Source organism: Prunus avium, chromosome 2 (genome assembly GCF_965620075.1).
Source record: "Prunus avium chromosome 2, drPruAviu1.hap1.1, whole genome shotgun sequence".
Lineage (NCBI taxonomy): Eukaryota > Viridiplantae > Streptophyta > Magnoliopsida > Rosales > Rosaceae > Prunus > Prunus avium.
The window spans coordinates 27,012,816-27,156,420 of NC_142285.1; the positions used below are offsets into that span (position 1 = coordinate 27,012,816).

At 36.8% G+C, this 143,605-nt stretch overlaps 9 protein-coding genes, 2 long non-coding RNA genes and 5 pseudogenes across 23 annotated transcripts in view; 10 read left to right on the forward strand and 6 right to left on the reverse strand.

The window, feature by feature from the left end:
* Positions 1-9,968, reverse strand: part of LOC110752714 (uncharacterized) — a 14,102-nt gene extending 4,134 nt beyond the window's left edge. For 2 of the 5 annotated variants that reach the window (XM_088248904.1, XM_021953428.2), the window contains exons 1-13: positions 8,888-8,979; positions 7,872-7,950; positions 7,704-7,781; positions 7,534-7,593; positions 7,312-7,416; positions 5,258-5,368; positions 4,656-4,697; positions 2,506-2,619; positions 2,237-2,379; positions 1,469-1,587; positions 1,283-1,389; positions 1,157-1,199; positions 944-1,035 (exon numbers count right to left, since the gene is read on the reverse strand). In XM_088248904.1, the coding sequence (XP_088105030.1) occupies positions 944-1,035; positions 1,157-1,199; positions 1,283-1,389; positions 1,469-1,587; positions 2,237-2,379; positions 2,506-2,619; positions 4,656-4,697; positions 5,258-5,368; positions 7,312-7,416; positions 7,534-7,593; positions 7,704-7,781; positions 7,872-7,950; positions 8,888-8,964 (1,170 nt within the window). In that variant the 5' untranslated portion in view covers positions 8,965-8,979. Of the gene's footprint in view, positions 1-943; positions 1,036-1,156; positions 1,200-1,282; positions 1,390-1,468; positions 1,588-2,236; positions 2,380-2,505; positions 2,620-4,655; positions 4,698-5,257; positions 5,369-7,311; positions 7,417-7,533; positions 7,594-7,703; positions 7,785-7,871; positions 7,951-8,887; positions 9,075-9,614 lie in introns of those variants that run through there. The other 3 variants (XM_021953427.2, XM_088248902.1, XM_088248903.1) reach the window with 3 other exon arrangements.
* A 3,004-nt stretch (positions 9,969-12,972) lies between these two features.
* LOC110752707 (signal transducer, putative (DUF3550/UPF0682)) lies at positions 12,973-19,935 on the forward strand. Of its 2 annotated transcripts, XM_021953420.2 has the most exons (10): positions 12,974-13,265; positions 13,369-13,762; positions 14,369-14,575; positions 15,086-15,307; positions 16,347-16,413; positions 16,534-16,677; positions 17,420-17,511; positions 18,460-18,642; positions 18,732-18,868; positions 19,286-19,935. In XM_021953420.2, exons 1-10 carry the CDS (start codon positions 13,150-13,152, stop codon positions 19,521-19,523), a joined length of 1,800 nt encoding a protein of 599 aa, XP_021809112.1. In that variant the 5' UTR covers positions 12,974-13,149; the 3' UTR covers positions 19,524-19,935. The 2 variants fall into 2 exon arrangements, with proteins under 2 accessions (XP_021809113.1, XP_021809112.1); XM_021953421.2 differs by lacking the exon at positions 15,086-15,307 and having other exon boundaries at positions 12,973-13,265.
* A 2,773-nt stretch (positions 19,936-22,708) lies between these two features.
* Positions 22,709-24,812, forward strand: LOC110752709 (mRNA splicing factor, thioredoxin-like U5 snRNP). 2 transcript variants are annotated; one of them, XR_015833771.1, is made up of 3 exons: positions 22,709-23,314; positions 23,466-23,539; positions 23,889-24,812. XR_015833771.1 is itself a non-coding variant. In XM_021953423.2 (2 exons), the coding sequence occupies exon 1, from the start codon at positions 22,830-22,832 to the stop codon at positions 23,283-23,285; it is 456 nt and encodes a 151-aa protein (XP_021809115.1). In that variant the 5' UTR covers positions 22,711-22,829; the 3' UTR covers positions 23,286-23,314; positions 23,889-24,812. The 2 variants fall into 2 exon arrangements, 1 of the variants encoding a protein (XP_021809115.1); XM_021953423.2 differs by lacking the exon at positions 23,466-23,539 and having other exon boundaries at positions 22,711-23,314.
* Positions 23,546-24,348, reverse strand: LOC110752708 (SKP1-like protein 1A pseudogene; annotated as a pseudogene).
* A 4,292-nt stretch (positions 24,813-29,104) lies between the features above and the next one.
* Positions 29,105-32,417, forward strand: LOC110752711 (putative pectinesterase/pectinesterase inhibitor 51). Of its 2 annotated transcripts, XM_088248810.1 has the most exons (3): positions 29,105-30,550; positions 31,265-31,955; positions 32,210-32,417. In XM_088248810.1, the coding sequence occupies exons 1-2, from the start codon at positions 29,515-29,517 to the stop codon at positions 31,942-31,944; spliced, it is 1,716 nt and encodes a 571-aa protein (XP_088104936.1). In that variant the 5' UTR covers positions 29,105-29,514; the 3' UTR covers positions 31,945-31,955; positions 32,210-32,417. The 2 variants fall into 2 exon arrangements, with proteins under 2 accessions (XP_088104936.1, XP_088104935.1); XM_088248809.1 differs by lacking the exon at positions 32,210-32,417 and having other exon boundaries at positions 31,265-32,149.
* A 3,551-nt stretch (positions 32,418-35,968) lies between these two features.
* LOC110752710 (uncharacterized) lies at positions 35,969-39,281 on the forward strand. The gene is made up of 5 exons (XM_021953425.2): positions 35,969-36,136; positions 36,258-36,307; positions 36,453-36,558; positions 36,643-36,701; positions 38,776-39,281. The coding sequence occupies exons 1-5, from the start codon at positions 36,023-36,025 to the stop codon at positions 38,825-38,827; spliced, it is 381 nt and encodes a 126-aa protein (XP_021809117.1). The 5' UTR covers positions 35,969-36,022; the 3' UTR covers positions 38,828-39,281.
* A 473-nt stretch (positions 39,282-39,754) lies between these two features.
* Positions 39,755-40,506, forward strand: LOC110752715 (SKP1-like protein 11 pseudogene; annotated as a pseudogene).
* Positions 40,507-53,706: 13,200 nt separating this feature from the next.
* On the reverse strand, positions 53,707-55,754 carry LOC110752695 (putative pectinesterase/pectinesterase inhibitor 51). Its single transcript, XM_021953408.2, has 2 exons — positions 54,600-55,754; positions 53,707-54,506 (listed from the first exon to the last, which is right to left on the reverse strand). Exons 1-2 carry the CDS (start codon positions 55,537-55,539, stop codon positions 53,827-53,829), a joined length of 1,620 nt encoding a protein of 539 aa, XP_021809100.2. The 5' UTR covers positions 55,540-55,754; the 3' UTR covers positions 53,707-53,826.
* A 10,222-nt stretch (positions 55,755-65,976) lies between these two features.
* On the reverse strand, positions 65,977-67,692 carry LOC148296755 (B3 domain-containing protein Os04g0386900-like). 3 transcript variants are annotated; one of them, XM_088249373.1, is made up of 3 exons: positions 67,423-67,669; positions 66,849-66,997; positions 65,977-66,500 (listed from the first exon to the last, which is right to left on the reverse strand). In XM_088249373.1, the coding sequence occupies exons 2-3, from the start codon at positions 66,987-66,989 to the stop codon at positions 66,198-66,200; spliced, it is 444 nt and encodes a 147-aa protein (XP_088105499.1). In that variant the 5' UTR covers positions 66,990-66,997; positions 67,423-67,669; the 3' UTR covers positions 65,977-66,197. The 3 variants fall into 3 exon arrangements, 2 of the variants coding, with proteins under 2 accessions (XP_088105499.1, XP_088105498.1); XM_088249372.1 differs by having other exon boundaries at positions 65,979-66,500; positions 66,849-67,020; positions 67,423-67,665; XR_015833985.1 differs by lacking the exon at positions 66,849-66,997 and having other exon boundaries at positions 66,400-66,500; positions 67,423-67,692.
* Positions 67,693-67,783: 91 nt separating this feature from the next.
* LOC110752716 (uncharacterized) lies at positions 67,784-78,939 on the forward strand. 4 transcript variants are annotated; one of them, XR_002526020.2, is made up of 8 exons: positions 67,784-68,049; positions 68,284-68,365; positions 69,110-69,354; positions 70,165-70,291; positions 70,814-70,871; positions 71,695-71,794; positions 72,114-72,195; positions 78,690-78,939. It is a non-coding gene; the product is annotated as an uncharacterized LOC110752716 (long non-coding RNA). The 4 variants fall into 4 exon arrangements; XR_002526021.2 differs by having other exon boundaries at positions 70,170-70,291; XR_002526019.2 differs by lacking the exon at positions 70,165-70,291.
* LOC148296756 (U6 spliceosomal RNA) lies at positions 73,954-74,050 on the reverse strand (annotated as a pseudogene).
* Positions 76,363-77,571, forward strand: LOC148296757 (protein FAR-RED IMPAIRED RESPONSE 1-like; annotated as a pseudogene).
* Positions 78,940-92,706: 13,767 nt separating the features above from the next.
* On the reverse strand, positions 92,707-93,174 carry LOC110752698 (SKP1-like protein 11 pseudogene; annotated as a pseudogene).
* Positions 93,175-96,352: 3,178 nt separating this feature from the next.
* LOC110752697 (putative pectinesterase/pectinesterase inhibitor 51) lies at positions 96,353-98,195 on the forward strand. The gene is made up of 2 exons (XM_021953410.2): positions 96,353-97,359; positions 97,453-98,195. The coding sequence occupies exons 1-2, from the start codon at positions 96,420-96,422 to the stop codon at positions 98,130-98,132; spliced, it is 1,620 nt and encodes a 539-aa protein (XP_021809102.1). The 5' UTR covers positions 96,353-96,419; the 3' UTR covers positions 98,133-98,195.
* Positions 98,196-118,872: 20,677 nt separating this feature from the next.
* LOC148296758 (uncharacterized) lies at positions 118,873-119,416 on the forward strand. Its single transcript, XR_015834079.1, has 2 exons — positions 118,873-119,111; positions 119,315-119,416. It is a non-coding gene; the product is annotated as an uncharacterized LOC148296758 (long non-coding RNA).
* Positions 119,417-141,877: 22,461 nt separating this feature from the next.
* Positions 141,878-143,605, forward strand: part of LOC110769375 (uncharacterized) — a 6,516-nt gene continuing 4,788 nt past the window's right edge. The window contains exon 1 of the mRNA XM_088248620.1: positions 141,878-143,605. This exon is cut by the window's right edge and continues 359 nt beyond it. Within this exon, the coding sequence (XP_088104746.1) occupies positions 141,878-143,605 (1,728 nt within the window).

Below are 143,605 nucleotides of genomic sequence, written 5' to 3' on the forward strand. Positions count from 1 at the left end.
TGCTACATCAAAAGCATAAGCATGAATCCCAAAGCATAAGCTTACAGAGAGAGAGAGAGAGAGAGAGAGAGAGAGAGAGAACTGAGGTTTTAATGAAAGGTTAGTCTTAGTACTATAACATTGGTTCTTTGCCTGCTAAAAGTTCAGAGGGGTAGGAATGGATGTATAGCATGATCTGACATAAAGCTAGCTGCCACAAGTCATGGTTCAATTATTCCTCAAATCCTCAAATGGACTCAGGATTTCAAAAGTCTAGCTAGTTATGTGCAGTGGTTCGAATGCGTAGCAGCATCATATGAAAGCACGCATTCTAGGCAAAGATATTCATACCCACCCACCTCTGACTAAAGTGCCTTGACAACTTTGGTGAGAGAGGATTATCCAATATCAATCAATTTTGACTTTATGCTTTGCTAGTTAAATTGCATTTCTTGGATGATACAGCACACACATACATCAATTTATGGGCAGCAGCTCTTTTGAGCCTCATACAGGAACATTATTATTTTATTTTCTCCTTCACTAATTCTCCCCAAACTTCAACTGATATATTAAAACTAACTTAAAAGATATGCAGATCAAATCATCATCATTTTGAACTAATGAGAAAACATATTTTCAAAGTCTCAAACAAAAGATTATCAAAGTGCACAACCATCCAAAAAAGGGTGTGATAATCTAGTCAAAATTACTTGCACTTTGTAATACTATCCCCAAGAAGATTCAGAAAGACTGGTATTTTTATAAATAAAATTTTCGAAAAGAAAATAACACAACATATTTTTCCTATACATTGACTAAAAGCATAATGGTAGGAATAAAAGAAATTTCACCTACTCAAATAAGAAACATACAGACAGTTGCAAATTTTTGCAATCGTGCATACACAAAAATATAGAGACAGTATCAATACAAGTGCATGCATATACAAGGTAATAGAAACCTGACGGCCTTGGTCATCCATTGGTATGCAGTCAACAGCAATTATTTTATCAACATCATCAGCTGTGACAATATATTCTGGGTTTGTGGCTCCTGATTGAAGGAAAAGAAAACATAAAGACATTAATAAAACAATATATTCGTAGATAAAGATTAACAGGATCTAATATACAAGAGAAAAATCAAGAAAGTCAAAATTCATTTAACTGTCTACCTTCAATAAACTCTCTAGTGCCATCCTGAAGATGACGAACCCACTGATATGCAAACAACGATAAGATATAAGTATATCATAACATATATGGAAGTTCACACATGAAGAATGTTCAAGAAATTTCACCTGAAACATACAAAGTGAGGTTCCACGTACTGGATATCCACATCCAAGAAGTTTGCCTCCCGGAACAGCATCACCAATAATCTGAAAATTCTCTATTGTAGGACCTTCTAAATGCAAAAGAAACATATTAGATATCAAAAGGTCAAGCAAGAAAATCCCTGTTTCAAAGATAAAAACATCAATCACCTTGAGAAGCAGAGGAACCAATCTCATCATGTGTGGTGTGAGGAGAAAATAAGGTGCCATTGGTCATTCTCCTAGCTCGCACATTCGCATCATCTTTATTAGTAAAGCCAGCCATCTCCCTATGAGTCATTTGATTCACAGTCAAACATAAGCAAGGGGAAAAGATGTCATGTAAAAAGCTCCTCACCAAAATATAGGTATACAGAAAATAATTCTATAATGTTATGGTTGAATTGTGAATAAACCCTTCCATTTTGGTTACACCTATCAACTTCCCTCAGTTTAAGAGTCAATCCAAATGTATTAACAAATCAGTGATAGGAAGCTATAAAAACACCACCAATAGTCTATATTAAGGAACAATTTGTGATACTTGTAGCTTTCAAGAACTTGATATGAATCACATCAAAGAAATCGATATAGACATCTAAATATAATTGAGATTGATTTCAAATGGCACCATATAGACTACTTCGTTCACATGGCAGAGCCACTCATGAAATATCAATCTTCAACAAATAATATAACCAAAGCACAGGTACAGGCCAATATATGAAATTTCAAAAGACCTCTATACTATAAAGAAACTGTTTCAATGATCAAACATGGCTCTGCAAAATACAGGTGTCCTTAACTATTTTTGTTCACAGATAAATAAAATTTTACCGCGATAATAATATAGAAAGCTTTGTTCTTTCAACATATACATGCTTACTAATAGATGGAAAAAAGAAAGCTTTTTCCTGAACAAAAATGAATTTTGCCAACCTCTCTGTATTGGATGTGAACTCATGTGGAACTTCATTATTAATTAGCATTTTCATGTCAGCAATGTCAGCCACATATTTCGGCAATTTGTCAGTTGGCTCCAGATGTTGTCGATCACTATAATGATCAAAGCCTTGTTGTTCCTGCATGATGAAAGACCAGGAGAGAGAGAGAGAGAGAGATTTTTCAGTGATGTGAACAATGAAAGAAAACAATACTCGTCTAAGTCCATAGTCCAACAAAGCATGATATATGAGTAGATTAAATACCAAGATATGAGGAAATTGGCCATTCAAAATGCCAGGACCACGGCTATCTTTACCATGAGATTCACTTTCAGCATCATTTTCCACGCCAGACGTTAATTGTCTAATTTTATCCTGCTATAAAGAAGATGCCTTACTGCAATTGTCTTTAACTTACAACTGTGATAAAAAAAAGTCGTATAATATTCCTAACAAATGTTAATTCAAGAAAAGAAGCTTCTGCTCGTTACAACTAGGGAATAGCAAAAAAATAAAAATTAAATTAAATGTCTTCACTCAAAGGCAAGAAGTAAAACTTTTCTAGTTTTTTTCTTTGAAAGGTTTGGGCACCTGCACAAGTATGCATATTTGTGTCTCCCATATTCATTAACAAACATGCATATAAATCTATATGTAGCATATATGAGCATTTAAAAACAAACTTATAGTAATATCATGATTCGAAAAAGGAGGAGAATGAGAAAAGAGATAATGTTATCAAGTAAACCAGGCAACAGGCTTCAGTTTCACTCAAGTCTCAACCTTAAATGAAGCCTCAAAGGCAAAACCCCACCTGAATTCTTACAATGTGGCTTTGGTGAACAACACTAACAACACTAATTTCATTGACCTATTCTATTAGTGAGTTGGCTGATATCGTGCAACTTGATCCTCCCTCTAAGCCTTGTCATATTCTCTTGTGTCATCCAAATGACAAGAAGCTTAAATATGAGTGGATTCTTTATGGGTCAGGACAATTCAAAATGCCTCTCAGTGTCAGCACAAAGTTTAAGAATAGGTGGGTCCTTATGCAACACATGAATTCTTTAGCAGCTACCAGATTTATCATCTCAAGATTTTCAAAGAGGAAAGGAATCGAGAAGCGATAGCATGATTAGAGAAGATTTAACATCCACTCATAAGATTTTTTTTTTTCAGCAGTAAGGCTTCATGATAGTTAATGAGGCCATCGAAATCTTATAATTAGGTTTTCTTTCAACTATTTATAGCCACGTTTTGGTCCCTAGTATCTAAATCCAATGTAGTTAATCGGCCTTTATATGCACCCTTTGATTTACTAGTCCTATTAGGAGTTGGTATTAGGTTACTAATCTTATTCGTAATATAAGGAAAGAGGACCATAAGTAATCCTGTAATCCAAGAGAGAGCATTGATTAATTAATGGTGTGTTTTAGTTATGAAGCAATTCCACATGCATGTTTTTTGTCTCTCTGTGTCCCTCCCTTAATCCAAAAACCTAGCCGCTTTCTGCCTAACTAAACCCTTACGACCCCAGAGTCTCAAAAAGACCTTCAAAATCCCAAAATATTAGAGTAAGCTTACTTCTCAGTTTATGTCAACTTTATGCCATAAAATATCAATTTTTGTACCTCAAATTCATCTACAAACCCTAAGCTTCTCCATCACCAACCCAAACCTTTAAAAATACAAGTTTCTAAAACCTAAGCCCACCAAATATGCATTTGTAGCTAACGAAAGCTAAGCATGGATGTTTACTTCTAATGAAGAAATATCAAAATTCCAGAAGCTGTGCACAAAATGTGATGCATCTTTTTCTTGGGTGTGATACCCAAAACAGTAGGTGTTCTCTCAAGTCTTCACCAATTCTTATATTTAATATTCGTCAGCCTATTACCCACCATATGCTGTGTTTTCAGCTAGTAGTAAGGTAAAAATACACCCAAAAGCCTAATAATTAGCCCTATTTCCAATTATTTAACTTTTCTAAAACAGGCCCCAATGTTTATCCTCTTTTAGAGCTATGGGTGTTCATCGAACTAAAATCATGCATTTCAAAACAAATCAAAACAGGGATATGCAGTGTCTCGGCTACAATTCGTAAGTTATCTGCTTAAATATGTCTGCAGGGAGAAGAATATTTGGAAACTTTTAAAATATAAAAAGAAAGACAAAAAGGTCACTCTGGAAAGAATATGCCTGCATTATATTATTTATCATACAAGGATAAGATATTTTTCAGCACATACGTGTATGAGCAAAAAGTATAATACTGATTAAAAGACTAAGCAGCAAAGAATGGGTGGTGGAGAGAAACAATTTTTATACATAATGGGTAAAGCAATGCACTCTACAGTATAGAAACAAAGAATTATCACTGACAACAGCATGAAGTAACAAGAGTGCTTGCTTACATGTGAAGTTCTAATCTTCCACTGCAATTGATCATGTAGTTTCTGCAGGTTCAAGAAAACAAAGATCAAGGCTGACTTAAGAAAACTCTTTGCTAGACTGATAGACAGAAAACAGATTGCCAATTTTGATAGACCCAAATAAAATATGGGCAGTTTTTTCTTCCCACATATACCCAAAGAACATTGCTCTCCATAAAATGCAGGAAAAGAAAAGAGAATAAATTTCTTGTGCTAAGAGTCAGAGGTTGGCACTCAATTAGTTTCATTTTGCTTGGCCTTTTCATTATAAATCTAACATAACACCTGCTCATCCTTGACTATTCTGAACAATTATCATTGCACAAAACATGTCACCTTAACTCAGCATCAATCGGATGTCACTGGCTTTTTCTTTTCGTTTTAATCATCTGAGATAGCTCATTTCCGAGGAATTGGAAAATGAATGCGATTTGAAAAAAATAAAACCCCCAAAAATAGAAAAGTAGTGCCTGAATGAAAGCCAGAGCAGAAAGAAACTTTGTACAAAAGAATATGACATCACCCATAAGCCAGGATACTTTTTACATGTAATTTATGTTATCTGTGTGCTATATGATTGATACCTTTAGACTGTTGGATATTGCAGAAGCATTAATAGCATGGGGCAAAATACCATATTCAGCCAACAGCCCCAGCATAGATGACATGAAGATATATCTTTCATCATCTGCAGCCTACCAATTACATAAACTATTAATAACCGCAATATAACAGAAAAAGCCTAAGAGTAAAAACAATAATGTGCAAGAAAAAAAAAAGACGATAGATCTAAAGTTATCAAGTCCGATTCATACATCAATTTAAGAGAGGTTTAACCATTCTATTGAAACATCAACGCATTTATATTGAGCTCAATATGTGGACATATTGAATATCAAGATCATAGTATTCCCAAATGTCCTCAAGCTAAAACATAATCCAAATCTGATTAAGTGTGTACGAATACCCTATAAACTAACTAATGTGGACTTTTGGCATTTGATCATATGGTTATCTGGATATTAAAGTTCGGTCTAGGCTGTGGGGAAACAGAATACGGGAAACGATGTGATAAAGTTAGAAGAACTCCAAAAACTAGGACAATAAAACAAAAGGGCATGCAACAAAATAAAAATAAAATTATATTCAATAATCATCAACAACACTAAAAAAGTAAGAACATAATTCAATTATAGAAGGTAGTAGATAGAAATAGAACATAAAAGAAAAACAAGTAAAATGCATAACCATTAATTTCATTTCATCATTCTTCTTTTTTCCTTTTGCATTAACTCTTAGCATTTGGAAATACTACTCAGGCCTACTTATTTTAAAAATACTTCAAAACTTTTCTAAGTTACCATCACATCCCTTTTTAAAAATCTTTTTTAAAAAATTGTGAAACAAACTCTCTTTTATCCTAATTTGTATTCAACATGTATCCCACCCTATACATAACATATCCAAAAGTCAAACGTAAAAAGTCAACCAGTTTCTCTGAATTCATATTCAATATGAATCAGGGCATATCAGGGCCATATCAAAATCAGATACTCTATACCTGCAATATTTGTATTGTGTAGTTTCTGTGCGTCACAGGGTAGAGTACCAAAAAATTATTCTTAATCAGGTAGAGTAATTTTTTATGAGAACCCTTATCATCTAATTGAAAATAGTAACATGGATTAATTTTAGAATAGGGATGTATGCTCATTAGGTACATCTGTTTTTTTTTTTTCTGTTAGAAGGATGACTTGCAAACCTTTGCAAAGGATAGAAATAGTGTAAATATAATAAATTTTTTCCCAACTAGCAGAAAATTAGTGTCAGCTGATATTGAAACATTTTTTTTCTTTTTGAAAACATTGGAAACTCTACCCTGAACTAATTATGTGCTACATCAATTCTTCTGAGCCGATAAACACGTGGTGAAATCTTACATGGCATCAAACACAAAACCAACTAAGAAATTTCAGTAAAGAACAAAATTTCCCTGCCCATATGGTTAAAGCTCAAGAGTTTATGCTTTTCTATGTAGATTCTGTAAACCAATAAAACATTATACCTCAAACAGATAGATCATGTACAATAAATTAAAATGGCACTTAATCTTGGCCACCAGATAGATTATGCACAATATTCTCCAATTTTTTCACTATCTTACTAGGTAAATCACACCAAGTAACCACCAGATTGGATCCTGGAGCTCAAACTCAAACTCAACCTTCAACCATATTTTAAAGGGGAGGAATTGCCTGACAAACACAACAGATCTATTAATGAGCTCAATTTCTCATCAACCATTTTAGATTTTTTGGAAAACCATTAATATCACTAGCTTTCCTTTTCTTCAGGCTATAGCTAAAAGAATTACTTTCATTACATAATGTCACAGAGTTCTTAAGAGAAAACCAGTCAAAAGGTGTTTATTGTCATGAAATAGAGAAAACTGTGATAAATTCTTTTACATAAAACCATTTTTCCATTGTCTTCATGCAATGCAACAAATCAATAAAATATACGATACTTGGGCAACAGGTTATTGCTATTATTTTCAACAGACAACAAAGAATAGGCCTCCCAGCTACAAACTACCATAATATTCTAAAGCTAGCACCATCTTTAAATATTAGTGTACCTTCAAATCATGAGTTAATTTTAGATTTTCCTCAAGATCGCCTTTTCTGCGTGCCAATTCATTTAACGCAGAAGTAGTGGCTTCATTCTTCTTCTCATCAATCACCTATCAATCAACATAATATTATTTCATACTTTAGCATCTTCCAATTTCTTTTCTTTTTTCAAAGGAATCAGTGCATTCCAAGAAAAAACCATATTGATTCTCAAGCGATGGACAAACCATCCGTAAGTCAGCAAATTTCCTCTCCAATGCATATTTCTCATTTAGCAGGCGCAATTCCTGATACAATGAAGACCACTTAATTCTCAAGCATTTACATATCCAAAACTGAACCAACTATAAGGATAATGCAAATGCAAGTGACAAATCGGAAGTTAAGAATTGCTAACCTTCACACAAGAAACAGTAATTTGCCCACGGAGAAATTGGATCTCCTCTTCCTGCGCTCTGGCTCGAGAATAAAGTTCCTGCTTGTTAACATACATAGTGTAAAATATCAAATAAAGTTCCTGCTTGTTAACATACATTTTATGTATAAACTAATGAAGTACCAGTACCATAGATTCTCGATCTTTAAAATGAACAACACTATCATCTTTCAAATTCTTTGGAGCAAGCTGTGCTTCAGAGCTACGCCTACAAAATGGAAGGGGGAAACAAAGATACTTAAGAACATGAGCATAAAACAGACCATTTAACTTGTATATTGACATATAGATGGGGATCAGTAGTACATGTAAAGAGGCTCAATGAAGGAAACGATTAATACCAAAATGAAAACTTCAAAATAAATGGATCTAAATTTCATTTTTTGGTTGAATATCTAATTTCATAAGAAGGAAAATTATGAGCTTTTGCACACGGTGCACCAATTAAGTTATAAATGAGTTCTATTTTGAAGTTTCCTTGAAATAGTACTCTGCTAGTTTTCTTCTCATTCTCTTTAGCTTTTCAACAGAAAAAAGTTTTATAATGAGATTCATTAAACATCTTCCAGATAAGACTTCAAGTTTTGAAAGGCTTTATTGTGACTCCAAGGTTTCTTACTCTCAACCTTTTCAACTGACAAAAAGAAAGCATCATTCTTTTTAATCTTTTCTTCTTCTTCTTTATTAATATCTTCATTGTCTACAAAACTTATTAATCACATCAACCAATAACCAAATCTAGATACTTCCTCCCAAAACATGACCCATACGAACCACGACTCAAGCTCAAATTTTGAAATTTTAAGGTAACTTGGTAGTTGGTAAATCTCAAAAGGTTCCCACTATGTATAGTTACAAAAACCTTTTTGCACAAGCAATCTCACACAGAAACAAACTTCCATGTCCATCATTTTAAGAGGCACTAAACTCTAACTGTAAGGGTTAGCATCATTGAGAAATAAACCCCATAGGTTACCCAACCTCATTTGCACTCTAGGTCTAGGCTTGCTTGAAATTTATTAACAAGTGCACAAAATTTTTACATCAATCAACTGTCAGTAGGAGGGAAATGTTGAATCAATCAACCTGGAAACAAAACACTGGTGAATAAACACTCTTTATAATAAGTTGGTTGTGGGTATGACCTGTTCAAGACATCAGTGCTTTGATTCTGCATCCTACCATCCTTCAACTGTTGAGATGCCCTCTTACTCGAAGACATCTCATTGGCAGTTCAAGCTTCGCTTCAAGACAACCTCCGATGGCGTGATAACTGATTGTTCCCATTATTACTAACTAAATCTTGCATTTTACTCTGATTCAAGAAGCTCCCTACAATTAATTAGTTATAAAGAATTCATCAGACGTAAAGAAATATCAAAACAATGAAAATTAGGCCACTGTTGCATTTAATAGGCAAACCCCACTACCCAAATATAGAATTACAAATACCATCAACTGGAGCCTCAACTAGTAAACATAACATTCAAACCCAAATCAATAATCCATTAAAAACCAAACTTTGTCTTAATTTCAATTGCTTTTTCCATTAAAAGATGGTTTTCTATCCACATTTTACAATTCTGAAAAACCAGAGTCCCCTCTGAAAAAGGAAAAATGGCTGAAACCCAGTGAGCCACAATCACTGTCGAACCTAAATCTCAACTCTTTAACCAAAATTCTCAAACCCCAAAAAATTTAATCCACCAACAAAACAACTAAAGTAATAACTTCAGCAGCAACACTACCTGCCTAGCAATGTGAAAAAGACTTTCCACAAACAGAAAGCTACCATAAAAAGTAAAACTGGGCGTGTACCAGAACAATAATGAACCAAAGATTACGATTAAAACACGTAAATAAATTGTGTACCTGTTCGTTTTGCAGAGGCAGAAATACCCGAGGAAGCTATAAAAAGAAGCAAGCTACAAGACCCAGTTGAATTCTATGTACTGATTGCAGGGCACAGATCTAATACTCTGCCTGCCTAACAGTATTAGTAAGAGTAGAAAGGGAGAGATGTGTTTGAAAGCTGAAAGGTGTGTGCTTTGTTTGTTCTTCTTCCCAAGTCAATGGCCATTAGAGTCGTCGAAGTTTTTTCCACGTACCATTATTAATTATCGCGGCAACAATAATGGAAAGCTTGGATTAAGCTTAAGCTAATCACTGTGGACGAAGGTTCTGAGTTTTGTGAGTCTCATAGTCAAGTGTGAAACGGGACTTATGGGTCATTGGCAGATTGAAAATTGAAATTTTTTTTATTCTTTTTTATATTTATAGATAAAGAAGATGATTTGAGACTTAAACGGTGCCGTTTGGAAGTGGGATTCCTTGGCGACTAGACTGGCTTCCAGGTTGTTGTTCTATGACGATGTTTATGAGATGGACAGCAAATGCTAACATCACCAAACCGCGGACGAAGACGAGTGTGCATCTATCAACCAGTCGCTGCGTTTAATCTTGGCCACCATTCATATAATAAATGAAGAATTACGGAGAAAAGCACCTAAGTCAATCCACTGAAAACCACGAGCATGATCCGTTGAAAAAGAGCAAACCTGAACACGGCGGTAATTAATCCGAAGTCCTGGGGCAGCTAGAGCATCAGCCATAAAGTTAGCTTCTCTCAAAAAGACATGCAAACGAAACATAGTCAAATAATGATGAGCACACAAGTTTTCAGATATTTTAAATAATAACTCCTCTAAGAGCAAGTCCACCCATGAAGGCTAAGGCAAGGCAAGGGCTGCCACTATTCACATGAATAGTATCAGCCTTGCCTTTTTTGGTTCCACCCCAAAAGGCTAGGGCAAGGGCAAGAAAAAAAAAAGATTATGCAACAAAATATAAACAATTTAGAAAGTGAATAAAATTGTTATGTATTTATAGGGAAAACATCCATAATATTTTGGTTTTTTTATTTAAAAAAAAAATTGAATTTTTTTGGATTTTTTTGAATTTTTTTTGAATTTTTTTGCTCGCTGACATGCCTTCGGGCTTGAGCCCAGGCAAAATTTGCCCGTGGGCTTGCCCAGGCTGGTGGGTCCCATGCCTTGCCCAGGCTTGTTCTCTACCGCTGGAGTTGAATTGGGCTTGCCCGAGCAGCCTTTTGCCCGGTTTTGGTGTATGGCTGGAGGGGCTCTAAGAGCAGTTCCAGCAGTTGCCCCTTGCCATGGCAAAGGGGACTAGGGCAGTCACTATTCACGTGAATAGTGGCTGTCCTTGCCAAAACAATGTTAGTTTCCTTGCCAAAAAAATACTATTCATTTTTTTGTTTTTTTCACAAATTTGTTTACTTAAATAATTAATTTGAACAATATTTTCGGATAAGATTTTTGGGTTCCTACGTGTTAATACTATTCATATCTCATAATCGGATACATCTTCCATGGTGCTCCATGCCCCCAACACCATCAATAGAAGAAGCCATAAAGATAATATGGAAAAATAAAATTTGAAAGTGAATAAAATGTTGAGTAAAAAGTGAATAATAGTAGAAGTAGAAGAAAATGTATGAGGATTTGGTGTTGAAAGTGAAGAGTATTGGTAGGTATTTATAGAAAAAAAATTCCAATATTTTTTGGTGTTTTTTTAAAAAAAAATTCGGAATTTTTTTTTCATATTTTTATTGCAAAAATATTGATTGTCTTTGGATTGAAGAGAAAATCACGATCGGAGCGCCCAGACGACGACACGTGGCCCAGAGCCATTGGCGCAGTGCAGGGCTGATGTCAGTGCGCGGAGTTCAAATTTTTTTACCGTTGGTGCGTGCATTCACGAGCCAACGCTAAAAAAATTTAAGCTCCGCTCGCTGACGTCAGTCCGCCCTCATTTTGGAACTGGGGCTCGACTTGCCCTCGGGCCAGCCCAGGTCGCTGGGTCCCACCTCCTGCCCGGGCTTCATTTTGTTGTTGGAAATAGCTTTTTGGCCCAGCCCCCCAACCCCTTCTGTTGGAACTGCTGGAACTGCTCTCATAACAATTTTATGGTCATACTTAAAACGTTGTTATTTTACTCTTTTGATATTGTAAGATTTTATTTTGCATAAGTATTTTTCTTTATTTCCTTTTGCATAATTCTATAACCAGCAATCGACTCAAATTTTTCGGTTGCTGCTACACTCAGGGAGGTTTTCATGAAATATTGTTGCTTTAGTTTTGGCTCTTTTGTGACTTTGGCTATTTGTCTCGGCTCTCTGTATGGAGCTTGGTTTAGTCTCTGTCTTGTTTGCTGCGTTTTGTTGGAGCTGCTTTAGCGTTTTGTTAATAAAGTTCTTATTCAGACCCCCCCAAAAAAAAATTGAAGTTTAAGACTTGTAAATTTCAACTTCAATTTATTGGGCGAAACCTCAATGCTTTGAACTTGTAATTTAAACAGATGAATGAGAAAACAATTTTCCAATATAATCTTATGGTTCCTTTAGGCCCTCAAATGAGAGAGAGTATTGGATCTCTCGGAATTGGAAGAGTAATATATTGTTTCCTATATATTAGTAAACATTAAAGAGTGATTGGGGAAAGAGGAGAGGCAGCCCACGAAGGTTGTCCTAAGTTCAAATATCGGAAGATTAGAAGATGTCACAAGTCACAAGTTCAACCGTATCTACCAAAACTAGATATATTTGTTATTTTTTTACATTTTAATGCCACACTTTTCTATGCGTTAAAGAGGAGAGACCGTGATTATATAATATTAGAAAAAATATCAAGTTCGAATGTCCTTTTTTAATGCAAATGATACTTTAAATTACAAGGAGATAGAGACCATTAATATCGTTTAAATTACAATGAGATAGAGATCATTAATCTACGAGTCAAGACCCTTTTTTATTTGGCTAGTCATTGGCCGAATCCCTAAAAACCGTTGCCGAATCAAAACTAGATATATTTGTTATTTTTTTTCACACTTTAATGCCACACTTTTTTATGCATTAAAGAGGAGAGATTGTGGTTATAGGACATTGGAAAAAAAAAAAAAAAAAAAAACCAAGTTCGAATGTCATTTTTTAATGCAAACGATAGTTTAAATTACAAGAAAATAGAGATCCTTGATCCACAAGTCAAGGTCGTTTTTTATTTGACTAGACTCCATTGGCCGAATACCTAAAAACCGTTGCCGAGTCCCTTTTTCCTGGGAAAGAAAATCTAACATGTTTTGGGGATTAATTGAAATATATATAGATTTATTTTGTTGATGGAGAAATGAAAAAAAAAAATGTCAAAACAAAACCTAGCGACCCTTACATGGCCCAAACAGAAAGCCCATTTCCAAAGTTTACTGAACTGAGAAAGAAAATGGAGACAAATTCCTCGCTCCTCCTTTTCTTCCTCCTCCTTCCTTAGCTCACTCACACTTCCAGTCCACCACCACCCCCACCAAAACGACACCACACCAACCCAAAACGACAATGCAAGCACAGCCAACCCCCAACATCCCAGTTAGCGAGTTCTACTGGTCTCTTCTCCACAAAGCCGACAAAAAATTCTCCAAAATTCGAGAGCTCCCTTATTACCATCGCAACAGGTTCTTCCAATTCCCATCCATTTCTTGCATCAAAATCTAAATTTTCAAAATTTATTTCTTAATTTTAATTTTAATTTATTTATTTTCTCAAAATTGTGGTCAGGCACGAGTACGATGCTTACTTCTACAAGGTCTTCAAGGTGTACACGCAGCTATGGAAGTTCCAGCAAGAAAATCGCCAAAAGCTCGTGGAGGCCGGTCTTCGTCGATCGGAGATCGGCGAGATCGCGTCGCGAATCGCTCAGCTGTACTTGGGCCAGTACATGCGGACCAGCGAGGCCAGCTACCTCTCCGAGGCTTACATATTCTATGAGGCGATTCTGAGCAGAGAATACTTTAAGGAGGGCATGTTTCAGGACCTGGGCTTGGCCAGCAAGCAGCTCAGGTTCATTTCTAGGTTTCTCATGGTCTGCTTGCTTTTGAATCGGCGGGAGATGGTGCAGCAGCTGCTTAATCAGCTCAGAGTTTTGGTTGATGAGTGCAAGAGGACCTTCCAGGTTTGTGCTTTTTCAGTATTTTGTTATTAAGGTTTTTTTCTTGAACTACTCGTGAACATTGAATTGCTCTGTCTATTTTTGTTTCGTTTTTAAAATGAAAAATTAAATTTAGTGTGGATTTTTGTGTGTTTATCCCCAGTACATAATTTCAAACTTCAAAAGACAAGAAATTATCGAAAATCTGTACAAGTATATACAAAAAAGGAAATAGAAATAAGAATGCAATAAATATATCTCAGTATTTATATAAGATTATATATAACTAACTAGGCAATCATTCATAATAAAATCATGGATAAAGGAATAGTTTTAAAAGGCTCTGCAGTCATTGAGAATAATGGAAAAACATCAGTTTGGTTTGATTTTATGGATTCCCAAATGGATGTTGTAGCTTTGATTGTAAAATCATAATTTCTTTTTTTGATATTTATGGGGTTAACTGCGGTCTATGACTTAGTCATACGGTTTTGTTTCCTTGTAATATGTAATGCACAACTCTATACTTACTTTTCCCCGCTCAAATTCATGAATGGAAGTTGAAAAGTTTAAGCATTTGTGTTCTTGCAGATAGGTTTTATAGTGACATTTTAATGATCTTGTTTCCAGGAAACTGATTTTAAAGAATGGAAGCTGGTGATTCAGGAAATAGTTAGATTTTTGAAAGCTGACACAGCTTTTATGAATATCAGGCCTTTGAGGTATAGTCTTGTCCTAGACTGTCATCCAGATTCCTTACCACATGTTTCCACATCAGTTGCAAAGAGGTCTTTGAGACTACGAGATGCGATACTGAGCAGCTACCATCATAATGAGGTTAGGTATTGAGGTTTTTCCTTCACTCTTTTTCTCTTGGACAATAAAACAATAATTGTTAAAGTAAATTGCAATCCTTTGTGGACAAGTTGTGTCACTTAATATAAAACAGCTAGTGCACAAAAGCTCTAGCTAACAACAACAAAACAGCCAATCCTTGTGGACTATGTAGTTCTCTTTTCTTCTTTTTCTATTTTGATCTTTCTGTTTCTAGATGTGGTTCAGATGGATGATCTTTAAGGGGACCTCTTGTTTTATGTGTTGTAACTATCATCTTTAATTTAGTGAAAATTGTTTTTCTTGAATTTTAAAAAAAAAACAACAAAAAAGATATGAACAGCTTTCCAATCTGCAAAAATAACTGGAATAGGTTCTCAGTTACTTGTTGATGTTTCCAATCCACAAAGTAGTCAAGGTTCTCATTTACATATTTTTTGATTCCTTATGAATATAATAACTGGACTACTTTTGTGACATTTTCTGTTTTCTCTATGGTTACAACCAAATCAGGTAAAGTTTTCAGAGCTCACTCTTGACACTTTTAGGATGCTTCAGTGTCTGGAGTGGGAACCTAGTGGCTCATTTTACCAGTCAAGTGGTGCTAAAAATGGTCAGAATGGGGCACCAGCGTCCAGCCGCATTAACTACTCCCAGGATATTTCTGATCCTACCCTGCCATCAAACCCACGAAAAGCTGTCTTATATCGTCCTTCTGTTACCCATTTTCTAGCAGTGAGTATAATGGGTAATGTTAATTTACTGATCAATTGCTCGTCGCTCTTGACTTGTTAGCTTGTAGAACATTTTGGATGTATTGAGATTACAGTAGTATAAATCTATGATGAGGTTGTAACCTTTCTTCCATATACTAGTTATGTTCAATGGCATTGACTACCGAAAGTCTTAAAAGCAGTGCCTTTGTAAAACAATGAGAATCAACTTAAATGGAAAAACCATGGAAAACCCTGTTTATTTGAACTACTAGAATGAATTCAAAGACTAGAGGTGGGAGTTTCTTTTTCTGAAATATATCCCTCTTAAGTTTAATGCAAGTTACATAGAAGCATGTCCTTTTGTTCTTGATTTGAGCAGCTATCATCCTGCTATGCATCTGTGTCACAACAAACTTGTATATGACAACAGAGTTTCTCCTTGATTCTGTTACATCTGCCCCCTCATCCCCTCTATGCAATTAGTTTCGGCCATCTTTGTAGGATTTATGCTAGAAACTGAAGTTTCATGCTTCATTCTAGTAAAAGAATTTTTTTAAGGTATGATTCTTGTTGTACATGGGCCAAATCTTGTATAGGACCCAGATGTGTTTGGATTGTGTCACAGTTGTGTCATGGCCCATAATCCTTTTTCTTTTTGCAGACACTTAAGCAATTCCATCTGACGTACGTTAGAGGCTTATTGAGTGCCTGTCCACGTCTGATGGGCATCAGGTGTGGTAGGAGGCATGTCTGTGCATCATAGTATCTATAGTTGGAGGATCAAGCTAATAATTACTACATATCAATTTGTAAAATAATGAACAATTTTTATTTATACTGTGACTTTGAGTAAGCACACCATTGTTTTCAGTAAACACATATGGAATGGGTTTGGATCAAATATAACTCTTACCATCATTTTTTCCCTTTTGCAATAGTTAATTCTCCTTGTATCTGAATAATGATCCTCTCTCTGCAAGATTGCAATAACGATGTATTATTTTTAATTAAGAGCTGCATAGGTGATAACTTTTCAATACTGTTTGCATGACTGGCAGGTTTTGGCCACAATTTGTGAGGAGCTTCCCCCTGATGGAGTTATCTTGATATATCTGTCAGCTTCAGGTGTGAAAAATTAGTTTTGTATCTTAGCTCAGGGGTTTTGTTTTGTTTATGTGTTGTGTAAATCAACATTTCTTTTCATAATTAAAATGGTTCATTTAATAGATATTATGTCCCCAGCAGGTGCTGGAATGTACTCAGATGTGAACTCCCCTTCTACGTTGGCTTATCCATCTGATAGACTAAACCCTTCTCGCGGACAAAGTAAAGGAGATGGCTCAAGCTTTCAAGCGGGTTGTTTACAGTTTGGTACCCATGGAAATGGAGGTAATTTTCAAATAAATGAGGACCAAATAATTGCAAACCATCTACTGAAACTGATGAGGAACAAATAATTACATACCATCCATTGAAATGATTAAATTTGGTTATATGCATAAGTATATTAAAAGTGTTGTCTAAGGGCTCGTCTTGGGTCTAGATTTGCACGATGTCCCTAAAAAGTTGGCCTAGCAAAAGAAAGAAAAACTCAAAACATCTGAAATGCCTGCCAAGTGTTTTGTCAGAATTTGTAGTTTGTCGTTCTTTCTTCCCTTTGTGTGAGTTCTTGCAAGATGAGGTTGTAGGCGTGCATCAAGGAGAAGCTAATGATGCACTCTTGATTAGGAGGTGCCTTGGTTCAAATCAAGTGATCTCTAGTACTGGCAGCAATAATAAAATATATAAGGTTATATGTTTTCTGAATATATGGGGGTTGAAGGGGTAGGATAGGTTGAGTGGGTTTAAGAAGAGATTGATTTGGTTGAATAAGAAGCAAAATATTTTACTACTTTGTAGTGAATTTGTAATTATGTACCCATAGAAATTCAAGAGCTACATTTGTTGTTTCTCACATGTCATGTTTCACTAATGTGTAATTCATCAATGGATTTTCCTGGTTATTGTTTATGAAGATATTGAATTGAACAATAGGAATGGCTTGCTCAAACTTGGATCTTGTTTGATTTCCTTGTTTTGAATAACTTCTAAGGATCAACTATTCTGATATTATACGCAATACCTTTTTCAGGAATGAATAGCATTTATCCTAGTGACTTGGTTCCATTTACAAGAAGACCACTTTTTCTAGTCATTGACTGTGACAACAGTGAAGCTTTTGAGGTAAGTATATTAACTCTATTTTGTTATTACACATCCTTTAGTTAGAAATTTCTAGATGTGTGTATGAGGGTTGGACTGGAATCTCAATAATTTTTTTTACCTGTAAAGAAGTTTAGGGATTTAAAATTGAAGATATGCTGTGAGGTTTAAAATATCAAGGGTAGCTGGATAATCTCTTGTTACAACTCAATAGATTTATGGTCCGTAGATTAGCTCTAAGTGTTTTAAGCAAATAAGTTTATGTTTAAAGTTTGCAGTGCTCTCGTTCTGCAGCATTTAGTATTACACCACCAAAACATCTTTCTGCAAAAATATATAAACGCTTCAGGTGAAGTGTATTGAAAGATGTTATAAAAATCAGTATATTTAATTGTACTTCAGAAATATATAAATATTTCTAGCTCTTCATATCACACTACAATATCTGCTGCAAGTTCCTAACTCTCCCCTTATGTTACATCTCTTAAAATTTTCATATGGCCTCATTGGATGCACTGATCATTCCTAAATTGGCTAATTTCTTAAAGTTCACAAAATGACTGAAGGTTGAGTACTGTCTTTGGTAGTGATTTCAAATTTCTACAAATGTGTGATATTGTTCTCTGAAGAAGCTGTTAATGTATATAGTAATTGGGTACTGTTAGACTTGCATAGTCAGTTATATCTACTCCCCAAAGAATCAGATGACACCTAGATGTATGTACCTGTCACTATTTAATAATCTTAACCCTCCTCTCTCTCTCTCTCTCTCTCTCTCTCTCTCTCTCTCTCTCTCTCTCTCTCTCTCTGTGTCCACTGAGCAGAATTATTGGTCTGGTAGCTTGATGAGTGAGACCTATGCTCATTTTCCCCCCTTTTTCCCTCTTCTCAAAATTCATTTAAGGATCAGTAGAAATCTCTATTACTCTAAACTATAGAGAAGATAATTAATGTTTAAACTGTGCTCAGGCCGTAAATGGAGTACAAAAAGGTGAAACACCTGCAATGCTCCTATCTTCTAGTTCTTCATATCACATTGCTGCTATTGGTTCCTCTCGTCATTCAAGTGGAAGCCTGTTCACTATTTTCCTCACAGCTCCTTTGCAGGCTTTCTGTTTATTGCTCGGTATTTCAGGATCTGACATTGACATGGTGCGTAAAAGTTGACACTTTTTTCTCTTTATACTTGAAAAATACATTTATTTAGTGTTTCCTAAAAATTTATGGAATGAAAATGTCAGGATACATATAACAAGGCTGAGAAGCTTCTTTCCAGTTCATTTAGTGACTGGGGGTCTACTTTGGTGACATCAGACACTATTGATCCTGTTTGGGCACAGATTTTGAGTGACCCATTCCTAAGGCGACTCCTTTTGCGGTATTATTCTGTTTCTTCTTTGCTCTTATGTAAAAGTATATAATGTGCAGCCCTGCAGAGTCTCTAGTGTTTTCTTCTTCTTTTTTACTTTCTTCTTTTTTTTTTCTTTTTTTTTTTTTGGTTGTAATTTTGCCTACCACTATAAAGCTTTATGGACTGCTCTTACAAACACATCTTTTGGTTCTTTGTCACTGTGAGCATGGAAAATCAAACCTTTATCAGCTCTTTGTATTAATGCTCTCAAATTGGTTAACCTTTTCATCTCTTTGCTGATTTTTTCCTAGAGGTCTTATCTTTTGGGCGAACGGTTCCTTGTCATCTTAGTGTTTCTCTCCAGTACTTAAGTTGTACAAATTCTACTCTCCCTTGTGTGTGTGATACATGTATCTCTGTATAAATTATGTCTTCTTCCTTCAGGTTCCTATTTTGTCGGGCAGCGCTATCACTCTATGCTCCAACTTTCAATAAGAAGGAATTTATTCCCAAATGTATACCGTGTCTTCCAGCGTCTGTCCTGCCAACGACAGCAGCATGTCAAACTGTAATTTTGCAGATAGCGAACGTCTTTGGAGCCACAGGCAAGTTCATCTTTTCAGAAGGACTTGAACTCCCAGAAAATAGACAGGGTGACTCGGAATCAATGTCATGTTCATGAATCATATGGGGCAAATGACATTAGAGATAAACAAATGAATGGTTTGTGAGTTCCCTGTTGGTGTTTCAGATTCTTGGTGTTTGTATAGAAAATTCATAAGCCTTAAAGAACGTCCAAGATGATGCAAAACCTTTGTAAGAGACAAGTTGGACTTTGGACTTATTATTTTCTTTTTTATTAAATGGAAAGAAAAACAAAAATTGATGTCTGTATAATAGGAGAGAGCTCTTCTCCTGGCAATCCGCCGAGTGACCCGTCCTAGTTGAATCAGGTTGGCCTGGATTTCAGTTTTCCCTCGAGTCAAGTCGAGTCATAAGCCTTGCTGCCCAACATCTCATTTAGGTGCAACGTTATTTTGTAAACTATTGTGGATGATTTATACTCATTGCACTCGAATTTTCTTTATTGCAAATCTGAAACACAAACTGTCAAAATATTTATTTTATTTCATTTGATACTCAATTAATCATACCATATCTGGAAAAAAATTAATCATAACATACAAAAAAATCAGGGTCCATAATGGCAGTGAATTTCACTCAATGAGGCATATTATTTTCATGAACATTGATATTATTTTATCAACACTCTGTCTACACAACCCGATAAAATGGGGTGGACTGACCACACATACAGGGTTCCATTGATGAGTTTTATTGAGAATACTATCCAAACCAAATCAGCGATTTTCAGTTTGGTTCTGCTGCATATGGCGAGGCAATGCCTTACCCGAGCCGGCCTATAATGTAAGCATTTTTTATTTTTTTAATATTATACCCTAAATTGGAAAAATATCAGGCCAGTCATATTAACATTTTCGTGGTTACTATGCTTTCATCTTTGTATTAACCTTTTTTATGGGTATTTGTACTGGCCTCTTGTGGCTTACGGTCTTTGTACTTAATTTATGAATAATTATTGTTTTTCTCTATTGAAAAGTGGAAATGGATCTTGACTTGCAGACTAATGGTCTCAAGTTTGTTATTGATGTATTTTAAGGCCTTTCTCTTTGATTAAATGCATTTGCATTTTTCCTTAAACGTGCATATTGTGTTCTTTTATTTTCTTTTTCTGTTCCAATTTTCGTTTTATAAAAGTTTTTCGATAATTGTTCTTGATAGACCAGGTTAGCACAAAATTGTTCCAGTAGCTAACCTGTGTGGTTTGGATTAAAGCTTACTTAAACTTTTTTTTTTCAGTTAAGATACAATAGGAAACGTTTTGGACCATACAATTAACCTAGTTTTATGAAATATTCTATTTCCTTTCATGGATTAAATTCAATCCAGTGGGATCTTTCATTCACATTTTTTTCCCCTCAACAACGATCCATGTGGCATTTCTAACTTTATAATAAAATAGGTTCCAGACTTGAGATTCTTTTCCTGTTTAAGTAATGTTGAAGTGCATAAGTAATTCCATACCTCAAATCTTGGGTTTTTTTTTCGGATGTTAACTATTTGAACATCCTTTTTGCTGAATATATCTTTGGAATTTTTTTATAGAAATCTATTCTCTCCCCCCCAAATTTCTTACCCCCACACAAATCTATTCTCTCCCCCCCTCTCCGATTTCTTCTTCCACCATCCGCTGAGATCGAAGGCTATATGGCTGATGCCAGCTACAAGGTCCGCTCCTCTAACCTACATGTCACTCAACCCCTCGAGCGCATCGAGACCGTCATAGTCAACTCCCCCAATGACCTCTCCCAGCTCGCCTCCAACGCCTTTCTCTACAACCCCTCCGACCTCACCTCCTGGATCGACTCGCTCCTCTCCGAGTTCAACAACCAGCCCTCATCTCCATCACCTCCGATCTAGACTTCCCTGACGCCATCATAGAGGAGAAGAAATCGGGAGGAATTGGGGGGAAGAAATTGGAAGGAAGGATTTCTGGGAGGGGGAAGAAATTTAATATTTTATTCATATAATTGCATGATTTGATTTCAGGGGTGTTATCAGACTATGGTTTTTGAGGCAAGATTATTGATGCTTATACTGCCAGTGTGTTGTTTCTTGTGGTACTATGGGGGAGAAATTGGGAGGAAGGAGGGGGGAGAAGAAATCAAGGGAGGAAAGAAATCTTGGATGGGGAAGAAATTGGGGGAGGAAAGAAATCTGGGAGGGGGAAGAAATCGGGAGGAAGGAGGAAGAAATTGGGGAATTGGAGGAGAGAGCGGGATTTTTTTTTAATTTTTAATTTTTTGGTTTTTTAATATTTTAATCAATTTAAAATTAAAAAATAAAATAAAATGTGGGAAATTTAGTGCCACGTAGGCAACTAACAGAGAGAACTGACGGAAATCCTAACGACGGAACCACATTGTAACAAATTTAAAAGATCAGGGTATGTGATTGTTAAAATTGAAAAGATATGGACTAACATGTCTTAAGGGTGTAACTATAGGGTACTAAATTGTAATTAACCATAAATTTAAATTCATACATTGATTATGGATGATTTACAAATACATAAACCCTATACCTTACATTATGGGCTAGTTTGGCATTGCTGTGCTGTGAAGATAATCGCTGTCAGATTTGTTGTGAGAGAAATCAGCTATGAGAGAAAGCAGTTTGGCGTATAGTAAACTTTTTGTTAAAAGTGTTGTTGGTATTGATTTCCTCATGATCAGAAAATGATTGCGGCATAATCATTAAACCCCGCGTCTCTTCAAAACAGATTCCTGCATAATCAGAAAATGAAAGCACCTCATTAAATATTTTCCCTTATAGCTTTCTCTCACATCAATTTTTAAGAATAAGTGATTTTCTCACAGTTTATCAAACGAGCAAAACCAAACGAGCACTATATGTATCATTAATTTTCTTTAGTTAAATCCCACGTTCACATAAAAAGGGAATTTTGTTATTTACTCTTTCCGAACATTTTTGTTTGTATTTTCTTGTTTGTTAATGTGCATAAGAAATTTTGTTATTTATATGTTATTGTTTGTTTGTGCGCATGTGATGCGAAAGTGGCGTAAGTGTCGGGAGGGAAACAACAATATCTTTTTTTAATAGCTTAGGTTGTTTGTAGTTGGCTTTCTTTTTTACTGATGTTTTCAAATTTTTTTCCAAATCTTTATGTTTTCAAAGCCCAAAATCCCAATTTGACAATTTTTATGACATTTTTTTTAAAAAAAAAAATCATCAATAAAAATATACCAAAGGAGGCCCAAAGGCCCAACATCTTAATTTTCTCTCTCTCATCTCCTTCATATCCCAAACCGCACCCATTCTCCTGATGTCTCTTGCTTATCGAATTGCTTCACTGCGTTTAAATCTGTGCCTCTAGGGCAGGAAGATGAGCTACCTATTGAAGACGCTGACGAAGAAGCAAGAGGTGGATTCTCTCATCAGATCCACCATCGACAAAGTCCTCGTCCTCCGCTTCGGCCGAGCTTCCGATACCGTCTGCCTCCTCCTCGACGACGTCCTCGCCAAAACGGCGCGAGAGGTCTCAAATTTCGCAGCAATTGCGCTCGTCGATATCGATTCTGAGGACATTCAAGTCTACGCCAAATACTTCGACATCACTCTGATTCCATCGACGGTTTTCTTCTTCAATGCCCACCACATGAAGATGGACTCGGGAACAGCGGATCACACCAAATGGGTCGGTGCGTTTCAGCAAAAACAGGACTTCATTGATGTCGTCGAGGCTATTTTTAGAGGAGCTATGAAAGGGAAGCTGATCGTGAGCTGCCCGTTGCCGCCGGAACGAATACCCAAATATCAGTTGCTGTACAAAGATGTGTAGGAGTTGCACAACTCAGGAATTTTGATCAGGTTCTTGATTTCTGCATTTTTTTTTTAATATTGATATGTATTTGACAAATATTGCCAATAGAAAAAAAAAATATATATATATATAAATCTTATTGCCTGTGATCTTTTGGTTGCATGTCAATCTTGGTGATTATGCTTTTCTTGCCAATAGAAATTAGAGGAGCAATCATGATAACTTTTGCCGTTTGGTAATGAGTTATCATTACCATTGATCATAGCAGTTAGGTAATCAATCTGCACTTGGTCTGTGAATCCAGTTTAGTTAATTTCCAAGAGCTGTAATTTGTTAAGAATTTATCTGAGAACAAAAAGCTTCGTCCATACACACAAAACTGGGAGACATAACTCTAGATAGAAATATTTGACAAAAGAGGTTTTGCAGAAATCTTGGTTACATCTAAGCAATCACCTAACAAAAAAATTTATTTAAAAAAGAACAGTTGAATTATAACTAGAAGAAAAATAGTAGACAAAATGTCAAATTATGTAATAATAACATGTATGTAAGGGGATCTCTAACTCTCTCACTCGAATGCCCACTGGTTCTCCATTCGAATCTTCTGTTCTTCCTCAGGTGTGAAGTCATTCTTGATTTTGAAGGTCTCACGGATCTCTTCAGGCATCTTTCCCTTGATCATGTCCGCCACAGTTTGGACGATCAAATCCAGCAGGCTCTTGATGTCGAGATAATTTGCAGCCATGATTAGGTGATACAGAGTTTCCTGGTCCACCGTCATGAACTTAGCGTCCCAGTCCTTCAGACTGTCCTCTTTGTTGTCGCCATCGGTGGCCTTCTTCAGAATGTCCTCTTTGTTCTCGCCATCAGCGGCCTCTTCATTGTGCTTCCTGCAGTACTCGATCACCTTCGCTAGGATGTTGCTGGTCACATTCGGCAGAGGTATCGTGCCGTCGGCACAGTTGTCCTCCACCATGTGCTTGATGGTCTGCGACTGCATGGCCACAGCCTCCTCCACCTCGAAGATCTCACCATCCTTGGTCTTCAGGGTTATCTTCTTCATCTCAACGGAGGCCATTGTTTTGGTCTTTGTAATATTAACTAAGACTTTGAGTTGAGAACTTGGGAGAGTTTTTCGTTTCTGGCTATGGAAGTTGAAGGATTGAGTGATTTGAGTTGCAAAGATTGAGAGACTTTGGGGTGATTTTATAGTCTACTCGTAACACCTTGTCCTTTTAGGAAAAGGAGACGAATTATATTTTCTTTTTCTTTTTTCTCGTATTGGGAAACATACTCATACTAGGAAAAAGGAAAGTTGGCTGATGGCCCCTGTATCAAGTAGGAATAGGTTTTTTTTTGGTCTGACCTATAACAGATAGAAAAGGGAAAGTTCTAGAAACCTTTTCCTGTAACAAATAGGATAGGGAAAGTTTTTTTCTTTCATCTGTATCAGGATAATATTGAATTCATTCGCCATCCCAAAAATTTCAATCTGGAATGGTATAGCTCCTAATACCAAGTTCTACCAATTCATGGTCCAAACTTATCACACGTCTATCATAGGCGTTCTACTAATTAATGGTCCAAACAAAAACCTTCTTAAGGATTTAATTACAAACAAAAAAACTTTTCACACGTCTATCCTAAAGAAGTTTTTGGTTTTTGTCAACGGGGTTTAGGGCAGTGAAAATGGACATTGACTTGCAAACTAGTGGTTTCATGTTTAAACTCTCATGGCACTATGGTAGGAATCCCGAGCCTCTCCATTTAGAAATTGTTGTATATTTACCCGCATTTCATAAAATATGGACCATCCAAATAATTCAATGCATGAGAACATGTCAAATCACCCACTTAGTAAGTTTGCAATTTTCTTTAAAACTGACGTTAACAGTCCCTTTAACGGAAAAAATAAAAATGAAGACGGCTAACAATCCCTCCATCTTCGTCTGCAGTCGCACCTACTCCTTTCTCTTCCCTCTTTATAATTGGTCTTTCTTTTTTCTCTTCTTTATTTTTCTCTTTTGGCTTCTTGGTAGTCTAACTCCAATTAAACGACCACGCCCTCGCTATGTATCAGAATAGCAATCAATTGGAATATGTTCCTAATCAATTGCAGCTGATGTTTACAGCTTTCAATAAAAGTCAATTGTAGTAGTGGATTTGGAATTGAAAGCTATCCAAAAGAGTAGATTTGCAACTTGCAATACATTTGTGCTTTTTTTGCATGACTTTTAAACCCAACTTTCTTATAAGATTTTTAGTTTCTCATATTAAGGTTTTCTTTCAAGAAATTGATGTAGTATATTCTGTCTATTAGAGGTTTTTTCACACATCACAATGAAAAAGAATTACTAACCAAAATCCATTCATATTAAATTGATGAGAAAAATATCAATAAAGTGTGAAGACATTAGAGCAAGTCCAGCGTTGGTGCAAAACCGGGCAAAAGGCTGCTCGGGCAAGCCCAATTCGACTCCAGCGGTAGAGAACAAGCCCGGGCAAGGCATGGGACCCACCAGCCTGGGCAAGCCCACGGGCAAATCTTGCCTGGGCTCAAGCCCGAAGGCGCTGACGTCAGCGTTGATATCACGCTGACGTCAGCGAGCAAAAAAAAATTCAAAAAAATTCAATTTTTTTTTAATAAAAAAAAACCAAAATATTATGGATGTTTTCCCTATAAATACATAACAATTTTATTCACTTTCTAAATTGTTTATATTTTGTTGCATAATCTTTTTTTTTTTCTTGCCCTTGCCCTAGCCTTCCAAAGGTGGAACCAACTAAGGCAAGGCTGCCACTATTCACATGAATAGTGGCAGCCATTGCCTTGCCTTTGCCTTGCCTTAGCCTTCATGGATGGACTTGCTCTTACAGAGGGAACATGCGTCAGAGAGTTGAGAGAGGAGGAGTTGAAGAAGATGATCATAAAGGCAACATCGTTTTTGTTGTAAGGTATTATTGTGGCCGATGTGGCATAGTTAAATGGTCCAAATTTTATGAATTGCAGGTAAATGTACAGTCACTAAATACAGAGCTTCGAGATCCCCATGATAGTGCGTGTGAAAAACCCTCATCCCCGCGCGCAAGAGGGGGGGGTTGGTGTTGGGGTGTGGTGGTTGAGGAATTTCAACATAGCAGGCTCCCAAGTTTAATGGCATATTCCCATATCCTTTCCATCTATTCATTGGAGCAATTTCCGCCCGGGGGTTTGGGGTGGTTGTGGAATTTCAACATAGCAGGTGGCATATTCCCATTCCCTTTACATCTATTCATTGGTGCAATTTCCGATGAATTTGAATTTAAATATAATATGCATTTTCGTATCTACTATTAGAAGCTTTGTTTCAATCTATAGAGTGACTGTGCCAATTTGCAAACATAGGAAAAATGATATGAAGATCTGTAAAATTGACCGTGGTTGTAACACTTTTTTTTTTATAGAAAAGATAGTATTTCATTAAACCGAAAGGAACATTACATGGTAAGAACTAGTATTTAACGGCGGCCTCGTTAAAACCTTCCCAGAGAAACAAAATTCTGGGATAGGAAAGAGTACCACACATTCTATTGACTAAAGAGAAGAGTCAAACAACTTATACGAAACAAACCTACCTAAACCCCAACCACATAACCCTGAAAACAACATCTCATCACTACGTAGGTACTGTCAACGAAGTCCTCCTAAGATATAGAAAAAGCATCATAGTTCTTCGTACATAGTAAAAAACGTACTATGAGTATCATAATAGATCCAGCCAATCACTCAACCGCAAAACCATTGAGACACATCTCATCACTACGCAGATACTGTCAAAGAAAGCCTCCTATGATTTAAAGAAAACATCATAGTTCTTCGTACATAGTCAAAAACGTATTGTGAGAATCATAACAGATCCAGCCAAACACCAACCGCCACCTCCAATTTTCTTGATCCAAAACTCCAGCTGACAAGCAAAGGAGACCAACATTGGCCTCTTAGCCAGAAGAAAATTCCAAAGAAAGATATTCATAGTAGGAACGTTCATCAGTTGCCAAGCCCACGAACGTTCCATAGGAGAATTATTAGGGAGATCTTGGAGAACCCTCGAGGCTGGTCTTCTTCGCCTTGTCAACAAAATCCTCGATACAAAAACTATGCTTACCAGAAAAATCCATGCCACTAACAATCAGATGCTTAGCACTAGTTTTCGCACGCTTCTAATTCCCGCTTAGTGTCACATACTTGTCATCCCCTTGAGCAGAAGAGGCGGTGGCCATCTCCATAGCGTTAAGATGGAGACCCCTCACCAGCGACTGGCTCCTTGGGAACCCACAAAGAAAGCCAACACAGCCACCCCATGGAGAACAAAAGAGCAAAAAAATACGTCATACCCAATTCACCAAGAAGAACCAAAAAAGACAATCAGAGAAGATTGAGAGAAACGGCGCAGAAAATGAGTAAAGAAAACTGAAGAAACCCTAACCCTAACCGTCAAGGCCCTCCTCGCATAAACTAGAGAGCGACTGACCGGGATTGTAACTTGTACCTTATAAATTTACCACTCTCCTTGATGAAGATCATGTACTTATATAATATTTCATTAATTGTTTTTATAAAAATAAAAAAAAACTCTTTTATCATAAGTATTGGGTACATGTGCTGCATCACATGCAGAGGAGGGGCTTGTTAATTAATCTGTGAAATTTCGATTATATTAATTGCTTTGTCTCGCCGATCTCCTCCTCTCCTTCAAGTGCTGCCATGAGAATTATATATCATCTTTCTTCTTTATACAAAAGAAATACTCTGCAGTTCAAAACGTTTCATGAAGAATTTGGCCTAAGTAAAACATGGCATGATCTGCAAATTGTTTCCATTCTTTGTGCAAATTTAGTCACAACACAAAGAGTGGAAACAATTTGCAGGCGCTGATTTGTTTTATAATTATAGTGAAATATAGTTTAATTTTAAGATAATGGCGTAATGATTTTTTTTTTTTTTTCAAAGGCATGAAACTAAAAAAGTCAAACAATACAATCGATGGAGAATATGAAGAAATCAAAGAAATTAATTGAAGGAAGAAGCAAAGTCAAATATATATATATATATATATATATATATATATATATAGTTATTCTCTTATCCGGATGTCCGCACGTTATTATCGTGCGGATCCTATTGTAAACAGGCAGGAAAACAAAGAGGGGTAGTACAAAATACACTGCGTCCGCACGATAATAACGTCCGGATGTCCGCATAAGAGAATTTCTGTATATATATATATATATATATATATATATATATATATATAAATGAAGATAATCGAGGCTAATCAGAATTGGATGCTTCTTTAAGAGTATAATAAAATATGGTACTTTTGAAATGTATATCGTTGCATAATTTATTAATGCAATCTCCCTACCGTTTGACAACAAAACCTCAGATTGTCTACATTGACCATATTATACTTCTTAAAATCTTAATAGGAAAATGATCATGTTTACAATATTCATTAATATGTATATTTTCTTTCTATTTGGGCAAAATTCTGTTCATATTATTAAATAGTAGAAAACTTTATTTGTAACGGAGATAATACTACTTTTCTATTCTAACCAATAATATTACATTATTGGCAGAAGTAACAAAAAAGTATTATTGCCGTTGTATGAAACAGATACCGTCAAATTAGTAGTACATGTGTTTGTCATAAACGAGTCACGGGAATTAGTATTTTGTTTGTTATCTTCTTGTTTCGTCAAGATACCATTGACCCGTTAAAAAAAGTAAAACAGTAAACCAATTAGAAAAGTCCATTGAGTTGTTATTCTACATATTTTATCTTCTTCTCCTTCAGTTACATACCAAACTGAAAACAAAACCAAAAACTCTCTCCACCATCCACCGATTCGAAGAATCCAAATTCCAAAACCAAAAGAGAAATAATTGAGCTGCGGATCAGTGGTTTACTGCTCGCCTTTTTCCCGAGCCCAATTCAAATCCGCCAGATGGCCTTCCTTCTTCCACTGAAATCTCCAAATCCCCAAACCTGTCCTAGCTCTCTGTAAATCCGTGACACACAGAGCAACCAAAATCCCCAAAAGCCATGCCCGTGACCTGTCTCGTGAATTCAATTCCTATTGCCTAAAATTAAACCAGAATCAAACAAACCAAATCCAAGTACCAAAACCCACTAACTTCCAATTCCTAAAATTGACCCATTGACTCCGCACCCAAATTCATAACGCAGCCAATCACGCCATGACCACCCATCATCTTCGAAAACCCATAAAGCCCATCAAGCTACCATGTTTTTCTTCATCCCCCAAACCCAAATTCCTCTTTCTCATTTCCATGGCCTCCTTCCTCTTCCTCGCCCTCCTCTCCCTCACTATCTTTCTCTCTCTCACCTCCGCCGCCCGCAACCACCACCCGCCGCGCGGCCGCGTCATCTCCCCCATCCCTCAGATCCAGCAAGCCTGCAAAGCCACGCGCTTTCCCGACGCGTGTCAGGCCTCCTTAGCCGGGGTTGTCACTGACCCGAACACCACCCCAATCCAGACCATCCAGTCCGCCGTCCAGGTGTCCATCGATGGCCTGCACACAGCGCAGAAGATGGTCAAGTCTATCCTAGACTCGTCCGCAGGCAACGAAAACCGCACCACCGCCTCTAAAAACTGCGTCGACGTCCTCGGCAACTCCGAGTACCGCATTTCGCTCTCCACCGACAGCCTGTCACATGGAAGCATTAGAAACGCACGTGCCTCGATGAGCGCCGCGCTACTCTACCAATACGACTGCTGGTCGGCCCTCAAGTACGCCAACGACACACAGATGGTCAACCAAACGATGTCGTTTCTCGACTCGCTGATCGGAAAATCCAGCAACGCCCTCAGCATGATGTTCTCGTACGACAACTTCGGGAACGACACCAAGTCGTGGGCCCCTCCCAAGACCGAGCGCGACGGGTTCTGGGAGCGGGTCGAGGGTGGAGGGTCCGGCCAGGAGGTTCGGGTCGGAGTGCCGCCGGGTTTAAAGGCGGACGTGACGGTGTGCAAGGAGGAGAGCGAGAAATGCTACAGGACGGTGCAGGAGGCGGTAAACGCCGCACCGGATAACGCGGGAGCGAAGAAGTTCGTGATTCGTATTAAGGCTGGGGTGTACGACGAGATCGTGAGGGTGCCCTTAGAGAAGCGGAACGTGGTGTTTTTGGGCGACGGGATGGGCAAAACAGTAATTACTGGGTCGTTGAATGTGGGCCAGCCCGGAATTTCCACGTACAACACTGCCACAGTAGGTAGGTCATTAGTCGTTGCATCACTTTTTTAATTTTAATTTTAATTTTATTTTAATCACACAAGTGCTGTTCCAACTTGGTAGTGAAAAAAATGCAGTAGATGCTGGATCACACTATTTGTGGTGCGGTGGTGTGGGTCCGCACCCACATAATTGTGGAGGATGGGTGCAGTACATGCTGGAACACACTCTTATGGTGCGGTCCATCTAAGCAATTGTAATTTTGTAAATGTAGAGAATGGTGGGAAACTAGGCATATGCGGCATGGGTGATTGTTTGTTGCCCAACTGCGGCTATACTTTTATGTGTTTCTGACGTAAAATGAACTCGTTCTTTGAGACATAAAGTATTTAGTGGGAATGGTAAGAGATTGAGAGTTTGTTCAATTAATCTTGTTAGGTATGGGTGCTTAGGATAATGGCTGGCTGCTAAGATTATTGGGTTGATTTCGAAGGCTTAGCTTAAGATTCCACTACTTGTCGTATTTGGTTTGGTATTGCTGTTGCGCATTTGGGAGTTGTGATGATATTGCCGAGGAACGTCTTTATTTTGAGCAATAAGCAATAATTTTGTCGTAGGACAAAACAGAAATGTGTTTCCTTTAGTTTGGCACATGTTATTGTTTTGATTCTCATTTTGAGCTTTTTCCTGTTATGCTTTGATACTTTCCTGAGCAACTAAGGATGCTAATTGTTTCTTAACACTTGTTATACAGGAGTTCTTGGTGATGGGTTCATGGCCAGTGGTCTCACAATCCAGAACACAGCAGGTCCTGATGCCCACCAAGCAGTAGCCTTCAGATTAGACAGTGATCTCTCTGTGATTGAGAGCTGTGAATTCTTAGGCAACCAGGACACTCTCTACGCACACAGCAACCGCCAGTTCTACAAGTCATGCAACATCCAAGGCAATGTCGATTTCATCTTCGGAAACTCAGCTGCGGTTTTCCAAGACTGCAACATCCTCGTCCGCCCTCGACAGCAGAAACCCGAGAAAGGCGAAAACAACGCAGTCACCGCCCACGGCAGAACAGACCCCGCACAGTTGACGGGTTTCGTATTTCAGAACTGCTTGATCAACGGCACGGAAGAGTACATGAAGTTGTATCGCAGCAAGCCCCAAGTGCACAAGAACTACTTGGGGAGGCCATGGAAGGAGTATTCGAGGACAGTTTTTATAAACTGTAACATGGAAGCTCTTGTCACCCCAGAGGGATGGATGCCTTGGAGTGGGGACTTTGCTTTGAAAACCCTTTTCTATGGGGAATTTGGTAATTCTGGAGCTGGTTCTGATTTGTCCAAGAGAGTGTCATTTAGCAGCAAGATCCCATCTGAACATGTTAATACATATTCTGTGCAGAATTTTATTCAGGGAAATGAGTGGATTTCAACATGAAAATTTTATAGGTATTTTCAAATCCTTTATAGCAATAAATATTAATTAGTAGTGAGTGTACAAGGAGCTCGTATCAAATTATTAAATACTTTTTTAGTGGAGCTGTGGAGGGAAAGATAGTTGATTTTTTCTTTGTCAGTTCTTGTAACATTTACCCTATAATGTGCCCTCTTTATAATCATTTACATTTCTGGTTGGCGTGAGATTTGAATGAGTCATGAGCAAAGGCCATCAACCATCACTGATTTATTTCTTTCGTATTCAGAGTTTTCTCCAACATTGGACGAACAAGTTTCAACCTCAAGGTAAGTCGCATTCGTTGAACAAGATGAGAGGTCCAAATTGGTCTGAGAAGACGAGAAATGGAAGAAGTCAGCAATCTTGTCTGGGTTGATTGAGAATGTAAGTTGAATGAGATCGTGTATTTTCCACCACAATCCTCATTGAATAACACAGGGAGAATTGAGATTCAATATTCCAACCACACGGTTTATTAAATTGGACATGTTTGTCTTCATATAAAAAAAAATGGACATGTTTGAAAACAAACATTGAGGGCTCGTACATTGGATAGAAGTAAATAGTTCATATCGTCAACTTGTATTATTTAATTACTTGACTATTTTAAACGGTTTGGGCTTTTAATACTCTCCTTACTTGGCTAATGAATACAACCTACACACCTCGGTTTAAATAATACGTGAGGAAAGAAAAACAATGGTGAAATATCATACACTTTCATCTTCTTCTCCCTATGGTTTTCCTATGCAAGAGGCACCCAGTCAACGGTTGGGGTTGGGCTGGTGGGCTTTGCATACCCAAATGAAGAAGCCCCCAGGATAAAGAGAACATCACGAAGTCAATTCTGCAATCAACGGATATTTCTCCACCTATCGAGGGAGATTTTAACGAGTCCAAGTTCGGCTCTGACGTTCTCTCCTTGCAACAATTTTCTTCATTTTGATTTGCAAATTAATATATGACTTGTTTGTTGGGTTAATGTATGACCTGTTTGTTGGGTTGGGTTGCTGAAGATGTCAGAGCAATTCAACCAGGATGTGACTCTGTCTAGTAAAATCTCGTTTAGAGGAGGATGGTAAAAGGACGATGTCAACACAAAAACCATCAGAAAATAAGTTTTTTTTTTTTATAGGGAAATTTGCATAAATATCACATGAACTTTCAGGTATGTGCATCATTATCACCTGAACTTTTAAGTTTTATTTTTAACCACTTGAACTTTGTAAAGTGTTGCAATCCACCACCTACGTCTAACTCCGTTAAAATTTCCGTTAAGTTTAATAGTATTTTTGTCAATTAACTATAACAAAGAATAATTATATAAAAAAACAGATTTTAAAAAAGAGGTTAACCTAATTACAACGCCTTCACCCTACCCCTACTCCTACTTTTCCAACTTTTCCAACTTTTCCAACGTCAATTTGCCCCACAGCAAAAAAAAACCCACCCTCTGCACACACCATTAGTGAACAAACAATTCAACCAAATTTAGCAAATAGATCAACATACCAACCAAGCTCTAGCTTGCCAATGGAATCACAACCCGTTTCTTTTGTGACAACCAACACAACAAGGAAATTTAGGCTCAAGTCTCTTGCTAAGAAGACAGAGATTTAGAGATCATAGAGGACTTAATTGCTTGGTTATATTTCTGTTTTCTAATTAATTTGGAGTTTATTATAGGCATGTCCTGTATAAGGACTGCATTGGTGTTTTGGTACTTGAATTTAGGCAATCCTAGAAATTGTTTGTCAATTGCAGATGTTTAGGACCTTTTTGGGATATTTATATATACTAGGAATGCAATTGATTCCTTCCCAAAACCCATGATGAAGTTACCAAATTTAAATTCTAGCTTTGATGTTAAATTTTTTGAATTTGCTGGATTGAGGGTGAGAGAGAGTAATTGTAGTCTGAATTTGTATTGAAATGAAGGACAAGCCTTTGAACAAAGAGTGCAAGCCATGAAATGAATGCGGGAAGGTTTTGGCAAAAAAAAAAAAAGAAGGAAATACAGGAAGGCAACAAAATCAATGGACCATTGCAATATGATATGATATTTGGTGGAATAAAGACGATGGAGTAGAGAAAAGAGAGAGAGATATGGAGGTTAGCTTTATTTTTTTGTATTTTTAATTATTTTTTATATATAATTATTCTTAATTATAGTTAATTGACGAAAATACCCTTAAATTTAACTAAAACTTTAATGGAGTTAGACGTAGGTAATGGATTGCAACACTTTACAAAGTTTAGGTGGTTAAAAATAAAAATTAAAAGTTCAGGTTGTAACAACGCACATGCCTGAAAGTTCAGGTGGTATTTATGCAAGTTCTCCTTTTTTTTAATATATCAAAATGTGATTTTTTTTTTCCCATCAATAAACGTCCCAAGTTCTACAATTATGATATTGAGTTAGTTGATGCAATCTTGTCTTATAGATTTTGCAAAAAAAAATAAATAAAAGAATAAAAATCTTATCATATGTATAACTTAGTTAGACTATTTATCTGGAAAAACACCAAACACCTTATAATATTATGGATAAAATAGTAAATACTATTCGAAATAAATTATTCAGTACAATCCGACGTACCAACCAAGCCCTGAGGGTGTAAATTTATAAAATTGAAACCCCATGGCCTATATTGAAAATGACCTAATGGGTCTTTTGTAGTTAGCTTTTAAATATATAAGTTTGTTATTGAAGTAGGGTTGGGAATCGAGACCAGAAAATCGGAACACTGGGCCGCACCGGATGGAAAAAACCAGAAAAAAATAGTGTTGACTAAAAAGTCAACAAATCGGCACCAAACTAGATCGGTTCAAATCGATTTCGATGTCGGTTTCACAACTTACAAAATCGAATCGGACTGGACCAGTTGCATATTATTTTTATTTTTTAAAAATTATTTAAGTTCAATGCTAAATTTCTAATTCCATAACTAATATTTCCCCAAGCTCAACTTCAAAGCACCTTTCTTTTCCAGGCCCAATCATCTCTTTTTACATAAAATTAGATTATTTGTGAAACTTTAAGCCCAAAAAATAAAATTTTAGTTGAAATTTGTAAAAATAAATAAAATAATATCCTATCCAAAATCGAAAAAACTGGAAACCGCACAGGAACAGGTTTAAACGGTACCGACCGGTTTCATAATTTTTTTTTCACCAAAATGGGACCGAACTACACCAATTAAATCATAGCAGTTTCTGGTGTAAGGTGGAAATCAGATCGGACTGATTTTTCTATATTTAAGTTTTAATACTGCAGATGTTAGGTTAGTTGGCCATGGAGTGAGTTTGCGCCTTGCACCCAAATTTTGGTCTAGATATTTATTCAAAACCTATTTTATCATGACATATTATACAAAAATTCATATAAAGTCTATTTGAAGAGAAAAACCCAAAACTAGTCACTTGTTATTTTCTAATTGGTTATTATAAAATTTTAACACATTAAGAACCAATTAGAAAATGACAAGTGGCTAGTTTTGGGTTTTTCACTCCAAATAGGGTTCATAAGAATTTTTTTGTATTATGTCATGGTAAAATGGGTTTATTAGTGAAATCCTCATTCGATTCCCCCTCCACATCGATTAGAGTTATTTTAGACTATCGTTTGAATAAATTTATTTTATTTTATATAATTCTAGTTGAAATCAATTATCAGAATGGTTTGGTTATAGTTAGACAAATTGATATTTTACCCTTTTAAATAAAAAAAGATAAATTTTTTAAATAATAGCATAGAATAGATTATAAAAGAGTCCACTGCAAGACCATTAAGCACAAAATTTTGGTCCCAACCAAACAAAAAACAAAAAAATTTGTTGGGCAAAGTGGGTCAAATTGGTTGTATTAAAGTAATTTACGGGCCGAACGATGGGGATGATAATTGGGCTATTAGCTTGATCCAGCAGCGTCTGCAGAGAACTGAGCTGAGCCCAAGTCGAGTCAGGTGTCCGTGCAGCTCATCTCACAAACTTGAAGGACGGAAACAAGAAGAGAAAGTTATAGTTATTCAAAATTCAACTCCCAGAAGAAGGAAAAGAGAATGGTGAATCAACATTCTTCATCTTCTTCCTCGCTCGGAATTCCAGTGCTTTTAGTTTTGTTATTGTTGTTGTTATCTCCCACAGTTCTCGCCAAGTCTCGTCGCCCAATCTCTGTAATGCCTCTGTTTCTTACTTTTTGTTAATTTCTTTATTCGATACTATGCTTGTTGGGATTTTTGTTTCTTTTTATTAATTCTGAATTTTGATGGGTTTTTGTATGTGGGTATTTGGCAGGATATTGAGACGAGGCAAAAGAAGAACCAATGTTATGCAGATATTGAGAGGTACCAACCTCCTCTCTTTTTAATTTCCCATTTACTAATTTTTTGTGCTTTGCCTAGTTGTAAGCATATTGTCAGCCTGCAAATCGTAGATATGATAGTGCTCTGATTGCTCCTTGTTTTTTTTTTCCTTTCACTATGGGAATAGCGGATTGTGGGGTTGGCAATGCAAGTCTTCTTTGATAGCAAAAGAGAATTGTGCTTTGCGATGCCTTTCTTCAACTTGTTATGAGCTTGTCTACGAGAGTGATCCGGTAAGATGGACTATTTTATACTCTCCTTTGTTGGCTTGGTTCTGTTATACTTATTATTTTATCGGGCATGTGTTCTGGTTGTAGCTTGAAGAAGGAGAGAAAGATCTAGTTAGGGGCCAAGAGTTCAAGTACTGTATGCACAAGTAAGTTCCATGTCTTTAGGGATATTAATTTTTTTTTGCTGTACGATTGAGTTGATGCAACATGATAATTAGAATTTTGAAGATAACATAAGGGCCATAGTTCCAAAAATGTAGTTTTTACATTTGATTGCTGGATTTTTGAAGGGGTCAATGGTAAAGATTGCTGAGAACATCAAATCACCAACTTTTTATTTTTATTTCCTTGGAAAAAAAGACTTTTCTTTTTCTTTTCATTAGGAAAAAAGGTTGAGAACTGCCAACTGTTTCACTAAGAAGGTGAAAAGTCAAGCCTCTTTTTCCTGAATGTATGAATGTAGCCTTGGCTGCTCTTGTATTCTGTATGTGAATTAGAAAACTTGAGATGATTGCGATACCTTAGCCAACAGTACAAAATTGATTTGGCTGATTAAAGGAAAAAGTTTGTTTTTGTTTTACATTTTGCAGCTGAGTGTTGGGGCACCTTAGGGACTTTTTTCTTTGTTGGGTTTTCATATTAGCTTGTGTTAACCCGCCTGTTGGCTAATTTGTCTAGTAGACACTTAGGTTGTGTTGTGATGGGTTAAAGGTAGTAATAGTCAAGGGCAGTTGTTGGACCAGTCTAGGACCTCTTAAAGGACACAATTTCTGGTATTATACTGAAACATATCCTCAGAACTGTACTGACTAGCAAATAGTTGGCATTCATAAAGATCCCCTACCTAATGGAGGTTGGCAAGCTGAGTATCGCACTATCATTTGACATCTGGGATAAATTCTTGAACCTTTCTCTTCCTTCTAAAATGTTATCACTATTTTCTCAGTTTTTAATTCAGTGTTGGTGGTGCTCATCAAGGCCAGTCTCCAGTGGTTTGTGGTCTTTCGGGTTATACCAGCAGCCACCTTTCGTATTTACTAGCACCAAATTTTATTACGAATCGGATCAAATCTGGCAATTGAGGAAGATAATTTCTTTAGGGAGAAGACTGTTCTTTAATGGGAGTTGAGGGATATAATGGTGGAATGGATTTTTGAGTGGATTTGATAGATCCTTTCTTTCGACACCAAAAAAAAGAAAAGATAGATCTATTCTAGTTTTTCAATGCAGATTGATTTTGTGCTATCCTTATTTCTTATTTCTTATTTTTTTCCCTCTCATTCCTCAATTCTTGGTTATGCCCAATGTGATAAATTTCTTACTTAAAAATAAAAATAAAATAACTGATCTGGACGTTGGACATGTTACAAAGATTATTGTTATTTAGTGTGAGGATATGAACCTTATTGTCACTTGGTAATAGCAGATAGTGATGTGGATCATGCCTATTTGGTCTACACTCAATTCATATTATAAATTAGGTCTTTCTGGAAGTGGCTTTGAAAACTTGATGAGGAATTCGTTGCTTTATGGCAGTGATGTTAAAGTATAATTCCTTGCTTCTGTACTTACTAAGATGCTGAAGTTATATTGGCAGAATAGGTTCTCCTACTGCTGAGATAATGCTACCCTGCTGTCTTTTGTGGTATATAGAGCCTTGAAGGAAGTTGTGATTTTTATTTAAGTGAAAGTGTATATATAAAAAGTCAAATCAGATGACTAATCCTGCACCTATAAAACTAGGTTATTTTGGTGATGGAGAATAGCATGTCTTTTGGAGCTTTTTTTTTACAAAAAAAAAATTTTAAAACATGTCTTTTGGAGCTAGAAGGTCCTTTGAATTATGCAACAAGTCAATTGTTCAGGCTACTTAAATGTATGCATTTTAGTTTATTATAGTTTCAAAAATGACATGCATATGGGCGTGCTTGTTGATAATGGGATGAGCTGCATGTCCTAAGCATCCAAACTTAGCATATTTTGTGCTTAGTTTGCCAGGCTGGTCGAGTAATTTTGTGTTGGTTTTTTGAGATTACTTGTATTGGTGTTGTAAAAGTTGCTAGTGTCTACTGCAACCTTTTCTTTCGCATTTTTTAGTCATTGTTATCTTACAGTTTCCGATTCAACCTAGAGACAGTTTACCTACATAAATAATTGCATCAAGGCATTGGCAAATTACTTGGGCTTGTTTTGTAACTCTTGATACATGTTTCCTTGCAGGTTATCTTTGGGAGAGAGCCTTGAGGGTGTCAAGGGTTCATTTAATTATTAAATATCTGAGCTAAAAATATTGCTTGTAAATTAAGTTCATCTGAAGCCATCCAGGTTTGATAAAAGTCAGAGTTCATTTTCCAATTCTCCTCTTGCATGTAGTGGAATGATTTGCAGGTTGAGCCGCAAACCAGGTTTAGGCCGTCCAGAATATCTGGCATTAGGGTTCATATTTTATCCTTCATCAATGATTGGGAGTTTACCGAAGGCAACAACTAGCAACTATTTTCTTTGACGTCTGTAATTGTTACATTAATATGCTTGGACTTCAGTCAATCTGAATGAAACCGAGGTCAACCTAGCATCCGAATTTCTCATGTGCTAGCATATTCAGGAGGCTGTATTATGAATTTTCAGTGAGAAATCAAACCTTTGTATATTATCCTGATAGAGATGAAGGAAAATGTGTTGCTACTATTTCAATTTTAACATGGAGGTTTAGAGTTTTACTTCAACTGTTGGTTTCTTCAACTCTATTTTAAAAGGTGTGCTGTGTTTCTTCCTATATTTTGCTCTTTTTTTTGGGTCCAATCGTTGCTTGATTTCAGTAATTGAAATTGTATCAATCTTACATTTCATTTTAGTCTCTTTGTTAACGCATAACGAGCCAACAGCTAAGTCATCAGGGTAAATCATTAGGATTAAGATAGATCAAGAGGTCAATGTCATCCCATCCTTAATTAGTGCAGCCAAGCCCCCCAGCATCTTCTACCAAAATCTTGCCCAATAATAGGGTTGTATAAAATCAAGCTGCATGAAAAAGGATATATGACAATAAACAGCAACGAAGAAAAAATATAAAATAAAAATAAAACTTTCCCTTTCCTATTTGTTACAGGGGCCTTCCGCCACTTTCCTTTTCCTAGTATGAGAATGTTTCCTAATATCATAATATATATATATATATATCTCCTTTTCCTACACGGACAAGGTATTATCAGGAGGCTATAAAATCACCCCAAAGTCTCTCAACTTTTGCAATCCAAATCTCTCAACCAAAGCCAGAAAAGAAAAACTCTCCCAAGTTCTCAACTCAAAGTCTTAGTTAATATTACCAAGACCAAAACAATGGCCTCCGTTGAGATGAAGAAGATAACCCTGAAGAGCGACGACGGTGAGATCTTTGAGGTGGAGGAGGCTGTGGCCATGCAGTCGCAGACCATCAGGCACATGGTGGAGGACGACTGCGCCGACGGCGCAATACCTCTGCAGAACGTGACCAGCAACATCCTAGCGAAGGTGATCGAGTACTGCAAGAAGCACCATGAAGAGGATGCTGATGGCGAGAAGAACAAAGAGGACATTGAGAACTGGGATGCTGGGTTCGTGAAGGTGGACCAGTGTACCCTGTTTGACTTAATCTTGGTTGCAAACTATCTCAACATCAAGAGCTTGCTGGATTTGACCTGCCAGACTGTGGCAGACATGATTAAGGTAAAGACACCTGAAGAGATCCGTGAGACCTTCAACATCAAGAATGACTTCACACCTGAGGAAGAAGAGGCGATTCGTAAGGAGAACCAGTGGGCATTCGAGTGAGAGAGTTAGAGATCCCCTTACATACATGTTATTAATACATAATTTGACTTTATGTTATTTTTTTTTCTAGTTATAATTCAACTGTTTTTTTTTTAAAAATAAATTTTTTTGTTTGGTGATTGCTCAGATGTAACCAAGATTTCTGCAAAACCTTGTTTGTCAAATATTTCTAATGATAGAGTTATGTCTCATCTTTTTTGTGTTACGAAACTTCTTTGTTGTCGATAAATTCTTAACAAATTACATCTCTTGGAAATTAATCGTAAAATAACTAAACTGGACTCACAGGAAATCATTTGCATTCATACAAGGGCCATTCTATTAATTTCACGTTCAACATGTTAGCTTTTATATATATAAGGCAATGGGAATTGACTTCACGAGACAAGTCACTAGACCAGAGTACTCTCTTCGAATCGGTGGCTGGTTTTGGTTCTGTCTCAGTTTAGTATGCAACTGAAGAAGACGTACGACGAAAAAATATGCAGGAACAAAGTTAATGACGATCTTCATTAACCAATTATGTTACGTAAAAGATTAATGAACAGAATTAACCAATTATGTTAAGAACTTAATGACTTTTCTAATTGGCTCTTCCCAAGTTTGCAAATTAGCCAAGTTACTCTATGGATTGCAATAGAGTTAAACTCAAAATAATAAATTGAGTTTTGTTTTGTTTTGTTTTGAAGCTGGAAATTTACCATTCCAGATTGAAATTTTTGGATGGCGAATGAATTCAATACACAAATAATAATTCAGGAGCTCAAGACAAACCAATCATTGTTTTAGTCATCAAATACTGTTTTCCACATGCAGACATAAAATCTAATGTCATCAACATGCTTACATGTTTTCACCACACAATTGTTTACATCGTGAAATAACGACACAGACATGATGACTACATGACAAATCTATCCATCTTCTCCATTTGATGGTATCTATATGCGTCAGTAAAATGGACAGATGGTTTTGAAGAACATTTTGACTGGATGGTGAAAAGAGGAGATTCGTAAGGAGAATCAGTGGCTATTTGAGTGATCTATTAAAATTAATATATTGGATATCATATGGTTAGAGACTCCCTATAATTCAACTGGTTTTTGGGTTTTTGTTTTCGCTTAGAAGATTTGCTTAGTTAGGTCTAACCAAAATTTCTGCAAGCCTCACTTTTGTCAAATATGAAAATGGTATGTTTGTTAAAAATAATACAAATAAAAGTTTGCATATACAAGAGTTATGTCTCCCTTTTTGTGTGTTAATTCGAAGCTTCTTTGTTTTCGATAAAATCTCAACAAATTACATCCCTAGGAAATTAATCATATAATCCTTAAACTTCCCAAAAATGAACTCACACGAAACAATTCCCATTCATATAAAATTTAATAATTTTTTGCAATAGTACATTGCCCAATTCGCATTTTGGCCGTTGAATTCAAAAAATAGCTCAGCTCCAGTTTCGTTAGCACCGTTGATCCTACCATTGGATGTCCCAGCTAAGGCTAAGGACCGAAGTACATTCTATTCTTGTTTTCCAAATACAAATTTTTTGTCTCACAATGTATCAATGTGAATTTAGATTAATTATGTGACATATTTTATTAATTCTTTAGTAAATTGAGCTTAGACCCATAAAATTCATTTTTAATCACCTATAACCCTTTCCTTTATTTTTCTATTTAAAATACCCAATTTTTCAAATAAAACCTAATCCAAGTAAGCAAGTTACCTAATCTAGCTTAAAATCTGATTTATTCTATTTTTTGGATTCCAAAACTACCCCTATTTACAAGTTAACGTGTTATGTGGGGGTGTAACTAATGACATGTTGAATTTGAAAAGATATTCAAATGGTTGTAATGGATATAGGAATTAATTTAGAAACTTATTTGAAATTAAATATTAAATTCAACATTAATGTATTAGTAATCTACATGTGATTAACGTTTTGGTTTATTTAATAATTTTTTTTTGTTGTTTTCCTTTTATGAATTATACTACTAGTAATCTATTTTATTATAGTTTTATGAATAACAGTGTATATTCTAATTATGTTGAAAAATATTTTGATAATCTATTTATTGTTTGTTTTATGAAAACATTTTTTTTAAATGAACCTATTTTTTCTCTAAATAATATACCTATTTTTGTCTCTAAATAATGTACCCTTTTCTCTCTGAATAAAGTACCTATTATTTGTTTTATGGAAAATAATTTTTTTTAAATGAACCTATTTTCTCTCTCCAAAAAATGTACCTATTTTTTTCTCTAATAATGTACCTAGTAGAACAATGTATGTATTTTTTTTTAAATGAACCTATTTTTCCTCTCCAAATAATGTACATATACACATTTATAGGTATATTGTAAAATAATTTACCTATGCGTAAATAATGTACCTATATTTTCCATAAATTATTGTGTACTTATTTTTAATTAATGAAAAATGTACGGAAATTTCAATTACAAAGTAACTAACTTAGTTTTTTTTAAATTTTTTTTGGTAAATAATATACCTATATTTTATTTAAATAATATATTTATATTTATATTTTTCATAGGTACATTATTGGATATGTAATTTACAAATTTTTTTTGTGGTTTGCAATTTTATGGGGCAATGGCAACCAAACGAAATGGGGTGATTGATATGCTATTAATAGGGAGTATTAATTACAATTATGGCAGTTAATGAAAAGCTTGAAATAAATTATAAATAAATATGAAGTCTGGTGGCAACGATGTAAAAACATAGAAATACTACGACCTCTTATATCCTACTGGTAATTTAAATTTGATTTAGGGTTTTACACTTAGATTTATAGAGTGATGAGAATATGATCTCTAGGGCTATCTCCACCCACAAGAGATCAAATTCTTCAGTATAACTAAGTGTAAATCCACCCCAGGCTCTGATACCAATTGATGGGGATCGGAGTCCGGACATAGGTCACCAACCACACACACGAGCACCGAAATCTAGGGCTAGTGCAAACTCACATATTACGTAGCAAATCCATGCCACAAATAAACTATTTCATTAATCATCAACATAAACTCCCCTACAACTATTACATTAGCCTTATTTATAGGCTTTACAAGACTTGGGCACCAAGGCTACTTGGTCCAAAAGTAAACTAATTAATTATAAAATCACACCTAAATAATAAAAGTTATCCTAAAACTACCTAAATAAGAAAATACCAATATATCATGAAATAACTAATTAAATGGTAAATATCTATCTTGATCCACCCATATGCTCCTGCATCAGTCTATGAAATAGAAAATGTAGGGATCGATATTGGACAAGCCCTTAATTCTTTGACCCACAAACAAACACATCATACCTTTTAAATTAGAGTTGAACTAACCAACATTAAAAGCGAAACACAAAACCTCCATCTTAAATATATCAGGATAATATACAAAGGTTTGCTTTCTCTTAGTGAGAATTCATAATATTTAGCCTCCTCATTATGCTAGTACGTGACTGAATTGCTTATGCTAGGCGAATAATGTCGACTAAAGTCCAAGCATATTAATTTAAGTATTAATTACTTAAAAGAATTCCTCAAACAAGTTTTCCAAGCCAAATACCTAATTTTATAATCTGAATTGAGTACAGACCAAATCAATCTGTGTGGAAAAATTAGAGGGGATATATCCAAAAACCACTCAAAAATCCATTGCACTAATGTGTCCTTCAATTCCCATTAAAGAAGGCTCATCTCCCTCAAAAGCTGTCTTACTCAATTGTCATATTTGATCCGATATTCGTAGATACGAAAGGTGGCTGATGGCATAATCTGAAAGACCTCATGATACTACGTATAAGCTGTTGTGCCTCAAAAGAGGTGTTTTAAAATTTATAAACTCGCAAGCGCACGAATCGAATATAGCATAAGCGTGTAAGAGCGAGATCGTACCCAAGGGATTGCATGTAAAGATAGAAAACCAATTTCACCCAAGTTAATTTCATTGCCAACCTAGTTGATTCATATGGTGATTTGTTTGTTCAAAAAGAAAATAAAATAAGATAAAGCATAAAACAAATATAGAAATGACAATAAACTGAAATTAAGATTTACATTTATGAGAAAAATAACTAAGGTATTAGGTTTCCACTTTTAACATAAACATGCAACTCTTAATAATTTGATCCACAAAATATTTTCCATTGTAGTTGTTCAAAGTAATTAAAGCTCTTTTTAATTTCCTTTAGAAGTATTCTAAGCATAACTTGTACCATTGGCAACAAACTATCAAAAAATAATCTTCATCAAAATTCTATTAATCTTTAGTAATTCTCTTCTCTTTTAAAAGCATGAAAGTTTTTACTACACTATGGGAAAAACATGATTGAACCCATGAAATAGATTATCAAACTTTCATCAATTAATTAAAAAGAAAACTACAAATTCCATTTGAACAAATACTACAAATTCACATTAAAGCTTAAGTTTGGATCAAACTAATAAAAATTACACACTTATATTAAAAGCTAGCCTACGGAACCATGAGGTATTAGAATCCACACCATCATTCCATAAGATTCTAATTATTTATCTTTCAATTCCCATGGAGTAGCAATCTAGAAATCAATCTAATGCTTTCTCAAGATTTATCATTTAAGCTTGTAATTTAGATCATAAGTAAATTTTCCTTCCCTTCATAAGTACAAATTCTAAGCATAATATGTAAACAAAATTATTTAACTACAAAGGATCAAAGTTTCCTAAGCGTCCTATGTGAAAAAGTTCATTTGAATAACAAAATATCAAAGAAATTTGTAAATTAGAAATATAAACCAAGGATGAATTAATAGATTAATCCAAACTCTTAACTACCACAAATACATGTTATATCTCACAATACATGATAGAAGTGGTGAAAAGAATTTTAATCTATTAATCATGTGAAGTGAAAATTATAATCATTGAACACCACAATAATTGAGAATTGAAAATAAAAACTAGAACTTTATTTAATAATGGTGTTTCATCCAACCTTAGTTAGGTAATTTAAATAGACATAATTAATATTTAAAACAAAACAAAGAAACTAAAATACATAAATTAAATGAGAACTAGGAAAGGAAGAACAAGTTTAAAAGAGTTATTAGCTCTTGGTTCTTTCCTTTCCATCATTGTTCTCTTTCTTCCTCACTCTTTCTCTCTATCTCTTGCCGTGTGTTTCTTCCTCTCTATCTCTATATCTTTTGATCTTTGCTCAAAACTTGTATTTATAGCCAAAGAAAGGGAGTCTTGAATTATATAATAATCAAGTAGCTTACTTTTCCAAATATCTTTCTCATCTTTAGCCTACTTCCTTTACTTTGGTTTCACAAAGATCTTTGAGTCTTCTTATCAATTGCTCCACTTGCTCCACTTGCTCCATCTCATCTCTCGTATCTTATAAAAAAACTGCAGCAACTTAGTTCAAATTGTAGCTAGATAACAACTCAAGCATCATCATTCTTCTTTGCATTCATTGGTTGCAAGTAGTCAATTTGAACTTCTCCTTCATTGTTTATTCATTCTTTCTTTATTTTTTCAATGATGGAAGCTTGCATGCATGTCCTAGAGCATAGATGAAATTGATTGCTTCTTCTTTTCATTTGGCATTGGTGGAAAACACTTAATATCTACAAATAACCACTCATTAAATATAAAACAAGATTGGAAAGAAAACAATATAAATACTCTAATAGATTTACATAATACAAAAGAAAATACTAACAAATATAAATTTAAGGATAAAACTTGTATTAATTTTGTGCTCATCAAATACCCCCAAACCTATATTTTGCTAGTCCTCGAGCAAAAGAAAATAAAAACTAAGTAGAAAAGAGAACTAAGCCACTTTCGCAGGGATCTCGATTGCATTTAGCATATGCAACAAGCCTTTAAACCCCTAGGTTACCCTAGTGGACGAGTATAGTCTCGTGAGGGCTTTCAGTGATGATACCCACAAACATCGAAATGAGAGTTTAAAAATTTATGCTACAACAAAATTTGAAAACAAATGCTTAACCATCATCAAAAGCTATCTGGATTGAAAATTCATGAACAATTTTTAAAAGAGCAAACATGCTTCAAATTAATCCCCACATAAAGTCTCGATCACTTATAATTATTTAGTAAATTTTTCATTTGTTTCCTTTGGTGTTTAAGTGAACCAACACATTTTAGAGACAAAAGTCAATTTCAATCACAGTAACCTCATTATTTCAATCATTATCAAAATTCAGTGCAAATAACTAACCAAGGCATATATATACAATTTTTTTTTTTAAAATTTTTAATTTTAATAAATTGACTGTGCAATGTTTAGTTCCATTAAGCTTTCTAATTAACCCATGTAGCGAGATTTAGGCCAACGACTCTCAAACCAAAGGTTTTAAGGCATTAGGTGTAGAAACACCCCTAAGGGCTTATTAACTCGAGTTAAAAAGGCTACAGAACTAAACTAGTCACAAAATGTATTTACCTCAAAACTTTACCGTTTGACGCGAACACTCGCTGTTGTTTAGGCAAGAGGCCCGGTTACTAAGTAAAACTCTGGATAAATTAACATCATTATTATTATTTTATTTATTTACTTATTTGTGTTTTTTTTTTGCGCCAAGGTCAATCAAGAGCAATGTCTTCTAACTCTACTTAAAACAACAAAGTTAACTATAATTGATCTTTTCTTTCATTCTCACTAAAGTGTTGATGTGCATGTGAGAGTTCAAAGTATAACTCATGAATTATCCACTAAATAGAAATAAGTGAAAAAAAACTAAAATTATGGGTTTAAAATTTAATCATATGTTTCCAATCGTAAAAATCATTCATGAGTGTTAAATCTGATTTGATGATAGTAAGCATAAAAATCTAGAGATAACACCATTTTTTTTTTTAAATTTTTGGGAATAAAATAATAATAAAAACAAAACTACCCTAAAAATTTAAAAACAAAACTTCTAAACCTTACCCCCAAACCTAAATCAAACATTGTCCCCAATGTTGAAGAATGTAGGTATCAACAAAGTTATAACAAGAAATGAAATGGAGTAAAGTAATTTAAATAATAATAAAAAAAAAGAATTAAAACTATAATTTAATTGCAAAAACAAAAAATAAAAATAAAAATAACCAAATAAAACAGTAAACCCTAAAAACAGTCCTACGCAAACCGAAACCCAAAAGACGAAGAAGTCCAGCCCATTGGAACCTCCAAATCAATTGAGAACCCGATCCAAACGAAAGCCCAAATTTTTGTTTTTGTTTTTTTGTTTTTCGGAAAGAAAATAAATTAAGTTATAAAAGAAAAAGAAAAATAAACACATTTCCAAAATTTTAAAAATATATATATATAGAAAAAAAAAAACAAAAACTGGAAAGGGAAGGTCACGGATAAAAGAAGGAAGGGACGTGTCGGCGTGCAGAGACATCGTTCAATATTTAAGCAGAAAACACGGAGAGTGAAAGTGAAAGTAAAAGTGAAAGCGAAAGTAAAAGTGAAAGTGAAGGTAAAAGAAAAAAAAATTTTCTCCCCTCTAAAAACACGCGGCTGCAAAACGTTAGGGAATCCGAGAGAAACAAACGCAGAAGCCGAAGTCTATTTAACCCGTCTCTGTGGAGTTGAGCTTGCGTCTGTGTTTCATCCTGAAAACTCAGAGTAAAACATCAATAAGCAAGAAACATAAATCACAATGGCAACCTCACCCACTTCCCTCGATGATTTGAATCTAGAGTTGGCCCTTGCGCCATCAGTGGCTCAAGTAAGTGCTCCTCCTCAATCCGTCTTCCCAAACTCCACATATCATCATGGCTCGGCCTCAAACTTTGCTGAGGCAATGCCGAGAAGAGTAGTGCTGCCAGGAGGGATGACTGTTAGGAGACTCACACCGGCAGATCATCTGTACATGACACAGAGGTCAGACAAGGCCGCGGTGGAGGAGTCTCATGATTTAACTGTTCTCCACGCAACCTCCTCCACAAATCTGGGCATAAGATTACTGGCGAGGACGCGAGAGTGCGCAGTTCTGACCGAGGAAGTAGCCTCTTTGAAGGCTCAGGTGGCGGATTTGCAAAAGCGGCTCTACTGTGCCAACCAGCAAGTAGAAGCACTGTGGAAGAGAAACAATGATCATGCAGAGCTTTTGCAGATTCTACAAATAAGAGAAAATAGAGGCAATTAGTATGATGCCTCAGGTGGCTCAATATCTGGGAAGAAACATGTGATTTTTAAATATATGTATGCATTTTCACCTCTGTGTATGTAATCACATGTTTATGAAATGAATAAGTATTTGAGCCAAATTTCCGTGTGTGCAATCATGAATCGAAAACACTTCCCAAACCGAGCAACAAAATATATGTATAAACAAGTAAAATGAAGAAAGAATTACAATAATAAAAACAAAGAGAAACAAGAAATTCGGAATTTCCTTAGTTGGAGATCGGGTTCCGATCTGTTTATTTATTTATTTTATTTTTATTTTTTTTACAGTACTTAAATAGAAAGATAATACCTGGAAAATATGCGTGTCAATCCCTTTGGTATTTATCCCGTACAGAATGAAAGACAAAAATAATAAATAAATAAAATCCAAGCAAAAAGAAATAAAGACAAAAATAAAATAAACAAAAAGAAAACTAAAATCTATACGAACACAAAATAAACAGTCATAAAAAAATACAAAAATAACCACACAAAGAAATAAGCAAAAATTATATTGTTTTTTTTTTTTTTTTTAAAATTATAATTTTTTATTTTTTATTTTTAACACTTTGTAAAAAAATAACTTATTTTAAAAACACAAATATACAAGCAACTCACGGATGACCAGTTAAGGGCCTCAGAAAAAACAGCCAGGGGATCCGGGAAGGTTGGAGGGGTCACAATGGTCCCGCTTAAAACCCAAATTTCTTAAACACCGAAGGTGTCGCCTAAAGAACTCCTAGACACTGTATTAACGAAGACGCTCACTGGAGTTACCAACAGTTATGAGTTTTTTTTTTTTTTTAATATTTATTTATTTTTTATAACAATAATAAAAAACAAGAAAAGAGAAAGGATTGGAATTATCCCCCTTGAAGCAATTAGGTCGAGCATGGATGCATTTGGAGGTCGCGACTTCTCCTACTACTCCACACTTCTCCTCCTTATGATTAGAGTTGTCTTCTTTTCCTCTTTTTTTTTTTTTTTTATTGATACATGTACAAACAAGCACACAAATCAGTTCAAGCAATAAGCACACAAATTGACATAAAGAAAAAGAAATGAACTTTCTTAAAATAAAATAAAATATAAAACTTCTTCCAAGTCCAAAGCTGCACCAAAAGAAGCTTTGATGATATAACTGAAACAAAGAAATGAAAAATTAATACACAATGATATTACAATATAAACAAAAGAATCAACAAAATCTGATTTTTTTTTTAATTTCGATTTTTTTAATTTTTTTTATATTACAAAACTAAATTATAACTAGTGGAAGAATTTAATTAACCAAAATTTGATTAGTTTTCCGTTGCAATCCCCGGCAACGGCGCCAAAAACTTGTTGTGCCTCAAAAGAGGTGTTTTAAAATTTATAAACTCGCAAGCGCACGAATCGAATATAGCATAAGCGTGTAAGAGCGAGATCGTACCCAAGGGATTGCATGTAAAGATAGAAAACCAATTTCACCCAAGTTAATTTCATTGCCAACCTAGTTGATTCATATGGTGATTTGTTTGTTCAAAAAGAAAATAAAATAAGATAAAGCATAAAACAAATATAGAAATGACAATAAACTGAAATTAAGATTTACATTTATGAGAAAAATAACTAAGGTATTAGGTTTCCACTTTTAACATAAACATGCAACTCTTAATAATTTGATCCACAAAATATTTTCCATTGTAGTTGTTCAAAGTAATTAAAGCTCTTTTTAATTTCCTTTAGAAGTATTCTAAGCATAACTTGTACCATTGGCAACAAACTATCAAAAAATAATCTTCATCAAAATTCTATTAATCTTTAGTAATTCTCTTCTCTTTTAAAAGCATGAAAGTTTTTACTACACTATGGGAAAAACATGATTGAACCCATGAAATAGATTATCAAACTTTCATCAATTAATTAAAAAGAAAACTACAAATTCCATTTGAACAAATACTACAAATTCACATTAAAGCTTAAGTTTGGATCAAACTAATAAAAATTACACACTTATATTAAAAGCTAGCCTACGGAACCATGAGGTATTAGAATCCACACCATCATTCCATAAGATTCTAATTATTTATCTTTCAATTCCCATGGAGTAGCAATCTAGAAATCAATCTAATGCTTTCTCAAGATTTATCATTTAAGCTTGTAATTTAGATCATAAGTAAATTTTCCTTCCCTTCATAAGTACAAATTCTAAGCATAATATGTAAACAAAATTATTTAACTACAAAGGATCAAAGTTTCCTAAGCGTCCTATGTGAAAAAGTTCATTTGAATAACAAAATATCAAAGAAATTTGTAAATTAGAAATATAAACCAAGGATGAATTAATAGATTAATCCAAACTCTTAACTACCACAAATACATGTTATATCTCACAATACATGATAGAAGTGGTGAAAAGAATTTTAATCTATTAATCATGTGAAGTGAAAATTATAATCATTGAACACCACAATAATTGAGAATTGAAAATAAAAACTAGAACTTTATTTAATAATGGTGTTTCATCCAACCTTAGTTAGGTAATTTAAATAGACATAATTAATATTTAAAACAAAACAAAGAAACTAAAATACATAAATTAAATGAGAACTAGGAAAGGAAGAACAAGTTTAAAAGAGTTATTAGCTCTTGGTTCTTTCCTTTCCATCATTGTTCTCTTTCTTCCTCACTCTTTCTCTCTATCTCTTGCCGTGTGTTTCTTCCTCTCTATCTCTATATCTTTTGATCTTTGCTCAAAACTTGTATTTATAGCCAAAGAAAGGGAGTCTTGAATTATATAATAATCAAGTAGCTTACTTTTCCAAATATCTTTCTCATCTTTAGCCTACTTCCTTTACTTTGGTTTCACAAAGATCTTTGAGTCTTCTTATCAATTGCTCCACTTGCTCCACTTGCTCCATCTCATCTCTCGTATCTTATAAAAAAACTGCAGCAACTTAGTTCAAATTGTAGCTAGATAACAACTCAAGCATCATCATTCTTCTTTGCATTCATTGGTTGCAAGTAGTCAATTTGAACTTCTCCTTCATTGTTTATTCATTCTTTCTTTATTTTTTCAATGATGGAAGCTTGCATGCATGTCCTAGAGCATAGATGAAATTGATTGCTTCTTCTTTTCATTTGGCATTGGTGGAAAACACTTAATATCTACAAATAACCACTCATTAAATATAAAACAAGATTGGAAAGAAAACAATATAAATACTCTAATAGATTTACATAATACAAAAGAAAATACTAACAAATATAAATTTAAGGATAAAACTTGTATTAATTTTGTGCTCATCATAAGCCTTTTGGGTTATATGCAGATAACAAAACATAAGTTTTGTAGAACATAAACAAAACTTTTGGCTCAAATGCATGTTGTGCGCAACGGAAGCGGATTGCACTGGGATGGTGGATATGAAACCATTGAAACAATAAGAGCAAAATATGAAATACAAAAATCCAAATGACACAAGGATTTATACTGGTTCAGCCCGTGTGTAGCCTACATCCAGTTCGAAGACAGAGAGAAATTCCAATAGTATCCCAAAAGAGAATACAACCAAAGGAGATTAACCCTTTCACATGTCCTAGGAATTACAGAGTAAAACTCTCACAGCCCAAATCCCAAATACACCCAAGTCACTCTCAAGCTAACCACACACAAGAGCCAAAACACCAAGATTGTTCTTGCTCACAAGGAAAGAACCCACTAAGAACAATACACAGAAATAAACCTCCCACAAACACAAGGAACAAATGAAGATGACTCAACCTTTGAAATGACTTGATCTTCCCTCAACATCTTGTGTAGCCGAAGAGGAGTATCTCCACCACCAAGGTGATGCTCTCTATTGTTTCTCTCTATGTGGAAGTGTCTCTCACTTATGTTTTAGCCTATCTGAGCAATGGTGCTCACGGCACCTCCAAATGGTGAGGCACAGAATGCCCACACCCACGCCTTTGGTGCGGCACACCTGCACTGCCCCCTACTCTCAATGAATCAGCTGCTGTATATTAATAGGCCATTGGCTCAATGTGAAAAGCAAGACTTTTCCCATACTTTATATCAACATCAATGTCGGCAGCCCACGTGAAGACCTAAATGTCTTCAATTTCAACCACTCATCTAAAGCAACATGACTTCCTCCAAAAGCCAAACCAAAACCAGAACTTGCTGACCCATTTATTACATGGGTCCACATGGGAATTTTACCAATCTCAACAATGCAGTGGCTGGCTGGGAGGAAAACTTAAACAAAAACATAGTAACAAAGAAAGAGAACATGTAGAAGAGAGCCTGGTTACAGCCTTTGTTAGTATTACTCAGAATTTCAAAGAGAGCCTCGTCGCGTACGCTAAATGAGTATTTTGCTAAACAAGATGCGGCTTGAGGCGATTTTAAGGCGAGGCGATTTTAAGGCGAGGCGTTAACGCTTTTTTAAACATTGATCACAACAGAACCTAAGTATCTACTAGATAAATTAGGCATGCAAAATGATTAGGCATGGATATTGTCAATCTGACGCATATGCCGTATGCAACTAGCCATTTGCGACAGTTGGAAGAGGAAAAGGACGTAAAAATCTTTCCAACTTTTTCAACACGGTTCCTTCTGCTGGCAGCAGGGGCAAAGTGCTTCGATTGATTGCAAGCTTTGAAATAAGGAGGTCCTCTCACCGTGGAGGCCCCCTTTTTAGATCTAATAATTTGACAATTTATGAATCTTAAAATTGAAGTTTTGCCGCTTTGTTTTCAAGCGGCAAACATGCATTGTCAAAATTTTTTTATCCCTAAAGACAGTACTTGAAAAAACTAGCATTAAAGTCAAGAGCATGTACCACAGTGGTGGCCTCCCCTTTACCCCCCGCTTGACAACCCAAGTTTTAAACCCCAAGGGGTTTCTTTCCTCCCAATGTAACAGAAAAAAAAACTAGCATTAAATATTGAAAAATTATGTTGAAAAATTATGGTGTGGTTGGCAAATTGCCACCTCCATCTGGTAGACTGCTTGGTACCTAAGTGGCAGGAGTTCAAAACCAGTCGGGAGCACTTTGTCACCAAGTGCAAGCCGAACTCCGAGCAGGGATTAGTCCCACCCTTGGGTGTGGGAACACCTCGTGGTATATACCCCAAAAAAAAAAATTTAGTACTTCAAATAAAAAAGTATTTTTACAATAAGATGAGTTTCCTTGTACATTCACTAATTACTATTTGCTATTATTAACAACGGATTTCAAAATCCCTACAAATTTTTCATGTTGAAATCCACTCATTTCCCTGAATAAAATTCTGCACAGAATATGTATTAATATGCTCAGATGGGATCTTGCTACTAAAGGGCACTCTCTTGGAAAAATCAGAACCAGCTCCAGAATTACCAAACTCCCCATAGAAAAGGGTGCTCAAAGCAAAATCCTCACTCCAAGTCATCCACCCATCCGGGGAAAGAAGAGCTTCCATGGTACAGTTTATAAAAACTGTCCTTGAATACTCCTTCCATGGCCTCCCCAAGTAGCTCTTGTGCATTTCGGGGTTGTTTTGATACAGCTTCATGAACTCTTCTGTGCCGTTGATCAAGCAGTTCTGAAATACGAAACCAGTTGATTGTGCAGGGTCAGTTCTGCCGTGAGCTGTGACGGTGTTACTTTCCCCGTTCTCAGGGTTTAGTTGTCGAGGGCGGATGAGGATGTTGCAGTCTTGGAAAACCGCAGCTGAGTTTCCGAAGATGAAATCGACGTTGCCTTGGATGTTGCATGACTTGTAGAACTGGCGGTTGCCGTGTGCGTAGAGAGTGTCCTGGTTGCCTAAGAATTCACAGTTCTCAATCACAGAGAGATCACTGTCTGATCTGAAAGCTACCGCTTGGTGGACATCAGGACCTGCTGTGTTCTGGATTGTGAGACCACTGGCCATGAACCCGTCTCCAAGAACACCTGAAAAATAATAAGAAACAATTAGAACCTTACTTTCAAAGCAAAATAAAAATATGTAATAAATAAAAATAAAAAGTTATTCAAATAACCTACCGACTGTGGCAGAATTGTACGTGGAGATTCCAGGCATGCCCACATTCAACGACCCGGTAATTACCGTTTTGCCAATCCCGTCACCCAAAAACACCACGTTCCGCTTCTCTAAGGGCACCCTCACGATCTCGTCGTACACCCCAGCCTTTATGCGGATCACGAACTTCTTCTCTCCCGCGTTATCCGGTGCGGCGTTCACCGCCCTCTGCACCGTCCTGTAGCATTTCTCCGTCTTCTCCTTGCACACCGTCACATCCGCTGTTAAATTCGACGGCACTCCTCCCCGAACCCCCAGGCCGGACCCTCTGCCCTCGACCCTCTCCCAGAACCCGTCGCGCTCGGTCTTGGGTGGGGCCCACAACTTGGTTTCGTTTCCGAAGTTGTCGTACGAGAACATCATGCTGAGGGCGTTGCTGGACTTTCCCATCAGCGAGTCGAGAAACGACATCGTCTCGTTGACCATCTGGGTGTCGTTGACGTACTTGAGGCCTGACCAGCACCCGTATTGGTAGAGCAGCGCGGCGCTCATCAAGGCACGTGCGTTTTTAATGCTTCCACGTGACAGATTGTCGGTGGTTAGCGACATGCGGTACTGGGAGTTCCCGAAGTTGTCTAGGCAATTGTTAGCGGCGGTGGTGCGGTTTTGGTTGCCTGCGGACGAGTCTAGGATAGCCTTCACCATCTTCTGCGCCGTGTGGAGGCCATCGGTGGAGACCTGGACAGCGGATTGGATGGCTTGGATTGGGGTGGTGTTTGGGTCAGTGACGAGCCCGGCTAAGGAGGCCTGACAAGTGTCGGGAAATCGCGTGGCTTTGCAGACTTGCTGGATCAGAGGGATAGGGGCGGTGACGTGCATGCGGGGTTGAAGATTGCGGGCGGCGGAGGTGAGAGAGAGGAAGAGAGTGAGGGAGAGGAGAGGGAGGAAGAGGAAGGAGGCCATGGATATGAGCAAGAGGAACTTGGGTTTGGGGGAGTTTTTGTTTTCGCTTTGGAAGTTGGAGGGTTTGAGTGATTTGAGTTGCAAAGGTTGAGAGACTTTGAGTGATTTTATAGCCTATAATGCTACCACCTTGTCGATGCAGGAAAAGGAGGACAGAAATATTTTCTATATATTTTTTTCTCGTTTTAGGAAATCTCTTGTTATACTAGGAAAAGAAAGTTGGCTGATGGCCTCCCTAACAAAGAGGAAAGGGAAAGTTTCTTTTTCCTTTTTTATGCGGGTAGCTTGGTTGGAATGGGAAAACGTCATGACATTGACAACCATTGGTCAAACATAAAGAATATAGAAGGCTGTGTGAATAATTCCGTTGACTCAATAACGGAAAGACATAAACTAGTGCTAAATTACATCAGTATATATTACAAGGAAAACCTATTAGGGAAGAATAAAGTCAGACCAGAAACACAATCAATTATGGATTCAATGCGTCATAGAAGGGGGAATATTTGATGTAAGAAGAGTTGACTTCCCTTATAAGGTTGAGGTTTCCAGTCTCACTTAGGTTTCTAGCTTGTTTTTTTTTTTTTCGATTGTTTTTTCAGGATGTTTCCTATTGTGAGGGGCTATAATATACACATACTACACGGATGCTAGGACTTGAAAACACTAGTGGGTCATTTGCAAAAACTTGTTCTTTTGATCACATGTTCCTTATGTTAATCGATTGTCAATAATAATAGTGTGGCAACATTTAGATATTAATGACTTGGGGTTGTTTAATAAGTTTTGATAAATGTTTATTTGCAGGTAATCTTTTGGAGAGAGCCTTGAGGGTATTAGTTTAGGACTCTAATTGTAAAGTAAAGGGGGTGTATTCAATTCTAACTTTTAAAAGTTTGGAGGTATTCAACTATGACTTTTAAAGGGCTTCTTAGTTCTAGGTCCAAAACGATTAGCTGTCATTGGGTCTAGTCCTCGTGTTTTTGGTTTTAAATGTAAGTCCTTTGACATTTATTACTTTTTTTGTTGTGTCAATTTTACCCTTTTAAGGTAAATAAGGAAAACACATTGAAAATCTAAATTTAATGCATTATTTCCTTGTAACTGAATTCCATAATTTGAATTTTGAATTTTTTTCCTTGATAATATTCCTAATATATAGATAAAATACAATTTAATCAATAAAAAAGTAAAGACTCACATATTATACCAATCAATCAGACAAGCACCCACATTAAATTATGTACTTGACATACAGGTAAATAATGTTAATACATACATGTATATATGTACCTGCCTTACAGGTAAGTGTTTTTTTCTTGAGTTTTCTTAAGCAGTTTTTTCTGGAGCTTCATATTTATATACATACGTACATGTCTTCCATGTAATAGTGTTTTTTTTTCCCAAAAAAATTTTGTATGGATTTTTATCTCAATTGAATTTAAAGATCCATACCAAGATATTATATGAGTTCAATTAGCTAGGCTAGAGGGTATAATTACCTAGACTAGAGGTAATTTATGAATTTAATTACTTGGACTAGAGGTAATTTATGGGTTTAATTACCTGCATACTGCATACGAGGTGTAGGTGTATGCATAGGTACGTACCTTACCTATTGTTAAGGTATGAAGTTTTTATGAACTCTTATTACAAATTTTGATGTCGGTATACCTTGGGAAAATTTCAGAATTCAATAAATAGATTTGCAGTTAAATTCAAATCAAATATGATAATTAATATCCTAAAAATCAATAACTTACCAGTTTTACGAATTCATAATTTACCTTATTTATGTTTTAGGTGCATAACTGGAACAAAAAATAAAAAATAAATAAAAGTAAATATCAATACATTGAAAAAGGCATGTAATCTTATGTGGCGCAAAAGTCAAAGGACTTGGATCAACAACAATTTCTGCGTGGATTGCACCCAAAACCTTCACGGAAAATCCCAAAACATGGCAATCACACACCCAAAATGTCTTCTTGCAACTATGTAATTGTTAGGCTAAAAGGTTTTATGGTAGTCCCGTTCTTTGGGGGCCTAGTAAGGTCACACAGTCCGCACACCTGATCGGTGCATATTTACATATCATTTTGTACCCTTCTAGCTTATGATTTGGTTATGTTTTTGAGTTAAACTTGTGCTTTTAATCCTTTTTGTGTTTATCTTTCAGTTCATTGAGCTTTAGGTAATAATGAGGGCTTTGGATAGTAAATGATGCAATCCATGCATGTTAGGGCCTAATTTGGATGAATGGATGAAGAGCTTAAAGACAAACTCAATTTTGGCTACAGTCCCCTGCCAGCCCAGTTTCGTAGGTCATATTGCAAGCTTTGTTTCAGCAACCTACATAGCTCGGATGAGGCCACATTCGTCATGAAAGTTGTTCCAATGGGTGTTTAATATAACATATCCAAAATTCAGCCCCATTGGATAAATATGGAGTCTGTTACCTAGCAAACACAGAGCCATGCTCAGGATGGATTTTATCAGCGCGCAAAATGAGTTAGCAATTTGTTTTGGCCTTAACTTCCTCCTCCGACCTTTGATTGGCCCAAATGATATATGGCTGGAAAGAAGACATTCTGAACTTCAAGTTTGAGTACTTAAAGTCTTAATTTGCTTAAGGGAAGCCCAATTCGTAAGCCCTTGAAGTTGCTGGTCATGCTGACCTCAGGATGAGCTATTATTTCTGGTTGGAAGCTTGGTCATGGTGACATGAAGATGAGCTAGGGCTGCTGGTGGGATTTATTAGTGAAGTGCATCAACCATTTCAGATTTTATAATGGAAGTGTTGTATGCATTAGTGAAGTGCATCAACCATTTCAGATTTTATAAAACAAGTGTTGTATGCATTAGCCATACAAAATCAATAGCCACAAACAATGTCATAACAACAAATGAAAGGTATTAAAGCAAATAAAAAAAAATCACAAAATCACAAAAGAAAACAAAAACAAAATAATTATAAAATAAAAATTACAACACAAACAAACAAACAAACAAAAAATGAAGTTTAGGTTTGGGGGTATTGGAGTTTAGCAAGTAAACTTGGTTTTTCTTAAAATTTTAAAATAAAATTAAAAAAAATTTAAATTTCTTTCTTGTTTTGAATCTTGTTTTGTTTAGTCACTTTCCGAACACATTTGATGAGATTGTGATAAATGTTGCATGACTTAAATAAAAAATTGAATTTTATTTATTATTTATTTTTTTCCTTGTAAATTTTTATTGTAAAAAATAATAATTAATTAATTAATTAATTTGGCATCGTTCTAGCATGACATGTTCGAAACCTTCTTTGCACTTGCCATTTGTTTCATAATTTTCCAATTAAAGGATTTGCATGATCTAAAGAATTGTATGAATCATAAATTAGACTTATTTAACCAACTATATAAAGTGAGCTTTTGAGCCTTGTACTTCAATTCATGAGTGTTATATACATACTCTTATTTTCTTGTCATCAAAGTTGTTGTTTGATCTCATTATTCATTGATTTGGTTGAATACTTAAAATTCATTCATTCTTATGCAATTTGATTTCATGACATTTAAGAAGTGATATTAAGGCCCTCTTTGGATCGTTTGTGCCTTTCAAGCTAACCTTATGCATGCTTAAGCATGATTTTCCATTGTTAACCATTTTGAGCCTACATGTAAACCTTTTCTTTCATTTTACCAATTATATTTCCTCGCCTTAGCCCGAAAAACAAGAATTTACCTTTCTAAGGAACTCATGAGCTCTAATTCGGATGTGTTTTTCATGCTAAGTTTGGGAAGGGATATTACATAAAAAAAAAAAAAAAATTTCACTCAATTGGTGAAAGAAAAGAAAAGAAAAGAGAAAAATTGTGATTAAGTGGTGGTTGAATGAAATTTCATTTTTGGGCCTTCTAAATAAATTGGTGTTTGTTCAATTCAAGGAAAGGAGTTTGAATCAATGTAAATGAAGGTATAAGGAGTTTTGATCATGTAAAAGAAAAATAAATTCTCATTGTGATGATTCGAAGTCTTGTAAACAATTGTTTTATGCTCTTATATTTTGAGTTCCTTGGACTTTGTTTTATCCATACCTTTCATTTCTTACTCACCTTACACCCTTGGCCCCATTACAACCTATGTTAAAGACCTAAATTGATCTTAAATGTCATGTGGTTGAATTGCATTCATTTTTCTACTTTTAAGTGTTTGGCATCCTTCTTGAGATCATATTAATGCAAGTTCTTCATCTTTCTATTTCGAGTTAAGTCTTTATGGTTTAACTCTAATCTCATGTTTATAACTGAGTGTTGCATTATAGCCCTCTTCCGAGTGATTCATTTGTGAGAGGACAACTTTGGTGAGATTTGAAGTTGAACTTGTGCTTTGTATGATTTTTGAAATTGTGTGAAAACTAAGATTGGGGAATTTGTTGCATTTGGCTATCACACTACCACACTTTGAGCATATTATGTTTTGAACTTTGCCGCTTTGTGAATAATGTTTAAAATTGAGCTTTTATTGTTAAAACTTTTGAGTCATGTGCATGAGTCATTTTTCTTCAGAAAATGTTCGGAAAGATTGTTTTGAGTTCTTTTTATTTTTGTAATTTTTTTTGTTTTGTTTTGTTTTGTTTTTGTTAATGTAATTATTTTTTTTGTTTTTGTTTTTTATTTTGCTTAAGGACTAACAATCTTTTAAGTTTTCTAATTACCTTGTTTTACAGAGTCAGTAAAACGTTTGTGGGTATCGTATCTGTTAAACCCTCAGGAGACACAACTCCTCCTACTAGGGATGCCTAGAGGTTTAAAGGCTTGTTGCATATGCTCAATGCAATCGAGTTACCTACGAAAGTGGTCTAGTTAACTTCTTGTTTGTTTTTGTCTTTGTTTTCCTTTTGTTTTGCTCGAGGACTAGCAAAATCTAGGTTTGGGGGTATTTGATCGGTGCATATTTACATATCATTTTGTACCCTTCTAGCTTATGATTTGGTTATGTTTTTAAGTTAAACTTGTGCTTTTAATCCTTTTTGTGTTTATCTTTCAGTTCATTGAGCTTTAGGTAATAATGAGGGCTTTGGATAGTAAATGATGCAATCCATGCATGTTAGGGCCTAATTTGGATGAATGGATGAAGAGCTTAAAGACAAACTCAATTTTGGCTACAGTCCCCTGCCAGCCCAGTTTCGTAGGTCATATTGCAAGCTTTGTTTCAGCAACCTACATAGCTCGGATGAGGCCACATTCTTCATGAAAGTTGTTCCAATGGGTGTGTAATATAACATATCCAAAATTCAGCCCCATTGGATAAATATGGAGTCTGTTACCTAGCAAACACAGAGCCATGCTCAGGATGGATTTTATCAGCGCGCAAAATGAGTTAGCAATTTGTTTTGGCCTTAACTTCCTCCTCCGACCTTGGATTGGCCCAAATGATATATGGCTGGAAAGAAGACATTCTGAACTTCAAGTTTGAGTGCTTAAAGTCTTAATTTGCTTAAGGGAAGCCCAATTCGTAAGCCCTTGAAGTTGCTGGTCATGCTGACCTCAGGATGAGCTATTATTTCTGGTTGGAAGCTTGGTCATGGTGACATGAAGATGAGCTAGGGCTGCTGGTGGGATTTATTAGTGAATTGCATCAACCATTTCAGATTTTATAATGGAAGTGTTGTATGCATTAGTGAAGTGCATCAACCATTTCAGATTTTATAAAACAAGTGTTGTATGCATTAGCCATACTTAATTCAGATTTTCAGCTTCCTTAGGCCTATATATAGTGAGGTTTCCCAAGCTTGTAAACACACCCCAAGGGGGGGAGCTCTCAAACACTTCTCTAGAGCTCCCTTCCCTTCTCTCCCTCAAATTCTCTTAGTTTCTCTTTCTAGTTTTCAATTGTTATAATGAGATCTTTGTGCTGAAATTCTCCTTAAGTTTTTCCAAGTTCTACTTAATTTTCATTGTTATGTAAATTCTTTTCTTTAGTTTCAAGTTTGATTAGTTTCCAAGTTTCAATTATGATTTTTGTTCTTATTCATTATGCTTATAAGTTAATATACTAGTTTGAATGATTGATCACCATTTAGGCTTGCATGTTAGCTATCTTGGTTTGAATTAAGAGTATACACCATGCTTTAATTCGAATTGAACTATGAATAGGAAGAGTATGTATGGACATTCGACAACAGGGATTAGATACATGCTTGGTTGTTTAAATTGTTCTTCTATGCTTAATGGGTTCCTAATGCTTAATTTTAGGTTAGACAACAAATGATCAAATTAGGGAATTAGGAACACAAGGTTATGACCACACACCATGGCTTAATCATACTTTAGCTAGAATCAATCCATTAATCTAATTGAACTTGGGAACTTATTTGCTTGAGTTACTTATTTCTTTCTTCCTTGTTTTATGTTCTTTGTTTTCATTTCTGTTTTGTGTAGGGAAAATGAATTGAATCATTCAATCACCAATCCTCGTGGGATCGACCTCGCACTTACATACGCTATACTACCGAACGGCTCGTGCACTTGCGAGTATCACAAGTTGAGGATGCAGTTGAACCCATTTTGTTGCAGCTGTATCTACACAACAACACCCTATGGTCCGACTTTCCATATAAATTTATAACTTTTTTTTGTCAAATATAAATTTATAACTTCACAAAACTTAACTATGAATTTTGAAATTTTGAAATCTTATAACTTCAGTCTTGTGTTTTCCAAGTTGGAAAATACATCTCTATTACCTCTATATTAACATGTTGAGCTGCTATGGAGGGAGAGTCTTGTGTCGAATGATATATGACAGGGTTTTGTGGAGGTTAGATGTACTAACTGCCCACTCAACTTCTCTAAATCATCTCCATAAATTTTGTCAACTCTCGTTGCCATCTTGTATGCCTGAAACCTTTTCAAATTCTTTGTAAACTCAGCCTGCTCGATTGCGTAAGAGTGCAAATTATTCTTCCCCTCATCACAAAATAACCATTCCAACCACAAGTGTCCCATCGCATCGCAAATACCATCACACGCTGTTCTATCCAATTTCTTACAACCTATTATAATTTACAAGTACATAAAGCATCATTTTCATAGTTCCTCATTCCCAACTTAATATATTTTTTAATTTTTATTACTTAATATTTTTTATTTTTTTTTCTTAACCCCTAGTCAAGAACATAATAGGAGGTCTTCCCATTGTTTCATAGAGACAATAGGGAGATGATAGGAATTAGATCAAAATATATAAAATGGTAAAAAGGGGAAAGAAATAGGGTATGTGATAGATAGTGATCTAGCTTTCTTCTATATTTTTATACTTTTTACTTAACTTAATGAAGAGCAACAAAAGAAAGAATAGGTTTTTTATTTTTTCTACATGTTAGTAGCATTTCTTTGATACCTCCAAGGGGGTCTCTACATATTTTGCTTGTGCTTAATCTTTTCTGATTATACTAGAAATCGTATAAGAACTCGTTATAATTGGATTTATTGTATTATTTCATCAATGATGTTGGGTCATAATCACTTTTTGACTCTGCGCCAGTGATTCCACTATTATTTATTAGTGAACAATAATTGAATAATTCCTTCATAGAGATAGATGACATAATTCACATGGATATAGTAAATCTCGTTTGGGCTGCATTAATGGTAGTCTTTACGTTTTCCCTTTCACTAGTAGTATGGGGAAGAAGTGGACTCTTGAAGTACTACTAATTGAGTTCAGGAACTAAACTGTATCAATTTTTTTATAGATCGTTCGTCAAAGCTTTTTTATTTTAAATTGACCATGAGGTAGCCACAATCTTGATTAGCCTAGCTACAGTCTTGATGAGTTTCTGGGGTACTTCTTTATCCCAATAAACCAGTGGTGGCCATAGCTCACGACAGCAGTCCTTGAAGGCGTTGCGCCCATTCTTGTCATCTTAGGCGAATGATGAGTTTCGGGGGTAATTCTTTATCCCAGTAAACCAGTGGTGGCCATAGCTCACAACGGTAGTCCTTGAAGGCGTTGTGTCCAGCTTTCTTCTCTTCTTGAGCGAAGGATGAGTTTCAGGGGTACTTCTTTATCCCAGTAGACTAGTGGTGGCCATAGCTCACGACGGCAGTCCTCGAAGGCGTTGCATCCAACATTCTTCTCTTCTCAAATGGGGAGGCCGAGGCTGAGTCACAAAGGTAAGTTCTCGATATTGATACTTGAGTAATGGGCGGGCCCCTGCTACCTAAACTCCCCGCCACCACATTCACTGCCCATGCCACATTTTGTGGCAGTGGAGTCGACATCTCTGGCCTCTACTTAGGACCAGGGGTGCTCTTCTTGCCACTCTGCTGAGGATGCGACCAGGACTCTATGTCATATGCTCAGTATTGAGTCCAGTACTAAGTGTGGGACAAAGGAACTACGTCGTATGCTCAGTATTGAGGGGAAAATGGATAGTTCTTGAGCATTGTTTTTCTGTGTTTAGCACTGGCATATAAGTTTTTATGTGTTTCTTGCTTCTTTTTTGTGTTGTTATGAGTTTTTATGTTTTGATATTTCTACTCCTGGTTGGTTGGACATAATTTGCTACTTTTTTTTTTATATATAAATTTATTTCTTAAGGTCTCTGACAACATTACAAAAATTCCATTAAACACTTGGAATCAACAAGTTAAGCTACATTCACTAGCTAGAACTACTTTGGTCATAGGCTTGTGAATCCAAAGAACAAAGTGTGAGGAGTACGTATTTTCAATTTAGTCAGGGTACGTACTTAGTTCTTTTTAGTCTTGTAAAAGACTGCATAGATTGACCAATGGAGTAAACCCTTCCAAAACTTGTAAAATGATGACTCTAGATTGACCACTAATGTTACGTTTTAAGGACGGTTTATGTATAGCATATGGCTGCATGTAGGGGACGTGTGAAGCAGCCATAGAGGTGTGGGTGCACACTTAATCTCTAATGGAGAGGGCTACCACCCTAATGGTGTGAAAGCTACCTATACAAAATAGGTGTACACAATAAATTAGGAGAAGGCTACCTATTAGGGTTGAGTGAAAGCTATGTTGAGGTAGGTATGTGTATATGCTTTTTTTAACAAAGATGGCTACCACCCTAATAGAGTGAAAGCTACCACATTAACGGCTTCCTATATTGTGAAGCTAGTACACCGTTTTAGTAAACATGGAGAGGGCTACCTATTAGGGATTGTGTGAAAGCTACTATTAGAGTAGGTGCGTACTTAATTTCCAGTGGAGAGGGTTACCGCCCTTATAGTGTGAAAGCCGTTATACAAATGTCATTTTAGAAAAGAAAAAAAGGAAAAAGAAAAAAGACAAAACTTTGTATTGGGACTTCAAGTGCAGAGGCTTGAATAGGACTAAATAGGACTTGAGTGTAATTGACTTACTGGGAATGCATCCCCTCTCACAATTTTCATTAACCGAAACAAGCCCTATACTATAGTAGTTACAGTTATAACTTATAGCTTGTTGATTTCATGACTTATATTATACTTATATTATTTATATGTTGTCACTGATGGAATCACATTTAAGTTTGGTTAATCATTTAAATACGAAACTTGCAGTGAAAATGTGTTGTTAAGATATTTGGATTGGAGAATTACTTTTATGGGAAGGAAGAGATTCAATCGGGAATTTAAATTGATTTTATTGCACTACCCCTCTGATGATTTCCAAGTCTTAGAGTGGACAATGGGCATAGGGGTAAATGTAAACCTATTAATTTGGTTTATTTCCTTGTAGATATATGCAGGTGAAATAGGTGCAGATCATCAAGCTCGCCAGGAAACTTATTAATTTGGACATGGTAATGTATATTTTGTTTATTTGAATTTGTATTAATCAAGGTATGGTGAAATGACTGTCAGTTAAATCTCTGTCTTTTATATAGAGTGGAGTTTGGACATGATTTTGCATTTCTGATGCTATTGGGATGCTTAAATAGAATTTATTTAGATATGAAGATATTGGAATTATTATCTCATGGATTCAGCTTGACATAACATTTTCAAATCTCAGGAGACAACTTTACTCTGCTTATTTGCTCTTGTCAAGAATTGTTAAACTAACACATTTGTGAAAAAATTTGGAATTTGAGTTCTGCATATTGCATATTATTGTACTAAGCCATATCATCCTTCCTTATTGTATTTTGCAAATGTACTGGGCTTATCCTTACCGCCCTAATCCTCTCTCTCTAGCTCTCCCTTGCTTGTTTCTCCATCTTTGGCTCCCACATCAGACAAATGAATAAGTAAAGTCTCAATCTTTTTCTGGTTTTTTGCTTTAAATCCCACTCATAAAAAAAAGACAGTGCAATTACTATAACCTTCAAAAATCATTCCTTAAGTTATTTGATGCATTTTGAGCAACATAACAGTTGAATAGTACGAAATTATTAAAGAGGATGTTTGTTGGAAAGTACGCTACTAAATTACGTTCTTTAAAAGTATCCGAACAATAATAGATATTCATGTTACTAAAGTATCGTGTCAAATGACACCATAACTCCTAAATTGGAACACATGAACTCAAAATCATACAATTATCGCATCCTTAATAGTCTATGCTAGAGTTCCATCAAATTCAAATCATATTAGCTCCCGAAAGTAATCTCATTCGGGAAATTGATAACATCTAGTAAAAAACAATACGACATATACTATTCGAGAACAACTGGTGCATCTACATTATCACCATCGAGCTTGTCTAGAAATTTAGATGGGATGTCACCTCTGAGAATTTGGACTCTAAATACTAGCCTCATACTACTGCACTCGAGTTGTTCAAAAACACATGCATCTCCAACCTTCAAATTGTTGTCAATGGCAAACGCTTTCCAGTTATCAAGCCTTTTATAAATGGATGATCCATGATATATCATCTCCCAGTTCTTGCCCCGAAATGTGAGAACTGTAGGGATTGAACAGGAAGGTAGTGTTGCACTAAATTTGCCTGGGACCACCTGCTCAAAAAAATTATTGTTTCAATGAATTAGACTAATTAAAACAAAGAAAATTATAATCCCAAATTAGAGAATAGCAATGCACAACATTATTGCCTACAATTGCAAAGAAAAAGAAAGTTTCAGCAGTAGCCAAATTATTTTTCGCTTGAACAAGGCAACCCTTTATTTAAAACTAAGACGTATGTGCAAATTGCCAATACATTATGCTCTATCAAACAAATTGTTACTTCATTGCAATGGTCAATTGACAACTATGCTCATGTAGACTGACACCAATAGTTAAGAAATTGACATAGGAGGAAGTCTCACCACCATTTAAACATGAGAAATTAGGGGATAATTTACCAGTTGGTACTTGGGTTTGATAGTTGTTTTTGTCAGAACCACATCAAAAAAGGGTTTCCCAGAAAGTGGCCAAAATTCATCCCCTTCTAGTTCTATAACAGGATTTGATGTGGGTAGATCTCCCATTTGTGGTTCTCCCATTTCATAAACTGGAAATTAACAAAGAAATTATCTGCAAAAACAATCATAATATTGATGAAAACATACTCAACAGTACAAACAAAACACAAAAAACATCTTATGATGAAAAAGAGATTATGAATTTTAAAGGTTATGGAAAGTTGCAAAGAATTTCACAAAACTTCAGAATTATATGCACTTGTAGGCAAAACCTTATTAGAAATAATCCAAAAGGGTGAAACACAATGAAACAAGTCCATGAAACATATAGAAACTAAACAGACTAAACATAACGTCTGTCGATAGACAAAAACAGTAAACCCATCTGTTGGGTAGGCCTTATGACATGAAAAATTTAGGCATTTTCTTATGAAATCGACAGCTCTTAGGCTTACTACATTCACACAATGCCTAAAGCCAAGAAATTTGAAACCCATTTTGAAAAAGAAAATACCTTTTAAGATCTGGTTGAAGTGGCTTGGTGAGGTGAAGAAGAGAGCATGAAGATCTGGTGGAAGTAGACGATTGACAGAGCCAACGGCGAGAGAAAGAAGAAGAGAGCCAATCAGCCAAAAAAAGCTCAGCTCGGTTTAAGAACTGTGCTAATTTGTTTTCGGTAAGACTGTACGTTCATGTATTCCTATTTTATATATGTATTTCCTAAATTTTGAAATTTGAAAATAATTTTCCCTCCACTTCTTTCCGGCACTTTTGCGTCCTTTTCGCTGAGAAGTCTTCGTTTCTTTCTTCATTGACCTATGTTGTTAATTGGTATATTTTGTAACGGCTGGTCTGACAAACTAATCCCATGTGGATATGATATTATATAGTTCTATAACACATTTGTTAGATTAGAAGCTGCCATTTGACTTTTGACTTTCGGATTTTTATTTTTATTTTTTACCTTCAATTAAGATTTGAGTTCTGCATATTGGACGGATGACAGGAAAACCTGGATGACATATATTTTACATGTTATTGTATTCTGCCATATCATACTTGACTTATCCTTACCTCCCTAACCCTCTCTATCTGGCTCTCTCTTGCTCGTTGGCTCCCACAACTTAGCATAGACAAGCGGGTAAGTAAAGTCTCTATCTTTTTCAGGTTTTTTGCTTTAAATTTCCGATTTTTGCAGTCCTTTCAGCCCTAGTGCTCATCACCCATCTCAACCACAGACAGCATGTTCGGTTCTGATATCTGGGCTTTTGTATAAATTGCGTTTGGGTTTGGTGCTTTGGTGGGTTTTGCCAGTAAATACTAAATAGTGTACCCTTGAGATCTAGAAATTACTGGTTCTTACTGGTTCTTATAGGTACGCAGACGCTGCTGCTTTTCTGTTGAGATGGTGCTTAGCAGCTGATAAGTGCAATGCTACTAATACCAATGCTGATAAGGTGTGGAAGTATTTCTTTTGGCACTAATCTTTATCAATATTTTGGATGTATTTACAAATTAGATATATCGTACATCCTGGACTAGTGTAGAGGTATTGGTATTTGATATGAAGACAATATTGAAATGGTTTCCTACGCTATACATACATGATATGTATCTTCTATCCTTTCCCCTTTCATTTCCTTGTGGCTTCATTAGATAAAGGGACCAAGTTTTGGTTGCATCTGTAGTAATTAGCATTTCTCTTCTCATGAAAGCTTATTATGAGTCGTCTTGTATTCTTGTAACCTTGTAGCCTTTTTACATATTCCTTGAGTCCTGACTATTCCACTGTGAAAAGTAATTCTGTCACACTGTTTACTGTTTATCCATATGTTTTTGTCTCCTTGAATTCCTTCCTACTAGTTACAAAAACCCATGAATGTAATGACTGTTAGATCTTGAAGCAAACCTTCACAGTTAGGTGGCAGAGTGTCGATTTGCATCCTTGGATTATAAAAGAGTCTGATGTAAACTTCTTGGTTGTGTCCTTTAATTGGCCTAACATTGTCTTTGTGAAAATACAAGTAACTCTGGTGTACAATCATTGTATTTGCTTTCTTATTTTGAAACTATCTTTATGACATCAATGGGAAGAAGTATCTTGATTTTTTGTTTCCGGAGGAAGTATCTTTATGACCCAATGGGAAGAAGTATCTTTATGACCCAAGTTCTCTTATGTACTTTTATTTTACATTTTGTAGTATGAAAGTTTTTGGCTATACCCAGCAGAAGAATCAAATGCTGGTACTCCCATGTTGAACTTTGGGGGTAAAGTTACTTCAATGAAGGATTCTGATGCAGCTTCTCCTGCGGTTAACTATGTCTCTTAGAGTGTTGACAAAGTTGCACAGCCACAGTTTCCATTTGCTTTGTCAGCTGCAGTTGGTGAATCTGTTGAACTAAAATCTGGTGCCTTTTCACACCTCAAGCCTAAAAGCTCAAGCAGGTCCGTATAATAATTTGCTAATTTTCTTTTTAATATTCTCCTATTGTTGATAAGCATTGTTGAAGCCTTGAACGTTGCATTTATCTTTTTCCTTATGTTTTCTTTATAAAAAGAGATAGAAGGAGATTTAAGTGTATTAAAACAAACCTAGGCTTCTGAAGGATTTTCCTTCAAAGGAATGGGCAAATGGATTGGAACTGTGTGAAAATCTTTCAGTTGGTAGACAATATGCATGTCCAAAGACCATGAAGGTAGTTATGACCTAATATCACGAAGGCAGGTTGCCTGTAAATGTCAGTTTAAAGTGCTCACTTGAGTGTGGCAATGAAAAATTAAGCTATCATCTGTTGGAACCTTTGTATAGTTCAATGTGGGTTCTCTTATGCACAACCTTTGTATAGAATCCAGATCTTGTTTTCTTATGCACAACCTTTGTATGATTTCATTTTATTTGACTGCCTACATTTTTTTGTTTCTAAAATTTCAGTTGAGGCTTCCTCAACGCTTACCTATGGGGTAGAACAATGAATTGTACATGAGGCTTAGATTCTTTGGATCCTTGTTAATAAGTTTGACGCCTTCTTTTGATTTGTTATATCTGAAAATATCATGTCAAATTGAAAAGTGTCAAGATAGTTCCATACGGAGTTTTACTAAAAATCATACTTGAAGAGTCACATGTTAATTTTAGCTGTAGATTTGTAACACTGAAGTAGGAACTTCTGTAGCACTTCTTTATTAGATTTGAAAGTCACCTTTCCGAGTTGTGTTGAACACTGCTGAGTGTACTGTTATATGTTGTTGCTCTAGATCAGATGGTTTCAAAGCAAGTTCAAATGTCTTTTCCTTGCCTCTTCTAAGTTTTGGGGAGACATTTGAAGATGCGTATGAAGTGATCTTGAATTTGGATGATTGAGAGCAATTTGCCACTCTGGGGGTCAGTAACTTCTTCTGCCATATTTCTTTTCATGTTGAAGCTAGTGAAAGATACTCCTTGTTCTTTCTTGACATCAAAAGAGTTTTGTGGTTAAGTAATAATTATTTCAGAACGAAAGACAGAGCAATACTAAATTTAAAGATTTACGAATAAAAAGAGAAGAATCAAAGACTGGGAGACGATGAAAGCTGAACAGAATTAAAACAAAATTCTTCCTCAATCTTCTTCTCTGATCAACCCCCAGCCCTCTTGCCACCTCTCCCCTACTACCTTCCCCAAACCTAGCCCGACCACCTCAATTGCTCGAAGGGAGGGAGATCAATGAGAGAGAAGAGAGAGGGGCGGTTTTGAGTGAGAGTACCTTCCTCTGTGTCGTGTTGTAACTGGTCTCCCTTTTATGTACTCTTCATGTTGGATTCTTGCTATTGTACTATGCTCAATACTAATGTTTAGCCTTTTCTTTGTCCATTGTTTTGCTAGTGTTTATAGAACTGTGATTAATTTCGTATCTATTGTGTTTAGATCACGACCTGGGAGAATAATTGAGAATGTTCGTAATCAATTCAAAATTAAAATAGAGGTCAGTTCTCGAAGTCTGTTATATGCTAGTTCTTCTAATACTTTCATTGAACATTAACTAGATTTTCAACTGTCTGAGTATCATTTTTATATGTTTTACTTTGTATCGGTTTCACAAAACATGGCAACTTTTGGTTCTGCCTTTGGTTACTTTTTGTGTGTTTGTGTTGTGTTGACATATTTTGCTACTTCATGATTGAGTCAGCTGAAAATTTTAAATACAATGAGGAAACTTTTCATGTTTCCCTCTTCAGTTATGAGTAGTTTTTTATGAAATGGCACAGTGAATTCTGTGAAGCTAAGCTAAAGGCCTTTTTTCTGAAAAGTATATACCTGTGGAATTGCCGGTAATATTATTGTAAGTGTGTTATTTTTATGCATTTATTTTTGTTTTTTTTTTTTACCTTTTTGGTTTGTTCCCACATCAACGTCATGTTACAAAATAAAGTTACCGTGAATTTAGAGTATGCAGTTTTGAGAACCCAGGACATTGCAACTGGGACTTATTTTGGCCTTCTGTAGAGCCAAAAACCCCAAAAGTTTACAGCCCTTTAACTTCCTTAGCTGTTTTGGGAATTGAAGGGACAGTAAGTTCTCTCTACCATTCTGCATTAGGGGTTTTCTTTCAAACTCTATCTGCAACCTGAAATACTATGATGTAACTAAAACAAAAAAAGTGTTTGTTACAGCATTTACAGAGAGCTAGTTTGGAAATTGAGCCACTACTGCTCTTGTTTAGTGTGTATTGCAAATATACCTTTGTGATTTATTTTGTTTTCTTCTTGTGTTTTACAAATATATTTGAAATGATGACCTTATTACAGAGCTCTGGAAGATTCTGTACCTGATGAAGCTATTCAACTTTACACTGATGCTTGTGCTCTTCTTGAAGATGATGACTAGTGTTTATATAAAACTTGAGAAGTAAGTTCTCAAAATAGATCCCATTTGTTATTTAAATTATGGCAATTTATCATTTTAGTTATTGGGAGGATGATGCAGATTATGATTATTGTCATTTTAGTTGATTGAGCGGATGAAATACATTATGGCAATCATCATTAAGGAAAACAAATGGCTTAATTGAGGCTAAGGTATTGGAAAACTGTGGTTTGAGGTTTAAAATCTATTAGAAAAGAGTAGCGATTAGCGGTTTGAAAATGATCAGTTTTGTTTTCCCAGTAAATACTAAATAGTGTACCCTTGAGATCTAGAAATTACTGGTTCTTATTGGTTCTTATAGGTACACAGATGCTGCTGCTTTTCTGTTGAGATGGGGCTTAGCAGCTGATAAATGCAATGCTACTAATACCAATGCTGATAAGGTATTGAAGTATTTCTTTTGGCACTAATCTTTATCAGTATTTTGGATGTATTTACAAATTAGATATATCGTACGTCTTGGACTAGTGTAGAGGTATTGGTATTTGATATGAAGACAATATTGAAATGGTTTCCTACGGTATACATACATGAGGTTACCTAATCCGTAATTGGATTAGGAGGAATTGAATTGAGGAGATGTTGGATTGAGGAGAATTAAATTCTGAATTCTTATTAAAGTTGTTTACTAAACCATATAGATTTAGGAAAGTTAGATTCCGGATTCCTATTAAAGTTGTTTACTAAACCATATGGAATTGGGGGTAGGAGTGGTTTTAATTGCTAAAATGTCATCATTATTGGGTTAAAGTAGATGACATATTTGGAATTTTTAAAATTTTGTGAGGATATAATGGGTAAAAAAGATGAATTCCTTATGGGGTTAATTCACCAGGAATTAGAATATCACCTCCCACTCAGTAATTGAATTCCTCCAAAATCAGGAATTAAATTCTTGATTTTTTGTGGACCTCACGTACTTTTTAATTCCTTGATGTGAAATAAACGCAGGAATCCTCCATAATTAGAATTCAATTCCTGATTATAATTCTAATTTCTAATTAGTACACACACTATAAATCTCCTCACTCTGCGTGTAAGAAAAGGAAACCGAGAGAATTCTTCTGTCACGATATAAGGATGTGAATGCAAATTCACATTCCGAGATTGTTCTCAAGATAGAAGGAGGGTCACTAATAACTAAGTCAGATGATCCAACGGTAGAGCTGCGTCCGAGTCTCTAGGATTCCTCAAGTTTCCTAGGAAGTGCAAAAGATGCACAAAGAAACATATGGAGATGCGTTATTACAAATTCTGTTCCTGCCAATTCTACTTGTAAAAATTCAGCTTCCTTCAGTTTATAACACAAAGTTGTTCCAGTAACAGGACAAGATCCAACTATATCATAAAACCAAATAACAAGAAACAGTGAAAGATAGCAAGTGCATCATTTTCATATATAATTTCACATACCAGGAAATTTGGAAACTGGTAAGGAAAAATTTATACCAGCTAAAGTCTTCACAACAGCTTGTCCATTTCACCTAGATTTCAAAAAGTCTGCAAGACTAGTTGAGCAAAAAGTAAGAAAAAAAAAAAAATTGTTAGGGCCAAATCGATTTATGCCTTTCATCCTTGCACAAGGGCCATTAGGAGTGGACATTGGGACCGGAAAATCGGAACACTGAATTAGACTAGATGAATAAAACGATTGACTAAAAAAGTCAACAAATCGGCACCGAATTGGACCAAATCGATTCCAACCAATTCCAGTTCCAGTTTCACAACGCACCAAATCGGATTGGACCGAACAGAACTAGACCAATTCCAACCAATTCCAATTCTAGTTTCACATCGCACCAAATCGGAACAAACCGAACCGAATTGATTGTGTATATATTTTTTTTGGTGTACAAAATTATTAAAATCTAATGCCACATTTGTAATCTTATAACTAATATTTTTCCAAGTACAACTTCAAAACATCTCTCTTTGTATGAAATTGGATCATTTGTTAATTTTCAAGCCCAAAAAATAAATTTTTAGTTGAAATTTGTATTTAAAATAATTTTTAAAAAAAATTAAAAATAATAATATTAAGAATCCGATTCAAACTGGACCGAAATTGGTGAGAACCGAATCGCTCGGTTTCAAAAAAAATTCACTAAAATCGGACCGATTAAATGGTACAAATTCCAATTTGAAGTGAGAATCAAATCGAACCAAACCGTGTCCATCCCCAAGGGCCATGCTAATCTTCTTTGTATCGTTTCAATTTTATCGGATGCCCCTAAGAGCACTTCCAGCAGTGCGGGTTGGGAGGGTGGGGGGTTTGGGCCAAAAAGGAGTTTCCAACAGCAAACTGGGCTAGCCCGAGGGGGAGGCGAGCCTGAGTTCAAGCTCGGGTTTGCTGACATCAGCGATGATTTCAGCAACAAAAAAAATTTAAAAAAAATCTTAAAAAATACAAAAAAATTCAGATTTGTTTAAAAAATAAATACTTAGTCAAAATTTTCACTTCCCACACCAAAACTCTACACAAATTTCTCTCCTCATATCTCATGTGAATAGTTGTTGACATGGCAATTGGTGGAAACACCACAACCTTTTGCAAGGGCAGCCACTATTCATGTGCTTGTCTGGGCTTTTACATATTAACACAAAAGCGTTGTATATGGTGGATTTAAACATTTATGCTTATGTTTCTTGTATGATAGCACATCAATTAATTTGTCCTACACATATTTATACAAACATAAATTCACATTGTGATCATCTTAGGAGATCAAGAAACTCTCATATGAAACTGCTAGGAGGAAAAAGACCAAGATTTTGATAAAAAATTACTTGGGCCTTTATTACCACCGTCCTTTATTACTTGGGCCTTTCTTTGCTGATTTAATCCAAAAACTAAAAGCCCAGACACAACCCCATTTGCCATTTGCCATTAACAGAGCAGTTAAGCCACCAAACTAATTTTCATTCCAAATATTCAATAAACAAGTTCCACATAAAAAATAAAATAAAAAATTCTTGAAACACAGGTTGAGAGGATAAAAAATCTATAAAATCATGAATTTAAGATCAAGATAATTACACTGTTACCCTTGAATATGATAGTTTATTAAACTTCCATGTTTAGATTAAATTTCAATTTTGGTCCCTTGTGTACCTACATGCATAATCATAATAATGTACCTTTTTTTTTCAAATCCAAAAATGAGTACCTAATTTGGCATCAAAAGCATAGTCAACATATTCGTTTGGGTGTGGATTTGGGTGGATGTGGTTGGGGTGTGGCTCAGAGATGAGGATCGAGGATAGTTGGGGCGATCGGGGAGGGTTACGGAACGCTTAGGGAGACAACCAAGGAGGGCAGGAGGGAGAGACGTATATTAATAACCTCATAACCCCTATACTTCAAATGGTATTTGTACAAAATTCTGAAACATAATGCTTCTGTCTAAAAGTCTCCACATGTATATTGTTCACAAAATTATGTCCACGGTAGAAGCCCATTTTAGAAATAAGAAAATGGGTGAGACAAGAATCCCCCCGACCTCCCAACAGGAATCTGCAACAATAAGCGGTTCACTCACTGAATCTTGTTTCACAACACCAATTCAAGTATCAAATCATCCATTATCAGTAATTGTCCCAAAAACATTACCACAAAAAGTCTTAAACAAGTTGTCCATGCCAAAAAGGCCAATCTGACAAAAACCTTGGCACAACAAACCTTCATGGTAAATCTGATTTGCAAAGCTCAAAGGAGTTCATTCTCTTCACTCTTAACACAAATAGCCTAAAGATTCACCCATATATTTTGATCATTTAAGACACCAAAAAGCCTGAAGATGCAAAGAAAAACTGAAATTTCCTCTTTTATTTTTTATATATTAACTATGGTATCCGGCAATTTTATTTATTTCTTATTGGTATGTACAACACCCTCATGCATTCTTTCAAGTTTTATGTAATGAAACGTTGCTTTAATATGGAATCAAACAAATGAAAATAGTTACTCATGAATAGACCTCAAATCATATCAGCTATATACAAAATAGCTAGTTTAGGATTATGTTTACTTAATTTGGAAAGCAGGAACCATAGTAGTTTGAAGAACTCAGATATCATTTGATTGGTAGTTAACCAGTATGTCTACCCATAAGGCCTTACTTCAGAAGTTGTTGTAGAGCTTTCCATTAGCCGTTAGCAGAGGAATATTACTTAAGTAATGCAAAGGTAAGGATTCAGTGTAAGGAAAGACACATTGATTTATAATAAGAAAGGAAAATTAACAAAGAGACGGTGGTGTTGCTCAAAAGCAGGTGTGAGAAAAGAAAAGTATAATGACCTATCGAATAGGATGCAATCACCTAATTAAGCGGTTGACAAGAGAGAATTGTCCAACTTTTTTGGTGGTGAATTATGACAAGAAACGTGAGGTTTACATCATAAAAAACTTTGAACTAGATCACATAAACGAATTAATGATGCCATGTGAATCACCTTATCTCCGATTGAACCGGGATGTTGTGAAGTCAGATTTAGCCCAAACAATGGCAATGTGTAGAGTTTTAGTGATGACATGTCATATTTATGAGTATATGGTACACCAATTAGGGGTGTATTTGAACGTGGGCTTCCAAATCAATGATCTATACAATAAGTTGGATGCATCACATAGGAAAATCTTGTTGGACGGTGAAACTGACGCTGCACTCGCCTACATGAAAGTGAAAGGGTCAGTGGATCTTGAACTTTTTTGTAAGTTAAGTGTGGATGAGGAGAATATGTTTGCTAATTTGTTTCCGAGAGACTTTACTTCACTTTCGATTATGTTGCATTTGGAGACGTCCTCATATTCGAGAGCACATACAAAACTAATATGTACGACAAGCCTCTAGTGTTGTTTGTTGGTTTGAACAACCACCGAGCGAGTGTAATATTTACTTGTGCTTTATTGCTTGACGAGACCTTTGAAACGTACAAGTGGTTGTTGGAAACATTCATATCCTCCATGAAAGACAAGAAGTCTATATTAATACTGACGAATGGGGATGAGGGGAGGCACAAAGTAATTGAGTATGTGTTTCCCATGTGCAATCATAGGTTGTGAGCATGGTACGTGGCAAGGAATGCACAAAATAACTTCAAGGATGAAGAATTGGTACGAGCATTTCAAGCATGTCTTTAGGAACCAGTTGCACTCAATGAGTTTGAAAAAAAATGAGAGTTTTTTAAAGAAAAAGTTACTACACATAAACAAAAGGAATGACTGGAAATGATGTATGCAAAACGAGATGTGTGTGCGAAATCACGCCTTAGGCCCAAGTTTTTCGGTGGTATGTGCAACGTGTGGAGTGTATGAACAAGTTTAAGAAAGATTACTTGAGGAAAGGCGTCAAGTTGTTTAAATGCATTCCAACAATAGATAGGGCCATGACACGTATGAGGAATATTATGGCAAAGGACTATTTCGACGCAAAACAGTAAAAGGAAGTGCTTACAACAACATTGAAAATTCTTGAGCAATACGGTTCCCAAATTTACACTCATAGGTGCTTTTTATGGGTACATAACGAGATTAAAACATTAATAATTTTGGAGGACAGTTGTATATTTTATCGAAATACGGTGAACCGCAAAGTAATTGGAGTTGTGTATACCTTGGTGCGGAAGATGTTCGAATAGAGTGTGTCAAATATAAAAGCGAAGGCATTCCATGTTTCCATTTGTTTTATGGGTTGAAGTGGGAGCATGTTATGGAAACTTCCTTGTCACTCATAATGAAGAGATGGACAAAGAGTGTCTAAATGGACATTGGATATGTATTTATGTCAGAAAGTGATAGCAAGAAGGTTGTAGAAACCGCAAGTTATGGAAGTTTAAGTTGTATGGACAACAACGTGTGTTTGTATGCATCAAAGAGTAGAGATGTGTATGGGCTTTTGAAGAATGAACTTATTCAATTGGAGGGAATAGTTGAACGTTTATGGCAAAAAGAAGATGAGACGAAGCTTAAATTGGTTAGCCGTTGGCAATTTCCTACAAACATTATGAAAGATCCAACCCTAGTGAGCACAAAAGGCACTCAAAGATGAGCTAGTGGAACACACAAGCAACAACAATGCATGTTGTGCTGCAGAAATAGACACACAAAACATAATTGCTCTAAAAAAAAATACACCCGAATGGAAATGAAGTCGTGAATTTGCCTTCTGGTAGTTAAAGCTATGTTCGAATCCCACCTTTCCTATATCCCTTATGCTAAAAACAAAATAAACAAGAAGAGTGGGAAATTAGAAATTGGTAATGACTAGAGAGCACAATTTTATAACTATAGATATTAGACCAGCCATTACAAATTAGAAATTGTGTTTTGTTTGTACTGTTGGGTATCTTTTCATCAGTATTATGATTGTTTTTATAGATAATTTTTTTGTTAGTTTCCAGTTGATGAAATGGGAGAACCTCAAATGGGAGACCTGCCCACGTCAAATCCCGTGATTGAACTGGAATGGGATGAATTTTGGCCACTTTCGGGGAAACCCTTTGTCGATGTGGTTCTCACAAAAAAAAACTATCAAACCCCTGTACCAATTGGTAAATTATCCCTTAATTTCCCATGTTTAAATGGTGGTGAGACTTCCTCCTATGTCTACTTCTTAACTATTGGTGCCAGTCTACATGATCATAGTTGCCACTTTTATTACATAAATCAAATAATATGTTTGGCAATTTACACATACTTCTTAGTTTTAAATAAAGGGTTGCCTTGTTGAAGCGAAAAATAATCTGGCTACTCCTGAAATTTTCTTTTTCTTTGCAATTGTAGGAAATAATGTTGTACATTGCTAATTCTATAATTTGGGATTATCATTTTCTTCGCTTAATCAGTCTAATTCGTTGAAATAATCATTTGTTTGAGCAGGTGGTCCCAGGCAAATTTAATGCAACACTACCTTCCTGTTCAATCCCTACGGTTCTCACATTTTGGGGCAATAACTGAGAGATGATATATCATTGATCATCCAGTCATAAAATGCTTGATAACTGAAGAGTGTTTGCCATTGACAACAATTTGAAGGTTGGAGATGAATGTCTATTTGAACAACTGGAGTGCAACAGTACTAGGCTTATATTCAGAGTCCAAATTCTCAAAGGTGACATCCCATATGAATTTCTAGACAAGCTTGATGTTGATAATATAGATGCACCAGGTGTTCTCAAATAGTATGTGTCGTATTGTCTTTTACTGGATGTTGTTAATTTCCCGAATGAGATTACTTTCGGGAACTAATGTGATTTGAATTTTATGGTGTCATTTGACACGATGCTTTAGTAACATGAGTATCTATTATTGCTCGGATACCTTTAAAGAACGTAATTTAGTATCATACTTTCTAACAATCATCTTTAATAATTTTGTACCATTCAACTAACATGCTGCTCAAAATGCATCAAATAACTTGAGGAATAATTTCTGAAAGTCTCATAATCTACTATAGTAATCGTACTTTTTGTTTTATGATGAGTGGGATTTAAAGCAAAAAACCTGAAAAAAAATAGAGACTTTAGTTATCTGTTTGTCTGTGCTAAGATGTGAGAGCCAATGAGCAAGGGAGAGTGTGTGTGAGAGAGAGAGATAGGGTTATGGCGGTAAGGATAATTCAAGTACATTTGCAAAACATAATAAGGAAGGATGATATGGCATAGTACAATAATATGCAAGCTATATGTCATCCAGCCCAATATGTAGAACTCAAATCCCAAATTTCTTCACAAATGTGTTAGTTTAATAACTTTTGACAAGAGCAAATAAGTAGAGTAAAGTTGTCTCCTGAGGTTTGAATATGTTATGTCAGGCTAAATGCATGAGATAATAATTCCAATATCTGCATATCTAAGTAAATTCTATTTAAGCATCCCAATAGCATCAGAAATGCAAAATCATGTCCAAACTCCACTCTATATAAAAGATAGAGATTTAACTGACAATCATTTCACCATAACTTTATTAATAAAAATTCAAATAAACAAAGGAGCCAAATCAAATATACATTTCCATGTCCGAATTAATAAGTTTCCTGGCGAGGTTGATAACATGCACCTATTTCACCTGCATATATCTACAAGGAAATAAACCAAATTAATAGGTTTACATTTACCCATCTGCCCATTGTCCACTCTAAGACTTGGAAATCATCATAGTGTTAGTGCAATAAAATCAAGTTAAACTCCCGATTGAATCTCTTCCTCCGCATATCTTAACAGCACATCTTCTCTGCAAGTTTCATATTTAAACGATGAACCAAACTTAAATGTGATTCGATCAATGACAACATATAAATAATATAAGTATAATATAAGTAATGAAATCAATAAGCTATAAGTTATAACTGTAACTAGTATGGTATAGGGCTTGTTTCGGTAAATGTAAATTGTGAGAGGGGATGCATTTCCAATAAGTCAAGTACACTCAAGTTCTATTTAGTCTTATTCAAGCCTCTGCACTCGAAGTCCCAATACAAAGTTTTTTTTTTCTTGTTTTCTTTTCTAAAAGGATGTTTGTATAGCGGCTTTCACACTATAAGGGCGGTAGCCCTCTCCATTGGAAGTTAAGTGCGCACCTACTCTAATAGTAGCTTTCACACAGTCCATAATGGGTAGCCCTTTCCATGTTTACTAAAATGGTGTACTAGTTTCACAATATAGAAAGCCGTTAATGTGGTAGCTTTCACTCTATTAGGGTGGTAGCCATCTCTATTAGAAGTGAAACATATACACCTACCTACCTCAACCCTAATAGGTAGCATTCTCCTAATTTATTGTGTACACGTATTTTGTATAGGTAGCTTTCACACCATTAGGATGGTAGCCTTCTTCATTAGAGATTAAGTGTGCACCCACCTCCATGGCAGCTTCACACGTCCCTTACATGCAACCATCTCTATACATAAACCCTCTTTAAAACGTAACATTAGTGGTCAATCTAGAGTCATTATTTTACAAGTGGTGAAAAGGTTTAAAGTCTTTTACAAGACTAAAAAGAACTAAGTACGTACCCTGACTAAATCGAAAATACACTCCTCACACTTTTTTGTTTGGATTCACAAGCCCATTACTAAAGTAGTTCTTAAGCTTGTTGATTCCAAGTGTTTAATGGAATTTTTGTAATGTTGTTAGAGACCTTAAGAAATATATTTATAAAAAACTAACAAACTATGTCCAACTAACCAGGAGTAGAAATATCAAAACATAAAAACTAATAACAACACAAAAAACAAGCAAGAAACACATAAAAACTCATATGCCAGTGCTAAACACAGAAAAACAATGCTCAAGAACTATCCAATTTCCCCCAATACTGAGCATGCGACGTAGTTCCTTCATCGCACACTCAGCACTGGACTCAATATTGACCATACAACATAGAGTCCTAGTCACATCACCCCTGGTCCCGAGCCTAGGCTGGAGATGTCGACTCTACCGCCACAAAATGTGGCATGGGCAGTGAATGTGGAGGCGGGGAGTTTAGGTAGCAGGGGCCCACCCAATACTCAGATATCGATATTGAGAACTTACCTTTATGACTCGGCCTTGGCCTCCCCATCTGAGAAGAGAAGAATGTTGGACACAACACCTTCGAGGACTGCCTCGTGAGCTATGGCTACCACTAGTTTATTGTGATAAAGAAGTACCCCCGAAACTCATCATTCGCCCAAGAAGAGAAGACTGTTGGATGCAATGCCTTCGAGGACTGCCATCCTGAGCTATGACCATCACTAGTTTACTGGGATAAAGAAGTACCCCCAAAACTCATATTTTTCCCAAGAAGAGAAGAATGATGGACGCAAAGCCTTTGAGGACTGCCGTCATGAGCTATATCCACCACTGGTTTACTGGGATAAAAAAGTACCCCCGAATCTCATCCTTTGCCCAAGAGTAAATGCATATTCGAGACTTGGCTGCTAGGCTAATCTTGCTACGCATGTAAAAGCCCACCCAAATTTAAATATTTGTTTAATTTGGTTAATGTAATAAATTATGAAATTACGATTTTGCCCTCAGCGATAGGGTCATTTTGGTCACTTTTTAATACAGAAGGATTTTGGGGAAATGAATGGCACCGTGATATAGATTGCGTCGAGATGAGTTCGTAGACATGTAGTGAGCTCAAATCGGAGTTGTAACAAAAAAAGTTACGATCAAAGGAAGCATAATGGCAAAACCATAAATATTTCGAAATGATTTTTTTTAAAAGTATGAAATTCCTCTCTCTCTCTCTCTCTCTCTCTCTCTCTCTCCGAGCCTCCACCTTCGCGACCCGCAGCTACAGTCAGCCATATTTTGGTCGGCCACCGCTTCATCCGGCCACCATTCTGGGTGCCACCAGTCCCAAAAGAACCAGATCCATTACCCTCTACCAACCCCACCCCATTCCCTCCGCCACCGCCTCCGTCATCAGCCGGAAAATGCAGAAAACTCTCCAGTTTTTACGTAAAGTTTACATCGCTAGTTCCGGTGATTCCGGCAACCAATTTCTTCGATCTAGGTATGCTTTTTCATCATCACAATGTGTTCTAGCTGATGTTGGGATGAATAGGATCGATTTCTGCGTTTTGTAACTCAATATATTGCTTAAAGTTTGGCCAGTTTTCGACTCATGTTTCCGGCAAGTTCCGTTCACTTTTTGGCCATGGTCTGAACAAAAGTTGCTCCACTCATTGTCTTGATCATGTAGGTATAGGTCTTGACCGACGGTTTGGAGATTTTCCAGTCACCGAAATTTCTCTGGACACTCACGCGCTACCGGCGCTTGTGGTGGCGTGTGGGCACTATTTGGGTGACCCATTTAGTCATAAAATGATCCTCATGTTGTCCCAAGCACAACGGTATGCTCGGATTTGAATTTGGTTATCATTTGATCGTCGATCAAATTACGCATATTAGGCGCTATCCGGGTTTGATATGTTCGGACCGTTGGATAGACTCCATATTCATATATTTTGATCTAGGCATCTCTAGGATTGTTTAGAATTCGCGGATTGTGAATCGAAGTCCTGGGTGCTTCAATTCAATGACGTAAAGTTTGTGTTAAATAGTAACCGTCAGATCGTATGGTCGTGAGCCATCCGACCGTTCGATTCGAACCAAACTTGCAGGACATGTATATTAAATCTTGTTGAACCCATATGAACTTTCTGATCAGAAATAAGAGGTTGTGGGCCACGTGGGCCCGGTTGACCAGATTTGGAAAGTTTGACCACTCAGTTGACCGAGCGTCTTCCGAGGCTATCCCATCATCCAAAACATGTAGTTGGACCTTAGGAACTTCTCGTTCATCGTACACACTTAAATCCCGAGAAACCAGGAATTTATTTTATAGTCTCGTTTGAAGCACTTTATATTAATCTAGCCGTCGTATTTGCAAATGGGTACTCCGACTACTCGTACTCAGCAGGCGGGACCCTCTCAGGGTCACGCAGCGTGGGACTATTTGTAAATGGACTTTGTTTTTAAACTATAAGCATTATTTTCAAGAATGGGAAAAATTATGCATAATGGTTTCTTGACTATTGAGTTATTATTTATTTAAATGATGCATATAATATTATTATGATAGTATTGGAATTATATTCGAATAATTGCGGCTTGTGAATATTTTAAATGGATATGTAGTATTTTTTAGAATGACTATTTATACGTGGATATGTGTTGAGTACATGGGGTTGTTGGTAGAGTTATGAAATGTGGATTGGGTTATGGTTAAGTTAGTTTTTAATGCTATAAGCACTACCTTATGTACTTCCCCGGATTTGGAATATTGGAACTAGATACTTGGTGATATGGGATATATGGAAATGTTGAAACCCGGCACCCTTGATTGAGTGTTTCGTAGACTCTTAGCGTGGTTAGTCTGCGCGCTTAGGACTTGTCACAGGCGTACGAGTATTGAGGATTCTGCTATACGTGCTGGTTGAGCTTCGTCCTAGTTGGACAGCTCGTTCCCTAGCCACATGGTCAATTGAGGATTTTTCTATGTGAACTAGTCAAACAATCCCCCAGTTGGATTGTTTCCCCGACACAAACTTGGTAGTGGTCACACTTATATATATACCTATTCATTCGTTCTTGCTTACCTGTGAGGATACTACTTCGCTCGTTGTGCCAAAGGGCACGCGTTTCTAGAGAATGGTTTGGGAATATTATGAAAAGGTTTTAATGGGATGAGTAATAAAGTATCATTATGAGGTTTCAGATTTTCTATGGTTATGTCTAAATTATATATATATATATATATATATATATATATATATATATATATATAGCTACATTGATTTTGAATGCATGTTGTTTTCGGCATCGTTTTCTAAATGATGGGGTTAACTATGTTGGTTTCAAATGTGAACTAAACTTTGTTTTTGTCCACTCACACTTTTCTGTTTGCACCCCCCAAGCATTAGCTAGATTCGAATCGAGCGGCTGAGCCGAGATCTCTACCTCCGAGCCCAAGCTTGTGTAGGGCAACTTTTGTTATTTATATTCCGCTAAACTCTATTTTGTTTGTAAACTGAATTCTGTTAATACGCTCTGACGTCGCTCTTGTTAGGTTTTGATTGCAAGGTCGGAGGCCAGTGATGTAAACTGCTTGAATTTATCTTGTGTATGCTGCATGTTGGGATGTTGGGTCCTGTTAACGCATAATCAAGACTTGTTGCTACGCATATGAAGAGAAAGTGAAACACTTGAAAACCCCAAAATATCCTAGAAAAAAAGAAAAGACTAATCTCATTTTTTCGCATCCAACGGTTTAGAATACATCACCATCCCTCATCCAATTTACCAGGTAACCATATTCTAGTTTTAAAAAAAAAAAGTTCAAGTCACGTTATACTCCAACAACAAAAAAATCGCTTTATACGAATGATGATCTTATATGTAGTCATTTCATTCTATCTTTGTATGATTACTAAAATACGAAATGGCTATAATACGTATAACTATCTAAGTTTATCATTCGGTAACTTTCTTTAAAATATACAGTAAAAAATTCGATCATTTGATAAAAATGTAAATTTATTTATTCTGTTTTTGTAATTTGTAATTTGTAGTCATTTTTTCTATAATACATGAAATTCCAGATAAAATTGGTGAATAATAAGTGTATTATTGTAAAATGTTTGAAAAATATTATTTGTTTATTTGTGAAAATAATGTATGAGTACGTGCATAATTATCGAATCGTACGTTTGAGCTAAGTAATATACAAATTTGTTCCTATTTTTCAAAAACATACAACAACCAAGATTTTTTTTATTAATAGGTACGTATGCATATTATACATGTATTAACTCACTATGTTATGTGGAGGAAAATGACATTTGTACCTTAATGCCAACTGGGTCAAGAAATTAACCAAATTTAACTTTAGGTACCTTTTTCAAAATGGGGCATGGGAAGTGAATGCGGCGGTGGGGAGGGTTCTGCCCAATATTCAACTAGAATCGATATCAAGAACTTACCTTGACACATGAAGTCCTTGTCACTCGGCCACGGCCTCCTCATATGAGAAGAGAAGCTCAACCCAAGAATGCAAAGAAGCTGCTCGAGGAAAGATGATCCCAAGAATGCAGCTGCAAGGTTCTATGCGCCTGGCCAAAATAATGTACTTGGGAGTCTGGGACAGAGATGGATTCATGAATTTTCCTTCAGGGGGTCAACGTCTTAAAGGTTAATTATATTTGAAAAAAACCCTAATTAAAGCATACAAACTAACATATACAATATATTCAAAAACCCCTAATTTATTCAAAATAACCAAAATAAATTCCCAACAACTAATAAAACAAAAAATGTATAAGAATATTCATTAATTAACAAACACAAAAGCTAATCCAATTTATCAAGATATAATATAACTAAAGCATATACAATCTAATTTAAAAAAATCTAAATTTATTCAAATTAACCAATGAGGATGTCGTTTGCTAGGATTAGGGGTTTTGGGGATTTAGGTTTTTTTTTTTTTTTATAATAATTTTTTTAAATTATAAATTTTTTGGCAAAAAGATCTTCATAAACACAGCCAAAGCAGGCCAGTGCACTACAAACAAAAGGAGAAGCAACAACCAAACGAAGCATAAAGAAAAGAAACACACGCAAAGCTAGGAGGCAGCCAGAAACAAAAGGTGCCAGAGAAAGCCAACAAAAATAGCTAAACTGCTAAACTCATTTGGGGATGGGGAGTAATCGGGCAGCAGCTTTGCTGCCTCTGTTTCAATTTTTTTAATTTTTTTTTTTTTATAACCTGAGCCCTCGTTTTGGCCAGGTTTTTAAAAAAAACATAAGTGGAATGGCGTCGTTTTGATATCGAAGGAGCAAAAAAAAATTGACCCGTGCTGGAGGAGGACAACAGTAGCAAGATAGAACAGTAGCCCCTTTGGGGACTTTCATCAAACAGGTTGCAGGGGTCAAATTTCCACCCTCTAATGGAGGATTCCAGGGGTTGCAGGGGTCACTTGACCACCCTTGCTCCTCTGTAGATTCGTCCCTGGTCTGGGAGCAACCTTGAGGACCAAATTAACCATACATAAAAATAAATATTAAAAAAAAGGGGGTTTTTTGCATTTTACCCTCTGAATTATTTGCATATTGTCAATTTAGCCCCTTAATAATTTTTTCAGTAAAATATAGACTCCAATTGTTTAAAAATCGCCAGTTGAGTGCCTGTCGTCAATTTTTTCAAATTCCATCCAAATTTCGTCTAATTTAAGGGTAAATTAGTAATTTAAAGAATTTTGTTTAAAAAATATATATATAATGAAAACCTCACCTAGCCAGCCCCACCCTCGATGCACCTTCAGCCTCCCTGCCCCTCCTATCTAAATTCTAAACCTTACTTAGATGTTTATTTTTATCTCAATGAAGGACCTTTGATCCTCTGTTTAATTCTGAGGTCTAATTCATCAGCACTTAGCTCAAAAGGGGTATCTGAAGCCTGCCATTTTAAACAACTCCTTAGCCTCCTTAGTTTCAATTAAAAATACAAAATTGTGGCACTTGTATAGATAAGAAAATGTTATAGCTCCAATTCTGTTGTCAAACTAATGTAAGACTTTGAGAACATGAACAATGGCATGCATTATGCGTAGGCAGAGCACATATGCTGTTAAAAAAAACTCATTTGCCATAGAGGGTAAGGAGTTGTTTAAAATGGCAGGCTTCAGATACCATAATTAAAACTCATTTGCCATAGAGGATAAGAAATAATGAATAGTTTCAATTGAAAATACAAAATTGTGGCACGTGCATTATGCATAGGCAGAGCATTAATTACCCAATAAATAATGAATACAAATAGAAAATATATACAAAATCTCCTAATTCTACTTTAATTAGGTAATTACAATAAATACAAAATCTATTCCTAATGAATAGTTGACTCACACCAACACTTCCTTTCTTATTTAATTTTAGGAAATTGTGCATCTAACTCCTATATAGATGGCTTCAACACTTTGAATGCAAGATAACTCCTCTTAACTACTTGAGCTAACATACCCTTACGTTATTGATTTTTAATTAATATAACAATAAGAGAATAGAAAGGAAAAAAAAAAAAAAAAAAAGGTGCATAAGAAGCGTTTTTGCATTCCATTAAAACTTTATCACTTCCTAAAAGTTCCTCTATAATTTAATGATAATATAGCATGATTTAGAAATTGGCAACGAACGAGGTAATATATTACATAACCATCAATTTTTCCATCATTATACATTTGTAAATATTATTTAGTTGAAATTGCTAAAATATGAAATCTAATATGAGAATATTTGTTTGTGGGAATTTTCTGTGTATTCTTCTCCTTATAGGAGGTCATATTTATAATACAACAAAACTTGAATGGGCAAGTAAATAATAAATTCCTAAATCTATTTATAGTAGGAAATCAGGAATTAAAGTAAATCAATTACAATTATAATAGGAATTCTTGTTGTGTAAGGGAAGTAAGTCAATAGTCCACAAGTCACGCCAACACTCCCCCTCACGTTGGTGCATAGATGTTGCCAATGCCCAACTGGTCCAGTGAATTATGGAATGCTTTATTGGAAATTGCCTTTGTCAAAATATCTGCCAATTGATCCTCGAACTTTACGAAAGGAAACTGAATCACTTTAGCTTCAAGCTTCTATTTGATATAGTGACGATCTACCTCAACATGTTTCGTGCGATCATGTTGAACTGGATTCTGTGCAATTGCAGCCTTGATTTCACAAAAGAGATTCATTACAGATGTATGTTTGTACCCAAGTTCAGTAAGTAACCTCTTTAACCAAATGAGTTCGCAACTTCCTTTGGTCACACCTCTGAACTCGGCTTCTGCACTGGATAAGACGACCACCTTCTGTTTCTTGCTTCTCCATGTAACCAAATTACCTCCCACAAATGTGAAGTAACCGGATGTGGATTTCCTATCTGTTATACTTCCTGCCCAATCTGCATCTGTATAACCATCAATATCCAGAGATGACCATGTTTTGAGAACATAAGTCCTTTTTCAGGTGCAGACTTCAAATATCTAAGTATCCGAATAACTGCATTCATGTGGTCCTCACTCAGAGTATGCATAAATTGACTGACGATGCTTACCGCATAAGCAATGTCTGGCCTAGTATGAGACAAAGAGATCAATCTTCCCACTAACCTTTGGTATCTTTCTTTGTTAGCTGGAACTTGATCCAAATATTCTCCAAGATGATGATTCTGAACAATAGGAGTGTCTATAGGTTTGCAATCTAGCATTCATGTGTCTATCAACAAGTCCAAGACATATTTCCTTTGAGAGAGAATTATGCCTCGTTGTGATCGGGCCACCTCAATCCCGAAGAAATATTTGAGTCCACCTAGATTCTTCATCTCAAATTCAGTAGCCAAATAGTCTTGTAGCTGAGATATTTCATGTTTATCATTCCCAGTAATAATCATGTCGTCAACATAGATTATTAAAGTTGTTACCTTCCCTTTCTGATGTTTCAAGAACAAAGTATGTTCTAAGTTACTCTATCTGAAACCATTGTTCTTTATTGCCATGATGAACCGTCCAAACCATGCACGTGGTGAATGTTTCAGTCTATACAATGCCTTTCATAATTTGCATACTGTTCCAGTCTAAGTAGTATTATATCCAAGAGGAATGTCCATATACACATCCTCCGTGAGTTCTCCATATAAGAAGGTTTTCTTTACATCAAACTGGTGTAGTGGCTAGTCTAAATTAGCTGCAAGGGACAGTAAGACTCTGACTGTGTTCAATTTTGCAACTGGTGTAAAGGTTTCTTCATAATCTACACCATTAGTCCGTGTGTACCCTTTTACCACAAGTCTTGCCTTATATCACTCGATAGATCCATCAGCATTGTGTTTTATGGTAAACACTCATCTACATTCGACAGTCTTTTTTCCTTGTGGTAAAGTTTCCAATGTCCAAGTCTGATTCTTCTCAAGAGCTTTCATCTCTTCTTTTATAACTTGAACCCACTTAGAATCTTTAAATGCTTCAGCAACCTTGGTTGGGATATGAATAGCAGACAACTGATGCACAAAGGCCTTGAGTGGTTCAAAAAGCTTCTTAGTGGATACATGATTCGCAATTGGATACTTTGATGTCTTGCCAATATGAGGTGAATAACGGTTTGGTGGCTTCCTACGATTTTTCCTGAAAGGTAATTGGTATTCAATAGATCTATCCTCTAAATTCACAAGTGTAGGAGGAGTAGCTACCTCAGGGATATTCTCAAGAGATTGGTCTGTTGGTACTGTTGAGTTAGAAGGGGTCTTCATCTTATTGTTCTATATTGTCTGTAGGTGTAGGACTCGGATCAGAAACATCTTCGCAGGGATCAGGTGGATTAGGTGATTGATCGCTATAAATGGGCAATTGATCGCTTTTCGGTAGAGAGTAATCTCATGCTCCAAACTCGAGACGATCAATCATTTCTGTACATAGGAGAATTTCTTCGTTTTCCAAGTTTCTCCAATTCTGCTCTTCACTTCGTATCTCTCCCTGAAGCATAGAATTGGATGATAGGTTATTGAACAACAACTCATATTCTAAAAAGGTCACATCTAAAAGTGACATAGGTACGTCAGGTAGCAAGGTGATAACAGCGGTAGCCTTTCTGATGAGTGGCATAATCCACAAAAACACAACGAAGCACACATGGATTAAGTTTGCTACGTTGATTTTTGTGGAGATGAACAAAAGCCACACGTCCAAAGATTCGGGGTGTGAGTACCAAAGCAGAGGGCAGGGGCTCATGTTGGGCAAGCATTTGTAAGGGAGCTTTAACGGTCAATACACTAGAAGGCATGCGGTTGATCAGGTGAACTGCGGTGACAAGAGCATCATCCTAGTGATGGTGAGGAACATGAGCGCCAATCAGAAGTGCTCGAGTGGTTTCAAGATGATGTCGATTCTTTCGTTCAGCAACACCATTTTGTTGTGGTGTTTGAGGATAAGTCGTCTCATGGATAATTCCATTTTGTTGGAAGTAAGTTTGAAAGTCATGATTGACAAATTCTCCACCATTGTCTGAGCGAAGAATCTGTATTTGAGCATTAAATTGAGTTGTCATCTATTTGAGGAAGAACTGAAAACGGGAAAAGACTTCATTTTTATTCTTCAGCAAATAAAGCCATGTCATCTGCGTACAATAATCTGCGAATGTGACAAACCACCGAACGCTAGAAGGAGCAATGATAGGTGAAGGTCCCCAGACATCAGAGTGAATTAACGTAAACGGAGTAGTACACTTGGTTGTACTCAACGGATAAGGCACACGTTGACTCTTGGCCAAAATACAAGTGTCACATGTGAAGTCAGAGTCCTTGAAACTTGAAAATAAATCTGGTATAAGATGCTTTATATAACTAAAATACGGATGTCCCAATCGACGGTGCCACAACCAGATTTGCTTTTGTTTGCTATCAGAAGGATGCGTCACACTATTAGCCATGCCAGGACTGAAGTCATCACATAATATAGCCCCCCTCTCTTAGTACCACGACCAAGAATCTCCTTAGTGTGAATATCCTGAAGCAAAAAAAAACTCGGGTAAATGAGTACACAACAATTCAATTGTTTAGTAAGCTGACTAAAATACATCAATTTATTAGATAAAGATGGAAAAAGTAAAGTACTAGACAACGAGAGAGCGGATGAGAGTGCAACAGTGCCAGCCCCTGTCACAGGACAAGTAACTCCATTGGCGTTAGCAATACAAGTTCGTCGGGGTTGTGTAGTATTCAGTAAATCATCAGGATCAAACGTCATATGATCAGTTGCACCGGAATCAATCTTATTCGAAGTATGGAATCCATAATCAATACCATTACTGGTCGTATCGAGTTGTGTTCGATCTTTGAGAGCAGCCCACCATTTGGGGTAGCCATGCAATTTAAAACAAGTCTCACAAGTGTGTCTTGGATCACCACAATCTGAGCAATCTCGTCCATGTATCGGGGTCGTTAGTCGGGAAGTCATAATTTGTGCAGCGGAAGATGCATAGGATACAGTAGGAATTCGAATCGTGATCTGAGCCTGAGTCGGGGCCAGAGTCGAAGTTGAAGTCGGGATCTGGGTCTGAATCAAAGACAAATTCGGGGTCGGGGTCATAATCAAAGTCGGGGTCGGGGTCATCATCGGAGTCATGTTCTGAGTCAGAGTCGTAGTGAGGGTCGGGGTCGGGGTCGGGGTCGTCAAAATTGGATCTTGATTCAAGATCAGGTTCGGGGTCAAAGGCTGCATCTGTAGGAGCTGAGCCACTTGGGCACTCAACTCGGCTATGGTTGGTTGAGAATGAGAGAATGAGTCGGTGGTGCTACCTCCATGAGGGTTGAAAAAATCATCAACCCCCATAGCAGTGGCGGGGGTTTGAAACTAGAGTTAGCAATTCCAAGATCACCGCACTGATACCATGCTAAAATATGAAATCTAATTTGAGAATATTTGTTTGTGGAAGTTTTCTGTGTATTCTTCTCCTTGTAGGAGGTCATGTTTATAATACAATGAAACCTGAATGGGCAAGTAAATAATAAATTCCTAAATTTATTTACAGTAGGAAATCAGGAGTTAAAGTAAATCAATTACAATTATAATAGGAATTCTTGGTGTGTAAAGAAAGTAAGTCAATAGTCCACAAGTCACACCAACAGAAATGACCTTCTCAGTTTCTCAAATTATGAACTCTTTAGGAATAAATATCAAAACAAGTAAATAGTGCCTTAAAATGGTATTTGAGGGTTTAGGGTTCAGAAATCATAGTTAAGTTTTGTGAAATTAAATTTATATGAAAGGTCAACCCATAGGGTGTGCGGACTGTGTGACCTTACTAGGCCCCCAAAGAACGGGACTACCATAAAATCCTTTAGCCTAACAATTACATAATTGCAAAAAGACATTTTGGGTGTGTGATTGCCACGTTTTGGGATTTTCCGTGAAGGTTTTTATGGCCTTTTGAAGGTTACCATGTTGAGCGTAAAGTAACTCAATTTTATTTTTGACATTTGGGAGCTTTCTCAACAGCTAGAGCAGGTGAAGTTTTCGTTTACATCTCGTAGAGGGAACAAAGCAGGACATGAGGTTACTCGCTTTGTCACTCGTTCTGGAGGTTCCCATGTTTGGGATGTGATTTGGCCTTGGCGGTTTAATGTACTAGCTGAGGATACAAACCTTGATTTACGTCTATGAATAAAATTTCCCGAATTTTGGCACCCAAAAAAAAAAAGTTACATCTTAGCAATCACCTAACAAAAAACTTAAATTTAAAAAAAAAAAAAAAAAAAAACCCTGTTGAATTATAACTAGAAGCAAAATAATAGTCCAGACTAGACAAAAAGTACAATTATCTAATAATAATAGGTATATAAGGGTTGTCTAACTCTCTCACTCGAATGCCCACTCATTCTCCTTACGAATCTTCTTTTCTTCTTCGGGCGTAAAATCATTCTCGATGTTGAAGATCACACGGATCTCTTCAGGTGTCTTGTCCTTGATCATGTCCGCCACAGTCTGGCAAGTCAAATACAATAGGCTCTTGATGTCCAGATAGTTTGCAGCCAAGATTAGGTCAAACAGCTCGTGCAGGTCCACCTTCACGAACTCAGTGTCCCAGCTCTTGAGAGTCTCTTCGTTCTTGACATCAGCATCCTCTTCATGGTGCTTCTTGCAGTACTCGATCACCTTCGCTAGGGTGCTGCTGGTCACATTTGGCAGAGGTATCACGTCATCGACACAGTCGTCCTCCACCATGTGCTTCATGGTCTGCGATTGCATGGCCACAGCCACCTCCACCTCGAAGGTCTGGTTGTCGTCGCTCTTTAGGGTTATCTTCTTCATTTCGTCAGAGGCCATTGTTTTGGTCTTTGTAATATTAACTAAAGTCTTTAAGTTGAAGAGTTGAGTGATTTGAGTTTCAAAGGTTGAGAGACTTGACATGATTTTATAGCCTACTCATAACACCTTGTCCAAGTAGGAAAAGGAGACAATTTTTTTTTTTCTCGTATTAGGAAACATTCTTATATTAGGAAAAGGAATGGGCTGATGATGTCTCCTTCTTCAAAAAGGAAAGGGAAAGTTTTTGTCGTAGATCTTTTTTCATACAGCTTAACTAAACTTTTGATTTTGTTCAATCATATATTGTGGTAATTCCATTTTCCCCCGATAGGCAAAACCCCATGACAAAATTAATGTCCCCAATTCGAAGAAGTGTTACGGAAACATTGGAAGACGTTGTTAGGATGCTGGCTAGTTTCACACATGCATCATGCAGAAACATAAAGCCTACAACACCTAACTCTTTGGGGCAGATTTTGCATTTTGGTAGAAGATGATGGATCCTACATTTTCTCACCATTTTACTAACCCTAATGGCTTAGCTGCTGGCGCACTTTCCATTCATAAACAAGAAAGTAAAAACAATTGTTGTCTGACAAACTTCAAGCTACTCAAATGTAAGATTGATACCGTTTCGATTCCTGGAATTCAAGCAATAGCTGGAGAATAAACAAGAAACTCGACTGAATTACATCCAATTACTGTTTTACAATGCCGACTTTTTACAATCCAGATTTTGATTAATTATGCGACATGTTTTACTAATTCTTTTACCCACCAGCATAATATTGGAAGAAACACAGCACGCCACAACTTTAAAAGTAAAACTCAAACCCTCCATATCCATATTCATCTGTATAAGAGCTCTTACTCAAAATTCATAATTTTAGCCTCCTGATTATTCTAGTACATGACTGAACTTCTTATGCATGGTGAACCTCGGTTTCGTTCGGATATCGTCTAAACTCCAAGCTTGGTAATGTAATTCTTAAATACATGAAAGAAAAATAGGCTCTTGTTATCTCATTTGGTAAACTCCCAATCATTACAACATGAGCCCTAAGTTTTATCGAACCTAAATTTTTTGTTTTTTTGTTTTCCTTTTCTAGAGGAGGAGAAATTTATGGATTCCGAGCCTCTACATTTAGTCCCTCTGCATTTTCCCGCATTTCACAAACTGTTGAGCGTTAAAATAATCCAATAATGGTTGTAGATAGGCTACATCATCTATTGTTATTTTTGTGTTTTTTTTTTCAACAAAATTGACGGTACCGTCTTTCCGTTACGCCTTTGTATCTCTATCTTCTATTAGCTCCTATCTCATCGCTATTCAGCCAAAACCCGTTGTTTGCTTTGCAACTTATCAATATTCCTCCAATTCATAACTTTTTAACTTTCATGAAAATACTCAGTTCATTGCAATACCCATCGATTACAGCCACTACCCATCTTTTGCAATACCCAATTGATTGTTATTTGGAATTCAGCCAAATTCATGAAACGAAGCGGCACTCTATATTTGGATGAAATGATAAACTGCACAATTGAAATTTACTAAAATGGGTATGGCAAGCAATTCATATGAACTTTCTTTACAAGCAATTCATATGGGTATCCCAAAATAATCTTTTAAAATCTCAATTGAATACACCCCCTAAATGAGTCCTAAACAAATACCCTCAAGACACAAGCTTTTGCAAATGACCCACTAGTGTAGTGGTTCGAGTCCTAGCATCCGTGTAGTATACGTATACTATCGCCCATCGCAATAGAAAAAGTCCTAAAAAAAAAAGCTGGAAACCTCAACCTTATAAGGCCATCCTCAATGGGGGCTTTATTTGGGGCTCAACCACCACAAGGCTCCCATATATACAAACTTTCCTCAAAAAGGCATCCCCAATGGTGCAAATTTAGGGCTCTAAAACTTGAAGCCCAACCGGAGTAGTTGCTAAATGTATGTGCTTGGTTGAAGCCCTGGAAATCGAGTGGGTCCCGCAAGAAAAAAGGCTGCATCCCACCTTTTGTGCTTCCTCACTTGCCTTGCGATTGTACAAGGCCATACTTGCCATTTTTTGGTTTTGTCAACAACATGTTGGCCCAGCATGCTAAACCAATTTTTCAAAAGCCACTTTTTCAAAGCCAACAAATATTGTTAAACCACTTTTTAACAAATATTGTTAAACCACTTTTTCAAAGCCAACAAATATAAACTGCTACATTTATGTCCAACGGCTATACAGGGCCATATTGGTTCTTTCTTTTTTTTTCTTTAAATAAAAAAAAAGATTTGCAACTCAATTCTTCCTATAAATATCCACTATATCTCTAATAATTTTTAGACACCACAACATCTTTATCACTCTATTTGTCAAATTTTTTCACTCACTAGATTATTTAATTTTTTGTAATTTTTTTTGTTAATCTCTTGTTTTAATTTAATCATGTTGTATTGTATTTATGAAATAAATGTTGACTTCCAAATCTTGTCCAAATTTTGATTTTTTTTTGTTGAAATGTTCACACACAAAAAAAAAACTAACATAACATGAACAAACATTAAAGTAAAATAGTTAACCAAAAAAAAAAAACCACGTAAATCAAATTACATCATAAAAAAAATATAGAGCCCGCCATGAATATAGGGCCTCCCATTTTGGGAGTGATTCCTTTAGAGCCCCAAAGATTCCATCGGAGCTCTAAATAAGGCTCTATAAACCCTTTTTAGAGCCCCAACCATTGGGGATGGCCTAAGGAAAGTCAACTCTTCTTACATCATATATCCCCCTTCTCTAACGCATTGAATCCATAATTGATTGTGTTTCTGGTCTGATTTTATTCTTACCTAATGGGTTTTGTTTCCTTGTAATATATACTGATGTAATTTAGCACTAGTTTACGTTCCCTTATTAATGTAATTATTCACACAGCCTTCTATATTCTTTATGTTTGACCAATGGTTGTTTGTCAATGTCATGAGGCTTTTCCCATCCCAACCAAGCTACCTGCATGAAAAAGGTCAAAAAACTTTAGAGAGGCCATCAGCCAACTTTCTTTTCCTAGTATAACAAGAGATTTCCTAAAACGAGAAAAAAATATAGAAAATATTTCTCTCCTCCTTTTCCTGCCTCGACAAGGTGGTAGCATTAATAGGCTATAAAATCACTCGAAGTCTCTCAACCTTTGCACTCAAATCACTCAAACCCTGCAACTTCCAAAGCGAAAACAAAAACTCTCCCAAACCCAAGTTCCTCTTGCTCATATCCATGGCCTCCTTCCTCTTCCTCCCTCTCCTCTCCCTCGCTCTCTTCCTCTCTCTCACCTCCGCCGCCCGCAATCTTCAACCCCGCATGCACGTCACCGCCCCTATCCCTCTGATCCAGCAAGTCTGCAAAGCCACGCGATTTCCCGACACTTGTCAGGCCACCTTAGCCGGGCTCGTCACTGACCCAAACACCACCCCAATCCAAGCCATCCAATCCGCTATCCAGGTCTCCACCGATGGCGTCCACACGGCGCAGAAGATGGTGAAGGCTATCCTAGACTCGTCCGCAGGCAACCAACACCGCACCACCGCCGCCAACAATTGCCTCGACGACCTCGGGAACTCCCGGTACCGCATTTCGCTCGCCACCGACAACCTGTCACGTGGAAGCATTAAAAACTCACGTGCCTCGATGAGCGCCGCGCTGCTCTACCAATACGAGTGCTGGTCGGGCCTCAAGTACGGCAACGACACCCAGATGGTCAACGAGACGATGTCGTTTCTCGACTCGCTGGTGGGGAAGTCCAGCAACGCCCTCAGCATGATGTACTCGTACGACAACTTCGGAAACGACACCAAGTTCTGGGCCCAGCCCAAGACCGAGCGCGACGGGTTCTGGGAGCGGGTCGAGGGCAGAGGGTCCGGCCAGGGGGTTCGGGGAGGAGTGCCGTCGAATTTAACAGCGGACGTGACGGTGTGCAAGGAGAAGACGGAGAAATGCTACAGGACGGTGCAGAGGGCGGTGAACGCCGCACCGGATAACCCGGGTGAGAAGAAGTTCGTGATCCGCATAAAGGCTGGGGTGTACGACGAGATCGTGAGGGTGCCCTTAGAGAAGCGGAACGTGGTGTTTTTGGGTGACGGGATTGGCAAAACGGTAATTACCGGGTCGTTGAATGTGGGCTTGCCCGGAATCTCCACGTACAATTCTGCCACAGTCGGTAGGTTATTTGCATAACTTTTTATTTTTATTTATTACATGTTTTTATTATGCTTTGAAAGTAAGGTTCTGATTGTTTCTTATTATTTTTCAGGTGTTCTTGGAGATGGGTTCATGGCCAGTGGTCTCACAATCCAGAACACAGCAGGTCCTGATGTCCACCAAGCGGTAGCTTTCAGATCAGACAGTGATCTCTCTGTGATTGAGAACTGTGAATTCTTAGGCAACCAGGACACTCTCTACGCACACGGAAACCGCCAGTTCTACAAGTCATGCAACATCCAAGGCAACGTAGATTTCATCTTCGGAAACTCAGCTGCTGTCTTCCAAGACTGCAACATCCTCATCCGCCCTCGACAACTAAACCCCGAGATCGGCGGAAGTAGCACCGTCACAGCTCACGGCAGAACAGACCCTGCACAATCAACTGGTTTCGTATTTCAGAACTGCTTGATCAACGGCACAGAAGAGTTCATGAAGCTGAATCAAAACAACCCCGAAGTGCACAAGAGCTACTTGGGGAGGCCATGGAAGGAGTATTCAAGGACAGTTTTTATAAACTGTACCATGGAAGCTCTTCTTTCCCCAGATGGGTGGATGACTTGGAGTGAGGATTTTGCTTTGAGCACCCTTTTCTATGGGGAGTTTGGTAATTCTGGAGCTGGTTCTGATTTTTCCAAGAGAGTGCCCTTTAGTAGCAAGATACCATCTGAACATGTTAATACATATTCTGTGCAGAATTTTATTCAGGGAAATGAGTGGATTTCAACATGAAAAATTTGTAGGGATTTTGAATTCGTTATTGATAATAGCAAATATTAATTAGTGAATGTACAAGGAAACTCATCTTATTGTCAAAATACTTTTTTTATTTGAAGTTTTTTTGGGTAAATACCACGAGGTGTCCCCACACGTGAAGGGTGAGACTAATCCCCGCTTGAAGTTCAGCTTGCACCTGGCGACAAAATGCTCCCAATTGGTTTCTAACCCCTGCCACCAGTGGCGGACCCAGGAATTTTTCAGCGGAGGTGCAATTTATCGCTATCATCATCAACACCAACAGTTCATCTTTAACATACTCTATATAAGTAATTAGGGTGAGCATCACAAAACACTTAGCATAAAAATATAATCACAACAGTAGGGGATGTTGAGGAGAGGTAGTATTGCCAAATGTTTATCAAATTCTACCATGTTGGTTGGCTGGTGTAGGCCACGGAGGCGGATGAGAAGGTGGAGAGGGAGCACGATATGGCTAGGAAATAAGCGCCGGGGGTTCTGCCTAGCTTGGAAAATCATATCTTGGAAGTTGAATATTTGTGATATTGCCCAAGCTTTAAAATTGAAATCAGGCTTTGATATTTACTGAAAATCTAACAGAAGGGGTCACCAAGATCTTTATGTTTACAAGAAACTAGTACAAATGGAGAAAGATCCTAAATCTTGGATTTCAGTAAAATCAGATACTCGGATACACTACATATACAGAAGAGATAGCTATACTGCCACTACAAGAAAAAAGGTCTTTCACGACGAAATATTTTGCGACCAATCCAAATTTGGTCGCCAAACAGGGTTATGGGAGACGAAGTTTTTTAATTCGTCGCCAATAATTTCGTCAGATTTATGAACTAATTGACCATAAAATATGTCCGAATGGCGACCAAAATATTTGGTCGCTAGGGGAGGAATTGGCGACCAATATTAAGATTGGTCGCCTTTAAGCTTGAAAATTATTGGCAACCACAGTATTTCGTCTTTAAGATTGCTTGCGTCGTCTCTAAATTTGAGATGCCGCGAAAATATTTTGTGAGATGCCGCCCAAATATTTTGTGAAACTTGGCGACCAATTGTTTTGGTCGCGGTTCCTGTAAAAAAGAATATAAAGTATTAAAACTGTGTCGTTTTCCTTATTTGGGGGCTGCCGACCAAATAGCTTGGTGGCTGATTCTAGGAGACTATAAATTAAAAACATTTCCCTAACCGGTTACTTCCCCCAATTTACTTCTCTCGTATCCACTCTCTCCATCTTCCACACCATCGATGCCTTCAACTCCGTCCTCCACGGACGCTCGCAATGAAATCTTCCAACGATGCTGGCCAATCACTTATATACCCACTATCTCTTCGTCCCTCTTCAGATTTCTCATGGCCTTTATTTCTCACTCTCTTTCCCAAAATCATCCTTCATTAATGCCAACCACTTGCTGCTACGGCAACATATACTAGAGATTCTCTGCAATGTGCTCAGCCACATACCAACTCTGATTCAAAGGTGCTTTTATTATTTATTATTTATTTAGCTAATTTTCTGTAATTATTTTATTTTCATTTTGTAAAAATAAAATTTAGTTGGTTTTTGTCTTAGTAACGAATGAAACTCAAAGAAAAAAGAATTCTAAGCAAAGGATGATTCATGCAATTTGGCCAAAAATTAGAAACCTAATTATTTTTCTATTTGAGTCATGACAAATGTCTGTTTGTTCTCTTTTCTGCTAGGCTCTAAGTAAAGGAGTTCCAATTTGATTGCCCAATCCACTTCTGTAGGCTGTAAATTTGACTACAAATCTTTTAAAGAAAAATACTTAAAAAAGAATAAGTGAAAATATTTATTTTATGTAACGAAATTCTCAAGTGTTTTTTTTTTGAAAATAACGAAATTCTTTGAAGAAACTAGAGCATATTACAGTAATTTAAGAGGGCATGTGGATGAAAGATTCTCACTTTAAAACGGAAAGAAACAAAAGTTATATATATATATATATATATATATATATATATATATATATATATTTTCAAGAAGAAACATAATATTTAAGGTTTGTTTGGGAAACATTTTACGGTTTCTTTTTGAATAAGCACACGGACGTGTTTTATAATTCCTTATATAGTCCTTCAAATATAAGCAAATAATATAGGAACCAAGAGCAAAACATAGTCCAATTCAATTCTAAGTTAAGCACATACATCCGGATGGGCACCACCGTGTAGTGGTTGGGGCTTTGCATCTTCCCAGTAGCATTCCTAGGCTTGACCCCCCACATATGCTTGTGTGTGAGTTTGTAGATATTTATCGACCCTTTCATTAGGAGAGGCATTAAAGAAAACAAATAAAGCAGGTACATCCAACCAACCATAGGATAAAAACATAACCTAATTAGCCACACCAATATCACCATACTCATCATCAAAATCATGACCAACCTCGACACCATCCTCATCATCAAAATTATCACCACTATCGTCGCCGCCGTCGTCGTCGCCGTCGTCGTCGTTATCATGGTTTTTTTTACCTTTCTTACGCAAGTATTTGATATGGGCTTGCATCTTCCGGATGACGCCAAGTAATTCATCCACTTTGCCTGACAACTCATCCACTTTATGCTTTGAATCATAAGAGGTGTTGGTGGCATTAGATTCAGAAATTCTACAGGAAGTACCCTGCACACGAAGACTAGAACCCACACCACGTATCTTTTTGTCCTTTCCAACCCCAAGTTCTGCAGACAAGATCCCTAATTGTAGCTTCTCAGGCACCATGATCTGATATGGTGGAGTATCATTCGGTGCACTTGAGGCCAGTTGTTCTTTCACTTTCTCCAATTCGGCTGCCATATTCTTCTGCAAGCAGAAAATTAACATGTTAGACATAAGTCAAAAGTATCTATAATAAACTTGTGAATTACTAAATTTATAGAACATTTAACAATTTAACTTTACCCCTTTTGCCTCAGCAACCTCATTGACTTATACGCCACCCTTCTTTCTGTACTGATGCATGGCTTGCCAGTTGCTGATATAAGTAGGGTGTTCTCCTTTCTACATTTTCTCAACAATAAAAAAGAAAATGAGTATTTCCACATATCTGAAAAACATTAAACCAAGAACACAAATTACCGTTTCAGCAAGTTCTTTATGTTTCAGGAATGGACGTGAACCCCCTGTATGATTAAATTTTATATTTTGCCTGTTTTTGGCATTGGCTTTGCACCGTCTCTGCATTAAGAGCGCATGTATAAAAATTGCATATTCACTACAAGACAGGTATTCTATATGGTGTTGATCTGCTGGCAAAAAGTATGAATTCGAGAAGAGGAAGAATTGGTAAGGGGGACCAAGTGAAGTTTTGCCTCTCCCTCTCTGTTTTTTTTTTTTTTTATGAGAAAAGGGGGTTAAAGAACCCAAAGGAAAAAACACACAGATTACACTCAAACGGGCCTTAGCAGCCCCCAGCGAATCATCAGTCAACCGATTACTCTCTCTCTCTTCTTGTTTCACACAAAAAAAACTTATTTTATTAAACAAAGTTATGCAACTTATAATGATGGTCATGTATATTATGATTTTGTTTAAATATACTAGTTAAATATTGGATTCAAGTGGTAGATTGGTCTTTTTATATTATGATTTATTTAAACAAGGTAAAAAGTAATGATCTCTCTCTTCCTTTTTTTATTTATTTAATTTTTTATAATACTCTCTTTATAAATTGTGTCTCAAATGTTGCAAAAAAAAAGTATTTAAAAAAAACATTACCTCACATTCTTAACCTATTCTTAACACACTGCTCCCTTACTCTCAAATGCAGTCGTCGCCCATTTTTCTCGATTCTCCATCACTCATCATCTTCTTCCTCTCACCTTCTCTCAGACCTCATCTATTTTTCGTGGTAAAGCAGACCTCATCTTCTCTCTCTCTCTCACTGAAATACAAAAGGTAAAGCTCAATTTTCCCTATGTTTTCTTGTAGTCTCATTATTGTTTTATCATTATCATGTAGATTGGTGTGCTTGAAGATATGTTGGTTCAGCTATTGAAGGCTAACAAATATGAGGCACTTTGTTCTAACGTCCAGTCTCAGGTTTGCTGAACTTTTCTGTCCAGAGATAATGGTCAAGTATTCTTTATATATAGCGAGCTTGTCCATGGACACGGGCGTCACATAGACTTTTCCAGACAAAGGAAGGAGAGTGCCCCACCTGAGCATCCATGAGGGAGCAATTCTTGTGATAGCGAGCTTTCAAGATTTGCTGGTGGAAGGGACTATGCGGCTACTCGATGACTTTCAGAGGCTGCACCAACCCCCTACCAAAGTACCATCTGGGATTCATGCAAAGTGGCAAAAACCTCCTGTTGGGGTCATCAAGATCAACGTGAAGGGTACCTTTTCAGCCCATAATGGGTCTGGTGGTGGTGGTGGCTTAGTGGCGAGGAATGAGGATGGTGTTTTTGTTGCTGCAGAAGCTTGTTTTTTCCCCTGGGTTTGATCACCGGCACATGCTGAGGCCCTTGCCTTTAGGGAGGCGTTACAATTTGCTAGTGATATGAGCTTTAATCACTTGCAGTTGGAGTGTGATGCTCTGGAGCTTGTCCAATCGTTGAGCCGCACAACGGCGGATACTTCCTCAATTGGTTCTTTGATGGAGGACTGCAAAGCGATCCTTGCGCTTTTGCCTAACACTTCCTTTATGCATATCTCTAGAATGGCCAACAAGCTAGCACAACTATCTTTAACACTGACCTCAGCATCCAATATTGTATCCCTTTCCTTGTTTGGTTCGGTTTTAACAATTACTGTCTGGAGAAAGCCAGCTCCATTAGTCATATTAGTATCCATCATCAGTCCCAATTGGAGAAAACAGGGTGGACATAGGGAAAAGGGAAAAGGAAACAATGCAAATTTGGACTCGTCTAATTTTCCTGCTTTCTGTTATCTTTCTAATTTATTGACACATATTCCAGCACTTTAACTTCTAACTGTTATTTTTAATTATTTAAAAGAGAAAGAAAAAAATAACAGCCACGATCATAACCTTTTTTTTTTTTTGGGTGAGTACACGATCATAACCCTTTGGGTGAAGAGATATTAATTTATTCCAAAAGCCTTTGATGAAGATATATTAATTCATTTTGGCAAAAAAGGAAATAGTGTTTAATATTCACTTTGACAAAAAAGAAAATGGGGTTTAATGATTAGGAAAGAAAAAACAATGACATCGTCTCATCTTTTATCCCATCAAATAGGTCTATGTATCATTTATCCCTTACCCTACCTAGGTCTATGCATCATCATTTCATCAAATTAATTTAATTAAAATTAAATAGGACACATACATGCTAACATGCATGTAGCAAAAAATCAAACGGGTTACGGATATTGTAGCAATGTGGATCTTTTCTTTGAATAAATCATTGCACCACTTCATTATTTAGAATTTTTTATTTTTTTAAAATTGTATTGTTGTTTATTGGCGTGGTTCCCTTTTAAGTTCATTGTTAATTTTATTATGAAAAAAAGAAAGTAACACAAGTATAAGCACAACCATCAAGAAATAAAGTGAGAGAGAAAATTTTCCTTTTTATCGCACTTGTCCTTCATAATATTAACTTGACATTTTTGGAGTTATATATTTGTAGCTTAAATGGTCCCCCTCGCTTATGCATATAGTCGTACGAGGTCAGTTGTATTATTAAAAAGGTATGGAAGATGGTGTTTTTAGAGGTCAGAGTTACCTCCCTAAAAGAAAAGTTGTGGAAAAAGCTTCAAGGGTGGAAAGGTAAGCTGTTGAGTGGGGCTGGCAGGGAGATTTTGATTAAGGCCGTGGCTCTGTCTCTGCCAACTTACACTATGAACTGCTTTTTGCTATCTAAAGGCCGTGGCTCCCCTCGCTTATGCTTTTTGCTCTGTCCCTCCATCATCTTCCTGTTGTGGCTGCTGAGACCGTTAAGAAGTTTTTGTTTTCTTTACCCCCTGTTTCACCCAAAATCATAATATACATGACCATCATTATAAGTTGCATAACTTTGTTTAATAAAATAAGTTTTTTTTGTGTGAAACAAGAAGAGAGAGAGAGAGAGTAATCGGTTGACTGATGATTCGCTGGGGGCTGCTAAGGCCCGTTTGAGTGTAATCTGTGTGTTTTTTCCTTTCGGTTCTTTAACCACCTTTTCTCATATAAAAAAAACAGAGAGGGAGAGGCAAAACTTCACTTGGTCCCCTTACCAATTCTTCCTCTTCTCGAATTCATACATTTTGCTAGCAAATCAGCACCATATAGAATACCTGTCTTGTGTTTTTTCTTTTGTTTAATATTAGTTTGACAAAAACAACAAATAAAGCTCAGCACATTCCATGTTGTCTCTAATATAATAAGCTAATAAAAAACAACAAATAAAGCTCAGCACTTTCCAGTCAAACAAGAAAAACCGAGTACTCATATGTACAGATGGTTTTGTGGGGTTCATGGTAAAGAAACTTTTACATTATAGTGAGTTCAGCTAGTTTATATCTCAAATTGAGAAGACTTTAAAATTAAAAAAAGGCTATACAATTATGAATTTAAAGATTTTAAGTCAAAGGAAAACAATAATATCGTTACTTTCTCCCAGATTACTTTTATTATCATGTATTGGTTAGACATGAAGGAATAAAAATATATAAGGCATGCAGAACAAGATTTTAAGAAGACAAGGCCAATTCCCAGATCTTCAAAGAAGAAGCATCTTTTCTGATTCTAGAACAGACATCTCACCATGTCATTTTTTAACAAACAATGAAATTCTCAAAACTAAAAAATACTTTGTGGGTGTGAGCAGTGGCGGTTCCAGGATTTGAAAACCGACCGGGCAAAACTTATATAACAAACTTGACGAAACGAGTGAATTTCATTAACAAACATAGCCTATCCAACTGATCCTACATGTTACAGCAGCTCTGGAATTTTGTCTTGGGCCAGTTTTTACCTCTAGAGTGTCACCTTTATTCTTCTTGTTTTTTGTTTCCAAACCTTTATTCTTCTTGTTACCGTACCATTTGGTAACAAGAAATTACTTTGGTTAAGTGGGATTTTGTGAAGATAAAAATACATCATGGCAAGGGGACAACGAAAAACGGCTTTAACAAAGAGTAATTGTTTTATATTAAAAGATATGCTGGAAAGGAGGAGAGAGAATGAGCAAAAGGGCAAGGCATTAGCCTTTGAACGTGGAATTCATCTGGGGAGAGCATTGAGGAGAGTTGGGAGCTAAAGAGCTACGTAAGGAAAAAGACTGTTTACACTGTTTGCGCACTGTTCACAGGTGATACAGTGGTGATAAAATGGTGATAGAAAATGATGTTTGTGTTTTTCTCTAGTTTTCTTGTTGTGTTTCTTTTCTTTTACCTTCATTTATTCATTTTTAGTTTCCAATCTGTACTATGTTTGTGTGTTGTGTAAAATTAGTGTTCTTTACGTACTTAAGTTAGAACTTATAGGAAGCCAACAGTTCCTCGTGGGATCGACCCCGTACTTGCATAATCTATACCTCAATAGACTCGTGCACTTGCGGGTATTTTTAATTGGTTGTTTGCACATTAATTTGTGTCGATTAGAAAATACAACAACAATGTAATTCAAAGAGACATGAACTTTGTTTTTGTGATCTTTAGCCCACTTTAGTAGTGGTGATAAAAATAATAAGAAGTCAGAAATTTGAAAGGGCATGCTTAAGCTTTGTCACAAAGTGACAATATTTCAAGTTTGAAACAATTTTTCTTTTTAGTTCTAATTAAGGTTGTACTCATTATCAACCCTTCTAATATATAATCAAAATACAGTTTGGAAAGGATTATATACCATAATAATCCTAATCATAAAAGAGCTTTGTAAACCATAAAACTTGGGGTAGTAGATCCTCACTATGTTTCATATGGCTGACATTATAGGTATAAAATGATATATATATATATATATATACTAGAGGTTTAGTCACTATATACTATAAAACTTACACTAGCTACAATATAATATGCTTAAACTAGGTAAGTTTTGTTCGGTTCATTTTTACACATGATTTTTCATGTTATTCTCCCACTATTTTGAGTTAGTTCTTGACATTTTATAGCTTTTTACTTCTTTTTTGTGTTTTAATAGGTTTTACCTTGGTTTGTATGAAAATGAGCTAAAAGTGCATTATTTGATATAAATTCTGTTTTTGTTCATTTTCGTAGGTCAACTTCGTGGCCTTGGATCAGCATGTTCCGGTCCTTGGATGAGGTGATGATCTTCATAAGACTTGTTCCAATGGATGTTAACTACAACATATCCAAATTTGAGCTCCATTGGGCAAGTGTAGCCTATCCAACTGATCGGACAATTGATGCTGGCTCTGGATGTTTGTTTTGGCCCAGTTTTCACCCCCACTTAATAGCATTTTATTTCTACTTGTTACCACACCTTTTGGTAACAATGGATTGCATTTGAGTGGCATTTCCTGAGTCAATTGGAGCCTTGGATTATACCTTAAAACAAGGCTTCATCATTTGCAAGGGGACAATGGGCAAAAGCTTTAGAGAAAGAATAAGTTTTATATTAAAAGTGAGCTGGAAAGAAGGGGCAGAAGTCAAAAGGGATTGCAATCAGATTTGGGGGAGCTTAGCAACGGGAGAGAGTACCATCATCATTCGAGAATTGAGGAGCAGATTGGGAGCAAAAAGCTAAGGAAGGAGAACGAGGTGCAGCAAGGAAGAAGAGAGAAGACTTCCACCATTGAAGACTTCAAGCTTTCATCATTTCCAAATCTGTAAACTCTTTCTAGTTATATTTCGAATTTGTGTTTGAAATGATTATGAGGAACTAAACTCCATAGCTAGGGCTTAGGTTGAAGCCCTAAACATGATTACCTTATTGTTTTGATGCTTGAGTGTATGAATTTCTAGATATTGTTGATGAATTCCAATTCACCAAATTAATCTATCTTTGATGTGTGTTTTTCCTTGGTTGGCTATCTTTGAAAGCATGCTTCTTGAGATTGTTGGGATTATGTGTATCTTCATGTTATCCTAAGCAATAAATGGATGAAGTAAGAATCATCCATGTGATTTGGTTTCTTGAATACCTAATGTAAACACCATGCTATTAGGATTCTTGTGATGTTCATATTCTCTTTGAACTTAATGGGTTCTCCTTGTAATTGAATCGAAGTACGAACCATACCTAGGTTCGGTTATGGGGAGGGCACAAGTATTGTAGCACGAACCATGCACTTTACGTATATTAGAGAGAATCAATGCGTCTTGAGCCACGACCCATGGTCTTGATTGCGAACATCTTCATCAACAAGTTTAGAGTTCATCACTTGAGTATCCATGAACATAGGTAGAATTGTTTAGGGTGGATTCCGAAACCCTAGTGTTTGTTACTTGGTACTTTCACATTTTGATAATTCATCTCTGCCATTCTCATTTAAATTCAAAGTCCATTTACTTTCATGCAATAGAATTAGGTCACTTGAACCAAACCAAACCCCCCCCCCCCCCCCAATGTGTGTGTGAGTTGTGTGTTTGTTACATTGTGTGTCTTGTTTACTGAATTCTGTTTATTTTCGTAACTGTTTTGGACTTTTGGTCCGCGTTGTGTTCTTTCATTTTCTGTGCTGAATCCAACCGTATAAAGAACGTGAATTTTGGACGTACGGTTGGAAAGTTATAGGCAAAACACTGGACAGAGGTCGAAACTGAAAAACAGAGAAAACGAATCTGCCCAAAAACGACCGGTCGCTTTTACCTGACGACCGGTCGCTTTTCACGTCAAAATTTGAGTTTCGACTCTGCCCAAAAACAACCGGTCGCTTCTGCCTCACGACCGGTCGCTTTAGCACTGTTCATAGGTGATAAAAGGGTGATAAAAAGTGCTGTTTGTGTTTTTCTTTAGTTTTCTTGTGTTGTTTTATTTCTTTTACACTTCTTTACTCATTTCTAGTTTCCCTCTTTCATTTGTGCATTTGTGGTGTGTTAATTAAGTGTTCTCTTTGTACTCAAATTAGAACTTATAGGAAGCCGACAAGTTCTTCGTGGGATCGACCCCGTACTTACATAATCTATACTTCAATAGATTCGTGCACTTGCGGGTATTTTTAATTGGTTGTTTGCACATTAATTTGTGTCCTTTTAGGAATGCAACAATTTTTGGCGCCGTTACCGGGGAACTGGCACGGTTGCTTATATGTTTTGTTTGAGTATGTTTAGGGTACTTAGTTTTATTTTTGTTTATTTATTGTTGTTTCATTTTATCTTGATTTGTTTTTGTTTCTTTTTCTTATAGGAACATCCGACGAGTCACCTCCACCATCACCAATGGCAGCCGCAACTGAAATTGTGGAACTTACTATGCAAGATTACTCCAATAAATTTGTGATGGAGGAAGCAAATGCTTTTGGCTCATTTCAGAATGAGTTGACTATGAATGAATATTTTCAACAAACATACAATCCGGAGTGGAGAAATCATTCAAACTTCTGGTGGACCGACAATCCAAATTTTCAACAAGGGTCATATCAACCATATCAAGGCCAACATAATACTTGTCCACCTTATGGTCAACCCCAATATTATAATCCACCACCACTTAGTCAATCTCACCAACCACCTCAAGGACCAACTTTGGAAGAAATTGTTGCTTCAATGGTTAGAAACACAGATAATTTCATCATGCAGAGGAATGACACCCACATGCAGAGGAATGATACCCACATGCAGAAAATGAATAAGGCCATTGCCAATCTAGAAAATCAAGTGGGGCAAATTGCTATAGCTTTGAGTCAAAGGGAAGTTGGGATGATGCCTAACCAAACAGTGATACCAACCGGGCATGAGCATGTTCAAGCAGTTACCTTGAGAACTGGTAAGGTAATTGGTGAAATTGATGGTTCTAAAAATTTGATTCACAATGTTGATGACATGCAGGTTGAACAAGTGACTGAGCCTAAAGAAAAGGATGAAAGCAACAAAGAGAAAGATAAACAAGCAGCTTCTTCATCCGAATGGATCCCAAAGCATGAACTTGCAAGAAGGGCAAGAAAGGAGAAGGTAAGTCGTGAACCTACTGATGAAGAAATCTTACGTGCTCCTTTTCCTCACAGGCTTATGAGTTCCAAAAAAATTCAACATGCCAAGGACATATTGGAAACTTGTAGGAAGGTGCAAGTCAACATTTCTCTCTTGGAGGATCTTTGTACCAACAAGAGGAACTTCAAAGATGATGAAACAGTTGCACTAACGGAAGAGGTTTCTATTGTTTTGCAAAGGAAGCTTCCTCCCAAGTTGGAAGATCCAGGAAGTTTCACAATTCCATGTGTAATTGGTGATAAATTGTTTGAGAAATCTTTAATTGATTTAGGTGCTTCAATTAATCTAATGCCTTATTCTGTTTTTGAAGTACTAGAGGAAGACAAGCTGAACATCCATGTTCCAAGCACCAATCACATGTTCAATGCCATCCTTTCTACTCAAGTGAAAAGGCTACCTAATCCTGAATATGTGCCTCCTCCATCTAATCCACGTATTGAAGAGCGCTTAAAATTGCTTTTGAAATCTACTCATGCGCATAAAAAGAAAAGAATACGAAATGGGTTGATTAGATGGCAAAGAGATTTGAAGAAACTTCATGTTCAGCACAAGGAGGCGATTGAGCCAAAACCTCCCAAGTGACCATAGTATGTTGGAAGTCCGGCAAAAGACTTTAAACTTAGCGCTTCTTGGGAGGCAACCCAAGGTGAATAGAAGAAGTTTGTTGTCGTCCTAATTGCTTCAAAGTGGAGTTTCTCTAGACCCAAACTTGCTTTTATTTTATTTTATTATTATTATTATTTTTATTCTTTTGAGTTAGGGTTACAATTTTCCAACCAAGGTAATTAGGATTTTCTTGTTGTTTCTCTTTGTTTTTCTTACTTTTGCTTTCTTTTACTTGTTTGTGTTTCTAACTTGTTTTTCTTTGTTTTTCTTCTTTATTGTAGTTTGTGGTTGTTTATTTTCTTTTTGTTCATCCCAATCTTTCTATATGGCATTGTTTAATTTTAAATCTCCATCAGTTATAAACAGTGTTTCATATAAGTTTGGGAAGTGTTTTCAATTCATTAATGCACAATCAGAACTTGGGCGTGAATACTTCTTCATTTCATAACATGTGATTACATAAACACTAGTGAAAATGCGTACATTAAATTCCTAATCACATGTTCTTTGTTGCATTCTGCGCCACCAGAGGCTTCTGCTAATTGCCTCTGTCTGTTCTTGCTTGTAGAATCTGCAGCAGCTCTACATGATCTTCGTTCCTTTTCTGCAGCATCTCTACATGCTGGTTGGCGCTGTAGAGCCGTTTCTGCAGGTCCGCCACCAGAGCTTTCAGGGCTGCCACCTCCTCACTCAGTGCCCCGCACTATCGTGTTCTCGCCAGTAGGCGCATGCCCAAATTTATGGCCGAGACCGCGTTGAGCACGGTTAGATTGTGGGACTCGTCCACTGCCATCTGGTCAGACCTCTGCGCCACATGCAGATGATCTGCAACTGTCAGTCTGCTGACAGTCATGCCCTCCGGCAATACTGCCCTACGCGGCACCACCTCAGAGAAGTTTGAGGCCGAGCCATGGTGATATGAGGAGTTTGGGAAGATAGGGTTTGGAGGAGCCCGTGTCTGGGCATTTGGTGGTGCAAGGGACAACTCAAGGTTAAGGTCATCAACAAGCATATCTGGGGATGCCATTGATTTTTCTGTCTGGGCTTTTTGATGGTTTTTCTTGAGTTTGCAGGTTGAAATCCAGGATGCTCCTTCTTTCAACCGAGAAGTGGTTTAAATAGCCATATGCTCATAAGGGAGCCGACACCACTTTGCATTTCCTGCGCAATTTGCGGTTGCGTCCGGTTAAAAGGGGAAGCATTTCTACTTTCGCTTTGCTTTCTTTTCCTCCCTGTTTTCTGGTGCATTATGTTTTGATTTCTTTTCAGTTTGTCGTTTTTGTTTTATTTCAGTTGGGGAAGTGTGATTTGTGTCGTTTTCGTTTGTCGCATTCCTTTTATTCCGGTTTGGGGAAGTGCGTTTTGTTTTTCTTCTTTGTCTTTTGCAACTTTCTTTTCTTTTTATTTCCGGAAACGAGAAATTTAAAATTTAAAATAAAATAAAATAAAATAAAATACACGGAAAGGGCAAAGACAACCAGGCACACCACTAATACATTAGAAATTATTCTTTCACAGTGCTCGGTGTCTCGGCCATTGGACCTTTGAGCTTAGCCCTATGGCTATCCTCTTCCAGGGCTTCACGCACAGCCTCTTGGGGCTCATCACTCAAGCTCCCAAAGATCGCACTCTTAGCTTGAGCGTACCTACTCTCGCGATCTGTTTTCTTGCGTTTACCCGGTTGGTCCAGGTCCTCCAGCTGCTTTCTCATGTCATGGGCGTAAACACTTACCATCTTTGAGAGATTTTTGTTCTCTTCCCGCAACGCCTCCAGCTGGTGTCGATTCACCTCCACTATCCTTGCCCTTTCCCTTTTTAAGCTTTTAATAATACTCTGGCATTCTTCCACCATACTTCGCTCCGCCGCCAACTGACCTCTCAGCACCTCCACCTCATGGGACTTCGCAAGTAGGCGATGACCCACACTTGCGACTGTTGCGGTGCTTTGCACGCTTAGTGCCAGAGCATCGCTCACGACCCGGCTGTCATCCCTTGATCCCAGCACCCGTATATCCTTGGGAGTTACTAGATTTCTAGCAACTCCAAGGGCAACATCGTTGTCCAGTAGTATCGAGTCGTTCACTGTCACGTGCCCCCGTGCAGAGGCAAAGTAGGGCATCCACACTGGTGCCACTGCTTGGCCCCGTGTCTGAGTCGGTGGAGCTAGGTTGAGATCCAGCGAGAATGGGTAGGAAGAAGCCATTTGAACTTTTTTTTTTTTTTTATTCTTTCTTTCCTCTGTTGTGTGTTTCTACGTTTGTGTGTTTTTCCCCAACTCTTTCTCTTCTTCTTTTATAGAGTTAGTTTTTACGTAACCCTAGCCACTGCGCTTCTGCGTTTTGCGCAGCCCTTACGGCCTATCCCCTTAGGTCACCCCACCTGGTCCCCAACCCCTTTAATTACAGTTCCGCCTTTCAGCGTTTTTGAGAAACGAAAGTCGTCACGCCTTCCTATGAAGCCAATAATTCTGGCTTGGGACCGTGAGAGAGACCTCTGCTTGTCGACACGTCTCTCACTTTGTTTCCCGTGACTCACAGGTGTCGAGACTTCAGGGCCCACTTTTTCTATTTTACTGAGTCCTCGCTCTTTGTGCTTCTGACTTGGTTTCTTTGTTTTATTTACTTTCTTCGCTTTTGGGCTTTCTTTTGGGTTGGGCTTTCATTTGGTTTATGCGTTTCATTGGGTTGGATTTCTGCATGTGTAAGACTGTTGTTAGGGCTTACTGTTTTATTTGTTTCTGTTTGGTTTCGTTTTTGTTTTTGTTTTTGCAACCGTGTTGTAGTTGTTTTTTCGTGTTTGTTCTTGTATTTAACTGCTTTATTCCCTTTAATTCTTGTTATAACGTTGTTGATGCCTGAATTCTTTAACATTGAGGACAATGTTTATTTCTAAGTTTGGAAAGGGATAGCAAGTCTTTTTCGTTTCGCTTAAATTCTTGCTTTAATTTGTTCTGTTTTCTTTTCAGTTTTGAGTCTTTGTGTTTTCAAGTCACTTTCCGGACATATATGATGAGATTGTGATGAATGTTTAAATGACTTGATTGAAAATGCTCTAAAAAAAAATTAAAAAATTTGTTATTCACTAAATGGCATCGTTCTAGCATGATATGTTTGAAACCCTCTACGCACTTGCCATTTGTTTCATAATTCTCCAGTTGAGGGACTTGCATGATCCAAAGAATTGTATCAAGCATGAATTAGACTTGTATAACCATATAATGTGAGCTTTGAGCCTTGTGCTTCAATTCATGAGTGTTATACACATATTCCACTTTTCTTGTCATCTGAGTTGTTGTTTGATCTCATTATTCATTGATTTGGTTGAGCACTTAAAAGTTACTCATTCTTGTGCAATTTCATTACATGACATTTGAGAAATGATATTAAGGCCCTCTTTGGACCGTTTGTGCCTTTCAAGCTAACCCTATGCATGCTTAAGCATGATTTTCCATTGTTAACCACCTTGAGCCTATATGTATTATGCCTTTTCTTTCAAGTAACCAGTTATTACTTCTAGCCTTAGCCTGAAAAACAAGAATTTACCTTTCTAAGGAACTCGTGAGCTTTAATTTAGATGTGTTTTTCATGCTAAGTTTGGGAAGGGTTATTACTTTCAAAAAAAAAAAAAAAAAAAAGAGTACTTCACTAAAAGGGTGAAAGAAAAGAGAAAAGTCGTGGTTAAGTGGCAATGGTTTCAAATTCAATTCCATGTTTCTTGGTTGTTCAAATGGAAGGAAGGAGTGTGAATCGTAATTAGTGGAGGTATAAGGCTTTGTGGTCTATTTGATCACCAAAAAATGAGTGAAAATCTCAAGCGTGATGTTTCAAAGTCTTTTAGCCAACGATTATATGCTCTTACATTGTGAGTTCCTTGGACTTTGTTGTATCCATATCCTTCATTTCTTACTCACCTTGCACCCTTAGCCCCATTACAACCTATAATAAAGACCTAAATTGATCCTAAATGTCATGTAGTTGATTTGCACACATTTTTCAGCTTTTAAGTGTTTAGCATCCTTCTTGAGATCATATTCATGCATGTTTTTCATCTTGCTAATTTTGAGTTGAGTCCCTTATGGTTTAACTCTATTCTCATATTTACTATTGAGTGATGCATTGTAACCCTCTTCCGAGTGATTCATTTGTGAGAGGACAACTTTGGTGAGATTTGAAGTTACATTTGTGCTTGGTATGATTTTTGAAGTTGTGTGAAAACTGAAATTGGAGAATGAGTTTCATTTGGCCATCACACTACTACACTTGAGCATGTTGTGTTCTGAACTTTGCCGCCTTGTGACTAATGTCTAAACTGAGTTTTTCTTGTGAAAACTTTTGAGTCGTTTGCATGAGTCGCTCTCTCTTTGGAAAGTGTTCGGAAAGTTTGTTTCGAGTCTTGTTTTAGTTTCTGTTTTGCTCGAGGACTAGCAAAAGATAAGTTTGGGAAGTTTGTTCGGTTCATTTTTACACATGATTTTTCATGTTATTCTCCCACTATTTTGAGTTAGTTCTTGACATTTTATAGCTTTTTACTTCTTTTTTGTGTTTTAATAGGTTTTACCTTGGTTTGTATGAAAATGAGCTAAAAGTGCATTATTTGATATAAATTCTGTTTTTGTTCATTTTCGTAGGTCAACTTCGTGGCCTTGGATCAGCATGTTCCGGTCCTTGGATGAGGTGATGATCTTCATAAGACTTGTTCCAATGGATGTTAACTACAACATATCCAAATTTGAGCTCCATTGGGCAAGTGTAGCCTATCCAACTGATCGGACAATTGATGCTGGCTCTGGATGTTTGTTTTGGCCCAGTTTTCACCCCCACTTAATAGCATTTTATTTCTACTTGTTACCACACCTTTTGGTAACAATGGATTGCATTTGAGTGGCATTTCCTGAGTCAATTGGAGCCTTGGATTATACCTTAAAACAAGGCTTCATCATTTGCAAGGGGACAATGGGCAAAAGCTTTAGAGAAAGAATAAGTTTTATATTAAAAGTGAGCTGGAAAGAAGGGGCAGAAGTCAAAAGGGATTGCAATCAGATTTGGGGGAGCTTAGCAACGGGAGAGAGTACCATCATCATTCGAGAATTGAGGAGCAGATTGGGAGCAAAAAGCTAAGGAAGGAGAACGAGGTGCAGCAAGGAAGAAGAGAGAAGACTTCCACCATTGAAGACTTCAAGCTTTCATCATTTCCAAATCTGTAAACTCTTTCTAGTTATATTTCGAATTTGTGTTTGAAATGATTATGAGGAACTAAACTCCATAGCTAGGGCTTAGGTTGAAGCCCTAAACATGATTACCTTATTGTTTTGATGCTTGAGTGTATGAATTTCTAGATATTGTTGATGAATTCCAATTCACCAAATTAATCTATCTTTGATGTGTGTTTTTCCTTGGTTGGCTATCTTTGAAAGCATGCTTCTTGAGATTGTTGGGATTATGTGTATCTTCATGTTATCCTAAGCAATAAATGGATGAAGTAAGAATCATCCATGTGATTTGGTTTCTTGAATACCTAATGTAAACACCATGCTATTAGGATTCTTGTGATGTTCATATTCTCTTTGAACTTAATGGGTTCTCCTTGTAATTGAATCGAAGTACGAACCATACCTAGGTTCGGTTATGGGGAGGGCACAAGTATTGTAGCACGAACCATGCACTTTACGTATATTAGAGAGAATCAATGCGTCTTGAGCCACGACCCATGGTCTTGATTGCGAACATCTTCATCAACAAGTTTAGAGTTCATCACTTGAGTATCCATGAACATAGGTAGAATTGTTCTTGCATTTTTTGTGCTGAATCCAACCGTATAAAGAACGTGAATTTTGGACGTACGGTTGGAAAGTTATAGGCAAAACACTGGACAGAGGTCGAAACTGAAAAACAGAGAAAACGAATCTGCCCAAAAACGACCGGTCGCTTTTACCTGACGACCGGTCGCTTTTCACGTCAAAATTTGAGTTTCGACTCTGCCCAAAAACGACCGGTCGCTTCTGCCTCACGACCGGTCGCTTTAGCACTGTTCATAGGTGATAAAAGGGTGATAAAAAGTGCTGTTTGTGTTTTTCTTTAATTTTCTTGTGTTGTTTTATTTCTTTTACACTTCTTTACTCATTTCTAGTTTCCCTCTTTCATTTGTGCATTTGTGGTGTGTTAATTAAGTGTTCTCTTTGTACTCAAATTAGAACTTATAGGAAGCCGACAAGTTCTTCGTGGGATCGACCCCGTACTTACATAATCTATACTTCAATAGATTCGTGCACTTGCGGGTATTTTTAATTGGTTGTTTGCACATTAATTTGTGTCCTTTTAGGAATGCAACAAGTTTACACTTGAATTATAACATTTCTAGGTTTCAATATAATCCACACATAGCTTAACTAAAATTGCAAGTGCATGTCAATTGAATCCAATGTGTGGTATATGAGTCTCAGCTAATTAATTTTGGGTATATATATTGAAAACCACGGATCTACAAATAATGTATTAACATCCTCAAAACTCCATTCCATGTCAAAAAAAAAAGACATGGATGCAGTTCCCTCATTATTGACCAAACCATCTAAGATATTTTCTATTGGAATATTCACTGAATTTTCATAACTCCCACTAACTTTGTAATTTAAATTCTTAATTTCATCGTCAACATTATCTGTATTGGGCTGTCGTGTCAAATATGAGAAGGCCAATAAGGCAGAGAATATATTATCTAAGTTGTGGAATATGAGGGTTTGTCGGGCTGTGTGTGGTGTCAAATCTGAAGATTAAAAAAAAAAAACCATGAAAAAAAAACCATGAGAGGAGCATACAAATTGGCAAGAGATGCAGTTATATATTGCTTTGTTTGCATTTCTAGGGGGCCACCCACTCTGAACATTAGAAAAATCTAAACCCCCGAAGCATCCAAGTTTGACCTCCAAAACAACCCAATATTGTATCCCTTTCCTTGTTTGGTTCGGTTTTAACAATTACTGTATGGAGAAAGCCAACTCCATTAGTCATATTAGTATCCATCATCAGTCCCAATTGGAGAAAACAGGGTGGACATAGGGAAAAGGGAAAAGGAAACAATGCAAATTTGGACTCGTCTAATTTTCCTGCTTTCTGTTATCTTTCTAATTTGTTGACACATATTCCTGCACTTTAATTTCTAACTGTTCTTTTTAATTATTTAAAAGAGAAAAAAAAGATAACAGCCACGATCATAACCCTTTTTTTTTTTGGGTGAGTACACGATCATAACCCTTTGGGTGAAGAGATATTAATTTATTCCAAAAGCCTTTGATGAAGATATATTAATTCATTTTGGCAAAAAAGGAAAGAGTATTTAATATTCACTTTGACTAAAAAGAAAATGGGGTTTAATGATTAGGAAAGAAAAAACAATGACATTGTCTCATCTTTTATCCCATCAAATAGGTCTATGTATCATTTATCCCTTACCCTACCTAGGTCTATGCATCATCATTTCATCAAATTAATTTAATTAAAATTAAATAGGACACATACATGCTAACATGCATGTAGCAAAAAATCAAACGGGTTACGGATATTGTAGCAATGTGGATCTTTTCTTTGAATAAATCATTGCACCACTTCATTATTTAGAATTTTTTATTTTTTTAAAATTGTATTGTTGTTTATTGGCGTGGTTCTCTTTTAAGTTCATTGTTAATTTTATTATGAAAAAAGAAAGTAACACAAGTATAAGCACAACCATCAAGAAATAAAGTGAGAGAGAAAATTTTCCTTTTTATCGCACTTGTCCTTCATAATATTAACTTGACATTTTTGGAGTTATATATTTGTAGCTTAAATGGTCCCCCTCGCTTATGCATATAGTCGTACGAGGTCAGTTGTATTATTAAAAAGGTATGGAAGATGGTGTTTTTAGAGGTCAGAGTTACCTCCCTAAAAGAAAAGTTGTGGAAAAAGCTTCAAGGGTGGAAAGGTAAGCTGTTGAGTGGGGCTGGCAAGGAGATTTTGATTAAGGCCGTGGCTCTGTCTCTGCCAACTTACACTATGAACTGCTTTTTGCTATCTAAAGGCCGTGGCTCCCCTCGCTTATGCTTTTTGCTCTGTCCCTCCATCATCTTCCTGCTGTGGCTGCTGAGACCGTTAAGAAGTTTTGGTTTTCTTTACCCCCTGTTTCACCCAAAATCATAATATACATGACCATCATTATAAGTTGCATAACTTTGTTTAATAAAATAAGTTTTTTTTGTGTGAAACAAGAAGAGAGAGAGAGAGTAATCGGTTGACTGATGATTCGCTGGGGGGAGCTAAGGCCTGTTTGAGTGTAATTTGTGTGTTTTTTCCTTTCGGTTCTTTAACCCCCTTTTCTCATAAAAAAAAAACAGAGAGGGAGAGGCAAAACTTCACTTGGTCCCTCTTACCAATTCTTCCTCTTCTCGAATTCATACCTTTTGCTAGCAGATCAACACCATATAGAATACCTGTCTTGTGTTTTTTCTTTTGTTTAATATTAGTTTGACAAAAACAACAAATAAAGCTCAGCACATTCCATGTTGTCTCTAATATAATAAGCTAATAAAAAACAACAAATAAAGCTCAGCACTTTCCAGTCAAACAAGAAAAACTGAGTACTCATATGTACAGATGGTTTTGTGGGGTTCATGGTAAAGAAACTTTTACATTATTGTGAGTTCAGCTAGTTTATATCTCAAACTGAGAAGACTTTAAAATTAAAAAAGGCTATACAATTATGAATTTAAAGATTTTAAGTCAAAGGAAAACAATAATATCGTTACTTTCTCCCAGATTACTTTTATTATCATGTATTGGTTAGACATGAAGGAATAAAAATATATAAGGCATGCAGAACAAAATTTTAAGAAGACAAGGCCAATTCCCATATCTTCAAAGAAGAAGCATCTTTTCTGGTGACCCAACTTTTCAGTTCCATAGCTCTCAAACCAATCGAAGCTGCTGCATGAGCTGCTCGATTTGCACATCTAGGCACATATGGTGAATTTAGGGAATGGATGCCCTCCAAGTTGAAACTCAAATCTCTTTTCAAGGTCCCTTCTCCTACCCACCCACTACAATCCACCCTCTCTTTCTTACAACCCAGCAAAATACCCGACATTATACCACCTATTCAAATCTGCCGATCTCTCTCTCTTAAGCTCAACCCCAAATCTCATCGATCCACACAACCCAACGTTAGGCATCTCCTCCCTCTGTCTCTGAGGCCAAACGAAAATTCAATCCCAAGCGTGCAAAATTGTGCATCCCGGTAAAATGAGTTTGTTTTCCTCGATTCTGTGTTGCTTCTCTCACTTCCAAAAAAAAAAAAAGAGTTTGAAGGTGTTTTTTTTAACAGAAATTTTTTATTTTCCTATCAATTTTCTCTGTTCTGTCCACAATTATGGTTCCAAGAATTTTTTTGTTCTTTCAATTTTTCTACCTTCAACTTATTATACTATAATGTACCTGGAGTCTTGGTTAGTAGAAAGGTCTCTCCACCTTTTGCCTTTAGCGACGCCGACCACACATTCATCTCGCAATCCCTCCACAAGGTATTTTGATTTTTTTTTCTTAGCCCAGCAAAAAAAATTAAAAGAAAGAAAAGGAAACTATCTCTACCCACTATCCAAAACAAAGAGAACAGAGAAGGGAAAGAAAGAGGACGAAGAAGAAGAGAGAAAACAAACAAGAGGGAAATAGAGAAAAGTCTTGATCTTAGGAGGGATGTGGGGTTTCTAAGATAGCATGGCTTTTTTATATCTCGTGGCTTTTTTTGTCATTCTATATACTCATTATTATGTATAAAAGTTTACCAATTGCTCACAATTCTCTTCAAATATAGTTTATCAAATGCCTAACTGATTTTTTTCATTATTCTTGCAGCACATCAAAAGCAGTTTTTTTCAATATCAAACTAGCTCAAAACTGAGGCAGGAGTAAAGTCTGACAAACAGAAAAAAGTTAACAAATACAACTTGGAAAGAAGAAAAGTGAGCATGGGTATCCAATAATAAATTTTTTTTTTGGTCATAATCCAATGATGCATTTGTGTACCAGACTACCAGTGATAATAACAGTATCTTGAAACTTTGAAATAAGAGTAGAGTCTATTTCAAATTCTCTAATTAACAAGGAAATTCCAACGGCATAAGCATAACTACTAAACAAACATATATGTAAATGTAAATAAATTCAAGACACAAAAGAAGACTTGGTGAGAAATCTGAGGCACTAGAAAATTGGAAGAAACTAGCAGATTCCATCTCCATGTGGATTGAGTTTTCAGTTTTGGGGTTTGGTTTTTTCTTGGTACCAAAAAAGTGGCTGTGCCCTTTATATACTTGAAGAAAAAAAGGAGGGTGTTTGAACTTTGAACAAAAGCCAAAAGAATTACAAAGGGCACATATTGTAATAAAATAAAAATAATTTAAAAATAAGCAGCTGAAAGCTACGATTTGTGGTGAGGGAGGATGTTTTTAGGATTGCAGCACCAAAATCTAGTGCAAATTAATTGTTCTTTCTATATTGCAAGGACCCGTATATTTACACTCGTGGGTCAAATAAGGCACGGCGGCTGGATTTGACCAAGAAAACACAATTACAAATCGTAGCTTTTTTTTGGTAACTGGATATTTCATAAAACAAGCCAAAAGGTAAATCACAATAGTACAACAACAAGCTGTTTAATCTTTCCCATCCCAAAAACAACACGCAGTACCTCATACTTAATTACTAATTAAAGCATTAATGTGAAAGAATATTTGCTTTTCCTACCTTTAGTATTATCACCCCAAAAGAATATTTTTAATGTCAAAGAAAATTTTGTCGACAACTTAACTTTCTTTCATAAAAGTTGAAAGCTCAATGCCACTTTCTTTCTTGAAAGTTGAAAGCACTTGAAAGTTGAAAGCCCATGTACGCAACTTTCTCTCTTGAAAGTTGAAAGCTCATGACAAAGAAATGTTTTTAATGTAACTTTGTCTTTAATCATGCAATAACTTTTCTTTCTTTAAGATTGAGTAGTTTTCTTTCTTTCTTTCAAACCAAAGAAGTTTTTCTAAGCAGACGATTCTACTTTTCTCTCACTTAAACATACACACCAAATTATCCTTATAAAATACAAAATCAAATAACTTAATTTTAAAGTTACAAACGAACATTGAAACTACATAATAAAATAGCAAATAACGTTACAAAATAATAAAATACCAAACCAAACCAAACCGTCGGTACGGTACGGTCGGTATGCGGATAATTCGGATGAGATGCCCACCCCTATTTCAAACCAAGCCAGTGAGGCCTTGTAAAGCAACATGTCTCAAAATAGTTTATGTATTTTAAGAATGACGAGCGTGAATTTTAGAGCAACATGTCTCTCCAAACTCACTAAGTTTTGCCTTTGGTATATATGACTAATATTGCTTTATTAATTCTATGAATTTTATTTTATTATTAAGCATCGATATAATTTTTTTTTCTTTGTCTTAATTTTGCTGTAGGTTCGAAGTTGAGTTGCTTGGTTAAGAGGTACTCTCTTAATTTATGCAGTTTTTTTTTTTGGTGTGGTTTATTTGTGGTTACGGTTTTATGTGTTATAGAAATTTCCAACTTTTGCTAGATTTGTATGATTGTATATGATTTTTATGATGATGAATGATCGATATATATATATATATATATATGTTGTGAATGTATATTAGGTAATAGAATAAATTCACTACTTCGAGAATAGGATTTAGATGCTGGTAGTTCATTGGAAGCCACATTTTTTCAAGGGTTACGGTTATTTACCCAAAGTAAAAACCAAATGCAAGAAAGACACTTTGAGATTATACAGCTAAAACGACTTGAGGTAATTTCAAAGGTATCAGAATAAAAATTCCAAAAGTTTTGAGGAAGAAAAAGAATGACCCTATTAAAATAATAGAGCTTTATTTTAAGATCATTATTGTTGTGAATTAAAGACTAACTCACTGCCCTTAAAGATCTTGTTGTTGATGGACTTTAGACAAAGAACTCAATGATGGATGAGTCTTACACACACACACACAGAAATTAACCAAGCACAAATGACACAAGTGTTTATAGAGGTTCAGCAAATTGCCTACATCCTCTTTGGTGAACACCTTGAGAAATTTCACTAATGAAGATAGGTTACAACTTTGGTTTACAAAGGAAACCCCCTTAGAACACTACCCTCACAATCTGTTTCTCTCACACCCTTGCTCAACACCTTGATACACTTAGAGAACTCTCTTGCTCTCTCCCTTGGCTTTTCTGAAACTCTCACAGAAACTTACTTGTTTCCAGCTTTTGCCACTACATATGTTCAACATGCTTTCTCCCTTGTGTTATCTTACTTCATCCCATTACCTACACAAGCCAATGGACAAGAGATAGGATATCTGATTGTCCTCCACGTTCTTTCCTTTTAGTCACCACTTAGACTAAGGGTCAGATCAGGTAGGTAATAGAATCTCACTCAGCCACCTCCATTAAACCAGAAAATGGAGAGGAGATTATTCAAAACAAGATAACCAATTAGCCATGAGTGCTCTCCCAACTATCCAGCAAGTAGTCAACCTTCATTTACCTCAGAAGTGACCCATTAAGCACCTGCAAACTTGTGGAAAGCGATAGCCATTGAAAAGACAGTTGAAAATACGTAAGCAAAACATCACAGCATGACTGGAGCAACCGGTCGTCAGGAATGGGCGACCGGTCGCCAGAAGTTTTCCCTCCAGACTTTGAATCTGCTTCTAAGCGACCGGTCGCAAATGTCCAGCGACCGGTCGCTCTTCAGTTTTGCTCCAGACTTCGAATCTGCTTCAAAACGACCGGTCGCAAATGTCCAGCGACCGGTCGCTTTTAGGCAGATTCAAAATCATCCTTTGAGCGCCAAAAACTTTGTATCTTTTTAGGTGAGCCATTTTTCCAACAATCTCCACCATGGTGAGCCTAAAACTCTTTGTGGACATCATTGCCTTCCAGGACATCTGTAATGTCTTGAGAATCGTCCTGATAATTCTCAAGAACTCCACCTCAATCTTTAGCATGTAACAAGATTGAGCAAGCTCAAACAATGCTTGAACTTTGCTGCTGTGACTGGCTTTGTTAGGCAATCTGAAGCGTTCTCATTTGTATGAACCTTCATTATTGTGATGTCTCCATCATTCACCCAATCCCTAATCCGGTGGTATCTCACATCAATGTGTTTGGACCTCCCATGGAACACTTGATTCTTCACTAAGCAAATAGCACTTTGACTGTCACTTAGAATCACCACCAAGTCTTGAGCTATCCCGAATTCCTTTGCCAATCTCTTCAGCCATACCGCTTCTTTTGAAGCTTCCGTTAAAGCCATATACTCCGCTTCCGTAGTAGACAAGGCACTAACCGATTGTAACACCGCTCTCCAACTAATCGGTCCTCCACCACAAGTGAAGACATATCCTGTGGTGGATCTCCTCTTGTCTAAATCTCCTGCATAATTAGAATCTACATACCCCGACACACATGCATTTCCTTGTTGTCTTTCAAACAATATCCCAAGCCTTTTGGTGCCCTTCAAGTACCTGAGAATCCATTTTGCTGCTGTCCAATGTTGCCTTCCAGGATTCGCCATATACCTTGACACCACACTAACGGCTTGGGCTAAGTCGGGGCGTGTGCACACCATTGCATACATGAGACACCCTACCAAGCTTGCATATGGAACTTTACTCATTTCTTCCTTCTCCACATTCGTAGAAGGACATTCTTTTGCACTTAACTTAAAATGCTCCGCCAAAGGAGTAGACACCGGTTTGCAATCCATCATATTAAACCTTTCAAGTACCTTGGAAATGTACTTGCTTTGTGACAGCCACAACTTGCCTTCCTTTCTGTCTCTCCTTATCTCCATTCCTAGGATCTTTTGTGCAGCACCAAGATCCTTCATGTCAAACTCCCTTCCAAGCAATGTCTTCAAATTCTGGATTTTTGACATGTCCTTACATGCAATTAGCATGTCATCAACATAAAGAAGCAAAAGGATGAAGTTACCATCCTTGAATGCATGAGAGTAAACACAACAATCAGATTCACATCTTCTATACCCAATCTTCATCATGTAAGAATCAAAGCACTTGTTCCACTGCCTTGGAGATTGCTTCAGCCCATACAAAGACTTCTTCAACCTGCAAACCAGATTTTCCTTCCCTGCTTCAATGAACCCTTGAGGTTGGCTCATGTAGATGTCTTCCTCCAATTCACCATGAAGGAAAGCTGATAGGACCCGCCCCGAATTTCTCAAAACCCGAGACGAATCCCGTGGAATTCCCGACATCACCCGATGTCAGGCCCACTCACTGAAAACTATATCTTCTTTTCCCCAAAAAGGGATTAAGGGCACGAGATTTCCTACCGAAATTTCGGCAGAATCTCCCCTGTAAATCGAACATTTCCCAAATTTTCAACCTGCATAAAATTCACATTTTAATATCCCAACAGGCAGCACGCACAATTTAATCTCATGCGATTCATTAAATCGGCCCTCGGCCTTCAGATAATTCGAAACAAACCAACAATATTCTTAAGTCGAACAATACATAAACCAAACAATTAATGGTCTCAAATAACTTTATGAATACCACGGAAACCATTAAACCAGATTCAAATCCGACAATCACATCGAAAATCACATACGTAGAATCAATCAAACCTTTTAAACACAATCATATTTCGCGGCTGCGCCTGATGAGACCCCAGGCTGCCTACGTACCCTTGGACAAGGGATCAAGCCACACGTAGTTCTCATCTCAACGGTCACAACTCCGAAAATAAACAATCCTTCACAACATAACCAACTATACATTTCAGATCCATCACAATTTCAAATTCGACAAAAACACAATGAACACATTCTCAAACTCTTCCTTTGTATCAGTTCAAATTCGTAACCATACCCTATTCAAGGCGTATGTACATTAAACACATTATCCAATTATTCCCCTTTTAACAGTTCAATCCCGCAACCATACCCTATCCAAGGCGTATGGCGCCAAACAACACTGCCCAAATCCAAGGCTTATACGTTCATACATGTGCAGGCTCACAAATCTCAAACCAGAATCAAAACCACATATACATATATGTAATATGTATAACAAGAAAAGAATAATTATATATATACATAAACACACCCACCTCTCACCATCATCATGTACCAGGGGAAAACAATCCAACAGGGGATTGTTGACTAGCTCACAATTATCAGCCCTCAAACGGACTATGTGGCTAGGGACGAGCTGTCCAACTGGGGGACTAACTCTCAGCCAGCACGTACGGACGAAGAATCAAGACCCGTACGCCTGTAAACAGTCCTACGCGCGCAGACTACCCAATTAAGGGCTCCATCATATCCAGACCACATTCACAATTTCCATGTATCAGTATCCAAGGGGAGGTACATGTGATGTTGCACATCATGTACTGGGGAGAACAATCCAACAGGGGATTGTTGACTAGCTCACAATTATCAGCCCTCAAACGGACTATGTGGCTAGGGACGAGCCGTCCAACTGGGGGACTAACTCTCAGCCAGCACGTACGGACGAAGAATCAAGACCCGTACGCCTGTAAACAGTCCTACGCGCGCAGACTACCCAATTAAGGGTTCCATCATATCCAAACCATGTCCACAATTTTTCCGGCATCCCAAAATTCCAGGATCCATGACCAATAAAGCCCACACGCCCGAAACCCGGCACGTGTGAATAGTATATCCAAAACATATCCATTTCCATGTATCCCAGTGTCCATATCCACTGTTTCCAAATATCATCATCCAAGGGGGAGGTACGTATGATGGTGGAGTTCGTAATCCTTATATAAATATTATATAAATAATATTCCCATCCTTAGTTCCATTTTCCCAAAACAAAATACATATTCATAGTAGACAAATAACTCTCAAACATAAAACCCATAACCGGGGAAGTACCTAAGATAGTGTTTTCTCAAATATTATATATATAAACTCCAAGACCCTCGAACATATCAAATCCACAAATATATCACAAATACTTTACAAAATAATAATCTCGACTATTAAATATAAAGTGCATTACAATAATCCATTTAATTCATATGCATAACATTTCCATCTTAAAACCATGCCATTTATTTGAAAGCAATACCCATTCTTTTCCTAATAATCATAACCGAGTCCCAAGACTCACTTTCACAACTCTACGAATCGAGTATCCCATAATTATTCATTTCATAATTTCAATTATCAAAAATTATCCAAGAATCCCATAGGATATTATAAACAAGCTCATACTCACAATATAATCCAAATAACTCAAATAACAATTAACACTCGTTTACAAGGTCATCCTAATACTTTTCGAAGTATGAAACTACCTCGGAAGACTCACGATCAACCGAGAGTCAAACTTTCTAAATTTGGTCAACCGGGCCCACGGGGCCCACGCTCCGTTTTATGATCCGAACGTCCCTAAGGGTTCCTCAAGGACTAGGATACACGTCCTGCAAGTTTGGTCCGGATTGGACGGTTAGATCACTCGCGATCGCACGACCGGATGGTTAACGTAAAACACAAACTTTAACTATTTAAATCGGAACATCCGGGGCTCCGATTCCCGATCCGCGAATTCCTACACGATCCTAGGAATATCTAAATCAACATATATTAATTTGGAAGTGATCCAACGGTTCTAACATATCGAACCCGGAATTCACACTATATGTAAAATCCGTTCGGGGTTCAAACGTTATCCGAATTGAGATCCGTAAACTCCTACGCGCTCGTGACAACACAAGGATCATTCTAGGATAAAGTGTGACCTCTGCCGGACTGCCCACGCGCCGCCCCACGCGCTGCCGCACGCGGGTGGCTTGATCACAATTCCGGTGACCGGAAAAACTTAGTATTTTGGCTCCAAACTCCTAACCTAGGTAATACACCTAATTTGGAACCACTTTTCTTCTTGGGTGAAGACCAGAAAATGGCCGGAAGTGGCCGGAAATCCCAACTGAAAACCGGCTGAAGCTAAATTTCGAAATTTAACTTGTAAACTCTCAAAATTTCTGGAAACCCAACCAACAGGCAGCTAGAGCACGAAAAATAGATGAATTTTCATACCTCACTCGTCCAATTCGGTGGAGAAACGAAGGAGAACGAAGGGTTGCAAAATCTGCCAAAACCGGAGGAATTTTTCTGCGTTTTTTCCGGTGGCTGCAGCGGCTGTTTCCGGGCTGCACAAGGTCGGGGGAGGATGCTGGGGTGGTGGTGCGTCGTTCTTGGCCGGAGCCGGGGCTGGTGGTTGCCGGAGGTGGCGGCTGCGAGTTTTGCAGAGGGTGGAGGGAGTTGACGGGAGAGAGAGAGACGCACGGGAGAGAGAGGAGAAATGAGAGAAAAAAATCTGGTTTTAATAAAATTCAAGTTCTACTTATTTACAGTTTTGCCACTAAGGGTTTTTAACTCGTAACTTCTTCGTTACAACTCCAAATCGAGTCCACTACGTGTCTACGAACTCGGCTCAGTACGAGCTTCCTAAAAACCTCACTTGCTGCCCCAAACTCTCTCCGGATAAGAATTGACCTTTTTGCCCCCACTTCAAAGGCAAAATTGGAAATTCCAAATTTTAATTAAATTAAAACCAATCTTAATAATATTTTGGGTCGGGATGTTACAAAGCAGTCTTCACATCCATTTGCTCTACCTCCATGTCCTCTTGTGCTACTATGGAGAGTAGTAGTCGTATAGAAGTATGTTTCACCACCGGAGAGAAGATTTCATCATAATCAACTCCCTCCTTTTGCAAGAATCCTTTTGCCACCAACCGAGCTTTGAATAAGGTGGCACCCTTCTCATGCATTTCTTCTTTCTTCCTAAACACCCATTTGCAGCCAATAACCTTGCGACCTTTGGGTTTAGGAACTAACTCCCAAACTGAGTTTTGGTGTAGAGATTCCATCTCTTGCATCATAGCTTCCATCCAACTTTCCCGTTCCTTGTTCTCAACAGCTTCTTGGAACGTGGTTGGTTCTTCTTCACTAGCATTTAGGGCATAGTGAACTGCATCCGTCTCCCATCCAAACCTTTGAGGTGGTTTGATGGTTCTCTTGGGCCTGGACCGAGCTATAGATGATGGCTCCACCTGTTCTTGAGCCTCTTCTTCTTCTTGAGTGTGTTGTTGAAGCTGCCCAGCTTCTTCCTCTTCAATGTCAGACTCCACCTCCTCCTGAACGTCTTCAGTTGGCTGTTTCCGTGAAGTCTTTCTTGACACCTTCTTGAGTGGAACTTCAATGGTTGTTTCTTTCTCAACAACATCCTCCTTTGCCTCTGAATTCTTGACTTTGTTCATAGGTATGGTCTTCTCATCAAACACAACATTTCTGCTGAGTATCTTCTTGTGGTTCACTGGATCCCACAGCTTGTAGCCCTTCACACCACTCTCAAATCCAATGAAAATGCATTCAAGAGACTTTGGCTTCAACTTGGATCTTTCATCACTAGGAATAAGTGCATATGCACTGCACCCAAACACCTTAAGATTCGAATAATCGATTGACTTATTAGATCATACCTCCTCTGCACACTTGATCGGTGCATATTTACATATCATTTTGTACCCTTCTAGCTTATGATTTGGTTATGTTTTTTAGTTAAACTTGTGCTTTTAATCCTTTTTGTGTTTATCTTTCAGTTCATTGAGCTTTAGGTAATAATGAGGGCTTTGGATAGTAAATGATGCAATCCATGCATGTTAGGGCCTAATTTGGATGAATGGATGAAGAGCTTAAAGACAAACTCAATTTTGGCTACAGTCCCCTGCCAGCCCAGTTTCGTAGGTCATATTGCAAGCTTTGTTTCAGCAACCTACATAGCTCGGATGAGGCCACATTCTTCATGAAAGTTGTTCCAATGGGTGTGTAATATAACATATCCAAAATTCAGCCCCATTGGATAAATATGGAGTCTGTTACCTAGCAAACACAGAGCCATGCTCAGGATGGATTTTATCAGCGCGCAAAATGAGTTAGCAATTTGTTTTGGCCTTAACTTCCTCCTCCGACCTTGGATTGGCCCAAATGATATATGGCTGGAAAGAAGACATTCTGAACTTCAAGTTTGAGTGCTTAAAGTCTTAATTTGCTTAAGGGAAGCCCAATTCGTAAGCCCTTGAAGTTGCTGGTCATGCTGACCTCAGGATGAGCTATTATTTCTGGTTGGAAGCTTGGTCATGGTGACATGAAGATGAGCTAGGGCTGCTGGTGGGATTTATTAGTGAAGTGCATCAACCATTTCAGATTTTATAAAACAAGTGTTGTATGCATTAGCCATACTTAATTCAGATTTTCAGCGTCCTTAGGCCTATATATAGTGAGGTTTCCCAAGCTTGTAATCACACCCCAAGGGGGGGAGCTCTCAAACACTTCTCTAGAGCTCCCTTCCCTTCTCTCCCTCAAATTCTCTTAGTTTCTCTTTCTAGTTTTCAATTGTTATAATGAGATCTTTGTGCTGAAATTCTCCTTAAGTTTTTCCAAGTTCTACTTAATTTTCATTGTTATGTAAATTCTTTTCTTTAGTTTCAAGTTTGATTAGTTTCCAAGTTTCAATTATGATTTTTGTTCTTATTCATTATGCTTATAAGTTAATATGCTAGTTTGAATGATTGATCACCATTTAGGCTTGCATGTTAGCTATCTTGGTTTGAATTAAGAGTAGACACCATGCTTTAATTTGAATTGAACTATGAATAGGAAGAGTATGTATGGACATTCGACAACAGGGATTAGATACATGCTTGGTTGTTTAAATTGTTCTTCTATGCTTAATGGGTTCCTAATGCTTAATTTTAGGTTAGACAACAAATGATCAAATTAGGGAATTAGGAACACAAGGTTATGACCACACACCATGGCTTAATCATACTTTAGCTAGAATCAATCCATTAATCTAATTGAACTTGGGAACTTATCTACTTGAGTTAGTTATTTCCTTTCTTCCTTGTTTTATTTATTTCCTTTCTTTTTCATTTCTGTTTTGTGTAGGAGAAATGAATTGGATCATTCAATCACCAATCCTCGTGGGATCGACCTCGCACTTACATACGTTATACTACCGAACGGCTCGTGCACTTGCGAGTATCACAAGTTGAGGATGCAGCTTAATCCATTTTGGTGAAGCTGTATCTACGCAACAAGTTTTTGGCGCCGTTGCCGGGGATTGGCAACATAGTTTGGTTCTATTTCTTTTCCCTACTTGTTTTATTTTTATTTTTCATTTTCATGTTTTTCTAGACAATTTCAAGTTTTAAAGTTAATGACGTTAATGGACAAGTTGTGTTTGTAGTCCAACAGAAAAGGACAATTGCCCAACAAGCAAGAGAACTGGGTTTAAGTCCCAGCTTACACAACCCATTGGTGCTTGTTGCTTTGAAGCATGGAATTGGACTTGTGTTGATTTTTCCCTTTCATTTTTAGTTTTTTTTTTATATTTCGTAATCCTTTAATTCCGTTTCAAGTTTTTGTATGTGTTTGTTTTAGCAATGTAAATAGCTCAATAAAAATGGAGAGAGATGGCAACTTCAAAGATAGGAAGTGTGGAGTAGTGGGAGAAGTCGCGACCTCCAAGTGCATCACGCTCGACCTAATCGCTTCAAGGGGGAGCATTTCAATCCTTTCTCTTCTTTGAATTCTGTTTATTTTCGTAGTTGTTTTTGCCTTTTGGTCCGCGTTGAGTTCTTTGTTTTTCTATGCTGAATCCAACCATATAAAGAACGTAAAATTTGGACTTACGGTTGGAAAGTTATAGCCTAAAAACTGAACTGAGGTCGAAACTGAAAAACATAGAAACGAATCTGTCCAAATGGTGATAAATAGGTGATAGAAAGTGCTGTTTTGTTTTTTTTTTTTGTTTTTTTTTTTTTCTTTGGTTTCTTGGTTTGTTTCTTTTAGTACAACAATTTATGTTGTTTGTTTGAATTTGTTTACAGTACTTAGTTCATTTTCGTTTATGGTTTGTTGTTTCATTTTATCTTAATTTGTTTTTATTTCTTATCTTAAAAATTTTAAAATTAAAAAAAAAAAAAAGATTTTTCATATGAGCCGACTTATGGTAACCCCAGTGAGCACTTCCGTTAATACAGTGTCTAGGAGTTCTTTAGGCGACACCTTCGGTGTCTAAGAAGTTTGGGTTTTAAGCGGGACCATTGTGACCCCTCCAACCTTCCCGGATCCCCTGGCTGTGTTTTCTGAGGCCCTTAACTGCTCATCCATGAGTTGCTTGTATATTTGTGTGTTTTATAAAAAAACAAAACAAAAAAAAAAAAAAAAAAATTTAAAAAAATTGAAATTTGAGTTTTTATTTTTTTTATCCTTGTAAATTGAAATTTGGAACTTCTTTTTTTTATTATTTTTTTAATTTTCTTTGTGTGGTCAGTTAGTTGTAAATAATAATAAATTAAAAAAAAAATCAATTTGGAACTTCTTTGTTTTCTTTTTTTTGTTTTGTTAAGTTAGTTTATGTATTTATTTACGTGGTGTGGTTAGTTAGTTTATTTCTGAGTGTTAAAAACATATTATTTTTATTTCACTCAAACACTGCATTACAAACAAAGAAAAAAAAAAAAGTAAAAATTTTTTTAAAAAAAAAAAAAAAAAAAAAAAAAGAACATTCAAATAAATTAAAAATAAAAACAACTTCTTCTTCTTCTTCTTCGTCTTCATCTTCATCTTCATGGCATGCCTCTATTATCTCTTACTTGCAGAATCTGCAGCAGCTCCACATGGTCCTCATTTTTTCTTTGCAGTGCTTCCACGTGCTGATTGGCACAGTAGAGCCGCTTCTGCAAGTCCGCCACCATAGCCTTCAAGGAAACTATTTCCTCGCTCATCGCGGCACACTCCCGTGTTCTCGCCAGTAAACGCATGCCCAAATTGGTAGCCGAGACCGCGTGGAGTACAGTTAAATTGTGGGACTCCTCTACCGCTGCCTTATCAGACCTCTTTGCCACATGCAGATGATCTGTCGATGTGAGCTTGCTGCCAATCATGCCTTCCAGCAGCACTGCTCTGTTCGGCAGTGCCTCAGAAAAGTTCGGTATTGCCTCAGCAAAGTTTGAGGCCGTGCCGTGATGATATGAAGAGTTTGGAAAGACAGTGTTTGGAGGAACCCTTATCTGCGCATTCGGTGGCGCAAGGGACAATTCAAGGTTAAGATCATCAAGGTGAGTGCATGAGGATGCCATTGTTTTGTTTTTGGATTTTTTTTGATGTTTTTCTCTGAATTTGCAGGAAGAAATGCGGGGTGCTCTTCTACTTCACCGAGATGAGTTTAAATAGACTTATACAGACGAGGGAGCCGAAAGCACTTCGGATCTCGAGGGTGCTATCCTGTGCTCTTTTCTCTTGGATCCCTTCATTTCCGGCGCAAATTGCGAGCACGTTTTTTTTTAAAAGGGAGCATGCTTACACTTTCACTTACTTTTGCCTCCCTGTTTTCTGATGTTTGTGTTTTTGCTTTTTTTCAGTTGTTATTTTATTTTATTTTTTTTCAATTGTTTTCTTCTTGTTTGTCAGGTTTCTCAAGAATTTAGTTGGAAGAAGAGACAAAATTAAAGATGCGTCTTGGACACCTGGTGCAAGAATCCCATCTCTTCTTTTAAATTCTTGTTTGAATTGCGTGTTTATTTCAGTTTTTATTTATTTATTTATTTATTTTGTTTTTATTAGGTTTTATAATTTAAAACTCATAGGATATTCTTTGAAGGAGCTAAATTTTTGGTAACTCCAGTGAGCAACCGCAGTCTATACAGTGTCTAGGAGTTCTTTAGGCGGCACCTTCGGTGTCTAAGAAGTTCGGGTTTTAAGCGGGACCATTGTGACCCCTCCAACCTTCCCGGAACCCCTGGCTGTGTTTTCTGAGGCCCTTAACTGGTCATCCTTAAGTTTTTCTCTTAAAAGAAGAAGCAGCTATTTGTGTGTTTACTTAACTAATAAAAATTTCATGTTTGGGTTTTCGTGTTTTTGTTTGATTGTCATTCTTTAAATTTAGGGTCAATCGTCTCTTTGAGATAGCATAACATTTTTATATAAAAAAAAATTAAAAATTAAAAAAAAAATTTAAAAAAAAAACTTTAAAAATAAATAAATAAATAAAAACTGAAATCATTTCTTCTTGGCGCTCGGTGTCTCGACCATAGGAGCTTTTAGTTTGGCCGTCTGGATGTCCACTTCTGGGTCTTCACGCACAGCCTCTTGGGGCTCATCACTTGAGCTCCCAAAGATCGCAATCTTAGCTTGAGCGTAACTACTCTCGTGATCTGCTTTCTTGCGTTTACCCGGTCGGTCTAGGTCCTCCAGCTGCTTTCGCATGTCGCGAGAATACAACTCTACCATCTTTGATAGGTTTTTATTCTCGTCCCGCAATACTTCTAGCTGGTGTCGATTCACCTCCACTATCCTTGACCTTTCCCTTTTCAAGCTTTTTATAGCACTCTGACAATCTTCAACCATACTTCGCTCCGCCGCCAACTGAGCTTTGAGCACCTCCACCTCATGGGACTTCGCAAGTAGGCGATGACCCAAACTTGCGACACATGCTGTACTCTGCACGCTCAGTGCCAGGGCATCACTCGTGACCCGGTTGTCATCCCTTGTCCCGAACACACGTATATCTTTGGGAGTCACTAAATTTCTGCCAACTCCAATAGCAACATCGTTGTCTAGGAGTATTGAGTCATTGACAGACACAGGCCCCCGGGAGGAGCCAAAGTAGGGCATCCATACTGGTGCCGCTGCTTGGCCCAATGTCTGAGTCGGTGGAGCTAGGTTGAGATCCAACGAAAATGGGTAGGATGAGGCCATTTGATTTCTGAATTTTTTTTTTTTTCTTCTTTTCTCTTTTGTGTTTCTGAGTTTGTGGTTTTGTTTTTATCCCCTTCTTTTTCCTTCTTATAGATATAGTCTTTGACAAACCCTAGCCATTGCAGCGTCTAAGCATTTCTGAATCTCCAGCATTCATCGAGTCCCACAACCTTCTCGCTTTCCAACCGTACCCAACACATTTATCTCGACGTGACCTTTCTGAACGGACGCGTTCAGTAAAGTCATCACGACTTTGTATGGCCCCGTAATTTCTGCTTGTGGAGTCTGCGGCGCCTCTATGCGTCGACACGTGGCTCCTGCTTTCTGCCCGTGACTATCCATGAGACGACATTAGGGACCACGTGCTTTCTTTTCAGAATTCCCACTTTGCGCTCATAATTCACGTTTTATCTTCTTTTTAAAAAAAAATAATAATAATAATAAAATGTGTGGGCTTCAGAATTCATTTTGGGTCGGTTTTTCACCATTGTTTTGGTTTCAAAGTGAGTTAACTTTCTTTGGGGTTGGGCTTTCAAACGTTTGGGTTTTAGTTTGCGTAAGACTGTCTGTTTAGGGCTTACTGTTTTGAGTGTTTTACTGTTTCGTTATTTATTTATTTGTTTGTTTGTTTGTTTTGTAATTTTTATTTTTATTTATTTTATTTTATTTTATTTGTGTATTTTAATTCAAGTGTGTTTTGTGATTTATATTTACTTTAGTACCTTTCATTTCTTGTTATGACATTGTTTGTGGCTAATTTTTAAACATTGAGGACAATGCTCATTTCTAGGTTTGGGGGTATTGGAGTTTAGCAAGTAAACTTGGTTTTTCTTAAAATAAAAAAATTAAAAAAAATAAAAATTTCTTGTTTTGAATCTTGTTTTGTTTAGTCACTTTCCGAACACATTTGATGAGATTGTGATAAATGTGTGCATGACTTAAATGAAAATTGGATTTCATATAAATAAATAATAAAAAAATAAAAAAATTGGCATTGTTCTAGCATGATATGCTTGAAACCTTCTTTACACTTGCCATTTGTTTCATAATTTTCCAATTAAAGGATTTGCATGATCTAAAGAATTGTATGAAGCATAAATTAGACTTATATAACCAACCATATAAAGTGAGCTTTTGAGCCTTGTACTTCAATTCATGAGTGTTATACACATACTCTTAATTTCTTGTCATCTAAGTTGTTGTTTGATCTCATTATTCATTGATTTGGTTGAACACTTAAAAGTCATTTATTCTTATGCAATTTGACTTCACGACATTTAAGAAGTGATATTAAGGCCCTCTTTGGATCGTTTGTGCCTTTCAAGCTAACCTTATGCATGCTTAAGCATGATTTTCCATTGTTAACCATATTGAGCCTACATGTAAACCTTTTCTTTCATTTACCAATTATATTTCCTCGCCTTAGCCCGAAAAACAAATATTTACCTTTCTAAGGAACTCATAGGGAATGGGTGTTACATTTCGAAAGAAAAAAAAAATATATATATATCACACAATTGGTGAAAGAAAAGAGAAAAGTTGTGATTAAGTGGTGGTTGAATGAAATTTCATTTTTGGGTTTCATTTTTGGGCCTTCAAAATAAATTGGTGGTTGTTCAGGAAAGGAGTGAATCAATGTAAATGAAGGTATAAGGAGTTTTGATCATGTAAAAGAAAAATAAATTCTCATTGTGATGATTCGAAGTCTTGTAAACAATTGTTTTATGCTCTTATATTTTGAGTTCCTTGGACTTTGTTTTATCCATACCTTTCATTTCTTACTCACCTTACACCCTTGGCCCCATTACAACCTATGTTAAAGACCTAAATTGATCTTAAATGTCATGTGGTTGAATTGCATTCATTTTTCTACTTTTAAGTGTTTGGCATCCTTCTTGAGATCATATTAATGCAAGTTCTTCATCTTTCTATTTCGAGTTAAGTCTTTATGGTTTAACTCTAATCTCATGTTTATAACTGAGTGTTGCATTATTGCCCTCTTCCGAGTGATTCATTTGTGAGAGGACAACTTTGGTGAGATTTGAAGTTGAACTTGTGCTTTGTATGATTTTTGAAATTGTGTGAAAACTAAGATTGGGGAATCTGTTGCATTTGGCTATCACACTACCACACTTTGAGCATATTATGTTTTGAACTTTGCCGCTTTGTGAATAATGTTTAAAATTGAGCTTTTATTGTTAAAACTTTTGAGTCATGTGCATGAGTCATTTCTCTTCAGAAAATGTTCGGAAAGATTGTTTTGAGTTCTTTTTATTTTTGTAATTTTTTTGTTTTGTTTTGTTCTGTTTTTGTTAATGTAATTATTTTATTTTTTTTGTTTTTGTTTTTTATTTTGCTTAAGGACTAACAATCTTTTAAGTTTTCTAATTACCTTGTTTTACAGAGTCAGTAAAACGTTTGTGGGTATCGTATCTGTTAAACCCTCAGGAGACACAACTCCTCCTACTAGGGATGCCTAGAGGTTTAAAGGCTTGTTGCATATGCTCAATGCAATCGAGTTACCTACGAAAGTGGTCTAGTTAACTTCTTGTTTGTTTTTATCTTTGTTTTCCTTTTGTTTTGCTCGAGGACTAGCAAAATCTAGGTTTGGGGGTATTTGATCGGTGCATATTTACATATCATTTTGTACCCTTCTAGCTTATGATTTGGTTATGTTTTTGAGTTAAACTTGTGCTTTTAATCCTTTTTGTGTTTATCTTTCAGTTCATTGAGCTTTAGGTAATAATGAGGGCTTTGGATAGTAAATGATGCAATCCATGCATGTTAGGGCCTAATTTGGATGAATGGATGAAGAGCTTAAAGACAAACTCAATTTCGGCTACAGTCCCCTGCCAGCCCAGTTTCGTAGGTCATATTGCAAGCTTTGTTTCAGTAACCTACATAGCTCGGATGAGGCCACATTCTTCATGAAAGTTGTTCCAATGGGTGTGTAATATAACATATCCAAACTTCAGCCCCATTGGATAAATATGGAGTCTGTTACCTAGCAAACACAGAGCCATGCTCAGGATGGATTTTATCAGCGCGCAAAATGAGTTAGCAATTTGTTTTGGCCTTAACTTCATCCTCCGACCTTGGATTGGCCCAAATGATATATGGCTGGAAAGAAGACATTCTGAACTTCAAGTTTGAGTGCTTAAAGTCTTAATTTGCTTAAGGGAAGCCCAATTCGTAAGCCCTTGAAGTTGCTGGTCATGCTGACCTCAGGATGAGCTATTATTTCTGGTTGGAAGCTTGGTCATGGTGACATGAAGATGAGCTAGGGCTGCTGGTGGGATTTATTAGTGAAGTGCATCAACCATTTCAGATTTTATAAAACAAGTGTTGTATGCATTAGCCATACTTAATTCAGATTTTCAGCTTCCTTAGGCCTATATATAGTGAGGTTTCCCAAGCTTGTAATCACACCCCAAGGGGGGGAGCTCTCAAACACTTCTCTAGAGCTCCCTTCCCTTCTCTCCCTCAAATTCTCTTAGTTTCTCTTTCTAGTTTTCAATTGTTATAATGAGATCTTTGTGCTGAAATTCTCCTTAAGTTTTTCCAAGTTCTACTTAATTTTCATTGTTATGTAAATTCTTTTCTTTAGTTTCAAGTTTGATTAGTTTCCAAGTTTCAATTATGATTTTTGTTCTTATTCATTATGCTTATAAGTTAATATGCTAGTTTGAATGATTGATCACCATTTAGGCTTGCATGTTAGCTATCTTGGTTTGAATTAAGAGTAGACACCATGCTTTAATTTGAATTGAACTATGAATAGGAAGAGTATGTATGGACATTCGACAACAGGGATTAGATACATGCTTGGTTGTTTAAATTGTTCTTCTATGCTTAATGGGTTCCTAATGCTTAATTTTAGGTTAGACAACAAATGATCAAATTAGGGAATTAGGAACACAAGGTTATGACCACACACCATGGCTTAATCATACTTTAGCTAGAATCAATCCATTAATCTAATTGAACTTGGGAACTTATCTACTTGAGTTAGTTATTTCCTTTCTTCCTTGTTTTATTTATTTCCTTTCTTTTTCATTTCTGTTTTGTGTAGGAGAAATGAATTGGATCATTCAATCACCAATCCTCGTCGGATCGACCTCGCACTTACATACGTTATACTACCGAACGGCTCGTGCACTTGCGAGTATCACAAGTTGAGGATGCAGCTTAATCCATTTTGGTGAAGCTGTATCTACGCAACAACACTTGAACTCAAGATTTCTTGAAGGCGATCGGTTAACCAAATAGGCAGCGTGGTTAACCGTTTCTGCCCAAAAAAATTCGGGCAACCCTGCATGAATTCTCATACATCTCTCACGCTCCATGAGAGTTCGGTTCATCCTCTCCGCAGCTCCATTTTGTTGGGGTGTCTTCTTCACGGTAAAGTGCCTCTTAATGCCTTCACTTTTGCAAAACTCAAGGAACTTGCTGTCCTTATATTCACCACCATTGTCACTCTTTAGGATCTTGATCTTTCTTCCGGTTAGGTTCTCTACTTCCGCCTTCCACTCTTTGAATTTGGTGAAGACCTCAGATTTCTCCTTCATGAAGTAGACCCAAACCTTCCTGGAAAAATCATCCAAGAAAGTCACGAAATAGCGAGCTCCACCCTTCGATTTAACCGGTGATGGCCCCCATACATCCGTGTGAATATAATCTAGCACACCCGTGCTTTCTTCCTCTTTGTTTCGCTGCTTGAAAGCTATTTTTGATTGCTTTCCCATGGTACAAAATCTGCAGAACTCAAGCTTGCAACTTTGAACACCTTTCAACAATTTTCTGTTGTGTAGTTCCTGCATGCCCCTCTCACTCATGTGCCCTAGCCTCAAATGCCAAAGCTGAGTTTCATCTTCCGAGTCCTTGCTTGTAGATACAGCTGCTCCACCTATGATTGTTGTACCACACAACCTATATAGACAATTAGGTTGAATCTCTCCCTTCATAATCACAAGTGAACCTTTTGAGACTATGAGTTTCCCTCCATTTGCTTTGAATGAATAACCATTCTTATCAAGAGTTCCAAGGGAAATGAGATTCTTACGCAACTTTGGAATGTGCCTTACCATTCCAAGCGTCCTAACAGCCCCATCATGCATCTTCACCTTGATTGTACCGGTTCCTTTGACTCTACACATTGAGCCATCCCCCATCATCACTTCACTGCTATCTTCTTTCTCATACGTGTCAAACCACTCCTTGTTTGAGCACATATGATATGAGCATCCGGAATCCAAAATCCAATCGGAAGAGGAACACCTTGAAGAATTAGCCAATGCATTTGTTTTAACATTGCTATTAACACACAAAAGCTCACCATCACTTTCTGTGACATCCTCCGCTGTGTTTGCTGCATTCTTCCCTTTGTTCTTCTTCTCCTTCCATATGGGGCAATTCTTTTTCCAATGCTCCTTTGACCCACACTCGAAACAACCTTCCTTTGCCTTGGATTTGGACCTTCCTCTATTGCCTTTCTTGCCTTCACGCCTCTTTGAACGACCTCTCTCTCCAATCTTTGCAACTAGACCTTCACCTTGAGAGTTTTCTCCCGAACGTTGAGTCATCCTATGGTGTGTCATGATGTCTTGCACCACAGGCTCAAAATCAAGAGTAACCTTTCCGAACATAAGAGTGGTTCGAAAGTGTTTATAGGACGAAGGTAAGAATGTCAACAACATAAGAGCCTTATCCTCCGAACTATAATTCACTTCCATTCTTTGCAAGTCAGCAACACATCTATTGAAACTACTTAGATGTTCCATTAGATTTCCTCCCTCCTTCATCCGAAGATTTAGGAGTTCTTCCTTGAGGAAGAGTTTGTTGGACAACGATTTCCCTGCAAAAATCTCTTCGAGCTTCTCCCATGTTTGCTTCGCTGTATCCTTTATCACGTTGATGAGCACCTCATCGGAGAGATAGTTTTCGATAGCTCCTCTGGCTAACTCGTCAAGAACTCCCCACTCATCATCCGTCATGCTTGCTGGCTTCTTCTCCTTGCCAACCAACACAACATGGAGCTGTTGTTGTGTAAGAGCTGACCTCATCCTTCGTTGCCAAAGAGTGAAGTTCTCCTTCCCTGTGAAAGGCTTTAACTCCACCTTCATGCTTGCTACCTGTGGTTGCTTCATATGCTGTGAACTGCTACCACTCTCAGCTTCCATGTCACTAGCCATCTTCAACACACTAGCACTCCAAGAGAAGAACTAGCTCCAGCTACCAAACACAGCTCTGATACCACTTGTTGTGAATTAAAGACTAACTCACTGCCCTTAAAGATCTTGTTGTTGATGGACTTTAGACAAAGAACTCAATGATGGATGAGTCTTACACACACACACACAGAAATTAACCAAGCACAAATGACACAAGTGTTTATAGAGGTTCAGCAAATTGCCTACATCCTCTTTGGTGATCACCTTGAGAAATTTCACTAATGAAGATAGGTTACAACTTTGGTTTACAAAGGAAACCCCCTTAGAACACTACCCTCACAATCTGTTTCTCTCACACCCTTGCTCAACACCTTGATACACTTAGAGAACTCTCTTGCTCTCTCCCTTGGCTTTTCTGAAACTCTCACAGAAACTTACTTGTTTCCAGCTTTTGCCACTACATATGTTCAACATGCTTTCTCCCTTGTGTTATCTTACTTCATCCAATTACCTACACAAGCCAATGGACAAGAGATAGGATATCTGATTGTCCTCCACGTTCTTTCCTTTTAGTCACCACTTAGACTAAGGGTCAGATCAGGTAGGTAATAGAATCTCACTCAGCCACCTCCATTAAACCAGAAAATGGAGAGGAGATTATTCAAAACAAGATAACCAATTAGCCATGAGTGCTCTCCCAACTATCCAGCAAGTAGTCAACCTTCATTTACCTCAGAAGTGACCCATTAAGCACCTGCAAACTTGTGGAAAGCGATAGCCATTGAAAAGACAGTTGAAAATACGTAAGCAAAACATCACAGCACGACTGGAGCGACCGGTCGTCAGGAATGGGCGACCGGTCGCCAGAAGTTTTCCCTCCAGACTTTGAATCTGCTTCTAAGCGACTGGTCGCAAATGTCCAGCGACCGGTCGCTCATGCTCTGCGACCGATCGCAAATAACTAGCGACCGGTCGCTCTTCAGTTTTGCTCCAGACTTCGAATCTGCTTCAAAACGACCGGTCGCTTTTAGGCAGATTCAAAATCATCCTTTGAGCGCCAAAAACTTTGTATCTTTTTAGGTGAGCCATTTTTCCAACAATTATATAGTTTAATAATATAGCACACAAAACCAAAATTTACGTATTCAATAAAATGTCAATAATCAATTCATGAATCTCAAATTACTAAACCGAAATTAACAAATCTCGCAAATTACAAGCATTGCCACCGTATCTAAATTTCATAATCTAAATATTTTATTTAAAGTCACCCCCTCCCACTGTTGCATTAATAATTGACACAAATTAATATGCTAATCATCCAATTAAAAGTACCGGCAAGTGCACAAATCTGTTGGGGCATAAATTTTGTAAGTACGGGGTCGATCTCACGATAAACTGTCGGCTTACTACAAGTTCTAATTTGAGTACGTAAAGAACACTTATTTAACACAACACAAATGCAATATACAAATTGGAAGCTAAAAATGAGTAAAGAAAGGTAAAAGAAATGAAACAAAACCTTGGGCCACTGTTTGGAAAATACGTCAATACGCACATAATACGTGAATGATACATTTGCATATCTTTGATAAAATATGTCAAACAAAAATTTTTCCATATTTTTTATAAGTGTACAGAAAACAGAAGTAATACATGAATAATACGATAATTAACTAACCAGGCATAATATTTAAAATAGCATAGATATACAATCCTTTATATGTTATAAGGAGACATTTCAGTTTCGGAAAGAATATGACGTCACCTAAATTACGTTACAGGACGTTCACATGGATAGACAATGGATTAAGATGAAAAATAGGTTGAGTAAGGAATATATGGATGGTATTGCATCATTTATGGGAGTTGCAATTCAGCAAGTGAATGAAAAAAAAATGAGACGAGGTGTCCTTGCAAGAAATGTTTGAATACGCAATGGAAAGCTCTTCAAACTGTCCATGCACATTTGTGGGAGTATGGGATGTCTGCTGTTTATCACACATGGATATACCATGGGGAAAAATTTGGGTTACCTAGACAAGATGCAACTCTTCCAAATGGTGTAGAGGCACTTGGACCCAATGATGTTACTTATGATATCTTAAATGATGCATTTCCTCGAGACATGAATCAAGATTTGCAGGGAGAATGTGATACTTTTGGAGGGAATGAAAATGTAGGTGATAGGGAAGATGATGGAACTAATGTGCATAGGGTTGCGGCTAAAAAGTATGAGATGTTAATGGTTGAGGCCGAACGAGAACTTTTTCCAAGTACTAATGGGCTTTCAGTTTTGACTGTTATGGTAAGGTTAATGCAGGCCAAAGTTGAAAATCATTGGACTAACAAATCATTTGATATATTGTTAGAGATACTAAATTGGGCTTGTCCTAAGCCACATAATTTTCCAACCACTTATTATGCTACGAATAAGATGTTGAAAAATTTGGGTCTAGGGTATGAAAATATTGATGCTTGTGTGAATGATTGTGCTTTGTTTTATAAAGAGCATGTTGGGAAGGATAAATGTCCTGAGTGTGATGAGCCAAGATATAAATCAAGTACTAATGAAAAAAGAAAGAAAGTTCCACAAAAAGTATTGCGTTATTTTCCTCTGAAGCCAAGATTACAAAGAATGTTCATGTCAAAGCATACAGCTAGTCAAATGAGGTGGCACTTTGATAAACGAGTTGATGAGTATGGTGTTATGAGGCATCCAGCTGATAGTATTGCATGGAAGGAGTTCGATCGTATGTACCCTGAGTTTGCTCAGGAGCCTAGAAATATAAGGTTAGGCCTTGCAACAGACGGGTTCAACCCATTTGGAAGTATGAGCACAAGTTATAGCATGTGGCCGGTGGTGGTTGTTCCATATAATCTTCCACCTTGGATGTGTATGAAACAACAATACTCAATCATGACTTTGCTTATTCCAGGCCCAAAAGCACCAGGAAAGGATATTGATGTGTATTTGCGCCCATTAATAGATGAGCTTAAGGAGTTGTGGGAGGGTGTTCCAACTTATGACAAGTTTACTGATTCTGGATTTAAGATGCGGGCAACTGTGATATGGACAATTAACGATTTTCCTGCTTATGGAAATTTATCTGGATGGAGCACTAAAGGTTACTTGGCATGTCCCGTGTGTCTTAAGGACACATCACATACCAAGTTGAGAAATAAAATTTGTTACATGGGGCATCGTCGTTATTTGAGAAAGAATCATCCGTGGCGTAAAAGTTGTGACTTTGATGGAAAGTATGAGATGCGTGATCAACCGAGGGTATTCTCTGGTGATGAGATATTACTTCAATTCAATCATCTCAGACCTTGTAAGCCTGGTAAGCACCCTAATAATTATGATAGAAAGAGGAAACGAATGCCCATGGAATTAAATTGGACAAAAAAGAGTATTTTCTTTGAATTGGAGTATTGGTCTAAGTTGAAAATAAGACATAATTTGGATGTAATGCACATTGAGAAAAATATATGTGACAACATTGTTGGGACACTATTGAGCATAGAAGGAAAGACAAAAGACACGATCAATGCACGTTTGGATATGATAGACATGAATATACGAAGAGCTTTGCACTTACATAGAGATGAAACTAACTTAGTTAAGAAGTGCCCAGCAATCTACACGTTGTTACCACATCAACGTCAATCATTTTGTGAATTTTTGAAATCTGTAAAATTTCCAGATGGG

Coding starts and splice junctions, on each gene's coding strand:
- LOC148296755 (XM_088249373.1), bottom strand. CDS start 66,989: ATGGGAGAACCACAAATGGGAGATCTACCCACATCAAATCCTGTTATA. Junction 66,501..66,848: donor TCAAACCCAAGTACCAACTG/GTAAATTATCCC, acceptor TTTTTTGAGCAG/GTGGTCCCAGGCAAATTTAG.
- LOC110752695 (XM_021953408.2), bottom strand. CDS start 55,539: ATGGCCTCCTTCCTCTTCCTCCCTCTCCTCTCCCTCACTCTCTTCCTC. Junction 54,507..54,599: donor GTACAATTCTGCCACAGTCG/GTAGGTTATTTG, acceptor ATTATTTTTCAG/GTGTTCTTGGAGACGGGTTC.
- LOC110752711 (XM_088248810.1), top strand. CDS start 29,515: ATGACCACCCATCATCTTCGAAAACCCATAAAGCCCATCAAGCTACCA. Junction 30,551..31,264: donor GTACAACACTGCCACAGTAG/GTAGGTCATTAG, acceptor CTTGTTATACAG/GAGTTCTTGGTGATGGGTTC.
- LOC110752697 (XM_021953410.2), top strand. CDS start 96,420: ATGGCCTCCTTCCTCTTCCTCCCTCTCCTCTCCCTCGCTCTCTTCCTC. Junction 97,360..97,452: donor GTACAATTCTGCCACAGTCG/GTAGGTTATTTG, acceptor ATTATTTTTCAG/GTGTTCTTGGAGATGGGTTC.
- LOC110752707 (XM_021953420.2), top strand. CDS start 13,150: ATGCAAGCACAGCCAACCCCCAACATCCCAGTTAGCGAGTTCTACTGG. Junction 13,266..13,368: donor CCTTATTACCATCGCAACAG/GTTCTTCCAATT, acceptor AATTGTGGTCAG/GCACGAGTACGATGCTTACT. Junction 16,414..16,533: donor GATATATCTGTCAGCTTCAG/GTGTGAAAAATT, acceptor TGTCCCCAGCAG/GTGCTGGAATGTACTCAGAT.
- LOC110752709 (XM_021953423.2), top strand. CDS start 22,830: ATGAGCTACCTATTGAAGACGCTGACGAAGAAGCAAGAGGTGGATTCT.
- LOC110752710 (XM_021953425.2), top strand. CDS start 36,023: ATGGTGAATCAACATTCTTCATCTTCTTCCTCGCTCGGAATTCCAGTG. Junction 36,308..36,452: donor TGTTATGCAGATATTGAGAG/GTACCAACCTCC, acceptor CTATGGGAATAG/CGGATTGTGGGGTTGGCAAT. Junction 36,559..36,642: donor TTGTCTACGAGAGTGATCCG/GTAAGATGGACT, acceptor TTCTGGTTGTAG/CTTGAAGAAGGAGAGAAAGA.